Source organism: Toxotes jaculatrix, chromosome 7, assembly GCF_017976425.1.
Source record: "Toxotes jaculatrix isolate fToxJac2 chromosome 7, fToxJac2.pri, whole genome shotgun sequence".
NCBI lineage: Eukaryota > Metazoa > Chordata > Actinopteri > Toxotidae > Toxotes > Toxotes jaculatrix.
Genome location: NC_054400.1, coordinates 16396619 through 16540797, shown reverse-complemented (window position 1 = coordinate 16540797; position 144179 = coordinate 16396619). Strand labels below are relative to the sequence as shown.

At 40.6% G+C, this 144179-nt stretch overlaps 1 protein-coding gene across 11 annotated transcripts; it reads left to right on the top strand.

Moving 5' to 3' along the window:
* Window positions 1–50104: 50104 nt before the first annotated feature.
* mef2cb (myocyte enhancer factor 2cb) lies at window positions 50105–123370 on the top strand. 11 transcript variants are annotated; one of them, XM_041041517.1, is made up of 12 exons: window positions 50105–50345; window positions 58389–58518; window positions 82226–82446; window positions 92189–92392; window positions 108076–108219; window positions 108403–108540; window positions 111119–111308; window positions 112132–112179; window positions 117414–117586; window positions 119055–119184; window positions 119604–119739; window positions 120051–123370. In XM_041041517.1, the coding sequence occupies exons 3-12, from the start codon at window positions 82393–82395 to the stop codon at window positions 120397–120399; spliced, it is 1566 nt and encodes a 521-aa protein (XP_040897451.1). In that variant the 5' UTR covers window positions 50105–50345; window positions 58389–58518; window positions 82226–82392; the 3' UTR covers window positions 120400–123370. The 11 variants fall into 11 exon arrangements, with proteins under 11 accessions (XP_040897451.1, XP_040897447.1, XP_040897445.1 ...); XM_041041513.1 differs by lacking the exon at window positions 108076–108219 and having other exon boundaries at window positions 111122–111299; XM_041041511.1 differs by lacking the exon at window positions 108076–108219 and having other exon boundaries at window positions 111122–111308.
* The last annotated feature ends 20809 nt before the right edge of the window (window positions 123371–144179 follow it).

The following is a 144179-nucleotide window of genomic DNA, read 5'->3' as shown; positions in this document are numbered from 1 at the left end:
GATCCTGATGCTCACTGATAGAAGAAGGCTGACCCTATCCAGCAACCTTAATCAGCATCATTGCTGACATATTTCTGTTAGTTGTAGTGTAAACTATCATCTGCACTCAGAATGTAATTCTTCTGACAATGCTTCAGACAGCTTGTGTTTCAGTGCAGAGCATTTCACTACACTATGCAGAACAAAAACTAAATCAGTGTATAGTTAATAAAGGACAAGCTTAAGTTGATTCACAGAGCATTATTAATAAAATTTGACATAATTAACAGAAAAACAAATTATTCTTGCTATTTGAATATGGAGGGGTTTTTTTTTCATCTTTGTTTAGGCACAAAATTACAGGCCTATCATTCTGAACATTTACCGGAAAATAATGAAGCATGGCTTAAGGAAATGGGGTGTTGAGAATGATGTCAGCTTAATGAGAACCATATTGGCCTGATGGGCAGGTGGTTTGGTGAAAGGGAACAAGTGAAAAACAGCGGAGGATGTTTAAGAGCTGGGTGCTGGAATAATCTGGATTGATGAGTCTCGTTTGGTCAACATGTTTGTGCGCTCTGGAATGCATGAGGTTGTGGTGGCGGGCCACATTAGAGAGGCCGGCCTGGATGGCCAGATTCCTGTGGTCAGACAACGACAGAGCTTCTTGCCCCCGTTTCAGAAAAAAAAGCAAAACCTCATTCATGTTTGCTGGCCTGCTGTCGACAATAAACTCTTAACTCAAAGCACACTTAGCTATCCTTCGAATTTCCCAACTATTTTAACATATATATGTTCCAGTATAGTAAGACTGGGTTTCATTATGTTTCTCAAATGGAAAATCTTCCATAAAAGACAGGATTTTGAAATGGACACATGTTAATAAGTAAGAGTAAGGACCTTTTCTTCTCTCTGAATGAACATCAGTAAAGTTGGGATCATGTGTATATTTAGATTAAAAAAACCACCATGTCTGCGACCTGACTGTGAACCACAGGCTACAACACAATCATGCCAAAACTAACCTTTAAGGTTGTTGGGATTGTATCATTGTCCCACTCCCTTTAAAGATCATGTTACGGCAGTAATTGCAGGTTATCGAGTGTATGTCCTCAGGAAATCTAAAGCCATGTGGACAGTGTTCCTATGTTCATAACTCTTACATTGTAGTTGGATTGTCCGTAGAGTAAAGATTTCATTGTAATGAAACTGAAGTTAGAGTACTGCAGAATCACTCTCCATCTGTGATGAAATGTAATCAAGCTTGGAAGCACCAGTCATAGTGGTCAGTGTCAGCATACAGTGGTCACAAAGGAAACATACTGTATCAGAGTCTTTGAATCCTAGATGGCTGGCTTCCTCTGGGACTTGCTGGCTCAGTAATCCAGCCAGCTCTTAAGGCATTGTCTAGTTTCTCTGGGTGGGGGCACTGGTCAGTCCTGTGGTGGCTGGGGACACAGTGGTCTGCCGCCTTCATTCCATGGCACAGATCACGATCAGGGTCAAAGGAAGACATGTAACAATATGGTTGCCTTTCCTCAGATGTAAACAAAGAGCCTTTGATGTTTGGTGTGTTTTTGAATGTGGGTTTTGACACGATGGACGAGTGCCTTCTTGTCTGGAAACATGTGCAAACTACTGTGTCTTACCTTCCTGTATCCTTCCTTTTCCATGACCTTCTCTTATTCTCAGACATCACACCGCGTGACTGACATTATCGGGATACTGAAGTTCAATGAAAATTAGCTGCTTTCAGGAAAATTTCTTTGAACCCCAAACAATAACTTTGCCTGTGTTCACTTTAACTCTGACACAGGTGCTGCAGACGTTTTAGTAGCAGCCATTTTATTAAGTTGTTTTTTGTTCATATCTTATAATAATGCATTAAGTTGAATGGCTCGGCTTTTAAATGATGCAGACCAAATAACTGCTATTACTTTACACAACCATGCGCACAGCATGACACGAGTGCACAAAAAGGCTATTCATTTGAAATAGGAGCTTGCAAATTATTTACAGGCCAAAAACCCAGAATCATATGAGGTGAAGCAAACCTGCTGCTTTCTTGCAAAGGGGAAATTCTTTTGATTCTTCCACATGCTTTTGAAGGTTTCCCCTTCCCTATTTAAACTGTGTCAGCTTAGTGTAAGTGGTGATTTCAAAGTAGATGGATAAGGTGATTAGATCTAATAACCACAACAAATGCCCCTACCTCATTACAGTCATTACTAAATACTCACATTCTTCTCTGTTTGGCAGGGTATCAAATACTGAATCACCACAGTCTCGGCATTCAGTCCTCTGCTTCTCATATTGAAACAAATCAAACATTTCCAAACTGACAAACCATAAAATGTTGCAAGCTGCCACTCATAATGAGTGACATCTCTTAGCTGAGGCTAATATTATTACAGATAAATAAAGAGGATGTGTAATAATCCATACATGTTATTATCCCATTATGAAATTCTAGCCTGTGGCACAGCCCTTTGGAAACTTTTACACTTGACTGTGTTTGCTCAGGGACTATTAATAAACTCCCCTTTGAATGACGGAGTGTGTCCCAAACAGACAGCACATGTCAGGGATGAGAGAGAGACAGAGGGAGAGAGGAAAGTCGACTGGACCGGAGAGCTCTATTACTATTTACAGTCACTATATCCAGTCTGCTTGTTCAGAGACAAGCTCTCTCTCACTTATTCTTTCTGGCAAGAAAGTGCCACCACACTGCACCATCTTACTGCCCCCAATACAGTGCCCTGCTGCAGCCTCCACCTCTGTTTCTTTCCTCTCACACCAGCTTCCAGCCCGCTGCCACCTCATTTACTCCGGCAGTGTCGGCTTCCTCGTTGGTCTCACAACCCACTTTCCTGCCCTGGTTCACTGGCCCTTACCACAGTACACCCACCCTGGCTCTAATGGCTTATGAACAAAGCATACTTTTCACATTAAAAAAAAAAGGAGAAGGAAATGCTCATTCAAATTCAAACCAGTATATTTGTGTAATAGCATGGTATCATAGGGTAATTACATGGAAAAAAGGGCAACATAATTTGAATGTGGAGGGTTTGTGCAGTGACATGAAACACACAAGTATTGCTTGTTTGTTTAAAGAATTATGTCCATCTGTGAGAATATGTCCTTCTGTGGAAATATTCTTTAAACAAACAAGAGAAAGGGTAAATCATTTCGCATTTAATCACTGAGTGAGAATGATTTCTTCCTCTGTGCTTGTGTTTATCGCAGATCTGCACACAGGCGTGCATTCCAGCATGCCCTACAAACAGTTTGACCTCTAGGACAGATGCAACCATCAGACTGGTCTGGTTGTACGCAAGTCTGGGTGGAAGAATTCAAACCCTGCCACCAGGAATGCTTTTCCCAGTACCTCCACATTCCAAAAGCAAATGATACACATTCCCAAAAGTTTTACCCCAGTGGCTTCTCGAAGGCTTGTATCTGTCATTACCACCCCTCACATGGCGTTCAAAGCTAAACCTTAATCAGAGGCCACACTTTGGCAGCGAAAAACATTTGGCTCTGTTTAAATTTTCAACCAAGTATCTTTTGATCCCAAAGCAGGGATGAGTAAGAGGCCAAAACAGAGACAGACATGGCATCTGCTATGCATGCGGTGAGCACACGCCTCTAATGAGACAAGGAGGAAAAAAAAAAAAAAGGTGGAGGATATGATTTTGGCTAACATGCCCTCACACTCTTATTCGCACAATTGCTTGTAGCCGTGTATGGTTGTGCACTCTTCTCCTGTCACTACAGTGAACTGCAGGCACTAACAATAGAACACACCTGTTGGTCATTACTGCAGAGACACCAGACACCATGTAGACACACCAGGCTCACTCCCAGAATCCCTACAGGGGGGCCTGCATGGCTGCTGCTGACACGTACAGTAGCTTGTGGAGAGAGACACTTTCCGGACAGATGTACACACATCTAGAAGCACATGCACTCACACATTGACACCCAGCTCCACACAATAGCACAAACGTACAGAAACACAGACACACATTGACCAACAGGCTTCCTTGTGTTTTAGAATCACTGAGATAGCCTAGTTAGTCTGTACTCTGCCTGTCCATCTACACATCCTTCTAATCCCATAAAAGGCATCATAAGTTAATGTCCCTTGTGATTGTGTGCGATGTTATGAATGTGAGTGGGGGCAGATGGGCCTGCACAGGCAGTGCTAGAGACTGATACATGCCTTACAAATGGAAAAGTAACTGTCAAAATACATGCACTTAACTTGTAATTCTATGTTAATAAATTATACAAACAAAAGGTCACAAGGTCAATAAGAGAAACACAGGCACATAGCTCTGTAACTCCTCTCCACCAGGACTGGAAATTCAGAGCTTCATACTTGGACCTTTCCACGATCCTCTTGGACAGGCCACCGACATTCCCTATTTTCCCTTCTCCTACTTGCGCTCCAATACCAGGTCCCCTGCCAGCACCACCCATGGTCAGAATGCAAACCGTTGGGAAGCGGACAAGGAAAGTCCCATGTTGGACCAGATTAGTAATATCAAACTAATCCCTGGGGTATAGCGAGTTCAAACAAGCAGAAAAGGAAAGAAAAAACAAAAAAACGTGAATATCCCCAAAATCTGCCAGTGAGTTGTCCAACAGTGTTGTGGACAAAAAGGAATCATTCACCAAAGAATTAAAGCTTTATCATCGGCTATGTAAATAATTTGAAATGACATTAAGGTTGACTTCAGTTTTATACATTCCTAAGAGCAACCAGAGCTTTGTGAGTGGGCACAAAGAATATGTTGGATTTTCAAACTTACATTTGGATCCAAAATGTAAAGTCTTTTTGCCCACAAAGCCATAAAGTTACTTAAAAGTGGATTTTTTGACATTTTTAGAATTCACAAGAAACTAATCCTGTCTACTTCAGTGACTTGAGAAAATCTGGGCTGTGTTAGTACTAAAACACTGCAGTGTGTTAATCCTCTATGTTGCAGACATTTACTTTATCAGTGTTTTGACTCGGCATTTCATTTTTGGCTTACGTATTTGTTAACTGCTGCACGTTGACAACTGTGCACCTTAAACTAAATAAAAACTTGACCACCATCTTTTTTATGTTTTAAATACTGAGATAATAGAAGCTTGCTTGTATAACAACTGGAGCTTTCAACTTCCCTTGTATATTTTGGATGCTATTCTTCCGACCATCTTGTATCCTAAATTCTGGCAAGAATAAAGGCCCATTTTATGAACAGACTGGGAATGTGAGTAGCTAACCCAAATCAGAGAAATATGAAAATATTGCTTGATTGTCTATGAACATTTGTCAGCTTAGTGCTCACAATTAATTTACAGTCCATCCACTTACAAAAACCAAACCCCATCCTCTTTTGTCATCCACAGAAATCAATTTAGGAACCAGAGAATGGCCTCTCTGGCCCACTCATTATCCTAGCATACGATGTTGCATTTGTAATTCTCATGTAATCAAAATTGTCACTGATGTGTGCTCTCGTCCCTCTGGCAAGGCAATTCATGAAACATAGAGGTAATCACAATAACTGTGTAGTGACAGAATATGCTGATTATGTGATTAAGTGTGCATGTAATTGGCATTATTGTTATTTTTAGCTAGAAGTTAATTGCTAATGGAGATCCTAGTAATTGGATCACCGAATGGCAACACTGCAAATCTATTAGCTCCTAATAATTGCTGCAAAGTGAGAACAGAAAGAGTGGGTGGAAGGTGTTTATGGGGGGGATAAGTAGCTGTCTCTATGCTGTAGAGGGGATACAGATAACATATTAGTCAAGTTTTAAATTTACAGCATTACACTTAAAATGTGAAAGGTGTAATGGCGAATTTGATCGCTCGACGGGTACCAGTTTAAGATTTTATTGTTGTTGTTCCGTGTTTATTTCTCTAGAAGTATTGAATTAGGGCTAATTAAAAATGTCCTGATAGGCCATGTGTTCAGTGAAATATTCCTGAACAGAGGCTTGAGTGAAGAATAAAGGAGAAAGAGAATAGGACATCAGTGAGCACATGAGAATGAATATGCACATTTGGGGATGGCGAACAGATGAGCTGAGGAAAGGGAAAAGAAGAAAGAACTGAATAGAAAGAGAAACACACTCAGAGACAGAGAAAGACAAGAGCCTGTACTGTATCATTTGACAGGGGACCTCTCCAGTGCTATCAGATGGAGGCGTCAGAATGATCAGTCTCACACACATACACACACACACACTCGCTCTCCGTCTCTGTCTCCCTCTCTTTCCCCTTGTCTCCTTCCAGAGCAGGGGACCAGCCGCTCGCTGATAGAACAGGCCCATTAGGATCCTGCTATCGCGCTCCACAGCGGAGAGATTGAAAGGCCCTGATAGCTGCTTTGCGATCCCCACAGTCCCGGGAAAATCGCTCCGTCAGTCATTGGATCCCTTACTTGAGACAGAAGGAAGAGCGGGAAGGAAGAAGCAAATAGAAAGTGAGAATGAAAGGCAGGTTAGACACCCAGTGAGGGTTAAAGAGGGAAAACACGAAGGAGAGAAAGCTGAGGGGGAAAGGCAGTGACTGTCAAAGAGGGAGAAAAAAAAATCTGAGACGAAAAGAAAAAGAAGTGTGTCTCTTTGTCTTACTGTCTACATGCTGTTTACAGGAGCAGACAGTAGCAGATATCAGGAACGGCACGTGAGCCTTCCTGAAGTCAAAGCTTGTACCCATCCTCCAACACAAAGTGTCTGGGTTTTTATGCATTGCACAGTGACACAAACCTAAAGATCTCAGATTTAGACAACAGTGCGCTGTCCTGCAGTGCAGTCATTCTTCCTTTTCAGGCCTCCGCTTTGCACGTTGGCCATTATCTCCTCCTCACTGCCTGTAGGGAAATTCAGTCATTTAGGCTGCAGGGCAGAGGGTCTACAGGTCAGGCCAGAGCAGGGTGGAGGACAGGACAGGACAGGGGGATGGGGTACAAAGGCATGTCCTTGTATGGGCAGACACTTTGACTGGCATGGCAGAGGCCAGCACAGTGGTGCTAAGCTTGTGTAAGGCCTCCTATCAGTGGGGACATAGGAGCAGCCAGATCCAGGGGCACTTAGTGGATGACTTCCAGAGAACAGACCAGGATAAACTTTGTGTATGAGTATGTGTGTGCGTGTGTGAGATGGTGTGTGTGTGTGGGGGGAGGTGTAAGAACTATCATGTGTACATTCATTTGTGCTTGCGCAAATGTCCAAAGTGTGCATATACTCTATACCTAAATGTGTGTGTTTGTGCCTTCTCTGCATGTAAACGGCCACTCTGTGTGCGTGTGTGTGCGTAACTTGCAAAGGGGGGAATCGGGGTTCATCTGAGTCACATTTATGTCGTCAAGAAATTGGACCAGGAACAAATGACTGGTTGACTCATATAAGGTGGAAGCCACAGAGGTCTGGAAGAGCTGCCTATCTGGCATCTGATTGAGTGAATGAGTCATGCAGATTGAAATAGGCAGTCTGAGTTGGAGCTGACTTCACTTGAGCTGAGAGACTCTGGACGTAAAAGCAAAGTTTTAAATTGCTGTGTGTGCATATATATGTGTGTGTGTGTGCGTGGCTGTGAATCTGCTGTGCTATGTGTGGTAGGATAAGAGGCAGAAAACAGTGTCTCTGGGATTTTTGCTGCTCTAATAACACCTTGCCATTGAGAGGCTAATGAAGCATGTCTGCTGTCTTCATCCTGACAGAGAATGAGAGGGCGGACACACACACATACACACACACAAACACACACACACACAGCGATGTAGAACAAGAGCTCTCTGGAGGTCACTATAGCAAATGTGACTTCAAATATCTTTTGTACATCTGCAACAGAAAGAAAGGGAATTGAGAAGGGAATCAAGCACAAATGACAGCAGTATCCCAGCGGTTTGTCTTGCTTTGACTGTAAGGGTCGGTGGGTTTGTGGTGCTTAGACCTCGGGATGCCTCTTATACTGCCCGGGGGGCCTGTTTGAAGAGCAAGAGCTGATGAGGCTTCACTGTGAAGCCACATAGTGGTTTAACGGTGCAACTAATATGCCCAAGTCCCAGAGTCGACCCAGCCAAAGTAGCAATTCCACGGAACGGTAGATTTCTATTAATTAAATCATAATTGGGTTTTATATATTTATTTGGTGGAGACATTGGCAGGGAGAGGAGTAAGATTAGGCAGAGATTTGCATGTAAAATGTACGAGCTTCATTACACTACCTTGGCAAAGACGGAATAATTCGCCTGCCTGCGGGGCACACAGATGGCTCTGTATGTTTGCTAATTTGCTCTCCTTTCAAGGTCATTAGCTCTGTTTGGGGAACTATCGAAAAGTTTATTTGAGGTGGGTAAGTTCCTGATATGTTTGCAATGTGACATCTCCTTTGTTGTGGGACTGAGGATCAGAGGCAAGATTCAACATAATCAACAATCATAAACAATGCAAGGTACACTGGTAAAACACTGTAATTATAAAATACTATACAACACTGTAATACTGTAAAATGTTAGAAAATGAAAAATAAAAACCAAATATTAAAACTGATTATGATCAATCATAATGATTACTATTGAAATGCACCAAAAAGTAACTGCACAATGAACACAATAAACCGAATAAAAATGTTGTTTTTGCAGTACTGTCCATAGCTAATTCAGTGGCCGTGTGTAATATTTTGTTTTCTCCACATTTTGTTCTCACCAACACTAATGAGTACTGTACAAACATAGTGTAATACCTGGATGTTATCTAAACAGCACCCAGCCGCGTCTCTCTCGAGCTCATTACTCAGCGGTGGTCTGGGAAGCTGAATCAATTTTTCAAAGTGCAATATTCACCATTTTCTCTTCCCTCTTTAGACAGGTCCTGTTTAGTTTTCTTGTGCAGGAAATGAGTTTTGACATAATGGATTTTTGCCCAGCATAACATAAACACTGACAGCACTGGCACAGTGTGCGGCGCAGGTTGCTAAGGCTTTGTTTGCCCAAAGACCTACTGGCCCTCCTGTCACTCACATCTGATTGTAAATCATTTAGATACAGCACGTTTTTTGTTTTTGTTTTTTTTAAAACACTTATTAAAATATATACAGCTCTGCAACTTTTTGGCAATTACACATGTGGGTGCAATGATTTAAATGAGCAGCACTGTGGATTCCATTCACCTATACTGGTTGCTACAGCAAGTCTTAAAAACATAACAGAAACTGAGTTGTCACAAAGTAAATTATGAGCTGCAAGCCACACAGCTTGTTGTTCAGTTTCTTTTTCTTTGTAGTCTGAGGCTGAATCATTGATGAGCAGAGTCTGATGACAGCTATCATTTCCAATATTGTCTCTGACATTTGACTGACTCCTTTAAACAAAGACCTAAGATAAAACACAGTAAAAAAAAAAAGTCTGAATCCACAAAAATCAAAGCCATGTCAGCATATTGTGCAGTTTGAATGGAAGTATATATGTACGTGGCTCTAGATTGGTCACGTCTTGTCAATGAAATTGATTTAAAAACCCAAGAACACAATAGGATGCATTAACTAGAGAATGAGATAGATAGTTGTGGGCATGTATCTTTTGAGTATATGGTGCTACTGTAAGTGTGATAATTCAAAATTAGCATGTCGAATTCTCTGTCTTCTGAAATATGCAATAGCACTGTGTCTTATAGGACTATGTTTCATTTAATAATGAAATAGATGAGGGAAAAAGTTTAATCAGCCTGGGTATTATTGAGGATATAGAGCAGACAGCCTTGCATAGTAGACATAGAATAAAAAGAATCACTTTTATTACTATCTAACTGCAATTAGTTTAACCCTTTTATCTCTCACCATTTGTAACGCTATTTGGACCATTTCACAGAGCTTGGAAATTTGGGCAGTAACAGTGAAATTGATATAGTGCGGGAGATACCATCAGCCTGAAGGGAAGGGTCGGGTGGGGAGTGGGGGGCCCTGCTTATTTCACAGTCTGTCCTCATGGCTTAAATCCAACTAACTAGTAACCACAGAGGAGTCTCTATTATACTACATCATTTTTGCTCAAATCAAAGCACAATGAGCTTGTGTAATCTCTATCTATCTATCTGTCTATCTATCTATCTATCTATCTATCTATCTATCTATCTATCTATCTATCTATTGCCATATTTGTTGACTGCTCAAGCATTGCATCTGACATTGAAATGAAATACATTTTCTCTGACATACATGCTTGTTTCAGACACGTACATAAGCAGGGGTCACCTTGTACAACATGTGTCATATGCGCTACAACCCCATATTATCAGGCCGTGCTTGACCTTAAAGACAGGTTTGTGGTTGATGGGCCTTAATCTAAAATACCTCTTGTTCTTCTTCATGAGACTCAGGAGATGGAATTATATTCTCTTTCCAAATAATAATATGACTAAGACATCTCATTAGCATACAGTGCAGGGAAGAAGTCTTTAATGAAGGTATCAGAAGGATCTTATTGTCTGGGGATTAACACTTTCTTTTTCTTAAAAGCCATTATTCAACATTGACTAATGAACGTATTGTATTTATTTGTGTTATTTTTGGTCTTTTCTTCATGTTAATTGGCTGTTTTCATATTTCTGCTTTTTGTTTTTTTTTTTTTCAAAATAGGGCATTGCAATTACTTCAATTTTTTGCTGTTTAATTAGAGGTTAGAATTATTTGTTTATTTTGGTTTCAGCTTTAACTTGAGATTGACAATAACTGAAAAATTATATTGGTAGTGTAGTTATTGACATGACTTTTTCAGACCTTTGCAAAAAGAGCAATCAAAAACATGAGTGGATTTACAATGAAAATTTAAAATGTATTTATTTGAGTGTAATAAGCATATAATTTGGTAACAGTTGTTATACTTGAATCTTAAATGTGCTGTAACATTTAAGTAAAATTTAAGTTGGTGAAAAATCAGGTTTTGCGCTGAAATTGGGACATATATATAAGTATTTTTGGTTTTAAAACATTCAACAATTTACTAAGATTATCAACAGAATATGAAGATATAACAGTTTTGATGTCATGTCAAAGATGTCTGTGCATTGCGTTGCACAGATATTTACCAAAGTTAGCATGCTAACCAGCTAGCCCCGGCCTGTCCCATCTCTTTATTCCGCATTGTACCTCAAGAGGTGATGGTGAGTCACTGTCTTACATATACTCTACTGAAGAGTTCATTTCCTTGTTTCCTGCAATAGGGGTGGACACCCGACTTTCTTGTAATATGTTGCTCCCTATTTGTTTGGAGAATGAATTTTAACAGTTGGCCTATTCTTGCACATTGCCCTTTTAATGGCTAGTCACACCAAGGGCATGAATAGCTCTGGGATTGCTTGGCATTAATCCACTGAAACTCAACCAGTTTAACCCCAGGTCTAAACTATAATTGCACAGTTATACAATTTTGGTGACCAGTTAATCCACTGGGGAAACAAACCAGGAGTAAAAATAACTAATAATAAAAGATTAACAAACAAAAGAGGATAACAATTTTTACTCAGCCCTCCCTTTTTCCATTTTGTATGTGGCCAAGACATAAGCACGACAATGCACATCAAGGTGTCCTGATATAGAAAATGGTCTTGGCAGTGAGAAGGTACTGTGACTGTCCACTCTAGGGATTAATCAACACAAAAGTTTTAACTTTGAAGTTAAAATAACTCAAAGTTATGTTGTCTTGTTTGCCTCCAACTACAGAAACAGGAAGTGGCGGCAAGACTCTAACACTGCCCCGTCAAAATTTGACCAGTTTAAATTTCTCCAGACCTCTGCCAGCCAAGCTGAAAGTGTGTGATTAGATGTTCGGGTGTGTAACACAAATAACAAAAATTGCAACTCTTTCACCAAGTGAGGAGAATGTGCCTTGATCATTGGCAGAGAAAATGAGCAAGGCACGGTGCCACATGGCCAAAGACTGTGAGCCCACTGTTGGCAGCCTCGGAGGAGATGGCTACCTTCCAGTCGACACTCAGGGCTGAGTGGCTCAAAAAGCCTACTGCAATATGAATTAAGAAATGTGATTTGGAATTTGGAAAACTGATCATGAAATTGCACTTCAAAGTTAAAATGAATAATAATCACATTCAGTTTCATGACAGCGTTTAATTTTATGTAGTGCCATGAAAATTCGTTGTCTGAAACAATTCAGTGAAATGGTCCTGGTTTCACTGTTTCAATGGTGAATTGCAAATTTAAATTTAATCAATTCGCTAATCAGTTTTACCCTCATAGAAGCCAACTTTTCTTTTCCTTTGCTTTTTGATCTCAGTTAATAAAACATCCACTGCTCACAGTGGAAGCTGGACCCAACTACAAGGAATGGATTTAATGGCATCAGTGTGAGCAGCGGCATATCTGAAACTTGTGTTGATGACTTGCATCTGACCAGTAAAAGGCAAAAACACAAATGGGTGGAAAGAAATTTTGTTTTATGCCCTCTGACAATGCCTCTAATCCAAGCAAAATCCCTTTCCTCTGATTTGTCAGACCACAAAGAGTGAAAGTGGTAGACTGGCTTTGCAGTGCTAAATCTCTTCCACCCTACACCCCATGTGATAAACCGCAGCTGTCTATTAAAAATTATTCCGTTTTTCAACGGACTTCTCAATGCTCAGATATTACTGGGCAGTCGGAAATGGCACAGCAAATAATGGCCCAGTCGTATTTGTTCAAAACTGGGAGTTGTTATCCTTCTGCCTCCTAAATATTTTAATTTTCCGTTTGGGAAACTCCCCTGACTCCCTGTCACTGGGGAAGATATAGTACATAGTGATTTATTCTGGTCTGGGGTCAGATGTTAAAGACTGCACAAACTTCCTGGTTTGTGAGTGAACCAGAAAAATAGCTCTCACAAAGTTGTTTCCTCGTCAGTCTTTGGTGTGAATAAATGAAAAGACACAGATTATCCAAAAAGTTAATTAGGTATATTACTAAGTATAAGTATGCAGTATAAGGTACATTGTATGCTGATGAGCTATACTGTGTGTATAGTGTTAATTTTTTATTTTAGTGCAAATAGGGTTTACAGTGTGTGAATATTTGTGTAAATGTGTGTTGTGTGTGTGTGTGTGTGTGTGTGTGTGTGTGTGTGTGTGTGTGTGTGTGTGTGTGTGTGTGTGTGTGTGTGTGTGTGACCAGCCAGCTCTAATGGCTTTGTGTGTGAGATAGGCCAGACTGTACTGCTCTGACAGTGAAAAGAGGATAACAGGGAGATGAGGAGCAGTGAGAGAAAGAAAGAGAGAAAGAGAGAGGGAGAGAGAAAGAGAGAGAGGCACTCAGACACTCATTAGCCACCAGACGCTATCTGGAGTGTGTCAATAGAGTCATGTTAGTGGGGTGTTAAAGCATTGACCAAGATACGCTGAGAGAGGCAGAGAAAGACAGAGTGAGGGGGGCAGAAAGGGAAGGATAGCGAGCGCTCCCCCACCATTGCAGCACCTGTCACACCTTGAGATAATCATCCATCATGCCTCGCCAGTGACTGGAGAGCGTGTGGTCCTTTTTAATGGCCGCCATTGACACGATTCGTCTTCCAAGCCACCCACAGCCTGTCACCAAATTGCTACTGTTGCAGCGGGGATACATTTTATTGCACCTGTGCAAAGATAAGATGTGTGGATTCTTGCCTCTAAGAAGTTTTGGCTAGAAAGGTGTGATTCCTCTAAAGAAAGTCATAATTTCTATTGAAAAAATGACTGCAACTTGGGAGGTCATCAACTGACAATGTATGACAAAAAAAAAAGACGGCTGCAAAAAGAAGTTGCAGCATTCACGCTGCAAAATAAAGCTTGGGAGCAATACTCGATTCCAGAAATGGTTACTGAAAACTACACTTTGATGCAATAGTTTTTGATTTTACAGCCCACTGACATTGAACTGTCTTTTTCATCTGTATTATTACTTTTCATGTAATAAGACGTCTTGAACTAAAAGTTATAGATTGCTGACATATATCTGACTCTGACGAGGGAAAGAAGCTGGGCAGACAGGTGGGAAAGCCATGAGACTATACGAATGAATAGGTACAATGTCCTTCTGCTGTAGATACCCGGCCTTCACACAAAGACGCTGCTGTTTCTGACTTAACACAAGGCCTAGCTCCTCACCACAACAGACATACTGTATATATTATAACACATGAATGTGTAGAAGCACATATGTCTAAATGTAAGATTGCTTGCATGAGCAATGTGCTAACTGTGCAAGTCAAACTGTGGGTTCACATGTGCTCCTATGCTCTTGTGTGCACATTCCTCTAAATCTGTAGCATGAATGTGAGGATGTGTAACCCACCAGGTCTTCTAGTCTACATGATGGTTCTTCTTGGGAGAAGTGTGGTAAAGTGAGCTCAGACATTGGAACAGGCGTTAATAGCGCATCTAACAGGACTAGGTGTCCCATGGTGCAGCTGGGCACACGAACGGAAGAGGTCTGGCTAACGGCAGGGTGGCACGCACCCAGGGCCTCTGGCGGCCCTTTAATGGAGGACCACGGAGATGCCTGCCTGCTGTGGTTTCTGGGTTTCAGATGATTCTAGTTTCAGGTGACATGCCTCATGCTCTATTAGCAGACTCTTCCGACCACAGTTTTCTTTGGCAGCCACACAGGTTCAGACTGCAGCAGCTCAGAGCGAGACCAGTTTTCCACACGCCACCTTTCTCCTCCTCCATCATATACACACATACACACAAATAAATGTATGCAGACACATACCCACACACATGCGTGGGCATACCAACACACACAAATCCAAATCTCTGGTTCATTAATATATACACATCGAGACACATAATCAAACATAATCTTGCACAGACACTGACAGACAAGCCCCGCCATTAGACTCACTGGTAAATAGAGGTCTGTTGATGTACATAGATAGGTAGGGAGTCCAGCACACAGACATCCATATATTTTGTCTGGGCTAATACTGTGCTTCAGCCTTGACATGGTGGCAGTGGAGGGTTTAGGCTCCAGTGGTGTTTGTGAAGTACAGAGCTGTGTCCAAACATCCTGCTCATTCCTATGAAGTGGTCCCCTTTTCCGTTTGCCCCTTTTCAGCAAACTGGCATACGTTCTGGGTGGCATCAGATCTCAAGTCTCAGTCAAAGAGTTGTATCCTTGACTCCTGCTATGTTTCATTCTCTCCCTTTACCCTCTCTGACCATCTTGGAGTCGTGCAGACTGTACGATTTTGTTGTCTATTTCAGAGGATCCTGTGAGAATCGATATTGCCAAAATGAAGCAAACGTGTCATCTTCTGTGGTTTGCATGGAAATCTACAGAGAAATGGGAAATTGAGTTTTCCCTTCTGTTAGAGTGCTGACTTTTGTCTTTTGTCACTGTGACAAGTGTATTATAGCACCACATTTAACATACACAAAGGCGCTCTTTGTACTGTTCAAATCACAATTCCTAAAGTTATTGTTCAGTGATATTACCAAGAGTTTTCTGCTAGTGATGTCTCAGTTATCATCTCGGTTGGATATTGGCCTTCGACTGAATGTTGAGCAGCCGTATTTTCTTGAATCATTCAAATTATTCTAAATTTGCATTTCTGAAACACTTTTTCATGTATCTAAATTTTGAAAGAGCCATTTCTTTAATGAAATCAATGGCACACTACGTGACATTTGCACAGTATTTGCTTTCTGTCGCGTGGTGTAAGTCTGGCCCTCGAGAGGTTTGGCCGATACACCTAATTAAACCAAGGGGTTGACAGCTGCTGTGGATGGAAACTCCTCTTGGCTTTCAAAGTGACCTGGACAAGTTTTGTCGGGGAAGTACCAGGGGTGTCTGTTTACACGTGTCAAAACCTTTACTTGTGTATTTCTTACTGAACATGTCGGGGGCCAGTGAGTAAGACAAACAGCGACAAGACCAAATGGCAGTGAGTGAGCACTTTGAAGATGTTTGGTCATGGTACAGATTAAAACTCCTCAGCAGCTATTGAAGCGAACTGAAGTCAAATGAAAGTGATTTTTTTTCTCTAGCATGTGCTCAATACACATACAGATGAATTTTATTTCAAGTACAAAAATAATTCAGCCCTGGTTTGCACATTTTTTTTTCCCCAAACCTTTTAACTGATGTTAAGTTCTTTTAATATGACCTGTGCTTTAAATCCTGTCAATCACTCGTAAAGGCATACATAATGGATTCTGGCATGTTGTATACTGAAACCATTTATCTCAAAAAGCTGACAAGAGAGACGTCAGTGCAGGGTTTTTTATGTAAAGAGAGATCATTTTGACAAGGATGAATCAATGCACTGATATGTGTCTGTTTACGTCTGCTTGCTGTATGTTTTCTGTATAATCCGCATGGAATTGAGATTTTCAACAGAGGATATTTTCATCCGGGATGATCTGATTTTAATGAAAGCTTCTGTCACTCACAAGGCTAACCTGTGTAATTCGTTGTATATACTGTGGCTTGAGGGAAAATGGCAGGAGTACAGGCTCATAATGTTCAGGTGAGGCCAAGCATCGAGAAGAAGGAAAACATGCACACGCGCTGACACCATAGATTTGTAGAGTGTGTAGTCATTCTTCAGTATTATGTGTATGATATACTTGTTAAAGGCTAATGTGTATACAATTTACAGATCCATTTCGGTTGTACAGTACAAGTGATGTACCTATAATGTAAATTTACCCCTTAATATGAAATTCAAACAACATATCACCAACATCACAAAAATAGCCCAAAAATTTGTTCATAAAATCAGTCTACCACTTCAACTATAACCAAGCGTGTTTCCTTTGAATGCAGCGAGTGTGCCGGCTCAGCTGACCAAAGAGGAGGCCAACCAGCTGGCTCACGTGACCGACATTAACCGCGTTATTTACATTCAACTCATGGTGAGCTGTTTGCTGAGAGGGATAATTTGACAGTCAGATAAACAGACAGACAGACAGACGGATAAACAGAGTGTTGGCTACTGACAGAGATCTCACTGTCAGTCTCACTGCCACTCTGTTCCTCTCTCAAGCCCAACAGCCACGGGGCAATATTTGAGCAGACAGTCACCAAGTCTTCCAAATATTGAACAACATGCAGTAGCTGTTTCTTTTCCAAGTGATTTTTGGACTTGGTGTCTCTGTTTTCTTCTTCTTCTTCTTCTTGTGGTGCAATACTGGCAGGACATGGGTGGCTTGAATAAGTCTTGCTGTCATTTCTCTCTCTCTGACCTCCCTCTCTCTAGCTTCATGTTTCTCTCTCTCTCTGTATATATATATAGATAGATAGATAGATAGATAGATAGATAGATAGATAGATATAGAGATATATAGATAAATGCTGGCAGAAAAAATAAGTCCTTTTTATTTCATGATATAAACTTGAAATGATTTACCTCTTTTCTTTTTTCTTTTCTGACAAAAGCCATGTCAGTAGGTTCACACAATATATACCTTTCAGCTTTGATTTACAGTAGTTCATAAGTATTGTTTTTCAAGAAACTTTAATTAATGCCACTATATGATGAGGCTCACACATATCTGTCTTACAGTATTCCTGTTTAGTGTAGGCGTGACAGTTTTGCAATATCAGATGGTGTCAGTGCTTGTCTTTGTTTCTGCCTTTGGAGTGTGTCTGTACGTGTGGCTGAATATGTGCATGTGTGTCCATTGTGTGACCATGTGTGTGTTTGTGTGTGTGTGTGTGCGTGCACATGTGTGTTCAGTGTTCTGCGCCTGCTGTATCCAGTGACGTTGTCACACCTCTCTTGGTGTCCTGCTGTGTTTCCCGCGGCGTCCTGAGGTCCTGGATGCTGTCTCAGTATCGCTGCTGAGGATGGTGGGCGTCTGGCACAGATAACACTCTGATAGTTTAGTGATGGACAGCTGGGAAACTTTTTTTCCTTTTGCTCTCCTTTCACCATCCCCCACCAAACACTAGAGCAACCTGCTGTAAATGTAACTCGGAGGTGTGTGTGTGTGTGTGTGTGGGTGTGTGTGTGTGCGCATTTTCACTCATCATTGGGGGTTTGTTTGAAAGTAGATTAGAAATTGAAATCTTGCCTTGATGAATCCTGGAATGAAGAAAACAGTCTCCCTGAAACTCGAAGCAGCGGAAAAAAGAAAAAAAAAAACACAGCCATACATAAAACAAAGAACTTTTAATAAGAAATGAGAATTAATTTTCCTTTTTATTCCCCCTTTCTTTTCCTTTGTATTAGCAGTTTTCTCTTTTCCTAAATTATATCACAACTTCTAATGCTACCACATAAGTTGTTCCTAAGTTTTCAATGGATGTTTGGTTATTCACAAATGTCATTGGCATTCTTTTATTCTCCCCTTGTGGTGGCCTGTGGGGGAAAGGCTAATATCTTGTGTGTCAATTCACAGCATGAAACTTTTAGATCTATATAAGGTTACTCATTGCAGAACTTATTTTCTAAGAGAAAAAAAGAAATCCATTATTTATGAACATATTCCCAGTCCATGGCTAATTGTTTATTTTCTTCACAATTGCTTTGATGTAACCAGCTAGACACTTGCAGAAGTCTGTCGAAAAAGCTGAATATTTTCCATTACACTCTTTTAATATATAATTATTGTGTGTCATTCCACTAAAGTTTATTTTAGTTCAGTGTTTCCCACATGTGAATTTGAGTAAATTAAATAGATACCGTCTATGTCCTGCTCTAAAATGTACCACCATGGTTTCTTCTAAAGCATGTTCCAAATTTTTATTTCCCCTGACAAATATTTCTAGTCTTCTTTCCCTGGCACTGCTGGGCAGTGTTATCTTTTATCTATGCTGCGGTAAGTAACCATTTTCAGTGCTTTCTTTAGTTGTGCTTGTAAAACAAAATAGAGAAATCGCTCTTTTGGCACTGAATGAAATAACAGCAACTGCTTTCTGGGTGAGCTGGGCGGAAGGCGCTGTGTTCTTCACGGGGCTTTCTGTAATTAAGCAGACTGCACATTCCTCGGTTAACATTGCATCCCAAGCTGCCTGATCAGCACTCTGCAGCATTTAGAGAAGTTTAGGGTGGGAGCGGACGCCCAAGCCACAGAAGAAATCAAACGGTCATAAAATCAGTTTAAACTACAACAAAGAAAATAGCCCTCTATAATTAGATTAGGGAAACATAAAACAGAAAAAGAAAGCAGGGTCGTTAATGCACACCCTGCCAGTCTTGAATGTCTATACGATGCCCTGGAGCTGGACTATTCGATAGTTAGTGAACAGTGGTTGTGATCCCAGTGTGGTTTTTCTATAGTTTGTTGTTGTTCTGAATCACATTAAACAGCTACTTGCAAAGAAGGTAATTATACATCACCCAGTTGTCTGTTTACATAGTCCCCCATGCTATTATTTACTGAATATATGGTAAGCCTTTTATTTCAGTGTAAATATATATTCATTGCTATAGTCAGTGATGTTAAACAATGTTTAATGAACAGTCTATGAAATCGATTAGAGAGCAACTATTTCATCAACAATATGTTTTTGGTAGTTTTGATAATTTTTTAATAATTATATGCAATATTAATGCATTCTATTAATTGCATGGCATCATACTTACACTCACATCAACAATGTTCTGTAAAAGCAGTTCAGTTGATACCAACCAGCTTCATGTTGCCCAGGTTACTGTGCTGTGCTCTCCATACAACCTCTCAGGTACGATAGGCACTATACCAGCCAGCTCCACCTGTCTAGACTTAACGTTCCCAGCTGGCAGGCTGTAGGGGAATGGCCCTCTCGCTGAGGCTTTACACAGAGCCATGTCGTTCAAATGCCAGGGTGCCCAGTGGCGGGATCTGCAGCTCTGTTCTGGATATCAGCTTTCATAGGATCAAAGCACTGGCAGCGATATCCTCCCCCTCATCAGCCAAGCAGCAGTGCATAGACCCAAGGGATATGATCGGCGGAGGGGAGGAGGGGAATGAAAAGAGGGAGTGAGGGAGAGAGAGACAGACAGATAGACAGAGAAGAGAGAGAGAGAAGAGGGTGAAGGAGGCTGGTGAAGAGGGGGGAGGGTTTAAGGGATAGGGAGATGAGAGCTAGGTTAAGGGCCTGCAGGGCTGGGGAGGACGGGAGTGGGTGAGAGAGGGTAGGAGGATGGAGAAGACGGTTGTTAGGGATGTTTGAAGACAGCGGGGGGAAGTGCTGATGGGAGAGCGATGCAGGGAGTGCAAGAAGGGGGAAGGGATATGAGGGGCCAGGCGATGTGTGTGTAAACGAGACAGATACGCCAGTCTCATCAACATATAGGGCCTGGGTCTCTAGATGGAGCCCTAACAGCTGAGTTTCCCCCAGCACAACAGAATCTGTGCACCCCCACCTCCCGCCTCACCTATCTTCACCACCCCTTACGCCCATGAGTCTATTTACTCACCCGCTTGTTTGCCAAGAGCGACAGCATACCACCCCTCCTCCACCAACACCGCCACCCTCACCCGCCCTCCTCTCCAGCTCCTTTCCCCCCCTCTTCCTATCTCCTCTATCATCTTCCTTAGAGATATGAGGAGCGAGGTGCAACACTTTCCTCTTCCTGCTCTCCTCCCTCTCTCCAGGCGCTTTTTGATTTCTCCTCTCACCTCCTCTTTTTCTCTCCCTCTTTCATATCCCAGAGTGCTTCTTTTCTTCTGTTCGTCTCTTCCGATCGCGAGTTCTCCTCAAGGTATCAGTGTGTGGTATAGAGTTGTGGCGGAGTCTTTTCTTAAAAGTGCTAGCTCATTAAGGAGTGAGAGTGTTTGGATATGCGTAGTTTGTATTTTTAGTGTGTTTGTTTGTGCCGCTGTGCCGGGGCTGTGTTCTCAGTTCACCGTGTGTGTGTATGTGTGTGTGTGTTTGTATGTGTGTGTGTGTGTGTGTGGCATGTGTGCATGTCGGGTGTAAAGCAGAGGTAGGAACAGTGCTGAGTCTGATTCTTTCTGTTCCACTGTGGCGTTTGGGAAGCACAAACTTTATTCCCGTATAGCAATAACATCTGTTTACAGTGTTGAACATACTGAACACCAGGCGAGGTGAAACAACAAGATGTTTAAAAATCTTACTGCATAATGTAAGGATATGATGGTACAGTGGATGGTGTTGATTCAAACTTTGTTGCAAACCCACTTTCTTATTTTAGGTGTAGGCAGTGGTGATAGTATAGACAAACATGTGCGTATGATTTGTTGTTTTTAGCACTGAACAATGAGAGGTGACCTAGTTATAATTAAAAACAAAAACCTGACAATATCATTAATAATGTCACAAAAGTTTTACTCATTGAAATGGAAATGTGAATGTCTACAATATCATGACAACTGGGCAAATGCAATATGATCTAAAGCTACTAAACGGACCTTGCGGTGAGACTGGTTTGGTCAAAGGTTTTGTCCGGTCTTTTAAATAGAAAATTGTAAATTAAATTCACTGGACTACAAACACTTTGTTAAACTGACCTCTGCCCTTCCGTTTGTTGATGCCCTTCACATCCATGACAACAAGTTGGGAGAAAATAACAAATGTGCTATCTGAAAATTGTTTATGCAGAAATTTTCTGGATTTAAACAATAGGTATCTTTCACATGAAAATATTTTAATTGCTACTGATTGAATCTGACCACAGAAACAACTGTAGTCTCATTCAAATGTGTTACACTTACAGTGCATGTGTGCTGGAGTGTATGAATATTTCTCGTGAAAGTTGCCACTGATTTTAGGATGTTGCAAAGTTAATATGTATAGTCTTTTGTATGACACTCCATAATGTTTTCTCTGTCTGCATTAAAAGCAGAAAACAACTTTTTTAACCTCATATTCAACCATTTGTCCATGTCCCTCCATCCTGGGAATTGCTTTTAAATTGCACGGTATCCTGTCTGTCTTTGACAAAATACCACACAGTGACGATGAGAAGTATTTCTGTGACATGGCGTCATTCACGCAGGCGGGGACACTGGAACAGCAGCAGTCTACATGCATGCTACAGAGAGTTCACCTTTTTAAAAGGCATGTTTGCCCTTGGTTGAGACAGCGGTTGTCCAAGGAAGTACTGTTGCAGGAGAAAATCTAGTTCCAGCAAGAAAGGGAATCAGTACCGTTGAACGGTATGGAACTTATTATTGGAGGACATCAGTAGTGGAGGTAATGTTTCCCAATGTTATTAATATTTTGACATGTATTACCCTCCGCTCTAATGTTTCAAAATAGAAAAACCACAGGAGTGAGTTTAATAGTAACATTTGATGTATAATAATATTTTTGTTTAAGGCTCAAACCTGACCCAGTCCCTCGCCATACACGTGAAAACGGACCTGAACTGGCACAGACATATAAATAACCTCAGGCTCCGTCGGGTTTTGGCCAAGTTGGAGACCAAACTTTAGCGGGCATTCAAACAGGATACGTCTGTGTACCCAGTTGCTGTCACCTTATCTCCTGACAACTGATCACAGTACATGCACACACACACACACACACACACACACACACACACACACACACACACACACACACACACACACACACACACACACACACATGTACTTACACTTCTATCTTTGTGAGGACCAGTTTGAGTGATAGACCTTATGGAGTGAGGACATTTTGGGAAAGCGAGGATTAGGCATTTACTTGTGATGGTTGAGGTTAGGGCAAGGGGATAGGGAATACAACATGTCAATGCATGTCCCCACAAAGACAGAAGTACAAGTTTGTGTGCACACACAAGTTTGTAAGGACACTGCATTGACTTCCACCTTAACCAAGACCTTAAATGACGTTTTGCCTCATTAGGACCGGGCTTTGGCCCCATGAGGACTACTGGTCCTCAACAAGGTCGGTGTTTATACCGGAAAAGGTTCCAAAGAGGTAACAGAAGTGTGTACACACACAGACAGATGCACTTATTCACACAGGGACAGACCTCAGAACTGCCAGCCTGTTGCTGGGGTGCAGAGCAGAGCTAGGGCAGCAAGGCTTCCTGGGTTGTGTGTGTGTGTGTGTGTGTGTGTGTGTGTGTGTGTGTGTGTGTGTGTGTGTGTGTGTGTGTGTGTGTGTGTGTGTGTGTGTGTGTGTATGTGTATGTGATAGAGCCTACATCATGAATATTTCAGTCTTGACCCAGTTCCCCCATGCTAGGGATGTCCTGTCTTCACCAAAGGAGACGTGGTGTCATATATTCCAGGTGGTTAACTGAGTCACTGTGCACTGTGACATTTCAACCCACTTCCACTTAATTCATATGCAATCAGGAAAAAACTGTGAGCCAACCAATACTGTGCAGGCCTGCTCAGGGATGGATATTCATTATAGACAAAATGCTTCCAAGTGACTTCTATTGCATTCTTATAATAAATGGTATAGATTGGTTCTTTGAGTTATGTTGTACATATATGTAAACTACGAGACCTCCTGACTCTCCCTGAATTCTGAGATCACAGACAGAGGGCAATGTATGCACACATTCTTTAGCTTGTGTGCATACACATACACACACACAAACAAACAGGGCACAATAAGATGCCTTAAGGTCTATCCTGTATGTGCAGAGTCTTCCTGGAAAGAGGAAGGTAGCAGTAGCTGGCAGGCTCGCTGCTCCAGATCGATACAGGACTGCTTTTACTGCTGTTTGTGGACGCCTCCTCTCCACTGTGTTATTTTATCCTTCACTGAGCTCTGTTCATTTGTTGTTCATTTGCTCTGCTGTGTTGGTTCAATAAATCTTATATCATCTTTGTTTTTTCCCATTACAAATAGCCAGCTCTCCTTTGCCAGGTCCTCCACAGTATGTCGGCTTGTCCTCAGCAGTTATTGTCTTTCCAACATTATCCGGCAGGCCCATCTGTGAGCCGGGAGAACAGATTTGATGGGAGCATGTGATCTACAAAGAAAATGAAATTTACAAACACACATTACACATGCAAACATACAGCGCGCTTTGAAACGATACGGGGTTGCGCACAAATGCATAGACAAACACATCACACCCCTCCCCCAAAACCTGCACACACGCACGCACGCACGCACGCACGCACGCACACACAAACACACACAAACACACACACAGAAACAAACACACACACACATGCTATAGTTGACCTGCCATAAGCTCCATTTAGGTCACAGTCTGCCTGGCCACAGGTGGTCTTCCTGTCACAACCAGTGGACCATGACTATGGAGGGTTAGTTGGGAAAGGTACAGAACCATAAGACACAGTTTGTATTAGACAGACAAGAGACTGAGAAGCTTAAGTTTCAATAAAAACAGGAGAGAAAGACAACAATGTTTGGAACCTTGTTGTACACCGTAAAAATGAGGAGAGGAAAGGAGGGAAGTTTTAGTTTCTCCGTCCACCAGACTTCTGCAACAGAGGGTGCCAGGCATGCCAGGGAAGCTGTCACTGCTCTCGCTGCTGACAACCCCGGTGCCACCCGCCTTTGTTTGTGTTTTATTCCCTTGCTTCCTCGTCATGGCAACCTGCTATGTTTCCTCTCCTCCTCACCATCCTTCTTCTCCCTGGTCTCCTCTCCACCTCGTTGCCTCTTTTGCTCCATGTAAAGTGATTCTCCAGGTGGAGGTTGGCCATTTGGAGGCTTGTGGACTGGCAGTTGACTGGTGCGTGGTTTCACCCTGAACCCGTGCTCACCCCAGGGACTGAGGCCCAGGGGGCTCTTGAAGCTCAGAGTGGCTGACGTCCAGCATCTCCTCATCGAGCAAGACCGCCGCCTGGCCACGCTTAGCTCTCCCAACTCCAGACAAAGGCAGCCATGTCCTGCAAATACTGTCAGAAGCAGTTAGGAGCTACACTGATGGCTGATTAATTTGTGCAGGTCATTTCCCTCAAAATTTGGGCACAAACCAGATTTGCCTATGGAAAGAAATTATACAACCTTATTTGCCAACATTCAGCAATTTTGTGCTGTCTCTGTTTGGGTGTGTGCGGTATGTGTGGGTGTGAATGAGCAGTGCATGCCAGTTAGATTTACAGGAGGTAAATCTACATCAATGTAACAGTGACATTTCAATCTGTCTGTATGATGTTGTAATATTTCTGCGCAGCTGCATTGTGCGTGCACGTGTGTGTCTCCGTGTGTACCTGTGGAGGTGTGTGTTGTGGAACAGAAGATCACCTTGACTGTGGCCAGTCAGAGAGAGCCGTGGGCACTGGAACTGAGAAGGCGGGGTTGAACTGGCTCCCAGAAGGCCGTTCTGTTCAACACAGCCGTCTGCAGCCCCCCTTTAGACTCTCTCTCTCTCTCTCTCTCTCTCTCTCTCTCTCTCTCTCTCTCTCTCTCTCTCTCACTTCCTCTCTCTCTCTCTCACACACACACACACACACACATATACACACACACACATACCCCTCCAGCTGGGAGGTCCCGAGAGGTAGTGAGGCTCACTGACTGATTAGGTCCCATGTAAAGCACTGCCCGGGAGCTTGCTATAAAGCCAAAGTCAATGACGACGCTCGCACGCACATACACACAAATATTCACAACTACTGTACACTTCTCCCCACGCTTTTTTTTTTTTACAGCACACGCACACACACATACAGACACACAGACGTGCGCACGCCTACTGTCTCTATCAGACAGCTGCTCATGCAGACTGCTCACCACTGGGATTTCCCTGTATTGTATATGATATAATGATATTATTCTCTCTATTTGCTGGGTAGTTAGGCACCATGCCAGGTGGCTCACTTATGAAATTGGGGTAAAAGCATGATGTTATTTCAGGATACGAAATGGCTATGGAGTGGGACTGACAGAAAGGCTTGTTTGGACTCTTTACTTTTTGTTTCTGCTCCCCGCTTTGTCTCCTCTTCTGTCCTCTTTTATCTTATTTACTTCTCTTCACGATGTCCTCTCATCTAAATGTTCTTTACAATAGTCTCGCCTTCAACAATAGCTTTCATAGCACTGTACCCACATTTATAAACCATACACCACAGTGCAAATCAGGAAGTTACTGGACAATGGCGGTGGCCCCCTCCAATCCACAGGCAGTAAAACGATAGCAGTCTCTGATTCTATTCTCTGCTCTCTGCCATTTTACAGTCTGTCAGCCTGTTAGTAGCTCTGTAGTTCAAAGCTCAGACCGGAACCCTCCAATGCTATTTCCAGCCCTTTTCTGAAAACCAGCTATTGTGGAGGTATAATTACAGGCCTATACGCTGTGCTTAATTCTCAAACAATAGGGTATACTTTTACACAAGGACATGAAATTACTCTCCATTCAGAACATGCTTGACTAGACAACAGAGCTCTTCATGTTCAGAGGACATTTATGCTGCTGTAACGATGCTGTGTAAAAGCCAGACTGCAAGTCTCTTCCTGTTGTTCCCTCTCATTGCTTCAATGTTCCTCTAACACCACAATGATGATGGCAATGATGACTCAGGTAGTAGGCTCCTGTCTGTCTATCTGTCTGCCTGTCTGTCTATCTATCTATCTATCCATCTATCTATCTATCTGTCTTAGGACATTGTGACTGTCACACAAAGTCTGGTGTGATTCAGGAAAACAAATCCAAATTGCAAACATCAGCAACTCTATGTGGCAGATTCAGCTCTTTCTGTCTAATTTCTTCCCCTTTCTCACTTTCATTTATGGAACAAGTTGATGAAGTTCCCTTTTAATTAATAACCATGGTCAACCTTTGCTGAAATTCACTTTCTCTTTTACTTGTGGTGTTATTCTCTTTCTTTCCTCTGTTTTTTCTTCTACTCCAGCTCTGTTGTTCCTCAGTGGTCGTAGCCCTGTCTCTGACAGTGATGCTGTTGTTCCTCCTTTCTCTGTTGGCCTCCTCCTCCGACAGGCCCAGCTCCTGACTCCTAATTGGTGGAAATGCTAGCAGCATCTGGTTCTGGTGAGCGTCTTTGTTGACGGCGGCGGTTATCCAGCCGTTTGACAGCTGGTTGCCATAACGTCATCACCTTGGCGACAGACTGGACTCTGGCGCTGTTCTGGAGTACCTGCCACTCAGCATTACCAGCCACCCTCACAGAAGAGACAGGGCATTTCATGCATCCAAGAAATGAGGCAGTTTCAGAGTCAAATTTGATAATAAGCTTATTTCAGCCCCCACCACAACACACCACAGCAAACAACCCGTCCAGCTCTCCATGACTAACCCTAGGCTGTGGGAAAGGGACTAATATTTTAGTGGATGAATTATATGGCCTGTTAACTTTAAAAGATTCTGTCAACAGTGCACGGTGTCAGTATGCCATTTCACATAATGCCATTTCATTTCTCTGCTTTTCACTGTAGAATTCCAGCTTTACTAACGATAGGGAAAGCAGAGACCTTGTTGGCCTCGAAAAGGCAGCGGAGGAGAATTAAGTCTTTGGGAATTTTCTCTTTTTCCCTTGTCTCTTTTTCAAACCCCTACACTCTAGTCCTCTCCTCTTGCCTCTGTACTCTTCATTCCCCTGTGGCCACATCTATGGTATTCCAGAAATACTCAGTCTCAGTGCTCGTTTGTGTCAGCCTTTAGTGCAAGATACTTGTGTAAGTCCTGCAGCTGATACAGTCATTGTTATCTGGGCAAAAGTTACCGTATTTGATGCTTTTGTGCAGTGAAATGCCAATTAAACTGCTGAATCACTTGATGTTTAGACAATGGAATCACAAGAAATATTTAAATCTTTACTTCTGTGAGGAAAATGTGTCAACTGTCTTGTGATGGTGGACATGTTGGTGAAACTGCATGACAAGTAGATGTCATTTATTTGGATCAATTTAAATTTTCTGTATTTTATAGGAAAACTGATTAAATGCATAATTTCAAATGTTCGTTTGAATGTGAAAAATTAAAAGTTAAAAAAGTTAGAATTAAACGTAAATCATAGAATTATATCCAACACCACTTGCCTCAAAGTAACAACATTCAGATGCTTAACACGCTGCTTGAGCAGGATATGATTTGAAAAGTTATCAAAATAAAATTCAACTACATGTTTTTATTACCCCTAAACCTCCACTGATTAATTATTGATAGACACAGATCATTTACACCGGATCTGTCAGGAGTTAGACAAACATACACACATCAGAAAAACTCTGCAAAGTAAAACAAACACGCATCTCGATTCCTGCAAGACGGTCCTTGGTTCCACACATCACATCATATTTGCTGTTATTTCATATCCACGCATGAGCAAACACAGTGGTGGCCATACAGGCGAGGAGGCGGCAGTGAAGCAAACAGCATGAGGGCACCATGTTCAAACTGTGGTGACCAGTGGCTCCTGCCTGTCCGTGGCCTCACAGCCTCGCCTCTGCCCCAGTGGCTCAATGCAGGTATTCACAAACGGGATTCCAGTGGCCACCAAAACATCTAAACCAAACGGACACAGTGACTCTTCTAGGTAAATAGCGAGTCTTGCCAAAATCTAAACCCTATAGCCTCTTTTTCTCTCTCTAAGTACCTCTGTCTCAGTTTCTGGTGCTCTCTGGCTTTGTTTCCCTGCGCAGCCTTCATCAGCCTAAAAATGAAAATGAGCATGCTGTTTAACAGACCTCACAACTCACATCTTGGAATTAAAAGCTCCCAGTCAGTAATAAATGTAAATGCTGCGTTGGCACTATTTTCTTTCGAGAAAAGGAAATAATGATGATTTGGGGGGAGGTTTACTTCAGATCTACGTTTATAAAAACATTAATCGAATGACATTACAGTTTAAAAAAAGAATAAACATGTTAAGCAGTAGAGAGTAATTTCTCATCCTTTATTGTTGAATTGTGCAATTATTGTTCTACATTTAATGTCTCACCTAAGCTGCTGTGGAAGCTGGAGGAGACTTGATGATTTGGCATACTCTTGGCAGAAACAAAAGGCAAACACGGGGCTTCAGAAGCAGCAGACAGCTCATGAGAGAACAAACCACACCACAGAGAGAGAAATCAAACCTAAGCACAGCCTTCTGAAACCAGACAGCCCTATCTCCCTACACGCCTCGGCTCAGATTGTTTCTACTCATTGTTTACTTGGCTGTTTGACTGATTGGTTCATTGGTTACAAGCCAGACTGGGAGTGACATGATCTGAAATTACATGTTTCATGATTTTAAGGAGTCATAGCCAGCTCTCAAAAGTTTCTTTTAATGCTGCTCTGCTCATTTATTAATCAGTCTTGCATAGTTAACGTGTATACAATAGGTATAAGGCAATAAATTCTCAGGCAAGAAAACACCTTTGTTTACATTACAACCTAGACTGATTTATCAACTGTGAGGTGCATTGGCATCACTAGTTTACATATCAGCATCTACGTGTCAGACTCAGCTTCTCTGTCAGCGTGACTGTGATTCTGTCAAACACAAATAAAAAAATAAATAAAATACAAACATCATTAGTGTAGTTGCTGGAAACTGAGTTTCTTCATATAAGCTGATTTTGATTTTGTGTTTTTTGGCAATTATTTTACTTCCTTGTGTACATGCAAATATGACAGTGATAGCTGCATAATCTCACAGTTTCTTTCCCCAGTTTGTGTTATATGCAGTGTGTGTGAACAGACTGAACAGACACAGTGTGTTCAGAAAGTATTCAGACCCCTTCACTTTTTTCACATTTTATATTGTGGCCTTTGCCATTTTTCCTCATCAGTCTACAATCAATACCCCATAATGATACCCCAATACCCCACAATGATACCCCAATACCCCATAATAAAATTTTGAAATATTTTGCAAATGTACAAATATTTGTTAAAAATTAAAAAACCTGATTTAACACATTGAAATAACTACAAAATAATTCCTGCAACATTGAAGTTTCCCAAGAGCTCAGTGGCCTCCATCATTTTTAAATGGAAGAAGTTTGGAACAACCAGGACTCTTCCTAGATCTGGTAGCCCTGCCAAACTGAGCAATCAGGCGGAGAAGGGTCTTGGTAAGAGAGGTGACCATGAACCAGATGGTCATGTTGGCCAAACTCCAGAGGTCCTGAGTGGAGAAACTTCCAGAGTGACAGCCATCACTGCAGCTCTCCACCGATTTGGGCTTTACTTTTACAGAACCAAGTACAGAAATATCCTCAATTAAAACCTGGTCCAGAGTGTTTAGTACCTTAGACTGGGCCTGAGGTTCACCCTCCAACAGGACAATGACCCTAAGCACATAGCTAAGACAACACAGGAGTGACTTAGGGACAACTCTGTGAATGTCCTTGTGACTGGTCCTGGGAACATAATTGATATTAAATCAAATATTTCTCATTAGCCTGTCTGCATGATTTATTGGCTATGACATAAGTAGCGACTGGTGTATTTTTGCAGGAACCTCAGCATCGTCTGGCTAAGGCAAGCAGTGGTCTACAGGCTTTCCACATTTATCGAGCATAATTGCCGCTTAAAGTCTTAAATTATTTATTATTGTGAGATCTGACAGTGCTGCTCAGAAGCAAATTGGGATCATCTTCCATGACCACCAAGGATTTGCAGATTGGAGGCAGAACTAAGTTTATTTCCTCTGCTCTGCTTTTATCCCTGCAAACGAAGCGTTTAAAAGGATCACCCGCGACAGATAACCACGTTACTGTACAGACGAATAACGCCGCTGTTCTTAAGATCCTGATTTTGTCTGTGGATTTTTTTTTCTCTCTTCCCTTCACCCCAGTCTAATTGTGCTGATGCTCTCCCTGTGGGTTTTAATGTTTGACACGGCGAAACGCTCTTAAATCCTCCACACTGCTCCCTCCCTTATGAGGCCCAGTATCTTAAAAGCAAAAAGGATGTATGTCTAATTCACAAATTTATCACTTCGCAAAATGATGCATTAAATGAGAGGGGACACGCTCTGATTTGAAATGCTGACTTTAGAAAAGAAGTTCTCTTTCAAAATGAGTTTAGATGGGCTCCCCTTCACCCCTCACCCACCCGCTCGCCTCCCACGTCCTCTTGCTTTCTCAGTTATATCACTCTCGCTACTTGAGATGGGAGGCCATGCAGCTCTCTCTTTGTCTGCCTCTCTCTTTCACTCTCACTTTCTGAATCTCACACACACACACACAAACACATAACACATTTTATTGCTTAGTTACGCTGGTTGTTAATTTAGCATGTGTTTTCACATGTATGTGTTTTGCATGACTTCTCATGTGGCTGCATGCGCATTCATTCTTGTGCGTGTATGTAAATATACTGTACATACTGTATATACATTCATTCCTTTTTTAAGGATATGTTCACGTGATTGCCTGCGTGCAAGTATCTTTGCTTTCGAGGACAAGGCAATAGAGCGACTCCCTCTTTCACAAACCATGACTGATTTTCATTTTTCTTGCCTTGAGAAAATAGGCACTTACATCAGTATCTGCTTAAGGCCAGTGTTACATATCAGACTTGTTATAACAGACTTCTCCAGTCTGTCTTTGCCTTATATTTTTCATCAAGGACGTGCTCACATGTGAGCACACTTTACACTAGGCCCGTGTCATTTATTTTTCATGGAAAGCATAAAGTTCATTAATGTGGCCAAAACACACAATCTCATTAAAACCAAGATTAAACTGATGAGAATATAATCAACAAATGAACTTATTTGTAAAGCCAAAACTACAGCTCTGACCACTCTTTAGTGTTAAAGAGTCATAATTTTATTGACTTATAATTTACTCATACTCTGTTTGGCATACAAGTTTCACAAAATGCATTATTTGCTTTTTCACTTTTTAAATTTATTACTTATTATTTTACATTCTTGAGTTTGGCATAGATAGAAACTCTCTAGAGTATTCTGAGCTCCCCAGAGGCTGAAACCAGAGGAGGCATTTTTGAACACAGTTCTAACAGCTTTTGAACACAGCTCAACTGGCTGTGAGGCACCGTGGGCTTCCTCTCGACAGGTCAACCTGCCAAGAAAGAAGTTTAAAGAGGAAAAAAAAAAAATCCGTGTAAAAAGAGTAAATGTAAATGTCTGCTCAAGAAACAGTGATCCCTGGAGATGTGTTAAAACAAGGGTGAGGACTAAACTGATGACAACTCCATCCGCACAGCCTACACCGTGGAGGAAAAAAGCAAGACACACTTAGTTTTAAGAGCTGCTCTCTTGACAGTGTTAATGACAGTGTTAGGCTACTGGTGAAATCATGAGGGAGAGGAGTCCAAGCTGCATGTAGTGTTCTCAGAGTCAGAGTCTCAGAGTTGTGTTTGGCCAGAGAATTATTATAGACATCACTTTCATCCATATATTTTCTTTTTCATGTTTTATGCTCACACTGTCAGATCTGACAGATTTTGAATTCATAAACATAAATATAACATTTTAAAACTAAAGCAATAAAATCTAAGTTTTTCTTTCAAATTTCTTTCATTTCTAATCTAAATTACTGATGATGCTAAAATTCAATATTTGTTTTTGATATAATGCTTACCAATGTGATAACAATGTTCCTAGTTCAAATCTGGCACTTTGATACATATCACCCCTCCTCTCTCTTCTCACATGTCACATCTATATTTTCTCCTATCACAATAAAAGCAAAAACACATGGAAAAATACATTGAAAAAAAAAGTTGATTCAGGAAAGAAAACCCTGCAGGAAACTTGGAAGCACTGACACTCCCAGGTTCTGCTATGGGCATATTATACCAGAAGTATGAAAGAGTGGTATTTTGCAGTGTCCCTGTCATCTAAATCACACATTCACAGAGATACTCTTTCAGTCAGAAAATCCAAGCCATGACACACAAGCCGTTTGTTGCCAACCTTTTGGTATGATACACGGTGTGGCCGAGTGGGTCTAATAAATGGTGTCCAGTGTCAAGTTACCAGGCAGTCGGAGTTCTTTGGCTATTCACCAGACATAAAGCTGTAAATCAGAGGGAGTCAGCAGATTAGTGAAGCGTGGCGCGTGGTTAGAGGTTGGCTGCAGGTGTGTGTTCTCAAACGCGAGAGGTGGAATGAGAGAAAAATGGAAGGGAAGCCAGAGCAGAACTGAGAGTGTACGTGGTATATATGGTCACTTCCCTCAACTCTCCAGGTGCAGGATCATATTGTCGGGAGATGTCCCCTTATTCTCAGTTTCTGTTCATACAAGAATATATATAAGAGAGAAAAAATACATATACAAAGCTCCAACTGATCCACTTTTTGATTTGCATTGTTTTTCCCAATTGATTATGATGCTAGGATGCACAGCCCATATCTGTGTTTTTATGTGTACGGTGTGTGTGTGTGTGTGTGTGTGAGAATGAATCCCAGGGGGCACATCATGCACTATGTTGCACACTGTTTCATCCCTCATTGTATATGACTCAAAGACTGCTGTTCCCGTCTGTGTTTCTGCACCCCTTCCTCTCGATTGAAACAAACACTACCTCATTAGACGCAAACGCACTTTCTCTCAAACACACACACACATACATGCGTAGAAACATACAAACACCCTCCTCTCCCCGGGTTCAAAAGTTGAGGTTTGACAACAGCAGTTACAAACCTTTCTCCCCAGCTACTATCAAAGGCCATGGAGTGTAATCAAAAACTCAGAAAAGCTTGGACAATCCAAGACTGTGTTTGTATGGCAATGGAGAGCACTTCCAGGCAAGTTGAACTTCAATTCAATGAACACGTGCACACAGACGCACATCCATGGGAATTTCACCTGTACCAGAGATTAGCACTTCTACTTGTATCTTATAGATTTGCAAGTATACAGGCAGCTGGTGTTTTCTCAACTTTATCTGAGACAAGGAGAAGTGAAAAAAAAAAAAAAAAACAGCACCACCAGTCTCCATGAACCCACTGGGTATAAAAAACGGGTGGGGGAAGAGTTTGAAGAGACTGTAAAGGTGAACAGGTGAAAGAGAAAAGCAGACGAGTGTAGCTTTGCCTGCCACCTCTCTGCCCTTCGTTGCTCCCCCCATCCCTGCATCACCTCGCCTCGGGGGGTTGAACAACTGCTCTTGATGGGGGGGGCAAGTGTTCTCTCTGTTCTTTCTCGGTGCCTCTGGGTGTACTACCGACTCTCACTACCCTGGCGATCTCCTGCCGCCTCACACTCTCAGAGTTTCACACACACGGAAACACAAACACACGTACGAGCACACAAGCGCTGTGCGGCATCTGAACCCTCTTCAATCTCTGCTCCCTCTCATCTTCCTATGTGGGGCTCTTTGTAGCCGCTGTGCCTGAGCTTGGTGAGGAGAACAGCGAGAACAAAGCGAGGGAAAAAAGAAGGACTGAGGTGGTGGTGGAGAACAGGAGAAGGGAGGGGATGAATGAGAGAGAGGGAGAGAGGGAAGGAGCCAGTGTTCACATCACATTGAGAGTGTCGCCTGTTGTTGCTCACAGAACATCGGTCGGCAAGCGTTTGTGCGCCACAGCTTGATTTGGGGGTTGTCCCCAGCTGCGCATGGAGACAGCAGTACGGAGACGTGGCAGAGACTCTAATTAGATGGGCCTAAGTGCGCTGAACTGAGGGAGAACCCTGGAGCGCGAGCAAACGCTGCTCAGCCCCCCTGCAAACAGAGCGGGAGGAGACCCCCAGCAGTAATTACAACGTTTCACAAACCAAGCAAGACACCTCCAGGAAGTTTTCAATCAGAAAAATCCTCTTCCACTCACTGGGGAGCTGGAAAGGAGTTGCATTTCATTAGCCCTCACCATAGGGTCCTTTTAAAGAAGGGGGGGTTAAGCTTTGACTAGGGGAGGTCATCCTGTTGCATCTGCTGTAATGGCATACCATCAGCTGTGATTCAGCATTGTTGGCAAAAGCATGTTAGACACAGCATCACCAGGGAAAAGTGCAACATCTTAATAAGGATATTGTGAAATGGTTCAATACTCACAACGGAGGCACATTAGATGTGAACCACGCTTATTACACACACACAAACGCACCCTTAAATCTCACCAATCATACCTGAGTGCTGAGAACATTAAAAAGCAGTTTGAAAAGGTGCAGGCTGCATTAAAGCGTCAATTTTCCTGCCTGCCCTGAAATTAATGACTGCCCAGTTAACAAGATTAAACTTTGTGAATCTGTGTTTTGACGGGCTTATGGCGGCATGGAAGTCACACTAGAATGATTTTATATGAAAATGATGAATTTATTCTAGGAGTAAAAAAAAAAAAATTCATTGTACTTTAAATGAGAACATCAACAATTTTACAACACACTAATTATGATTTTGGAATGAATTTGCAGTGCAGAGGATGTGGAATTCTAGTATGTGCTGAAATCATATGCGATTTTTGTAATTTAAACAGGGAGAATTACAAACATGTCATACATTAATAGGAATTTAATAAGAGCTGTCAGCAGTTGGAAGCGGAACTATGTAAAATGGCAGGAACTTTCCTTCAATCCCTAGTGTGCTTGTTCTTGCAGGATGTATTGCTAGAAACTCTTGTGCACAGGAACTGAGGGCGAATTGTGAAACACAAAGATTTTCTTGGCGGATTAAATGTGGCTCCAAATATGGGATGATTTCAGATTCAAATATTACTGAACAGCAATGTAAGTTCTATAACATATACAATGCACACTGAATTCAGAAACACAATTTGGGCGGTATGATGTTTGTTTAAACTAAAGCGTGTGTGTTTCACTGCTCTGTGCGTGTAGTGTGCTCATGAGTGTGTTTTTGTGAGTGACATCAACATCCACAGCAAAGGTGTGAAGGCACTCTCACCTGTCTCAAGCCGGAAGCATGCCAAACCGGCACACACTCATATACACTCACATACAAACACACACACACATGCACAGCTGCGTATACACACCGTGGCATGTGTCACGGAAAACAGATGTGCGAGGAACAACGCTGCATCAATTATCCCACCAACTTCACTCGGTAAATTAGAAAGGGATAATTATGTCGTACTTATTTTTCTACCGTGTCTATCTTTTTCACTTTTTCGTTTTTGGCATGGGTAGTGGCAGTTGTCATGGAGTGCATGTAAAATCATCTGTGCAGGTACAAAATGTCTAATCTATGCTTTTCCTGTTGGGATTAGCCAAGAATGCTGTGGTACGGCTGTCACAAAGTATTAGGGAGGAAAAAAGAGGAACAGGAGCAATATGGGACACCTACAACTTTACTGCCAGACCAGATTCACTGTATATAAATATATAAATATACACATATATATATATATATTTTAAAAAGTTAAAAAAAAAAAATACTAGCAACACCTCAAATACTTGTTTGCAGTTTCAGTGCACAGTGGTGGAATTACTGAAAAAAACACGTGGAATGTCATGTCAATGATGATTCTTATATAAACCGAAATTATGCACTTCAGTGCTAAATGCACAAGTAACCCTCATTTCACATACATTTCCTGTATATTATTTGTTAATATCTGAAACATAAATTTGTATTAGCTTTATCTGCTCTTCCTCAGTAAACCCCCATGCTTTTACTTCACCGCAGAGATGGTAATTACAATCACACTAAATAGGCTTGAACCGTATCAAAAATTAATTAATATCAAATTTATTTGGGTTATCCATTGCTGAAACACATGGTTTTTGCATGCTAATGCCACATATTTTGAAACATTCCTGCAATTCAATTACTTGGGAATATCATTAAAGGCAACAAATTTACAGTTTAATTTGTGTGGACTATTTAAGTCGCTCCAGAGCTACAGAATCCCCTTCCTCTGTAAGTGGATTAATTAATTTGAATCAATAAAGTCTCTTAGTCGGGTTGCACCACTCCCCCAAAAAATAACTAACTCCACACAAAGCCTTATCAGCTGCTGCGGAGGTCCAAGCCCTCGCTTTTCAGCTCAAGAAGGAAGTTTTGCTGAGACAATTACTGGCAGATGACTTTCAGCTTTTTAAATTTGTGCAGAATGATAATTTATTTGTGTGTTTGTTTTGCGCAGCATGTTTTGTCTTTTATATGAGCAATATCAAATCTGTACATGCAGAGCTCTTTGTATTCATCAAATGTAAAACTTTTTTTTCTCAGCATATTTAGTATTAAAATACTCCGGTCATAGCTATGCTAAGAAATGCAGCCCTTTGTGTTTTCAATATAAGTCAACATCCGATTAAAAAAAACAAAAAACAAAAAAAATTAACAGATGAAATGTCTTTTTAAAAAATGATTTTAAAGAGGGACAAGACACAGGTGGAACTTAAAGATGTTGCATTGTCAACCAAAGCTTTTGTTAAGGTTAATATATATTATTCTATATTAACATTATTTCATTAAAAAGAATACCAAAATTAAACAAAAAGCTAAAACAATCGTGAAATTGTTTTACACCATGCAGCTGTTTTACATTATACTTAAATTGTTGTTTCCATAGTATGTGCGCGTTAGGCATGTTAGGGTGTTACAAGTATTAGGCGAGTTCTCAGAGGAGATGAATCTTAGATAGAGAGGGACGCCCCTGCTCTGATAGCTGCTCTTCTCACCTCTTCTGAGAGCACGTCCTCTCCAAACACCTCTAACGCAATAGCAAGCCTAACTCGTACTGTGCACTTCTCTACCTGATCTCTTTGCACATTGTGTTTTGAACAGTTTTACTTAGTGCCTACCCCAGTTGCTCCAGGATCTTCTTCTTTCTCCGTCCCCTACTGAAGCTTGAGTGTTACCCCTCACTTCCAAGATGCTTTGGATCAAAGCATCTGTCAAATGAGTAAATGTAAATGTAGTAACCCCATAGTGTTCATTGTAAAGAATGGACAACAATATCACATTAGCCGCTGACTTTATAGCCAGCACCTATACTCAAGAACCACTAATGTGTATCTCCAGCATTCGTTATACAGAGAATTTTTGTACAGTCTTCCCTAGTTTTTGTGATCAGTGAGTAGATCAACAACAGTGGTTTGTAGGATGTAAGCCGCAACTCTGTTCTTCGCTCAGGATATTGTACCTGCTGTAACGTAACCATGTAATCACTGTTTTTGGGAAAAAATACTTCATACATGAGTAGTTTATTATGATACTGTACAACTATGATGATAAAATGTAAATGCAACTCTTATCAACAACAGCAGTTATTTGGTTATAAAGTTACAATTGATGTTATAGTAAATACAGTGAACTGAAACTGATAAAATCAAATATTTTATTTGTTTCCATTCAAGAACGTCACATCCCATGAGTCTTAGCCTCAGAGGCCATATCAAAACCAAAGGTAACTCGTCGTTAGTGACTGATACTTTTACTGCCAAGTTCAGTAGAATACAAATGTATCTTAGAAAGCCCCAACAGTATGTATGTAGCATATTCTAGTGTTTCAGATAGAAAAAAAGAAGGTACACAGAGCAAAGAAAGCTTGTGGAACAGAGGTTAACCCAGAAACAGGGCAGGACAGTTACAGTGTGTCTACACAGAAAGTTTTGATGTTTTCCAGTTGTCTGTGTCACAGGCCTCTGATGGAACAGATATGTCTGCACAGGTCGCATAGCAGCTCACGTTTTACTCACACTATATGCCTATAAAAGCAAATCAAAACACTGTCTTTATGTCTGAAGTCAATTCTGATACATGTGCAGCCACAGTGATTGTTTGTTGGGCTCCAGATGCTTCCAAAATGCAGATGACCTCCAACTTAGTACTGTACCTGAATTCCCCCCTGTGTAGACACAGAAGGTACACTGCAGCTGCTGCTCTGCTAACACAAAGCTCACGCTACACTTTCTGCATAGACACAGTGTTAGGGTGTCACATCTAACTCCCACTTCCAGTTTCACCCCATTCAGCACAGCTACGTGGAAGAAGCAGCCGTCTTAAGCTTTCCTTAAAATAATGACACTGACTCATGCTGAATCTCTATAAAAGAAAAGTGAAAATCCACAACCCGAAGACAGTTACATGCCACTGATGAGCAAATGTAAGACAACAGTATGTTTTTTGGTTGTGACAGTCAAAAATTCGCTTTGACGTGCTTTAAAATTTTTGGTCTTTTCTCAACTTCTCTTCTTAAAATCTAAGGAAAGGAAGGGTAGCGGCAAGAGCCACCCCTTGCTGGAAGCCAAAATCTATGTTTTGCAAAATCTGGACACGTTACTGAAACATTAAACTTTTTGATTGGTTGGGAAATAGAATGTTATTTTGATACTGAGTTGAACTGCAAATTAAGCTTAAGAATATATGGATTAAAAAAAAAAAAAAAACACACCACTTGACAGGTTTTGTGCTAACAGCAGGAGACCGAGTTGCTCGATGAGTCACTATGACTACCCTGCAATGTAAAATTCATGTAAAGAACAATATTCAGCCTCCACATGTCAGTGTTAAACATTGGTTTTGCTGTTTTAGTGTCATTTTACATTATTGGAAAAGCATAAAAGTGCCACGCTACGCCTTAACACATAAAACAGCTCCATTGGATTACTTCACATTTCTGTGTGCTGCCTTAAACTTGTAAAGGAGATCATTCATGGTACATTTGATTCCTACTTTCAATTAAGGATTTAGTACAGCTGTCTTTAAATATAAAGATTATATTGTGTGATTTGTGTCGACTTTCTCTCCTGGTTTCTAAGAGAAAAACCCAGTTTAGTTCTGATACACACAGGAGAGTGAGTCTGAAAATAGTGTTGACAGATGACTCTTATTCATAGCCAGTCGAGGGTGTTTTGAACAGTGTGAGAACAAAATGTTCATCAGTGCACTGATGTGCTGTATTTTCTGGATAGACAGGTAACAACATTATCTTACGTATCTATCTATCTATCTATATATATCTATATCTATATATATATAGATACATACAGTATACATGTTTGTGCCTACACTATATCTGTTTTTTTCTCCGTCTCACTACCTCTCACGCTCCTTCCTTCAGCCGTGAGGAATCTGATGCAGAGGTGTTGCATTTCTGTTTGTGTAAGTCTCTGTCAGAAGTCCAGTTGGGAAAATCTGAACAGCTACGCTTGTCCTCAAACAGAAGGCTGTTCAACATGGAAAGCTTATGACAGGAAGTGTTATTTATCAGATAACCCGAGCTTGTATGTGTACAGGATTTGAGGACAGGAGCAATGTGAGAAAAAAATTGAAGTTTTGATGAGAGTGAGAACATTGAAATGATAGGCTTGGTGCAAAATAGCCCCAGGCAGTGTTTGTCTTTCTCCCTCTGTCTGTCTTTCACTGGCTGCATATGCATTTTACACAGCTGTTGAAAATTTGTTACCATTTCCATTTATTCAATCCAATTCTGCTTTTTTTTTTTTATTTTTAAGCCAAAGGTAAAGATATCCTTGGCTGTTTTGTTTACTTGCAACCAAAACATGGACCTGGGCAAAATTATACTTGTCACTCAGCAATATCAAACAGAAATATAAGATGGAGCATTGGTTTAAACTACTCTAAACAGATGGTTACAAAAGATGGGCTGTTTTCTGATGGGAGACCACACGTTTGCCTTATTAAATTGTCACATATGTGTTGTAAAGCTGCAGCCAATCCTGCTCCTTGGAATCTAATCAAGCTCACAAGGAAATGGAGTTCAGAGTGAAGAAATAAAAGATGTAAGAATATCAGTGGATGTCCTCGACTTTCAGAGGGATAGACAGACCCCACTGAATAAAATAAATAAATAAACATGTTCAAGAAGCAGGTGTTCACTTTAAGTTGTCAATTGCTGTAGATACAGTGGCTAGTATTTAGTACTGAGGGCACATCAGCCAGATGATGAGTATCTTGTACAATAACATCCTCTCCTATAAACTAATGAATTGCACAGAAAGAATTGGAAAATTGCAATTTGTAAAACAGTTTTTTTTCTGTTAGAAATAACAGATATATATAGATTACAGCTGTACATGTTATGGTGTGTATTTTTTAGCTTTCGTCAGTTTTAGAAAAAGGCTTATCATCAAGCCATGACAGTGTGGTATGATTATTTAAGTTTTATATCTGGTATAAATTTAAAAGCCTTCTGTCTTCCTTATCCACTCATGTTGTATCAGTGGTTCTAAAGTATCTTACTATGTGTACTTATATTGTTTGTAATATGTATATTGTTTTACAGATTGGTGAGTTCAGTCCATTGGAATGAAACCTTCTGTTTATTTCTCCATTCACACTTTTAGACCAGATGCAAGCGTCTTGATGTGCCTTGGCACAGACTCACTCTGAGAGCTGATGGATTGGATCAGGTATTTGTGTCAAAACCAAGGACACATGTTCCGTTTTAATAGATCTCTTAGATCTAGTCTAATGAGTCTGAAACAACCGTGAGCCAAAGATGTTTGATTTGCCGGCAGAATTGAAGCATCACATTTGTTCACAACAAGCTGCATTAACTAATCAGTCCGTGTGTGTGTGTGTGTGTGTGTGTGTGCGTGTGTGTGTGTGTGTGTGTGAGAGAGAGAGAGAGAGAGAGAGAGAGAGAGAGTCTTTGACCAATCTTCAAACATTTGTGTGGCAGTGATTGCCACTGGTCTCTCATTTCTGTCCTTGGAGAAGCATTTAAAATCTTATTTACATTGTCATTGCCAGGTAATCAAACTGATTACATTTCATCCCTCCTAATGATGTTTGTGAAAATGTATCTTTTTTGCATGTAACTGCTGAAGATACAATCCTAAGAGAGTTATTTGATCTAACTTGTCATTTGCTTGGGAATATATACCTGAACATAGAGTATATTATGTATGAAAATGTGATTATTGAAAGTTAGAAAATATGGCTAAAGTATCTAGTTGTGTCGTGTATTTTTCAATTAATTTCAGTTCCAGAAATCAAAGAAGTAAAAAGAAAGAAAGCAGGTGTGTGCCCTACACCATTCACTGTCCTTTTAGGTGCTTTTTTCAGTTAGGAGAGTGGTGGGCAGTTGGGCACTTTAACCTAAAACACTGTAATGGGTGACAACTCTGGGTTATACTGGCACTCCACATCCATCTACTCAGAACTACCAGAAACTAGGCTTGACCAGGAGCTGCCCTTTCAAAAATGCTTTTACCCCTTAGTGGCTCTACACAAAGGTAGTAAATTCTGGACTTGTGAAATTACAGAAAATCAATACTGAGCGAGTACTGCAAGCACAAGTAATCACTCGGTAGTACTTAGATTGGAATAGCTAATAAAATATAACTAGTGAAATGTTAAACCACCGTTAAATCTAATAAGAAATTATTGTGAAAAGAAATACATGGTTGTTAACAGACAGAAAACAACCAGTGCTTCCCATAATGACAGCAAATATCCAGCCGGATGTGACCATAATCCACTAGTGGTGCCAGGGCATATGGAAGATCCAGAGACATGCCCCTCCATCTTGGTGGATCCATCTGTCAGTCTTTGCTGGTGCTTTGCTGCTTTCTGTGGCACATTTGACAGCCCCACGCCTCATCTAGATTAGCAAATTATACAAATGTAAGGGTGGAAAGGTGTAATTGAAGATGGCAAAAGGGCTGATTGGGAGACATTTAAATGATTATTCTCCAGTGTTCAACATGGAGGGCGTGGTGCAGAGGCCACAGAGAGAAACACTTTGAAATGATTACTGCTCCTGACAGGTGGATGACAAGCCTCACTCTCTCTCTCTCTCTCTCTCTCTCTCTCTCTCCTTCTGTGAACCTATGCATACAGTGTCAGCAAATATGTGTATATATGCGTGATTGTGCTCGCTGTGTATGGGTCTGTGTGCTCTGTATGAGCTTGAATGTGTATTGTATAAACGTTTGAGTGTGTCTGTGCCTGCGTGGATGCGTGAACGAGCACGCGATATGGCTGCCAGGCATGCATATAAGCCCCGCGGAGTACCTTACTCAGAGCCACCACAAACAAGAGAAGATTTACATCAGACAGATTACAGCACCACCACCATGACAGCATCTAATGGAAGAAACAAGACACCTTTTAATGAACACGCTAATTTAAGAAATATCACACCATGCTCTGAAGTATAAATCAGAAATATAAATATAAATCAGACGAAGACGCAACATTGGAAGGAAGACATGGCCTGACACAGGGATGTCCCACCTTATTTAGTTGTATTCATTACTAGATTGTATCTAATGATGTCCTTCACATTTGGTCCTTTCAACAATAAAACAAAACAAAACAATAATATATAAGTCTTACAGATATATTGCCAAATCACTCTATAGATGTAATGAATTTAAGCAAATCTCTAGCAGCATTTAGGCAAAGCACATGTATAACATGTTCTGTATATGTGTGTTCAAAGTTTATATTTCTCATTTTCTGTCACATCAAAAAAATCATAGTTTTCACTTGATCAAGATAATAGATACATTATATATCATCATTTAAACCACAGAAAATTCTTTTGCACAGAAAATTTTCCTTAAAAGTTTGTCTGTACTTTTTAACCAAGCTCCGACTTCCAGTCCATTGCATGCGTGGCAGTCATACAGTATATGCCACAATGAAACAACTGACATATCACTTTTTCCTCTCAGTGTTGTGTTCTGTCATGTTAAATGCAGTTGACAGAGGAGCCAGGCAACACCCTAAACCTCTGGCCTGAGACTTTGTTTTCCCTGGGCACCAAAGTACTGTACTCCCTCAGGCTTTGGTCTGCTGTGAACTGCAGGCTGTGGTTGTTTCACTATACTTTCTCATGTCATACATTTGACACAAGCAAGTAATACCAAGTGTTAGACTCGTTCCTCATCATAATCTTAAAGGGTGTAGCAAAGTATGAATCTACTTCAGCCTTAAATCACTGCACCCACAACAAATACTAACAATAGCCCCTTGAAATTTACATGACTGTGAATATTGCAAAGTGTGTGAAAGACAGCAATGAAAATTCTACCATATCTCATTCGACAGCAATATTCAGATACCAATGGAAATTCATAGTACTACTCTCCATTCACCTCTGACCCCTTTGACAAAAAAACTGTATATGTGCACACACTCACTGATGTACCTTACTGTGCCACTGTGTAAACCAGTAGACCCCACAGAGCCATGCTGGACCAGTGACACCAATCCTACCCATACATTCTTTGTCAAGTTACGTCACATCTCGGAAATTCTTTTCAGACTGAGGTGCAGACTGTCTGTTACATTTTATTCCAGGTTTGAATTTACTCCAGTCAACTGAAACTTTCTCACCCACACCAGACAACAACACTGTTACATACAGTATGTCAACGAAGCAGCAATACATCCAAATAAATAGACAGCGAAAAAATAAATAAATAATTGAAAGGCTTAGCTGTTGATGGTGATAAATTAGTTTGATGTTTACTAACTGAACTCTTACTTAAGAGAAATTGAAAATGAGCCATCAAAATGATGTATCACTTTAAGAAAACATGGAAATAACAGGTTGGAAAACTTGAAAGAGTGTGAATTTCTAGCGAGATGTGTAATAAGGAGAAATGAAGTTCAAGACAGCAAATGATTTCCCCTTCAGTAACCCTTGCAGTAGGATAACGTGATGCATGCAGATACATAATCAATGGTTTACTTTCACCTCGCTCTACTCTTATAAAAATGTTGATTTACTGCATTACAGTCTTTTTTTTTTTTTTACAATTGCTTAAACAAATTTTCAAAAAATGATACTCATATACTCATACCTTTTCCCCAAACTATAAGAATGCATTGCTTCTCTTTTTAAAATGCAAAAATATAGATTCTTTCAAGAGAATGATTTTCCATATATTTTGTTTTACCATTTTATTTACATTTCAATAACCTATACAGGATGCTTGCATGAATTTATGTTCAGTGTGTATTTAAATGCATTGATGACACAAACATATCTGGTAATAGTTGCATATGCAATGCTCTGATTCATCAAGCTAAGGATAAACTCCCTATGCATTGATGCTAAATATAGCCGTACTTTGAGAAATACTCTAATAGGCAATTTCTTGCTTGGCATGCTTTCAAAGGAAGTCAGGATCATATACTGAGTTAATATGGCATTATTGAATATTGCGCAGCATGTAGTTAAGTTGGGTTCAAATGGCATCACAAGTTTATCACTGTCTCACTTCCCATTGGTTTTCAAGTCAAAACATCTGCCACGGAGGTTTACTCAGGGGTGAAAGCACTCAAAGAGCAATGTGAGGAGAAAATGAGAGTTAAAGCACTGAGATTTAATTGAATGATGTGGTTGCACTGTATCCAACGTCAATGATTAAAACTTGAAGCGTGAATATTAATCAAGTGCTCAATTTTGATATTGTGAGTTTGGTCCAATCTGCTTGTGAAAGCTTATGAGATGTGGCTAATCAAGAAGTCATCCTATTTTTTGCCCTTTCTTACTCTTTTGCTAATATCTTTGACGTTTCCCTTTAATTGCAGATACGGGGCTGACGTTTCAATTGGACCGCCCGTCACTTTAAAGATGGTGCCTTAGGCCGTAGTTTGAATCACAGTATGGGAAGAAAGAAGAATAAGAGGAGTGCTTCTGCTGCCACTCACAATCCTTTTATGAGTTCAGAAAGCATCAAAAAATACGTTTCATTATCTGGATTATATTTCTATACAGCAAATATACAGTCCTCTGGTAATTACCAAAGCAGACATATCTCTGTGGTAATTGGGCCTGCATTATCTGAATGTGACCAGGTCAGTCAATTCTTGTTTGTGCTGATCAGCACAGGGACAAACTCAATGCTTATCTTATCTTGGGCACAATGAGAAGTACCTGCTTTTCCTCTCCCACATCCATCACCTTTTCTCCTTCTTATTCTCTCTGTCTCCTCATCAGCTCTGTCTCCTATCTCTTCCCAAAGCTGTGTTTTGATTGATTCGGTCTTTTCATTTTTATCTGTGTTAGTGAAGAAAGTAAACACAGGGTCAGTTGATATTATATGCAAATGTCACCAGCCTCCGCCAGGATAATTTATGAAAACAAAAATATATAAGGGCACCTCATTTTAATGTGCATTTCAACCCTTTACACAAAACTGAATTGAAAGAAAAGCATTTCAACTTTTGTTCAAAGTTCATCTTTTACCACATACACCTCAGACAAAATACTGTGACCTCAGTAATGGGTGCATGTACACGGGGGATGGCATGTTAATGAGGGGGATGCATTTTGGTAATTTTGCTAAGGGGGATGGCATCACCCTTCATCCAACTGCAAATCACCTACTGGCTATTAGAATGGTGAGGAAAACACCAAGGAAAACAAATAAAAGGAACTGTTTAGTCTGGGCTTCATCTTACAGCAAAATAATGACCCAAAATTCTACCAGACAGAGGGTGATAACAAAGAAACCTACAAGTGCGTCACATTTACTACATCTACAACAACACTGGTTTGCTTTGTTTGCTTTCAGTTGTAGAGAACATCATGAAGAACATCACAAGTAGGTTCGGCTGCTGAATGAGTCAAGTATTTTTATTTTTTCCATTCTTTAATTTCAGAAACACTGAGACATCAAAGTATGTACATAATTAAATAACAGCTGGAAAAATGGAGGTGTTCTAAAACTTTTGATAGGTAGTGTATATTGGTCATAGTCACAAGAAAAGAGCCCTCCATCCCAATTTGCACTCAGCCCCCTGGAAACAGGGAGAAAGAAACATGAGAGAGATTTATGTGGAAGTTAAGGCGAACACAGAGCAGTGAGTGCAAGGGTAAGTGCTTCGCTTTGTTACCATGGTCACCTGAAAATGCTTTCTGTTTTTCTCCAGTCCAAGAGCGAATGAACAGATAGGGAAGCAGAAGGAGAAAAAATATGTTTGTTAGACCTGAATGTTATTTGGTTTAATTCAAGATTACATAGATCATGCATACAGATATTTCAACTGCAAATTCTTCTTTTGAGAATATTACAGCATTATTTATTTCACTGTCATTCAATTAAAAAGTGTGTACAGTATGTGTGATTTATATTCTGGATGTCAGATTCTAGTCACAGGACTTACATTTATTTCCTGTATGACTGTCCTTTAGGAAAAATGTCAGAGCAGGCTTACAGAAGAAACAGTGTGGGATAAAGAGTTAGCCATGGCACCAGTCATAATCCACCCTTCAAAAGAGCCAGATGGAGAGGGTAAGGTTTCAGTCAAAATATTGTTTTTGGATTGAGGTGTGTACTCGCTCTCTCACTCTCGCGCTCTCTCGATCTCTGTATGTCCTTGTCTCTCTCAATCTTTCTCTCTTGTACTCTCCAACTCTCTTTCAAACCCTCCTCCTGCTGTGTTTTATCAGATCCTGTCACAGGGGGCCTCTTATAAAACCAACAGAGCTCATCAGGATAGAGCTCCAGAGGACCGGTTCGGTCAACCCTCGTTAATCTACTGCGGTCCGGGTTGGGTTAAGGCCTGGGCTGGTATTTATCAGGCATTTCAGATTGGGAGTGCTGATTTAAAGTCAGCACTTCAAATCCTTTTCACTGAGAGTGATTCGCGATGAAAATGATGGTTAGAGGGTCCTGAGCAGTGGTCCTAAATCAGCAGTCTTACCCTGAGACGCTTGATAAACATACAGCCCCCGGGTTTGTGTCTGGGCTGGTGGGGCTGTGGGGCAGAAAGGTATGTGCTTAGTGGTGATTGTGCGCTGCGGCCTCCCCTCATTCTCCGAGGCCGAACACACACAGAGCGACCTTGTGTGGAGCAGAGGGCTGGGCAGACACGCTGAAGTCAGCTCACGCCATGCAGTGCGCTGTAGGCAAAAGAAGAAATGATCCTTCTGGGTTACAGAAGCAAACTTCTACCATGGGATTCTGCATTATTATCATTTAAAAAGAAACTTAGAAAACCAACATACACATGCATGTATTCTCTCAAGTGATTCTTATAATCATCAGCTCCAAGCCAGACTGTAGGGTTGCCCCAGACTACTGTAGAGTTGTTATACAAGCACTCATAAATCCACCCAGAGTTACATAAACCTGTCAGTGGGTTCATTACAATAATTACTTTAATTTTCTGTTGATGATTTAATGATAAAGCAACAGAAAAAAGAGAGAAAATAAAACAGAGTGAAAGGAGGTTTCAGAGGAGACGCCATGCCACGTTTCCTGTTGAGCGCCTGTCACCTCTCAGCTGACAGAACACTTTGTGTTTCACCACTGGCATAGCCCACAGTGTAGTGAGCCATAGCACGGACACACAGATGCACCCTCTGTGACACGCACTAACATGCTGAAGAACACACGTAGGCTACGCATGCATAAACACACACATGAATACACGGGCTACACAAAATCCTTATTCCACAAACCAAACAGAGTACATATGGACATGGACGACTAGTCCTAGTTTGATTAGGACAGGACGTACTCTAAAAGTTTACTTACTGTAAGGCAGCCTTTCTAGTTCCTGTGGTCAACAGTGTGCCGCAGCCATGCTGCTCTCTGATTTTCCCCTTCTCGACCCTGCCACACTCATACCCTGCCATAAAAAGACAGCCAGGCTTTAGTCCTCTGTCCCTCCACTTAGTCCCTCCACAGCCCCATTAAAAGGTAGAAAGAGCTGAAATGCCCTCTTGCCAGGCCCCTACTGGCAAGGCAGTGTATTCAGAGGCAGTCTTTGGCCAAAATACACAAGCCCGTAAATGAACCCGGCACAATGTGGATGTGTGTGTGTGTGTACATGAAATGGTTGTGTATTGTTCAGGCTCCGTGGTATTAAAAGCAGCAACTTGGATTTTGCGGCTACAACTCAGATTATGTCACCATGTTAAAATTATTTTGATCAAGGCACCGAATCCCTCCCTCAATTAGGGATGTCATAATTAAATGAACTCCCACCAACATCCACCAACCACTCCCCAGCCCCACCCAAAACATATAACTGAATTCTTGTCAGTGAGGTCATTGCAAAAAAGTCCGGGCAGACGCCGATGCCTTATCATATGGGGGTGCAGGTAGTCGTGGTGATGGAAATTTCCAAAAATAAACAGATTAGTTAATTATCTGTGCCCAGAAACATGTAAACAATACAACCAGATCAATACAAAATATATTTCACTGTCAGAGGAGTGTGAATACCTATCGTCAAGGGAACACCACTGTTTTATCTCTTCTAATGGTGGATTTCCTCTTTTGGATGTATTCTGGGAAAATACTAATCTATATTCTACTCATCTTTCCTTTACATCATCAATCTCAACATTAGCAAATTGGTTGATTTAAGAAGGATGTATAAAAAACACAAATTTGGGGTGTATCATTCAGTGTCATTATCTACATTAGATTTTGGCATCAGGTACAAGACTGGAAAATACATGATAAAAATACAATTACCTCCGTGCCACCTCAACAAAAGTCAGCTAATGTGCAAACAGTCACAGAGGATATTATGATTTAAGCTTGTTGATACTTACATTCTACTGAATGTATCATTTAGAGGGAGAAATGGCTTACAAAACTTTTCTCCTGGATGGAAATGCATGATTTTATCAGGTATTAAAGAAAAAGAAAAAATCACATTTCCTGAACATTGTGGTTCTTTGAAAAAACAAGACTGTAGGCGGATTTTAGTCATAGATATACTTAGTTAAATGAGCTTATAATTACCAAATTATAGGTGTTTACCACTGCACCTGGTATTTTGACATTTGACAAGATGCTATCAACGCCGGTTAATCTCTTCCAGAGGATAATTTATTTATGATTCACATAGATTACACTGATGCTGGTTATGAAAGGGGTAACAGTATTTGTTACAGCAAAGTTTATTTAATATGTTTTGCAGCTGTGATACCCTAGGTCATCGAATTAGGGAAATAATAATGTTTAAATGAGCTCTTAATCGAGGATTGTCCTTGGAGATCTGGCCCATTTAATATAGTGTGGTATCTTTTCTGTCAAATGCTTACAGGAGAGGTTAAAGAAACACACTGAATGTTTGTGTAAAGTATGGATATTGACTGTAGCTCCACCTGTAACAGAACTGCTTCAAAAGAACACGACTAGTGAGAAGAATGTAGTCTATATAGTTTCGGGTTGTGGATGTGTGAAGGGGGAGAAGGGGGAGAAGGGGGAGGGATGTCTTTTTTTTGCCACTGTGAAGATGGCAGCATTCTTGGGGGGGCAATAATCCAGGGCATATATGCCAGTGCTGACAAAGGTCTGGGGTGTGTGTTTGTGTGTATGTGTGTGTGTGTGTGTGTGTGCGTGCGTGTCTGTCACTGATCCCTCAGAAGGCTAAATTTACCCAGGAGTGATGGGGGCAGGTGGATTCAGCTGGGACAGAGGGGTAGGGGTGGCGGTGGTGGTGGGGGGGTGGCTGGAAAGAACCAGACCTGGTTTCAGTTCAGACAGAGATCGGGGGCAAACACACAACCCAAATCGGGGGTTTCTATTCAAAGCCAGCTGGTCTGGCTTTATCATATGCAGGACATTTATTTTAGGCAGTTTGTTGGTATTTTTTTGTTTTCTTTTTGTCAGCTATCTCTTTTGTTTTGCTTTCTTTTTTTTCCTTCTAATTTTTGAACTGTTTGATTGAGCTGGGCCTCAGCTGGTGCTGCAGGGTGTAACTTCCTGGGGAAGCAGAGAAACGGCACGGGTGAGTTTTCACAGTACACCTAATTCCCTTCCTTTTCCCCCCTCTCTCCTCTGAATCTCATTCTGTCAGTGGAAAACCTGTCTCCGTCAGGGTTTCAAACCGTTCTCTTCACAGTGGGTCATGACATGTTTAACAGATTAAGCCATAATTTCGTTATTTGAGCTGCTCAGTTTGAACTGTTCTGAAATTTATTTTGAAGTGCTGTTGCCTAATTGTTTCATTATAGCCTTGCTGGACTTAGTCAATGATGCCTTTGTCATGTACCTGGAACATAGAGAAATGACTATATAAGTGTGAACAAGGCAAGAAAAAGCTATACTTAATTGGTGTTTACTTTGAGTTTTTCCTGCTCTTGACAAAGTAGAAAGACACCAGAGAAGCTGTAACACTGCTGAAGGAGGAGTCAGGTCCCAGCTGTTGTCAATCACCTCTGTGGAGCACTTGGGGAATAGCTGATTGAGGCTCCTGGAACTGTGTGTGTTTAAGATTTTAAAGTCTACGTTTTATGTCTCTAAGGCAAGACAAATGGTTTAAGTCGCTACAGTGGAACTTTATATAGTGTTGTTTCTCTGTTTCTAATTCTTCACAGTCAGTTTAGGTTACTGGTACTTTTAAGGGTAATTGCTTAGAACATCTCATTGCACAATGTGAAATTATCAGTGAGAGAAAAGAGCACGGCCTTAACATGCTGTTTGCTTTAGAAATGACTCATTCCCTCAAGGTAGCTACCTTCATGGCAAATACACACTTCAGAAGCAATATGTGTCACACAGTTCAGAATTTAAGGCGTACGGAGCAAACTTTTGAAACAAAGGAGAAACTTTTGTCATATTAAACGAACAACGAAAGGTTTGCCGAAGATGTAAAAGGTCTCTACTGTAGGGCACTTGTCCCAAAACAACCTCATGCAATTTCGTACTAAACCAAGAGCTTTGTTTGGTTTTAATGAGTGGTGAAAGACTGCGTCTGATTTTTTTTCCTCCAACATTTGATTTAACTGTAGCTGTTAGATAAAATAAGAGAAGTGGGATCCTGAATTGTATTTCCAGTAATTTGCATTTATTGTACAATCTGCTACCTCAGCCACAATTAACATTAATAATGAAAAACAAAACAGTTTAATTCCACCTTCTCTGAGCAAAGCAACAAAACTGTAACAAGCCAAAATAGAGGCAATAAAGAAATACATATAGATATAAGCAGACAAGAAGACATGCACTCATGTCCCTTGTTTTATACCAGGGGAGAGTTACTGTCCTCTTGCTGTTAACCCAAAGAGCCAGAACCTGAGAAACTTTGACCCAGTTTACAGGAACCGCTCAGTCCACACTTATTGGCTTTTCTGTCCCAGAATTCCACGCTTTGATGGTCAGTGGAATTGAGGAAACGTGTTGTTTTCTTTCTCTGTAGGGTGGCGAGCACTCTTACGCAGTTGCCCCTCTGCCTTTGAAATTCACCTCATCCTGTCATTTCACCTTCACACTGTGCTATTAGTTTCATTGTTGCTGTTCTTCACGCAGTATGAACAGTGGGGATGCTTGTTTATTTTCACTGGTAATGTCTGAGATGCAAATATAGATGAAATCAAATTTTATGCAAAGTTAGGATACTCACATTTAATTTCTTTCATAATGCAGAAGTTAAAACCTTTTGGAATTTATCACAAAGAGACAACGAGATTTATGGTCACTGTTTCAGCTTGTTTAGTTTTTAGTGAAATGTAATTCAATGCAGATTTTCTTTGGTTTCCACATGGTGTTTCTGTTTAAATTAAAGGAAGGTTAAGACACAGCATAGAAAGTAATTTGCTGTTTGTTTTTTTTTTCTGTAACAGCCACTGACAGAAAGCATAGCAGTAGTTAGGGTAGTAGTTAGTTTCCATGGTTATTTGCTGGGCACCGCTGATCCAGATGCTCTTGAGTTACCAAAGATATGTTACTGTAGAAAGTGCATTTCATTTTTAAAACAAATTATCACTGAACCAAGACCTATTACACATATGGAAGCAGTTTCATTTGCGATGGCATGGAAAGCAAAAGTATCTTTGTTTCACTGTAATGGCTTACAGTAACAGCATAGTAATTTTGCTCTTATTTTTCCTTTTCATTCTCCTCTATCGTCTTTATTATTTAATTTTGGATGATTTCCAGCAGCAGTCTGGCCTCCTGTCTGAAAACTCTCTTTCCATCTACCCCCTTGAGCACTGTCGAAGCCAGAAAACAGTATGACGCTCCGCCGCCACTATACAGCGCCTTTGCGCCGGGGCCGCCTAAATCTACAAAACACGAGTGCTGGCGCGAGGCAGCTCTTTTGATCTGCAGCTAATCTCAGTTGCCTGCCTCCCCTCTGATCATGTCTGAATAAGAATGAGTCGGGGGTGATCCTGGAGGCACAAAGAGCTTTAGACGCTGCCGCTCGTCTGCTGAGCTCCACCGTGTAACACGGGCCTGTGCTGATGGTCGCTAGGCCTCCCTATCAAACATCAGAGCTGGGGAACCCTCATTTAGACACACAATATATTCCGCTCCACTTGCTTTTCTTCACAGTGAGATGCTATCAGCTGCTTGTTGAGAGTGTGGGAGAAGTTGCACAGCCATGCTGAGTGATCTTTAATTGTCAAGGGAATTGGCTGAGGTCAACAGCTGCAGGAGGGACTTCTGCTGTGTAATGGTTACTATGGGAATTGGAAACAGTGATGACTGTAGGCTTCTGTGCTATAGTTTAATGTATTAACATATGAGTTAGGCCCCTGTCAGTCAAACATACTCAGTATCATCAGTAAAATAGTGGTCAAAAGAGTAAAAGAAGAAAATAGTTAAAATGTGTGTTGTTGATGATACTTCTCGACCTTGACAGATCTTTGTGTTAACTAATCCCTGATCTGAAATCAATGAGATCCCACTACTGGCAGGGAATAAAAGAATATTTTACAGACATTGGAATTTTTTTAACTGTTTTAGTCTACCTTTATACATACCTTTATAGAAAACGGAGCTGGCAGTTATTTATGATATGATTAATTTGGTTGATGGTACTTTTAAATGACAGCAAGATGACATGATATAAATTATATTTTTAAAAAGCTGCATCTGTAGCACTGTTCACAGCCGTCAAAAATGACTCATATTAGTGTTTTATGATATGGTTTCTCTATCAGCAGGACAACATTGTGAGTGCCTTTATAAATGCACATTGTAAAATATGTTCATGCGACTGCGACTGTGATTTCCCACCAATATTTGTTCTGGTTTAGTCACAAAACTTCTTGGTTAAGCTTTGGCAGAGCTGGTGGTTTGAATTTATAAAGAACTGTCAGTTAAGTTTAGGGAATGACCGTGGTCATGGTTAGAAGAAACCAATTTTGACAGTTATAGGAAATGGGAAATAAATAACAGTCAAAGTCACATGCTAATTACAATCTTAATTACAATTTCTTAATTCACATCATTTAAACTTTCACATGTTGACCACGGAACTTGTTCAGATGCAGGATCTATTCTATTGCTGCATATTTAACACTAATAAGGTTTTAGACACAACTTTTGAACCACTTCAGGAAACACCTCTGGGTACACCTTGAATAGAGACCAAAAAAAGTAACATTGGCATCTCCCCTTTACAGGCACAATTAGAGAATGGGCAGCAAGAAGAATGAAATAACTGTGCCTGTGTTGGAGCAATTCACAGGGAATTATTTTCCAGCCATTCAAAAAGAGGAAAAATCATTAGCAGAAAGTGAGTTTCTTTTTTCCCTCACATGAAGCAATCTAGTAGAGACAAAGAGAACTTTGAGTCCCTGACATACACACACGCAAAGCAAAGTGCCAGCATCAGAGATTATAATAAAAGACAGGGAGAAAACATAATTCAAATGTTTTTTGGATAATATTTACTAATATTTCTGGTCAAGTAAAATGACTTTGTTTCAGTGTTTAGATGATTCTTCAAAATGAAGATGTTATTATGTTAACCACCACATAAAAGTAATGCAGGGTTAAAAAATAACTGGTTAAACTTCGTACAGGGGATACCTCCAGTTAACCCATGCGACAAACCAGTTTATTCTGTGCCAAGAGGTGTGCAGACTTCCCCTGCAGGCAGCACATTTAACTACGCAACAGTGTCTGAAGGCAGCTTTACAGACACAATGGGCTTTATATATGTAGCAGGTGGGGCACTGATGGCATCTGCCACGTATAAACTCATGACATAGATAATATTAAGCATTTTGAGTATAAAATCAGTAAGCAGTCTTGACAGTTTAATCAAGTTAATTAATCTGCAGATATCAAGCCTGAAAAACTGAATAATATATGTAGTCAACAGCTGCTCTTCCTTCTAAATATCCAAAGGTCTTTTGGATGTTTGTATCATGGACGTCTTTCATTATTGTTCATTAATGAGCAGTGGCATAAACTTTTCTTTGAATTAAACTTGATTCATATAGAAGACAAAAAAAAAAGTTTAATAAGTGGCACAGTCTCATTAATATTCCTGATAAACAAATCAATCATCTTCCTTTCTTAAGTTTGGTGTATCTGATGCATCTTGACAAAAAGTCAAAAGTTTCCAGCAAAAAGATCAGAGTGAATTTCTCAGCAGGCACCACTGCAGGTATGAATTTGTGTGTGTGTGTGTGTGTATCTGTGTGCGTCTCCACATCTACGTGTACACATAGTGTAGGCATGATAGTATAACAAAGTGAAGAAGCAACAAGTCTGATCAACAGCTCGCCCATCGGCACTGTGTCCCAGCCAGTCAGCGCAGTCACAGGACCATGGGGCTTTTCCTATGATGTAACTGGAGCATCAGGCAGAACAAAGGGAGAGCTTGTTGTTCGGCTTGTGCCTCATCCATAATTCATAAAAGGTGTACAGACAGAATACTGTTGGTTAAACACGACACATGCAAATCACCAGTGCCGTCTCTTGTTTGACACTGCTCGGTGAGGAGTCGTTATGTGGCCATTACAGTTTCAGAACCCCTTTGTTATTATTACATTCAACATTTTTTTGTATGGTTTGATCCAACAGGGTGCTGTTCTGAAACTGAACTGTAAGGACAAGGAAGTGTATGAAATGGTACAGTGAATTTCATGCTGGCCAGACAGAGTTAATGGCCAAACCACACAGAATAACTGTGTTATGAAAATTAACGCTCTGTATGGCTTCACCGAAAAATGAGTCATACCATTATGGAACACAGCAGCTGCTGATAAGTAGACAGAACTTTTTTTTTTTCCATTTAACTTCAAGAATTACAGCTGACCAGAGCAGTAACAGATACAATCACTGCGGTGGCTTCATGTTTATGAGATATGTGGAATCATTTAATGTCCAAAATGTGCAGAGAAATTACACAGCAATCAACTGATTGCTCAACAATCTCATTAAAGTGACATATGAAAAGTAATGAACTGATTGTAGTTAATACACTATCATTCAAAATACAAGACTTTGTAGCTGATGGCAATTATCACAGTAACATATTTACATATACCATATGTTTGCATATAAAATTATGTCATATTTGTATATGTATGTTTGAAGGCAATTGCCACAAGGTGCTAGAGTATATGGGCTTGAGTCACAAACATTTTGAACACATTGCTTTCTTTCAGTGGTTATTTATCAAGGTAATATTGCCTGCAGGTTAAATTTAGAAAAGCTCATTTGAGTGTACAAATAAATACTTCCCCAGAATCATGAATTTCTTTGTTTTATATATTTTGTAATATGAGGACATATGATTTCAGTTAATTAAGTGATTTTCTCACCTTTGCTCCCATAATTATATTGTACAGTGGTACAGTCCCTGTGACTATAATTACTAATGATATTGCCCTCTGAGTTTCATTATAAATCTTATTAATAAGGAGTTCCAAATCATGTGTAATATAACGCTTTGGATGACTTACACAAAGACCAAGCACAGATCGGCAGGGAAATGTCTCTCATCTCTCCTACAAAATATGAGATAACTTCTGAAGCGAGTATGTTTTGTCTTAGAACAGAACCCAGATGTTCAGGCTGATCAAGTCCTGTACAATATGGTTATCATCTGTTATCGTGAACAAAGAATGAACAAAAGATGGGTAGGTTGAACATGTTCATTTTTTATGAAAAAAAAAAATTATTAATGTGCTTTGAAAATGATTTCTTTAGTCAAAGCTTAGGTTTTCCCTATAACTAAATAGGTGTGACTGAATTTAATGATACATAATGGTTTAAATATTTTTGCCTACACTTTTCCATCCTCTCAAACATAACATTTTAGAGGAAAAATAATATCTTTACTCATAATTTTCAGCATGATATATTGAGGCTTCAGACTAAAAGTATATTGGCATTGGGACTGCCTTTCAAACACTCATATCGATCTAACCGTAAGACAGACAAAACGCACAAACACCTACACAAACATAGACGTGCACAAGTGAGATCTATAGATCCCCAGCTGAGCTTGTGAGTTAAATTGGCCTGCAGGTCTTTCTGTACCCCCCGCGAAGAGTTTGGTCGTCATATCATGTAGCATCAATCTCGTGTCAAAACACCAAATGTCTCTCAAATTCATTAGGGAACAGTTGCAGGAAGAATGACTGAAAGCGGTAAATACCAAATAAAGCTGGAAGCATCCTCAGACATATCCGACATACAACAAATACTCCATGTGTCTCGTAGTGCTTCTGTAATAGCTGGCTAATTCTCAGGAGCGGTGAGGCAGAGTGCTTGACAACATCATCTACTGTGACAGGCAGATTGTGTTTTCACGTGAGCATGATCGACAACAGATTGCACTGAGCCCGGGCTGTTCCTGTTTGCCCTGGAAATGTGTTTGTGTTTATCTTTTGCTTGAGAGAGGCATTCCTTTCTTTCTCCCTCCGTCACAAAAAAAAAAAACACACATTTTCAGACGAGCTGTTCTGCATGTGAGTGTGTGTGTGACACATGCTGTGAAGCGACTGCCAGGAGAGGCTTAAGAAACAATCCAAGCAAGATCAATATCAGCAAACCGCACTTATGTGTTTGACTTAACATCCAGTCGCAGTTTCCCCCTCTTCTCTTTTTATGCACAGCTGATGCCAAACCTCACGAAATTGCATTTACCCAAAAGCCTAAAGTGTGTGTATACATACTGTGACATATTTGAAATTACATAATTGTTTTGGCAAACTGTTGATTTTTCTCCACGAGGCTTTGATGACATTGTCAACCCACACTTGAACACGCACACACATGCACACACACATACACCTCAAAACATAAATTCAGAATTGCTGTGTTCTAAGAGTAGGAGGGAGGGACAATGGCTAATGAGTTAGGCTGGGAAAGTTTCAAATGGCAAGAAACTAATAATCTAGTTTGTTTTAATTAGGGAGAAAATGCTTTGGCTCACGTTAACACAAATGCCACAACCTACAATATCCAACCAACAACACACTCGTCTTGATCGCACACACTCATTGTGCACCTAACTCTTAAATTAGCTGTGACACATTCTGAATGACACAGTACAAATGTAACAGTAATCTGGCTATAATGCTTTGAGATGTTTCTAACATATCTACATTTAGCTGTAGACCCCGACTCAGAAGTCACAAGAGCCAGATATACAGCAGGTCTTCCCTGCTTTGCATTAAATGTGTGAACATAGAAGGAGCCTTCACTATAAGTTTATCCCTGTAGACAAGTCAGACAGTCGTTTATGAATATGCATGAGCCAGTGTTTGCCTCGTTTAATGATTTTTCACCATTCAAATATATTCAATCCACCTCCCCCCCATTTATTTCTCTGTGTTTCATGTAGCCATTAAATACACACACACACACACACACACACACACACACACACACACACACACACACACACACACACACACACACACACACACACACATACACACGCACACACAGATATTAACATGGATCCTGCACATTACAGTATGAGCAAGGTGCAAACATGTATGCAAACAATTACCATTTCACTGGCGGGTTCACTCTCTCTTCTCCTCCTCACACTTCCCCATGTTACTTCTCCTTCCAGGTGCCAACCAAAGACAACCTCAAGCATTGTGAAAACTGAAAGGACCTCTCTGATGAATCGCTGATAGACAGTATAGAAAGCTACGAGACTGAGGGCACGCAAGGCAGAAGACGAAGGAACCTTGAACGTGGTACGTACTATCAAGCCGGCACCCAAAAGTGTCCATGTGTCAGTGACAGATTTAATGCAGTTGCCAGTAGCGCAAGCTAAAAGGTCTGTAAGGAAGAAATCATGTCTGTTAAGGGTGTCATGTCTGTATGTTTCACGCACTCTGATATGTGATGCCATTGATGTCTGCCATGTTGCATTCATGAAACCACTGTGTCTAACAGACTACACCCTATTGATTATTATGGAGGTCTGGGGGCCAGAGGAAATGCTATTAAAGATTAAAGGGTCAGGTGATGTGAAGGTGGTATCCTGAGTCATCAGACACCAGCGGCTTCAGTTACAGGCTGTAATGTTCGCCCGTCAAGCAGATTAGCCAGCTTGATTTATTTATTAACTGATTTCATGTCCCGCAATTTCCTATCCCAACTGACTGACTGACTGACTGGTTGGCTGGCTGCATACATGGCTTACGCCTCACAGGTGAACTTCAGAAAGGAAAGATTAGGGTGCTGCTTGGTGTCCACTTACACCTCGTACAGTCTGCAGTGACAGACATGTACTGCAAAGCTAAGGGAAGCTTTGAAGGAAATGCTTTGCTGTTTGTTTGCATTTATACAAAGAAGTGGGGCTGGACTAATATTTTCAGTACAAAAGTGGATGATGCCAACACAGTGAAGGTAAGGATATGATTACTCAACAAAAGTGGCAAACTGTTTTCACTGTGACATGTGACAAAATAGAAAATTAAGGGGCAACATTGCCTTTTCATGTTTTAGTATGAAAACAGGCTTATCAGCTGTAAAACTCCCTCATCATCCAAAAAAATAATTGCTATTGGACCCATGTTAATCAAAATCTAGGATTGTTTATTTTCCTTTTATGAAGATGGATTTATGAAAACTCGAGAGTGAGACCTGATAGTGTGTAGAAGTATAGCAGGCCTCATTCAAGACAGCCACTAAACATCTTTAAAATGATACAGCCCCCATATAATGTGAGTATAATAGAACTGTGGTATTACAAGGCCTATCAGGGACACATCTCTGTAGAAAAAGCCATTGCACTGCCTGTCTGTGTCTTATCTGAAGTGGCAAACTTGCTGCTCTAATTGTTATCTTCACACTAATAGAGTGGATGTTTTGAAATCATTTGGTTGGATGGATATGGGCTTGGTAATTCTCCCATGCTTACTGTCTGTGTCAGGGCTTATCTGGAGGAGATAGCTGGGTCCTGGAGAATGATTGGCAGCGTGCAGGAGGTGGAAAGTTTGCAGGGACTCAAAAAGGAGGCAGCATTCATTCTGCACAGATGTGGAAATAATTCATTGAGAATGATGGTGTTATTTAAGGGTTATAGGGCAAGATCTATGAGCTGATCCTACTTTTTTTAATGTCAACACGTTGAAAGAAACATCATATCATTTAAAGTAATGTAAAAGGAGTCTTAAAATCTCATTTTCCTTAAAATGACAGTGGGCTGAGATAATTCCTTTTTTCTTTGCAGCAAGCTGTTTCATGTTTTTTCCCCCTACCATTACATTTTCTTGAGCGGAGAGATTCTGGCTTTTCTTGGCTTTTCTGTGCTTGTCTAAGACATCCAGTGTTTCCAAAAAACATCATGAACAAGTGAAATAAGCAGATTTTTAGTACATCCTGTTGACAGGTTGTTGTTTTTTTTTTTTTTTTGGTGGAGTGGGGGGGCGACTGACTAAAGTTTTAACATACTTGCCATTTGATGTGACATGCATGAAACAACAGGCGAAAAACTGCATCTGCCAAAAACTAAAAACATCAACTTTCGGCGGCACGGATTTAGCTGTCTAAAGTCGGCTGCAGACGCTTAACGTGCTCTCCGCTGCTCCAAAGCGCACACTCCCCATCATCTTCCTCTAGTGGTCCTCTCTGAGCAGTTAATTGTGCGTCCACTCTATCGGGGCCGGCGCGATAATAACGCATTAAGAGCCGTGCCTCTTTCATTAAAGTAGAGTTGGGAAATGTGAGACCGCCCCCTTTCAGGAGTCAAAAGAAAAAAAACGAGAGAGAGAGAGACAGAGAGAGAGAGAGGGAAAAAATCGATTATTTCGCCTCGTAGTCTACTAAGAGAGGAGAGGGTTTAGGGAAAGACTCGGTCAGGATTGTGGGAAGGAACAGAAACAGCCTCTCAACATCACCGACAACCTCCAGACGTCCAGCAGTAGCTACACCAGCTCCACCGCCGCCACACCGCTGCCTCTCCGCTCCACCGGCACCGCGCAGAGAGACCAGGCGAAGCGTCCTCGCCGCCTCCTGAGCAGACACTGTCCGATCAGAGAGAGAGAGAGAGAGAGAGAGAGAGAGAGGGAGGGAGAGAGAGAGAGAGAGAGAGAGAGTAGTTTTCTCTGACATTATAGAGACTCCTACCACGCACTGTAGGTTACTTTTTTTTTCCTCCCGGCGACGTCCTCTGCTAAGTTGCGCTCCTGGATTTTAAGTGCGTCTTGGCGAAGTCCGTCCCCATCAAGCAGCGGCTGCAACCTTCCTGTCAATCGGCCGGACCCAAACAACCGGTGGACCGCTCGTTCTACCTTTCACTTCACCCGGACAAGATTTCATGCGAAATAAAGTAAGTACCGCGCTCACCAACCACTTGCCACTCAGCCGTAAACATCGTTGCATCGTATGCTCCTTTTTTTTTTTTTTTTTTTAATTTTTAATCTTCCTGAGGGAAACTTGGCGGGGGTCTATTTTGATGCGCGCTGCCTCCTCAACAAAGTAAAGTAACTGCGTCTATTGATTTGTTGTGACCCTGATCGACTTATGCCGGTGACAACTATGTCATATAATTACAGGCTGGCATCAAATATCTGTTTATGGTCTATTAGGAGAGTCAAGGTCTGTCTTGTGTTTTAAGTAGTGTGACTGTTGTGTCGACCTTGTGTAGCTTTCTCATGTCCACATGCAGGCGCACGGTCCCAAAGCCACAGCTACTGAATAGGCTGCCCTCCTTAATTTAACGTGATATAGCATGTTCAACTCTTCTGCTCTATGGGATGGCACATGAAAAGTTACACTGATAGTTGGAACTGTAGCGTTTAACTCACCTGGTGTAGAGATTTTATTTTTTTTAACCAAATAACATGAAAGTAACTTAAAAAAAAATCTGTTAAAGGAAATAGGAAAAAAAATACATGTAGTTCACAAGTTTTAATATTTTAGATCGTTTGCAGCTTTACGGAAACAGAATGTAGAGGAAGTCATTACACATAAGATGGCCTTACTTTGTGGATATACACTATAATTCTTTACCAGTAGCCTAGTTTAAACGTACTGAACTGAGGAGCACTGATCTCAGTTTCCTTGTGTTGATATGCATTAAAACAGGACAACTGGCACATAGGCAACTTTTATAAATATATTAGAAAATACTGAATGATGTAAACATTAACAATTTCCACACTACAATACAGGAGAACCCAGTTTGTCAGACCTATATGAACGTTAATTTCTGCAGACCAGAGACACAGTGATAGCAGTACTGTAAATCAGTGTTTTAGAGAAGATTTGACGTGTTCAGGCTGAATTATAATTTCTTCCCTGTGATTTTGAGGCTGAAACTGTTGAGACTTAATTTCACTACAACGAGAATGATATATTTATGTGGTGAGTTTAGTTCAGTCTCATGTGGCTCAGCTGAACCTGTTGCAGTGAGAGGATTAATAATGACACCATAATTAACCTGTGGCAACTTTCACAGGTTGCAGCTTTTCAAATGAAATTTATTTGTTTTGTGCTTAAAGTGTGGATGTGAGGCCCATTGATGAAATGTGCAGATGCTCTATGGTAATAAAATTTAAAACGACTAGAGCACACTTTATTTTAATTTAGACCGATTGTGGTGCTGACAAGGTTGTGTGCTTGTAACTCATGCTTATTAACATGAGCCCAAAAGTAAATCTCTATTCCAGTTTTCCTATGAATTTGTTATAAAATGATTTATACACAGCAATTGTATCACTGAAATAAATTTTGTGGATTTTAAAAGTTAAAAAAAAAATGCTATGGAATGTAGAGACAGCTGCAGTTTCTCAAACTTAATAATAAGACTAAGATAATATTCATAGCATATTTTCAGATCTATAAGAACTATTAAATTTGAAATATGGTTTATTAGTGAGTTATTTTGAAAGCGCTTTGGAAAAGTACAATTTTTTAAGTGACAAAGTGTTACTGTCTACTACAGCATATCGACCTAATTTGTGCCTCTGTGAAAAGCGTACTGCACACACTAAGTCATTTACTGCTTGATTGCATTTTACAGTTTAAAATAATTGCAGCCTTTTTAAAGTCAATGCAACATTTGAGATACATTATTTTACATTTTAAGAGGGTGTACTGTCCTGTGCATTGTCCCATTACTTTTTATGGTACTTTTATAATACTTTACGCTGTTTTAAAAAATATAAAAGTGTATTAGTCTATAAAAAGATTTTACACATGGCCTTCCCTCTTCTGCCCATCGTCAATGAAGTTGTTCTGTGTGGCCTGTCTGGCCTGTTGCTCTCTTGGGATTTAGCGTTAGGTTAATCCGCTCAGAGGAAGGTGAGCGCTCGCATGTGGACCCACGATTACACACAGAGGACTCTGTCAGCCAAGCTCTGTAATCTCAGAGACCCTGTCCAAACACACACACACACACACCCACACACACACACTCACGCATGCACACACTCACGCATGCATGCAAACACACACAAATGCATATAGACGAAAGCATGGTCTGTCTCTTTCTCTCTCTGTCTTTCTGTCATGCACACAGTTCCACACACAAGCACACACCGACACCCACACTATCTGGCCTGCGCTGCTTTTGTTTCTCTTATTCTCTTAAGACCTCTCCCTCTTGACAAATCATTTGGGATTTTGGGCGCTGATTCACAAAACCAACAGTGACAACACACTCTTACCCTTCTCACAGAGAGGGATTAGAAGGTCACGTGTTCCTGTGATTGGCCAGAGCATTGAGCCGATTGTCAGGGCACTTTGCTGTACACCAGGGGCTCAGTAAAGCTTTAGTTAAGTGAAGGAAAGGGATACATTGTGTGCCATGCTCATGATTTTGCCATGTGTTTTTGAAGCACTCGGACAAAATCAGCATAGGACAGATTGCTGCTAATATCTTTAAACATTAACGTCTGATATAACGGCCATAAATGTGTGAATACTTAGTTTTACTGTCAGGCCGAGACAAGCGTTACCAGAAAGGGAGAGTTAGCCTTTGAGTGCCATCAGGCTTGCGTTTTTGAAAAAAAAGAAGGGGTAAAGTATACCTCTGTCCTTCCTCATAGCACAGACATTTCATACTGTACAGAGGGCACATTTCAAGATTCCCTCCTTATGGAAAACCAGATCTATGAAAACATTATTCTTAAAGGAAACATCAGAAGCATTTATGTTTAAGCAAATAATTTAATAGCCCCTTTTGCTATGCTTTAAAGTTTTTTTTTCACTAATGGTTTCAAATATTTTGGAAAGGGTTTGCAGAGTTTGCTCAGTTAAACATCAGTAAAACACTCATTTGCAGATTGCAGGTTGGCAAGATCTGGAGGTAGATATTGAAGAACTGTAATTGGACTTCGTGCCCTTTGGGTCAAACGAGAAGGTAATATAAGAGCCAATTGCAGAGAATTGTATTTACCTCAGATATAAGAATCATATAATTTCTTAAACCGTCAAGAGACATCTCAAGAGACATCTAAAAATCCTGTAAAAAAAAATACAGTACATTTTGGTCTTGGTACTTTCATATAAATGTTGCTGAGCAAACCTAAAATCCGAATGTGAAAGAATAAATATAAGCTCTCTTTTTAGTAAATTTATCTGACACAAATAATGTGGAACTGTTAAGTCAATTGCTTAGAATAACTTTTTTTCTTGCCTGTTTATAAGCAGATGAAAATACTTAAGTTTTATAATAACTCCAGGGCTTGTTGCATTCTTGTTTATTGCACAAGGCAGGTGTTCCCTCTTTTGCTACATGGGAGAAGTCTCCTTATTTTGCTTTTATACATTTTTATAGCAACAGTGAAAAGCATCGGGCTCAACCTCACCATGTGTTTATTTACTCATTTCGAACAGATCTCCCCCTTTCATTGTCCTAACTGTTGTGCATGTTAGAAATGTTTACCCAAATGTTTCTTTGCCTTAGGAGCACTGTCTGTGCATCTTCATAAGAGCTGCAATTAACTCATAAAACTTAAAAAATAATAATCTAAAGTAAATAACACAGTCCTTGAATGGTTTATGGTAGATTGAATGCATATATTTGAATATGTCCTGGTTTCTGCATAATGATGCAAAGTCTTCTTCTGTCTCTATCTAGTAATTAGCGGTGACGTTCAGCAACTTTCTCTGTACGCTGTAAGTGGATGGGGGTGTGTGGGGTTTGTTCACTGGGGTGTTAAAGATCACAGAGGAATATATCAGCCTTTGATGTTTAATTGTATTGTAAAACACACTTTAGAATATTTCTGCATAAAGTAGACTTCTGGCTGTGTTGTGCTTTGTGTTTGCTGTTTCTTTGTGTGTTTGTCTGTCAGTGTGCTGTGTGTCTGGGAGGTGTGTGTGTGTGTGTGTGCGTATGTGTGTGCGCGCGTTCAACTTTGTGTCTTGTCTCCGTCTGTTTGCGCGTCGCAATGTTTATGCTTTTGTGTTTTCTTTTTTTTTTTTTTGGTCTGAGTTTTGTGAGGTTGTTGCTGGTGTATATTCAAGTGAAAATGCGTGTATTTCTTTTTCTCTTTTATTCTCACGCTGAAGAGGGTCGGATTTGATGTCTGGGATGATGGAGCAGTCTGGAAAACAGTGTCAGTGTGAGGGCTGAAAAGGCACACTGAGAAGACAGATGCACAGAGAGATGGAGAAAAACACACACAGACACACACACACACACAGAAAATGTAGATAGAAATTTATTTAAGCTGAGGTGCGTTAAGAGCAGAGCGGCAGAACATTTGGCCTCACATCAGGTATTCTTCATTAAAGACTAATGCTTTCGTGATGTCATGTTAACACACTGATCTAGATGAACAGGATGTCCTGCCTTCTTCTTCCTGTTTCCTGTTTCCTGCCTGGCCTGTTGGCCATTATGGCAGCAGCTGCCTGCTGGGTGGTCTGTGCTCAGCAATGCTGACCACACAATCATAGTGTCAGCTGCAGCCCACCTAAAGAGACACCCAAAACACCTCACCATACTTGAGGCCTGCTCCCTGAAATATTTGGACAGGGAGAGAGTCCTGGGAGGCAAGAAGGCTGGAGGAGTGCGGGGAACAGAGGATTTTGAATGATAAGACAAAGAGAAACATTTAGACTAGAACAGAGTTTGCGTTTCTTTGTCTAAACATTGGATTGTTCAGATCAGGCTGAATGCCTCAGCATCAGCAACAAGGCTCGTTGTTTAATGTTAAAATGAGAGCTAACGTTCAAAGATGGGTTCATCCACTTCCCTTCCAGACACCTACTTTAGTTGCCTTCCTGTTATATTTTAAAATTTTTATCTAATATCAGTGTTACAGATAAAATCTAGTCAGCCTAGTAATACCACATACAGAGTGTATCTGTAATACCTGCTCTAAACATGTTGTGCGTTAAATCCAGAATTAACCAGGAATCCTTTTTTTAGTGAGTTTTAGGGGTTAGTTTGAGGGAGAAGTGTTTGCTGTCTATGTACATAAATCTGGCGACGGAAGACATGTTCCATGATAAAACACAGTACCTGACCTGTGAACTTCTTACCCCCTAATATATTTTCAGAGCGACACCCCCCCACCATCTCCCTTTGGTGTGGCACACATTTGGACTACACCCAGTGCCAAAAAAAAAGAAAAAAAAAGAAAAGGGCTGTGGAGAAGGAGAGAGTGAGAAAAAAAAATCTAGAAATGTTTTCCAGTGGCTGTAATTTATCTTTGTCACGACTGCAACTTAGCCGAGTCATTCTGCAACATAGTCCGGTGAGACGCACAGAGGTAGCTCTGTGCCTTGGCCTCACACAAGCTCACATCCATCTGAAACCCCTGCTCACACGGCTGCCACAATCTGTGCCGCTGCCGCCACTGCTCCCCATTCACGCTGCTGCTGAGCTTCACGTTGCTATCGGGTATTTTTAGCAGATCTTGTGTTCACACTGGATTCGGAGGAATAAGGACTCGAATTTTACCCAGTCAGGCTTTTGTTTGATGTAGCTCTTGTAATGAAACAGTGTCACACTAAATTTCCAATAATAGGCGGTGCGATTGATCTATCTCTTTTTTGTGTTCCAAGGATGTATATTACAGTCTTAAATATGATGCTTGTTTTTCACCATCGAGTCTTAGATATCTGGGCAAAGTCTGTAACATCAGGAGGTTCGCTGTTCAACTCCGAGGGGACCGTGCTGCTGAAAATGCTGTTAACACCGTCTAAGTCGAGAAAAAGCTATATAAGAATCCACGCTCAGTGCTCTCCCTCTTCCGCAGAGCACACAGCTTAACCAGGCTGTGTCCTGCCAAAGTCCACACCAGTGTTCCTTTCCACTGTCATCTGTGCCATTCCCACACCAAAGGCCAGCCTGTAAAAGAATGCGCAGCACAGGACTGGTTTGAGCACTTGCGTTACTCAGCTGACCAAAAAAAAAAAAAAAAAAAAAGTCAGGAGAACGCCGGACAAAGAAATGTCAGAAAGGAAAAGTGCGTTGCAGCTATAAGAAGAAATTTGAAAAAGAAAGACAAAAAGGAATTGCGTTTAAACTTTTTGGATAAAGTGTGTATCAAATCAAACTTAATAACATGCAATGATGTACAGCGACATGAAGTGCCCTGAGGGTGGAGAAGGGTGAAGCAACGCCCTGCCATACGCACACCCCTTTTCTCTCTCACAGTCAGTTTTTTTTTTTTTTAACACTTTTTTCGGCCCAGCTCCTTCTGCCCTGTGATGTATGGCTTTTTCCTACAGTGGCTCTTCCAAAGTGCAGCTCGTGATGTCATTAATTTTATTCATACTTTATGGATGCTCTGTCTGGAAAAAAAACGAGAGAAAAAGGAGAGGGACGATGTGAGGAGAGAGGGAGGAAGGGGGGTAAGGGGGGGGGGGGGGGTGTTGCGGAAGGAGATTTTCAGTGCAGTTGCATGTATAATGAATGAGGGGGCACTTTGTTTGAAACACCAGCCCGGCGCTTCACTTCAAGGTTTGCTGGGCAGAGTGGGGCCTTGTGATCTCACACCAGCCACTCTCTTTATCCTGCCAATAGATGCTTTCACCTGGCACTGTGGTTCGACCCAGTGGAAAAACAAATAACCTTGTGTGTGTATAAGAGAAACAGAGAGAGAAAGAGAGAGAGAGAGAGAGCACTGACAATGGAACAAGGGGTTGGATAGAAAGGGTGAGGAGCGGGTGAGAGAGGAAAGAGGTGAGTTTGTATAACAGCAGCAGTGCAATGACGCCCAGACGATACTGAGGAGAATACTGGCACCCAGCCCACACTTCCTAAATAGTGCTCTCCACAGAAATAGCTCAGCCTTGATATTGACTTTTGTCTGCTGTGTATGTGTGTGTGTGGGGATATGCACATTTGAGCATGCTCACTAGCAGTATAGAGATGGTTTCATTGTCTACTGAGGAGTTTTTCACTTTGTTAATATCTGTTCCGAATTTTTCGTACGGTGAGGTTGGATATTTCGGATCCCGGTGTTTGTGTTTGTGGGTGTAAGCACTAAAGTGCGTGAGTGAAGGAGTGAGCCGCCTTTATTATTTGGGATAAAAATGGCCTCCGTCTTATTTTTGGCCCTGTACTGGACTCATGGTTTTATAAATAGCAGAGGAAGTGCGGGGGATACCTGTCGTGGCTCCAGCCTCCCTCCAGTACAGTCCCAGTGCCTCCACGTCACATCCATCCACCGCCGGCCCTCTCCGGGCTGCGACAGAGCAGCCCCCTCAGGGGCCGAGCAAACAGGATGGGACTCACATTGAGGGTGTGAGAAAGTCAGTCTGTGGAGTAAAACACAAAAGGGCTTGCAGTTCAGCATAAGCGGCCTTAGCTGACAATGTCAGATTTTTTAATGTCCCTGTAAAAAAAAAACAACAAAAAAAAAAAAACAGTACACTGTTACAAACAAACACTGAGTAGACTATAAAGCTTCAAGAGGAGTGTCAAGATTACAACACAATAGAAGGTCTGTTTTTTTTTTTTTTTTTTGACACTTAGTCTATGACTGTAAAGTTATAGGGTGGTTTTCTCTCTCTGTCATCTGTATGCTGAGGTGTCTTGTTAATTTCATTTCTACATCTCATTAACTTTCTCTCTTTGCCTCACTGCTGTACACTGTTTCACATGCTGCTTTCACTTTCTAACGGGATGATCTGGCTTCACGTTTGAGGGTGATGAGAGTTTTTGGAATGACGGAGCACTCAATAAAAAAAAAAGAAAAAAGGTGTAGACAAACTATTATTTTTCTGATAATGATATTAGGTTTGAGAGTAGAACTGACTCATTATAGGCTTTATATGAAACAGTTAATCATGAAAAAACTTTAGGTTGTACAAGGTCAAACTAATTTTGAATGTCTCACTTATGGGGGCAGATAACAGTCTATCCTTTACCAGGCATATTACTTCATTGAACCATCTAATTATTTGTTCTTGAGCATTTTCACCCTGAAATTCTCTTCTATCTGTTTAACTGTCACCCGGCACAGTTGTTTGAGTCTGTCTTGCGGTGAGTGAAAAAGCAGTACAAGTACAGCCTGTAATTCTTTTAAACATGAGCATCAACCTTGCTGCATCCGAGTCCTAGCCTGAGATATTGTTCACCCTCTAAATGAGTGGCACTCTGCATCTTGGCCCCTTATAATAGAGGCCCCATAATCATATTAACAGTGGGACAGAAAGAGAGAGATAGAGAGAGGCAGAAATCATTGAAAAGCTTTACTGCCCTTGGTGGACTGTGTCTTTACACAGCGAAAGAGAAATCATTCTTTTTTTTTCTTTGAATGTGCTTTTTTCCCCCTTTCTCTGTGAAGGGAATTGTGCTGCCTGTTATTAATGTGCTTTTGACAGCTTAATTTGATAAGCGGGCTACTTGTTAAAGAAGCCTTGGATTGTTCTCATAGAAAGAACAGGCTTTTTTTTTTCCCTCCCATGTTCTTCAAAATGCTGCCGCACAGTCTGTCGATGACCCAGTTCTGAGAGATGGTCGAAAACAAGGAAGAGCAGTGCAAAATCCACAGGGAGGAGGAAGGAGAGAAGGCAAGAGGCTAGCAGGAGAGGGAGAGAGAGAAGAGAGAGAAAGATAGAGTGAGAAAGGATACTATAAGTAAGAAAGACACTTGTGGGAAGTTAACTCAAACGCTTTCCTTTCTTCTCTCTCCCTCTTGCCTCCTCCACTCTTCCTCCTCCTGCACTGAACAGCCTACCTTCTTGGGCTCCTCTTCCCTGTAGTCTAATCGGAAGAGAAACGGTGGGAACGATAACGGGGATTAGCTTCCACTGCTCGCCAGCTCCCCTTGGTTAAGTACACGTGTAATGAGTTGTTTATTTGGGATAATGCACAGTAGGCGCAGCAGAAGCCCAGAGCTGCCCTCACCTCCCTCCTCTTCTGCTAACGTAGACACACACACACAACAGAAATATGTACATAAAGTAAATGTATAACACATGCAGTTACGCAGCATATGCGGTGTGCGCAGGTATGTGCAAATACATACATTCGCAGAACCCTCCTACAGACACACACGCCCGTACAAATTCCCACACACAGCTGTGATGCAGGTCACTTGCTGTGCAGAGTTGTACCGAGGGAGAAAAACAAGGGAGTTTGGAGTTGGAGGGGTGGGTGAAGTGTGTTTGTGTGTGTGTGTGTGGGGGGGGGGGGGGGTTCTGACGTTCTCAGGCCTTCCTTGGGTCATAAGACCAGGGGATTTTTCTCAGGGTGAAGAGAAGGGGAAGAAATTGAAAGATATGAGAAAAAATGAAGGGAAGGAACCAAGAGAAGGAAAAGGGATATGATGTGCCCACTAGTTTGTGCGGGTGTGTGTCCGATGCTCTTGCGTGTGTGTGTGTGTGCCAAGTTTGTGTGTATGTACATGAAGTGGAAAAAGCTGTTGCCTTGTGGAGGGGACGTGCTCTGCTATCATTAGCTGGGTGGGGGGTGGGTGGGGGGGGGAGAAGGAGGGGGCAGGCGAGGTTATGTGAACGGTGCAGCTGTGCAGCAGAGGGATTTGAGTGGAGGGGGGGAACTCCAGGCAGCCAGGTCCTTCACTGAACCACCAGCTCGCAACACAGAGAAGAAGAAGAGAAAAAATTCAACCGAGCAGCGAGCCTTGTGAACCAAGCACAACTTGCCGCCGCCCCCTCTGTCCGTCATCTCTCCATCCCCCACTCCTTCACTCCTCCACTCTAACCCTTCACTTCCCAAATAGGGAAAATAAATAAATAACGATTGATGCTTGATGGTAAGGATAAGAGTGCAAGAGAGAGGAAGAGGAGGAAAAAAAGAAGCAGTCATGATTTATATATTGTGTAGGATATTCTTGTCTGTCAGCCAGTTGTGGTTTTAGTTTTCATTTTCATCCATTCAGTCAAAATAACTTTATTTTAATACCAGTACTACTAATGCTAATGCTAATAATAAGAATAATCATAATAATAATAATAATAAGAAGAAGAAGAAGCAGAAGAATGTTTATTTTTAAATAATTGTATTGGAAATACAAAATTCAAGTTTGCTGCCTTTTTGTTGGGGGGATTTCCCCACGACTTGACGTACAATTCCAAAATCACTCAAATTTGTTTAAAGCTTCCTCCCCGCCTCTCTTATTTTGCTCGCTGAAAGAGTCAGAGCCCACGTAGCGAAGGATGGCGCAGCAGACGAAGACCCAAACTTGCTTGTCAGCCCGTGTGATCAGTCGCTGTAGAGAGACAAGGCAGAGGTGGCTGAGAGACGACAGAACACAGAATGGCATCGGCGTGCACTGCTAATGCATTCAGCCTGCCACCGTATCCAACAACAAGGCAAGATATCACACAACTCACTTCACAGGATGTTCCTACAACGACATCAACAATAACAGACGTACAAATGCACACGCGCAGACACGTAGTCACACGCAGGTGTGCACACACGCATAAATAACCACACACTGCATGTTAAAAACCAACCATGAGGAACAAGAATTTGAAAGCAAACAAACAAGTCAGAATGTAAGCAACTTGTCTGAGACTTTATGACAGAAAAATAAATGAAAAATGAAAAAAAAACTCCCTTTGTTTCATGAGAAAGGGACCTAAATTGTTGTGGTGCACCAGGCGTTCAAATTTTGAGATAAAAGAAAAAAGTAAAAAAAAAAAAAATATAGAAATTCCTGGCAGATTTTAGCATAACTGTGAACTACGTCAAGCACAATGGTGAGCGCTGAGGTAAAAATAGAGCGCGGGTCAAACAGCAGCAGTGCTTTGGCGAGACGGGTCATCTCCGTGTGATACAGGGGCCTTCACTGTAGCCACATATTGAGAGCAGAGGCACTCTGCCAAAGCTTGTAGCTTCACAGCAGTAATTTAATATTTGTTTGTCTCTATTATTTCATTCTCCCCCTCTCTCCTTCTCCCTCTCTCTCTTGCTTATGGGGGTTAAGTAACAGTAAGCTTTATCAGATTACTGGGTCTGAGGTCTCTTTCAAACCTCTCTTTGCCATCTTGATTTTGTGCAGCTGTGCAGACTCTTTAATCATACGCTATCTTTTTTCACTCGCCCTCCCCTCCTCTCCTCCCTTTTTCTCGTCCTCCCTCCTCCCTTAACATATGTTAATTGGCTGCTTTCTGTGACAAATTACGAGCGCTCGCTTTGATGAGGTCGGGTTGTGATGGTGCTGGGAGTGGAGTACAGTGGAACTGCCAGACCCTCGCCGGTTCCCCCTTAACCACTCCAAAAAGGAAAGCGGCACCCAGCCGATGACTAATGAGAGGCTTGGACTGGGTCTGGCCCGGCTCTGGCCTTGGTGGGGCCACTCCCCTAAACAGAGGCTGATCTGTAGGTACCGTATGCCGCCACACGCCTTCCACACTCCATGCAACCTTTCGTCTCATACACCCCACCACCAACGCTCCTCTGGGAACTGTAAAGCACGTGAGAGTAGAGGAGCTCAAGCCATGTGCTGAAAAGATTCATATTTTTATAGACTTTGTTATATCCAATTTTCATAACAGACACTAAGAAAGTTTTCTACATGTATTGCGCGTTTACATTATTTGCTTTCTTTATGTTTGAAGGCACCTAAACTCTAAACAAAGCACAGAAGTAACATAAATTATGGATGCATAGCATACAACTTGTGTCTCCAGTGTGTGTGTGTGCGTGTGTGTGTGCGCGCGCGACTGTGGTGAAGAGACAGTGCCTGGAAACATTATACCGCCCTTGCTTAAACAAACACTAACAGTGGAACAATCTCTGTTTAATGATGCGCAGCGTCAACAGGGAAACAATGCTCACCAATAATCAGCACAATCAGCTTGTGGTAACCAGAAAAAAGAGGAGTGAACATGACATCACTGTAGTAGAGATTTTTTTTTTTGAGTAGGATGGTGGGGTGTCAAAGTCTGACTTTGTCTCCCTTCAATCTACCCTACTGCTTCTTTAGCTTAGTCTCTTTCTCGCTTTCTTTCTCTCCTTCTTTCTGTCTCTTCTTCTCTCTGTCTCTTTCTCTGTCACAATCCTTCTCTCTCTCTTCCTACTCTACGATCTAGGTTACTCGGTTTCCTAGCAGAGCACAGGGACCGGAGGAAGAAGAGAAAAAAAAGAAAGAAAAGAAAAAACAGAAGGTCGAATCTGTGAAGGACATCCTTGTTGAAGTGTGCAACCTTCTACTTCTCTGCAAATTACCCACACGCTGTGCATAGACACAAAGCAGAGCTGTGGCTCTCACTTCAGCTCAGCAAGGCTGCGACCATGACATGTAATGCTGTTGGAGTGTCACAACAACAGGGAGAGGCAGTGTTGTTTAGAGTGCTAACTGTTTACAGTTTCTGTTTTTGTTGTTTTGTTTTTTTTTGGCTTATTAAGGGTTAATTTTGTCCCTTTAAGACATAGACAGACGTGAACCTACTCATGCCCAATGTGATACTTGGCAATTATGACGTGTCTGTTTTATTGATTTAAAAAAAAAAAAAAAATTATGAATGTGTTTTCAGGCCCTCACCACACAGAACGAAAGTCTTACCAGTAGAGAAGTAGAGAAGAGAAAGGATGTCAGCAAAAGTACCAGCTTAAGTATTTGCTTCTTATAGTCCTAATTTAAAAATAATCACTTCACATAATAGTATCGTTGTGGAATCCAACTTGCTGATAAAGCGAGACAAGGAAAAATAGTAAATTCCACAACTTCCCTTTAGATCTGCCAGTCCCTGCATGCTGACTTAGTTACAACAAACCCACCCGAAAAAAGGGAAATCATTTTATTTACCTCTTCTCATCAGCAAATATGCAAAACAGATAACAACCCAGAAGCACGAATTTCCATAGCCACCAAGTTGACAGACATGCACAGAGACACCCGCGCTTGCACAGACATACACGCTGAAGAGGATGACAAAATGAAGCTGGTGAAGAAAAAAGGAAGTGCGCCGGCACCTCGTGGTTGCATGAGGGTTAGCCATGTTAGCATTAGCCTGCAGGCCTTAATTGAGGCCAGGAGGGAGCATTTAATAATTGCTGTCAGAAGATCAAATTTAATTCTCCTCTCTTCACAGCCACCACTGCTGTAGGGTAGAGTGAAACAAATTGTCATCAGAGATTTCTAAATGAACAAAGCTTTTAATTAGGGTGATTAGAATGCTGTGGCAAAGAGAAAGGGTAAGGGGTGGGGGTGTGATGAAATCATCAGCAGATCATCTTAACCATGATGGCTGGTGTTGATACAGTGTAGGGGGGGGCAGTGAGGAGGGTAGTCGGGGCATGCGAGTACTGGGAAGTTTGCTGTGCTTGAACATAAGCAAGCGTGGCCCGAGCAGCAAAGAGCCCTTAGCCTCGGTTTCAAGCCTCTGACACGAACATACACACATGCACACGCTCTCTGCCCTTCTCCCCCCACTGGAGAACATTGCTAACATCCTGAGACATTGTCATACTCGGCGGGGAACATAATTGGGTGAATATGTCAGTGCTTTGTGTTCTTAGTGACATGACTCCCGGCTGTTCCTGTGGGGGCTGGGAACACTCATTGAAGGGTTTATACTGCAATTCTACTTGCATTGGTTCATTGTTCATTACAGCACGGTTGTGTTTTATGAACATAATAGATAAGCAGGGAATGACTTATGTGAGCACCTAGACCATGTGTGATCATTCGTGTACAGTGTGTTCATTTTCTGTTCCTGTCCCCGTCAGTGTCAGCAGTTGGCTACACCTGGGTCCTGCGGTGCGCAGGGCAACATGTGAACTGAGACAGTGGTTTACACTCACTGGAAAACATGTCCTGCGGCACAGCTTTGTAAATGACTTTATGGTGACTGGAAAGAGAGAGAGAGAGACAGAGACAGAGAGGGAGAGAGAGAGAGAAGGGAAGAAGTGAAAGAAAATGTGACAGTGTTGATAAAGTGAAACTTAAGTGAAGTTATTTATGTTTTAACATCAGATGTGTGTAGCACCACACTCTCGACCACTTCCATATTCAAAACCATTTCAGTACCTTTATTTTTGTCCCTTCTGCCAAACCCCACTTTGTTTCCACCTTGTTCTGTGTCATCTCTATTAAGCTGATTCTTTTTTTCTCTATCATCTTTTCTATCTCTGCTTCATCCTTGAATGCGTCCATTGCCCCTCCTTATGCTCATGCCATGGAAAGACTGAACGCACTAAATGGTGATTCATTCCAGCCTTTCCGGGGCCTCTCCAAATTGTGGCTCGTCTTTGCTTCTGCTTTTTTCTTTTCTTCTCCTTTTTTTTGATACCACTTTTTTCCATCTTGGCACAAGGGTATGTGTGTGCCAAGTTTGTCATTGTGGTCTTGAAGTTTATATGTTGATCACTCATGGCTATTTAAGCCATTGTCACAACAAAAAAGCTGCTGACAATCGACAGGGAATGCCTTTTAACCACGAAGGCTTCTCTTCCTCCCTATCCCCATTTGTCTGGCTTCGGCTCACTTTCACGTGTGCCCTCTTGCTCATCTGCCTTTGGCCTAGCAGCTGTGGCTTTACAGCCCTTGGCCTTCTTTCAAAGAGGGGGGTTGACGCATTGTGTCAAGTCATTTTGTCCTTGGGGAAGTCAGCAATGGGGCTATGGAAAGATGGCTCTCACCTGTCTCCATACTGGCTCTGACGGATGGCTACCTATCTCCGTTGCTGCTCTGATGGCCCAAGGCCCCTGTTTGCTGGTGTTGAGTGAGACGTGCAGCTGCCCAAACGAAGGGCAGGGCTTCGTATTCTCGTACCCACTGATTATGATTACATGATATGACAAAGAAAAAATAACTAAATCTAAAAAAACTTACCTGAGTGGATTTTGAGATGCTGAACAATTAACCAAGCTATTTCAGTGTTTGAATTCACAGTCAAAAAATACTTCATATGTATGTACATTACATACAGTATATTATAATTTTATATAATTTTACATTTTACATCTTCTGTAGCTTAGGTGCTGCATGAATTGGAAATAAAAAAAAATATTTTATATTTTATATTTTGCTAATATTGTGATCTCATATAGTGCCACTTTCATTACAGGGATGTATTTACCCAAGAATATACTAGTACATATTTTAAGTTCAGTATCTTAATATTATTCAAAACTTAATACAATTTATGTTTAGGCAGAATAAATACATGCTTTGCACAGCAAAAAAAAATTCAACCCGGTTTCCCAGTTGGTGTTTTCACAATGTCTGTTGCTTCATTGAAAAAAAGATTTTGCAAGTTTTTTTTTTTGATGAAGAGTTTGCTTATAAATCATATAAAGCAAAAGGAATTAATCATGGAACTCAAATTAAGGCCTAAGGTATTGAATGTTTTGCTTCTGTTTATTTGTATACTCTGTGTACATGTGTAACATGAGTGATTTGGTGAAGGAAGCACCTTTAGTACCTTTAATTGTCTGTGTCTGCTGATGTCACATCCTTCCTCTGAGCCGCGCGCATGTGTGTGTGTGTCTTTCCTGTCTTTCTCTCCTCCAGACCCTGGGGCAGAGCTGTTGGATTGAAGGATAAGAGGGGAAACAGTGCTGGCAGAGTCTCATTAGTTTGAAAATCAATTAAGTTTAAAGTTGAAGTATGAAGTTTTAAGTTGAGAAATCGGTTGAACTGGGTTTGGCGCGGATTTGAGATCTCATCTTGTAGCGCCTGAGCTGCTACTTATAACAATATACTTTATTCCATAATGTCAATCACACTTGTAAAACTTGTGCCAACCACAGGCTATTGGCTCACTTTCCTCCTCATCAATAGACAGGTGTCTCAGTTCTAAGGCACACAAGGCACACAGAGATTGAAAATAGAATACATGTGAAACCGTCTCTGTCTCGCTAATGATCCAACTAAACCATGAGCTAATAGAGAGAGACAGGTGAAGACATATCCTCCAACACACACACATAAGAACACACACACACACATCTCAAATTCAAGTTTAGCTTGAATGCTCACTGGGAAAAAAAAAAAAGGAATGAACACATTATAAGATGATCCACCACTATCACTCTAATCCCCAGATGTACATGTTGCTAATCTCTTTAGCTGCTAACATGTTAAATTAGCCCTAATATCTGCTGAGATTCAGAGGCATAGAGGCCCACCTACGCATGGGCTACCGCCCAGGTTTAGGTCACTCTTCTCCCCCAGCACTCCAAAAAAGATACAGACATTAGAGTCGGGGGGGTTGGTGGGGGGTGGGGGTGGTGGGGGTTGAGGGAAGTAGCAGTGATAGCCATTCGTCACCCTGCCTATCTCGCTGTGACAGATGGGGAGTGCGGCATGCCACATAGAGGAGTCACTGCCTGTAATGACATTAGAGGCACAATGAGACCTGATACACATTTTTCTGTTCCCATCCTGGCTGGCCATCGACTCGCTCCTTTGCTTGATCCTTCCCCTCCTCTCATTTCTGCTGGTATATCTTCATCCATCCTTACAGGAGATAAAGTGCTGTGTGCCACTATTTCCAAATCAAAAGCACAAACACACACACACACACACACACACACACACACACGAATGCACTCACAAACACATCCACATGTATACAGGCACATGTGCACATAGCTACAGAAAAAAAAAAGAAAAAAAAACACAAAGAAGAAACCTCCAAAAATCCACACATCTGAAAAAAAAAATTATGTTCTCGAGGAAAAAAAAAATCTTCTACATGACAGAAATGCTCAAGTGAAAATGGAGCACTGTGAGTGTGTACTGACATTCAGATTGTATTTGAAAACTATATTAAAGCGCTTTTTTTCGTTCTCCTCTTCAAGGAAATGGGAGTTTATTTAAAAAGAGAGAGCGTTTATTTAATGTACCATACACCTCCTAAAAGGTTTACTTACTGCAGTGTAATATGTTATTTCAAATCCTTACAACCACATTTCCTAGGAGGATAGGGGATACTGGCGTTATATAAATATATTTTTCAGGACACATGCTATTACCAAATGTGTTGCAGATGTACCATGAGCTGAGGCGGTGCTGCTGAGGTGGGGCTTCTTGGAAAAACATCGCCAATCCTGTCATGATAAATCACGTTCCCCAATTTGCTGTAACTTGTAGAATTAGGATTTGAGAATATCAGCATCAGCAGAATTCTGCACGCGTTGCATTCAAATGAGTGCCACTTTCGTTTTTAGCATTTTTCCCTTGCAGTTCTCCGAACGGTAGCTGAATGGACTCAACTGTTGTTCTTGGAACTAGAGTTCATGCATCTTCTTCTCATTTTATGTCATGCCCTTTCTTGTGGCGCTCAGACAAAACTGTGCAGCTGTCTTTCAATGTGACGAGTTAGTCCCAAGCATGAGTCAAGGTAAAGTTCCTCTTTTTTTTGCCCCCCCCCACAACCAATTCAGAGGAGTCGTCTTCAGTGTCTGTCCTCAATAACAAAGCCACATTAACAAGCACCCTACAGACCGTCTATTAGAATGTGAAAAAGCGCCATGTGCTGTATATTAGTTTTTAGTGACTAAACACTTGGGAGAGAGGCGACCTAGAATCAAGCCTTGTGGTGCACTGAGTGTATATGTTCTCATCGTCCTCTCAGCTCCACTTCTGAGACACGCAGAGAGAGAGAATGCTCATTAGATCTATGTGCTGAATCGCTACTCCCTCTCCATCTCTCCCATCCTCCCCCAACCTTCATCCCCCTCTCCCTCTCTTTCTCTCTCCCTCTCACTCTCTCTCTCTCTCCGTCCGTCTGCTTAACAGATGGGAGGGTCGTGGGTACAGCTCTTCCCCTCCCCCTGGAGAGGCCTGGTGCCTGTTCAAAAGATTCCTCTTTATGCTTCACTCCATTTCCCTCTCTTCTCTCCATTTCTCTGTTTTCCTCCCTCCACACTCCCTCTCTTTCATTGTCACCTCTCCAACTCAAAGCACAGAAAGTTGGGACCCAGGATATAAAACAAGCAGAGGATCAGCCACTGTCCTTCTGCCTGCTTGGTGCCAGCGTGCTCTCTGACCTCAGCAGTCACCAGCTTCAGTCTCCTTTCAGTTACCAGGCTAGTGTGAACGCCAGCATACCATTAGTCAGAGTCCACAGAGAAGATAAAGAAACTCTTTTGTGTATTCTTCATTTGCCTCAGCTCATTCCCTCTTTGCCTACGCCTTACTTTGGGATTAGTAAATTGGCTTAGCGTGTACGAGGTTGATATTTCTTTCTTCTGTCTCGCAGTGTGTCTTCATTTTCCCTCTTGTTACTTTCACACCTCTTTTGCCCTCTCAAGGTCAGGTGTCAATCCCCTGTGAAAAATTCCTGCTGAGGATTACTGCCCTCTGCCACTTGACCATGCTCACTAAGCGGTGCTTGTTTCTTGCATTTCCCTCCATTTCGCTGTCTTGGCGTCATGAGGCTAAATTGGATTGAGTGATTCAGTGGTAATCTGTTAACTGATGCTCTGTTCACCACAAGGGAAGGAGAGGGAAGGGAGCCTGATGAGGAGGTGGGCATTCAGTTCTTATCCAGGAGCTGCCTGGCATTCATATGCGACGGGGGCGGGTGTGAGGAAGAATGGGGGATGGTGGCGGGAGGGGGGGAGAGAAGTGGGGACGGAGGGAAGGGAACTTTCGTCGTTGTGTAGGAGGAGGTAGAGGAGGCAAGAGTGCGAAGGGATGGGGGGGGGCACGGGGCTAAGCGGCAGCGGAGCCTCACCTCAGGGAGCGTTGGCTGGTGCTGCGAGCCAAATGCAGGGATTAAATGTTCAGGACACGGGCTTAGTCTTAGCGTTAATGTTACGTAAGGCCTAAGGTGTTGCCCCAGCGGGTGTTGACATTGAGAGGTTCAGTTCTGCTCAGTGAGCTGTGGGAGGAATGAGGAGGAGGTAGAGGCCAGGAGGCAGGGATCACGGAGGTAACGCCTCCTTGTTTGGAGCGATGCCTGGGCTGGGTAGTGCTGAGCACAAAGACTGGGAGGGGATGATGCTGTCAGGCTGTGATTGAGGTACGCCGGCTTGATTGATATCCTTGTCTGGCTGTCTTGTGCCAAGCGCCTTAGTGTTGGCTTGTAATCCTAGTTTGTCTGACAACATCCTTCTTTGTTTTCTTCCAGAGGGCAGCTCTTTGTTTTTCTGTCTATGGATGGGTGTGTTTGCGCAGAGCAATGCTAAAATGTTTTGGATAGCCTCTTCAGAGCTGCCACAGAGTTATTTTAGATCTTGTTATTATTATGATGTTGCAGTCCGGCTGTTGTCCTAACTGCCAAATGATGCATTTATGTTTGTATCTCATTTCTTCCATAAGTGGGCGTATTCAAAACCATCAACTCAGGAAGTTTTTTGTCATGCATTTCATCATTGTTCAAATTGTTTTGTCTCACTTTGTTTTACATTTTTGCGCGACAAGTTTATTTTCAGAGAATATTTTCTTAGAAATTGAATATATTTACAAAATGTATATACAGTATACTATACAGTAGATTTTGAGCAGGTGGTACTTTTTTGTTGCACATGAAAAGATCTAAAGTTATGTACTAGTGCTACAGGCTTTGGTCTGTCGCACTAGTACTTTACTGGTTCCTATTACATGCTTTCATTATCAATGTCCTACTCTTGCACAAAGAGGTCAAGTGCATAGCAATGTGCTGCACTCACCTCAGGGGTTTAGAGCTTCCTTGTGCTTTCTCATGTATGTTACTCAATAAATACATGGATTCAGGTTAGGGGAAACTAAAAAAAAAAAAAAAAAAAAAAGGAAAGAAGGGGAAAGGAAGTGCATCACAATGTGCATGTATGTGTGTGGGAGCGTGCAAAGGAGAGAATATGAGAGAGCGAGGAAGAGACCAAGGGTGTATGAGAGAAGAGAGAGAGTGATAGAGAGAGAGACTGAGACTGACATGTCTTTTGGTGAAGCGGTGTCGTCTTCCACATCAATGTCTGATGCTTGTGCTGCCAGGTGCCGGAAATCTGGTTCAGAAAGGAGAGAAGAGAGAAGAAGGGGAAAGTAGTGAAAAAAAAAAAGGCAGGGTAGATGGAAGATTTTTTTTATGTGACGGCGCTGACAGCTCCCCTGCATTGCACTGAGCTTAAATAATGGGTTGCTCATTTGCATAACGAGGGACGTTATCACCTCTACTGTCAAAAGAAAACACAACAACAGTTCTTCTGCTCTTCCCTGAGATAGATTGGGTTGGCCTACTTTAGCACTCTGGAGAGATGCACTGGAGCTCTGGCTTAGCCAAGCTCACACAGGAACGCACACACGTGCACGCACACGGACACAGTCGCTCACTCACGCAAACTTTTTGGAGCGCAGCTTCCTTCTTCGCACAATCAGTCCAGCTCATCAGCTGCTGGCCTCCACTCATGAAACACAGGTACACACACACACACTAAGCTGTGCGCACACAGGCAATTGCACAAGTGCATTTGTTCAGATGCACTCACTGACATGCACAATCTCCAGATGGATTAAGTTCATGTTGGAATTTTGTTTGATTTCTGTCTCCAAGAAACGTCCTTTTAATATGTTTCAAAAGATCACTCTTGGCGCTTTTTTTTTTCCCTTTTTCTTCTTCTTTTTGTTCTGGCTTTGTTTTGCCAGAACGTGGTAAGACTGAGCTCGGTTTTACATCTGTATTCTATCCTGCGACTCACGTCTGCCATTTTGGAGATGAGCTGCAGATAGAGTAGAAAAAGCTGTGTCTGGCAGTTCCACTGTCAATACGGTGCAGTTTCGTGGGAAGAAACAAAATGTATTTCTCAGTCTGGAGGTAATGTTACAGTGTTGGTGATTAGAGCATTTAAGTTAGCGGCACTTCCAAAACACTGTCAAACTCTCTGTGAACGAGGCGAGATCCTGACAGCGCTGTCTCCTCTCATAGTCGGTGCCTGGGAAAAAAATGCAAAAACTGATTTGCATGATATCGACAGTGAAAAACACAGCAGTTCTCACAACATTGTTGACAGATTCTTTGTCTTTCTTCACCCTCCCTTGTGGCTGCCATGATGCCACTTTTATTATTTTTTCTCTCAGTATTTTGCCATATTTCATTTCATTTAATGCTTATCCTCTCCTCCCCCACCCCCCCTTTTTTTTCTTGCAGGTACGGATGCTGGAATCTTTGAGTTGATTGGAACAAATAGAAAGCAGAAAAAAAGGCAGATAAAGGAAAAGCAGAAGAGTGAAGAGAAAGAAGAGAAAGAAGAAAGAGGAGAGAGAAGAAAGCATAAAGTTCTTTAGAAAGAGGAGAGAAAGAAAGAGACGGGGACGATGGGGAGGAAAAAGATTCAGATCACGCGGATTATGGATGAGCGCAACAGACAGGTAAGTCCCTGGGGGTTGAGAGGATGGATGAGTATGAGGGTGGAGGAGAGGAGGGGTGGAGGAGGGAGGAAGGAGAAACACCCTACACCCCACATAGCCCTCAACAATGAAGGTCTTCTGGGAGTCTGGGCAATATGTGAACTGGGGGGACAGAGAAGTGTGTGTGTGTGGGGGATAGCACAGTTATTGCTTTGGGTGGAAGGGTTCCACTTATAATGGCAGGTTTGTTTCTCCTCAGTCCAACAAAGCCACATGAGGACACCAAGAGCATGTATCTTAAAATGGATTAGCATAAGAACATTTGTAATTCTCAAAATCCATTCTGCATATCAGTTCCCACTCTGAGGGCTACGGCCTACACACAACTGAAGCACCCTTCACACACCCAACCTCTCACACCATGCCACCCAGTTTAGCTCACTGGCAGTGGAATATTACCAGGCAGAGGGTGGTAGCACTTTGCGAAGCAGGGTGGGAAGAAAATATAAACAAACAACCAAATAGAGATGGGATGGTCTGAAGTGAGACACTGGACTGGGCCAACAGGGTGGAGATGAAGGGTGGCCTGGGAAACAAACAATGAAACAGTATTTTTCTTGAGCTAAATCAGTAACCATAGGCCTGCTGTAGCTTTCCTCTGCTTAGCACAAAAGTTACTCTTTAATTCAGTGACATGTAGTAATTTGACAGAAAAGTCCCAGGTCAAACAACTACCTAACAATAATGGAATTCTTGCAAGACACTTTTTTAACAACAGCTGGCATTACTTGAGAGAGAGACATAATAAATTGTGGACAGCGTGATTCAAGCAGACACTGTGGCAGGAAATAGATAGAGACAGAGCTCTCTCACTGCCCCCGAGGCCCACAATCGATCACTTCCTGTAGCACGACTGACCACTGACACTTTGTCAGCTTCCTGGCAGCCCAATTGGATCCATACGCTGCTAACGTGGCCCCTGGATCACAGGTCAAACACACGCACAGGCACAGACACCTTGTCTGAACGCGAGCCCCCTTCATTGCTTTTGCCTCGTCTTCATCATCTGATGTCCACGATAATGCTCCAGGACAATTTCTCACAGTGTGCTTTATCAAACACAGTCAATTGTGGCTACAGTAAAGTGACATAAAGAGGCTCAAGCAATCGATTGGGCCATAGCGGTGGAGTAATTGAAGCAGATTTTGACCGTTGTCATGACAGATCTCAGTGAATGTGATTGCAAGTAACAACAGAATACTGAGAAGAGACTGACTGTGCCTGAGATAACGAAGCAACTTCCAGTAATATTTAACATGATTTAACTGATATGTGCCTTGTTTACCTCGGACACAGGGTGCCTTCAGAGTCACGGATGCGGCACAGAGAGAAGGATATAGCAGAGATATATTAAAGCAATACATAGAAAAAGCAGCAACGGTATGTGACAGTGTGTGTCTGTCTGCTCATATTCTAAATCATGTATTTGTTATTGAAAGTGAGACGGGCAGACAGACGAAGAGACGGAGCAAGAGCAAGGAGGAGGTCACAGAGTTTTAGATGAGGACTCAAGCTATCGTGTTGCAGCAGCACCCACACTTCCTCCTTACTGTTATCTCAGCCCTTCTCTCTCATCCCACCTTAGACTGGGCCCGCCAGTTGCACCAAGCACTCCGGCTCCTGAGGATAAGGAGGCAAAGAGAGAGACAGGAAGGACACCTGAGGGGAATCGATGCCTGAGATATCCGGGCTTTACTTACAGTGAGAGGAGGAGGAGAGGAGAGGAGAGGGAGGAGAGAGAAAGGGTTCAGGGAAAGGAAAATCAATATATCACTGGATTTTGTTGTTTTGATCTCGTAAATGACAGATTATTTATTATCATTGTATTTATTTAATAACAGTTCCTTAGGATATGATGTCATCAAGTCATGTGGAAAGCACCACATGCTCTGTGAAACATATGGCATTCAGTGTCATTCAACCTACGGCCTGAATAAATGACATCACCACATTTTGTAGAGGCGGACATCACAAGACAGAGACAGAGACAGACGCAGTAAACTTAAATTTTCTTCTTAAAAGAAAAAAAAAAAAAACGGAAGCTTTGGCTTTGCATATTTTCACTTCCTTTTTGAGGAAATGTCCCAGAGCCCAAGCCAAATAAACACCAGAGGAGCTTGTGTAGTGTTTCTTTCAACCTCAAATTCTTTACATACTTTTACTGTTTTGGGTCTAAAAAGTTTTGCCGTCTTCTTAAAGATCTTCTGTGGCCTTCTGTGTTTAACAGATTGAGATAATTGTCATGATTTGTACAAAATATTTAATATATAGCAGTAGTGATAACATAAATGAATGTATGAATATTTATATATCTATGTGATAACAGCTCATAAAGTTGTATGAGACATGGTACCTATACCTGTTTCATTCAGAAATAATGATATAAAGCTATTTCCTCTGAGTCTACACATACACTTCATGCTGCAGCCCTCTTTGGAGTGGCACCACTCTGTGTGGCTGTCAACGCTACCTTGCCACCTACAGGGCTTCACTGCCCCCACACCCCTACCCTCCCTGCAGCAGCAGCATCATAGTGGGCACAGGGCCTGGCTCTCTCTGGGCGGCCACTTTGGGCTGCCACCCCCAGGCCCCGAAACACTTCCCCAGAGCAGGGGCAGAAGGGCCAGGCCTCCCTGGCGTTGACTGGCTGCCCGGAGCTTTGGACAGTGGGCAGCAGTGTGTGAGCCCTGGCTCCAAGCCCCCCGACCACTCAGACCCTCTCCCAGCCTCGGGCACATGAAAGAGCCCCCTGTGCCATAAACTCATGGACTGCACACAGAGAGCAGACTCTCCTGCCCCAGCTCACACACACACACACATACACAGGTAGGCAGGCACACACACCTACAGTAAAGCACAAGATGCATGCGCAGGTGTGTGTGTTCGTACACACACTGGCATAGATTTGAGACATAGCAGATTATAAACTCAGACAAATACTTAGATGGCGTATTTAGTGTCTTGTTTATGCAGCAGAGACAAATGCAAGCTTGTAAACACATCTAAAACACATCTATCTCTCCGGAGTCGGTCTCGGGGATCGACTAATTTACTGCAATTGGCTCTAATTAGTGTTACCTCTCCAGCCAGTACACTCAGTGGGCTTAATTTAGGATGACTTGTTTGTGCGAATCTGTGTGTATGTGTGGGACATGTGGGTTCCAAGGGGGAGGGAACCCAAGGCCAAAGGTTAAACATGGATCAGGTCATCAGTGACAGGAAGTAAAACAACAGGATTTCCCAACTCCCACAAACAAAAGTCATACTAACACATACTTGGCTGTAAGAAGATTTAAAAAAAAAAAAAAAAAAACATGTTTTTATGTCTTCCTGCATATGTCTCCTCTCTTCCCTCACCATTTTAGCTGCAGCGCTGCAGCTGAAATAAGGGGTCTTTTTGTTTCTACGACAAAGCATTCTTCTCTCCAATCAACAGCACTGGGGTGAGAACATGTGCGAGTGAAATTAACAGCAGGAAAATAATGAGGCCCACAGGGTAGCTCCTCACCCCTGCACCCCTCCTTTAATTCCCTGTTTCCCACCTTCTACCATCTCCTTCTTTTACCACAGCAAGTGGCACTCCTCTCTGTCATATGTTCAGCGCTGCGAGACCTCACCTGAAAAGGGCTCACTAAGCTCTCACCTTCCCTCTGCTGTATTTTTACTCTCTTTTGCCTTCTCAACTTATTCCTTGTTTTGTTTCTCATTCACATGTTCTTCACATGGTTCATTTTGCTCTCTCACCTCACTCTTTATTTTTTTTTCCCTCACTAGAAGGTCTTAATGGTTTTTCTAGCTTTCTCTCATTTCTTTCCTTTGTTCACCATAGGGCTTGTTAAGTTGGGTTTTTAATTTTTCAAAATAAATGTTTTTTAGGGCACATTTAAAATATTTTTTAAAAAGTAAGAATAAGTGAAAACATTATAATAAAAAGATATGTGCAAAAATATGGTTATAAAAACCTGTTTGTTGGGCATGCAGTCTGTAGATGGGTGTTCAGCAGTTTGACTGCTTTTTTTCCCTTCTTTTTTAAAAATTATTTTGAGGGACTGACTCATAATCTGTGGGTCATTTATATCTTGTCTCAATTTCTCTCTTCTGTTTTTACTGCTAGAAGGAAATTCTGTGCTCACCACAAGAAGACTTCATTTAGGCAGAACTGGGGTTAATAGGGTTTTCTTGCTGCAGAAATCACTAAAACAATTAGACATGTGGAGACATACAATCTATGTGAAAACCAGTTTAAACCAATCAGCTCCTTTTAAGAAAAAACAAGTTTTTTCTTTTTCTTTTTCTCAGGGAAAATTGGCCTTAGTGCCACGATAAAAGTTTATCCACCTCAAGTGAATGACAGCAAGGTTATTTTTGTCATTCCGGCCACTAACTTGGGCCTTGCAATGTAACATCCACTTTCTTTTGTCAGCGGGCATATCCTTTTCCAGTTGCGGTTTTTCAGCATAAACAGGAACATACAGAGAAGGAGCATAGCCAGCCATTTAAGTGCTGTACTGAAATGTAATTACTAGTTCGGGTAAGACGAACAATCTAAACTAGTATTGTGACATGTATTTTAAAACATGCACCTAAAACTAAAATTGGCAAAAGTAAGACACCACTCAATCAGATTCGCAGGTTAACTTTTAACTACTCAAAGTGGACACTTTTGATTTAGACACTGAATGAAGAAATGTTTGGAGTCCGCTGCCTCCTGTTCCTACTGTATAATGAAGGCGCACTGAAAAAGGATGATAAGTGGGGTTTTGAAGAGAGAGAAGAGCGCAGCATATATTAGAGGTAGGACAAAGCCTCTTTTGTCGTAATACCCCTCTTAACAGCTTCTTTGGCTGTGAGACAGAGTTCAGGCCCAGGTCTTGCGCTCCTCTTATTCCTTTTGCGTAAGCCTGTGTCTTCCTGCTTGGCCCCTGACAATGGGATAAGTGTTTGTCTCAAGACAAATCGTGCTGCTCCATAGCTGACTGACATCTATGTGTGTGTGTGTGTGTGTGTGTGTGTGTGTGTGTGTGTGTGTGTGTGTGTGTGTGTGTGTGTGTGTGTGTGCACTTGAGTGCATGTGTCCCTGCACGGCCATGTTTGGTTTGCTAACCAGCAGTTTTTGGTGCCTGTCTCTCCACTCCTCCTCTTCCTCCACCTCCTCCTCCCCCAGGGAAGCAGGCAGGAGGTGGGAAGCAGAAGCGAAGCCATTGTGAAGGGGAAGCCACTGGCCTCTTCCTGTTATGAGAGGAAATGCATACAAATGTGCTTCCTGTGCGTCCGCCCCCTCTCTTCTCCCTCCTCCTCCCTCCCTTCTTTCTCTCGCCCCTCTCACCCATGTAGCAGAGAAGCAGCCGCTATCCCTCCTCTCTTCTCGTCCCTCTGTTTATCCTGGGCGTTTTTCTTCTTTTTGCGCTGGAGGAAATGTGACAGGCCAATTGTGTATGTGTGTTTCATTTTTAGAAATTATTTATTTCTTTTGGTCATTTTCCAGTGGTACCATACATATAATTTCATATGAATACACAGACATATGTAGAATGAAGGAAAAGAAATAAAGATGAAAGGAAAAGCAAAAAGGAATTAAAAAAAAGAGTTCGAAAGAAAGGGTAGAGCTCTGAAAGGGGATGTGATGGTGACATGTTTTGGAGTTTACGGGGGTTTGTGTCTGAATGCATGTGCGTGTGCATGTGTCTGAATCTCTCTTGGGATGGGGTTCTGGAGGAGGATAGGGGTGAATGAATAAGGCTTGTGTGTCGCTATGAGTCTACAGTATAGGTTCACTATGAGTTAGTACTAATTTTGTGGTATTGGATAACTGCGGGTATGAACTATACGTAGGTATGGGGTTATGGAAAGGGTCTTTTCGTCTCCTTCACGGAATTAAAGAAGGGACCACAAATTTTGCTTACTTGCCGTCATGGGCTGTTCCAAAATATAAGGTTAAGTGTTAAGTTTATAAAATTTAGTTAGTTTAGTTTTATGTTCAAGGAGACTTTGAGATACTCAAACTTTTAATGTTTTTTTTCTTCTTTTTTTGTTATTGTAGATGCAGAGCAAGAATGAATACACTGTCCTAAAAGGATACAATGATAGTTTGAGAGTTAACTATCATTATGACATGACTTAGACTTTACCTTAACAACTGCCAAAAGTGCTGTGTGTTGCAGTCGTTCTGTTATTAACATAACGTGTCTAACAGCACCCACGTGTAGTCAAAGTCAGAGTTTCATTTATACTCTCACTAGTCAGATCTGACAGATTTTGAATCCATATTTTTTGGTGTTACCATATATTAAACATTTTGAAACTAAAACAAAATCTTTTTTTTTCTATTAATTTCAAATTGAACCTAAATTACCACTGATGCTAAATTTAAATTGGATTTGCTTGAAACAAATCAGAATTAGAAACTGAAATTAAAATGTAAATAGCACCGTAAAACTTGAAATAGTCTTAATGTCATTAAGACATTAAGACATTAAGACATTATAAACTAATAGCTAATAGAAATCATTTTTCTGCCGCGAAAAGTATTCAGAGCCTGACGCAGTCATATGTCTGTAAATGTTCGTAGATCAGGTGTGCCATTCATAGCATCTGTTTTAACCCACTCAGAGTGCAGAGCAGTACCTCCACGAAAGTGCACTTGTTTACAGCTCTCTATGTGGGCCGAGAGAGCTGTTTTGAGCCTGTACAGGAAAGGCCAGTGGTGACATCAGCAACACAAATGCGGATCGGCTGAAAGGTTCGCAATACAGCATCAAGTGAGGCCATGAAGTCACTACAGAGCGAAACTGGATACTGAACATGAAACCTGCGTAGCGGAGAGACAGTACAAATTAACACATCCCACATGATGTTTTCACCGGTATTTACCATCAAGATAGCATTTATGTGCAAGCCAACTGTCTTTAAAAATTTGTGTGTGTGTGTGTGTGTATATGTACTTGTTCAAGCAAGCATGCACTGTATATCTACGCCTGTGTATTTATGGATGTATGTGCATAGCATCAGTAATATATGTGATTTGGAGGTAGCAGGTTGTACGTGTCAAATTGAGATGTGGGGGTGCAGTGTGATATTTATGTAGGTGTTATTGTTTGGTCAGTTAAGGCTTTTCATAATCACACTCATTCTCTTCCTGTGGTGTTGTTAAAGTCAGTCTACGTGTGAATGATAATATGTGGGAAATGCATGCACAGATCCTCATTTAAAGTGTGAGGCTCAAGACAACTTTGATTGGATTCTGCTTGTTTTGTTGTTGTTGAAATAAGAGGCAGTGAATGAGTTTTTCTAAGTTGCTTATGTGTTTGCTTGTGAGTTGTGTGTGTGGTTATGCTGATGTTTGTGAGTGAGTGGAACATGAATACGTGAGCGATCTGAACCAGCATGTGGACCTCCCCTTTGAGACTAGCAGCTGCGGACCTCTGGGACTCACACCCAGCCCAGTGTGTGCACCACGTGCCACCTTCTGAAACATTAATGGCCCCAGCAGAGTGTGTGACTGAGTGAGTGGGTGATAACGGAGCTGGGCCGGGAGCTAGCTGTGTCCTGCGTCTGCCCCTGGCGCCCCTTGCATCAAAACAAAAGGGGAAGACAACACTCTACATGTCCTGTTCCTGAATAGTCTGCTTTGACCTTATGTCCTACAGTCCTGTCGTCTTATTTACTCGCTCATGTGCGACTTGTACTGTAGCGCTGCTGTTGTAAGGCTAGCAGACCCCTTTAGGCTGCTTACGTTTCAGTTTTGGATGGCACAGCTCAGAGTGGGTTGAATATGACAATTAATCTTATTGTCACAAGATGCCTTTTGATCTTATGGCGTTAAGAATGAGGCTTGTTTTTTCACATTTCAGTATCACTGTGTAAATGTCAGCATGGTATTTAGAGCCCAGGGGAGCTTTTTCTCCTTATGTCGTCGGTGAATCAGACGAATGTTTGTGCCGAGGTACAGAACCTGACATTGCACACACTGGTTTTTCGGGAGTCAGGAGACCGCCTGTGTCTCTGGTTTCAGCCTCTGTTGTCTGACAGATAGGCACGATGCGGTGACATCACTGGAAAACTTTTAGGGGTGGTGGGGCTTTTTACCCACTCTTAGTAGAGAGGGAGACAGAGAGAAAGACAGGGTGGAGGTGAGGGATAGTTTGATATTCAGTTTCCCTGGTGCATCCTGGAAGATATGATTTCAGGTAATCCAAAACTATCTATCAATATCCATTCAACCTTATCTCCTCTTTCAGATCTTGAAGATGTAAAGAATAAATCTGAAGGGCAGTGCATGATAGATTTATGCCACAAATCCATTCATGCATTACCCTGATCTGCCACACACAGTGATATCTTCTTTAAAGGCTTCTTTAAAGGCCTTTATAGCCTACAGTTATTTTCTTTATTACTGCATTCAGAGCATGTTTAACCGAGAGTTAAGAATTTTCACTCTGTATTTTTTGGCCCACTTAAGCGGCAGAAGAGAATAGACAAACATGCAGTTAATCAACAAACTGAGATCATTAGCTACCAGCTGGGCACAGTTCTGGCAGTATTTCCTCTCAGTAATAAGCTTTGTCAATACAGATCTGCAATGTACATAATACACACAGTCACAGAAGAAAATAAAAGAAATTTCAATTTAAAAAAAAAAAAAAAAAGGCAGTTTTGCTTAGAGAGGGAAGCTGGCAGAGGCACATTTTCTCTTTTTTCCCATACAGCCGAAGAGCTTGCACACATGGCTTGGAAAAGAAACCAGGTGCAGCTCACTGGAATTAACTCACATTCACTGCTCTAGTTTTGATCTAAACAATAGAGGAATAGAGGCTGTTCTGTTTTGACAATGTGGGCACTTGTATGCCTGTCTTATTAAAGGTACCGGTCTTGGGGCCTTACACACAAATACACACATACTTGCACATACCCGCAGTGAGAGACAGAGAAAAAAGAGGCGCCATTGCATTGAAGACAATTTTTGTGGTTTATGTTGAGCACATTGTCACTATTTGAGCACTCGCAAACAGCTTCAAGCACAGTCAGGGAACCCATCCGTTATTTATATCAATGGCTCGTTATTCACTATGAGAGGCAGTTAATTGGGCAACACAACAACAGAACAATATGTGTTAATATCACTGTGAGGAAATAGTATGTCTCAGCTCTTTTTTAGATTAAAAAAAGTCATAGGTATGTGCATTTCTTTTGTGCAAAAGCAAGACTGAGAGAGCGAGCACAATCAGGCCATTTGAAAGGGACTATTTGGCCTGACATTTATTCCGTGATGAACCTCCGTATGCTTTGATGTACAAGCAATAACTGATCTTCCTTACCGTTATCTGTCTGAGACAGAGTATTTTCAGTTCCTTAAATGCAAGCCCAGCTTCTTTTTTTTTTTTCTTTTTTCCTGGTATAGTGGATGGACTGTTACAGTCAGGGGGTGATGAACCATCAGCATACTTCACTTTCCTTTAATGCTGTTTTCCTGAGAACTACTGATTTTAAACAGGACAAGTCATTAAGTTGGATTCTTATTTATTCTTTGAATACAGAGTGAAGGGGTCTAGGGTGGGGGATTTTTCTGTTATAATTAAATGATTACCACAAGTCAGGCAAAAGAGGTTGATTTGATTAAAAGGGTGCTACTGAAAGATTCTGTTTAATGTGCCAACATAAATCTCTAATCTTTGTCCTCTTTTTTTTTTTTCATTTTTTTACTTAGGTGACATTTACAAAGCGAAAGTTTGGCCTGATGAAGAAGGCGTATGAGCTGAGTGTGCTATGTGACTGTGAGATTGCCCTGATCATCTTCAATAGCACCAACAAGCTGTTCCAGTATGCCAGCACAGACATGGACAAGGTCCTGCTTAAATACACCGAGTACAACGAGCCCCACGAGAGCAGGACCAACTCCGATATTGTGGAGGTAAGTTACAAGAGAACACAGACGGCACACGTGCATGCGCACACAGATGCACGGGAGCACACGTGCATGCACAGACATGCGCACACTCATGCAAACACACAGAAACGCACAAGCAGACAGATGGTTACAGCATTTGTGACTCATTCAGCAACCCTTACTTCTCTCTTTTGGTCTTCACACCTAGAACAGTGTAAGAAATAATTGCTCCCATAGTTTGTCGGTCTTCCCCAAGGGTTCAGTCACAATATCAATCACTTTTAGAAAAGGTATTTTAAGACTCACAGTATGTCATTAACATCAAGAAAATATGTTTATTTAAATTACCTTCTTGTGGTGTGTGTATTTGAGGCAGCCTGTCATTGATCTGGACTATTCAGACTGTCCCCTGTGGTGTATAATCACCAGCCCCTGCCCTTGGTGTCTTGTCACCATTGATGTGCCTCTTAGAGGAGGATGTTGATCTGACTTGCTTTGGACACATGTCGCTAGTGTGGCTCAGGGCGATGTTAAACAGCGCTGTCAGGCAAGCCAGTAGGCAGGAAATGACGCTGGCACCCTCCAGGATCCTTAAGCTCTCAACGTGAACCTGTTATGCAACATTCACATTGGAGTGCTGACAAACCTGGTGGACCACACACACAGACATGCATGCATTCATGCAGAGTTTATTCCGTTCTCTTGTGCACATACATTTACACTCACTCCGCTGATTAAACTGCACCTGTCCCACAACGTAATATTCTCCAAATGTATGAAAACGGAGTGGAAACGATTGTATTGTGCTAAATATGCAAATCCAGATTAAATTGAAAATTCTAGATGCTGTGCACATTTCATAAATGTTTTCCTGTAATTCAGCATTAAAATGTTGCATGTATTTTGTGATTCACAATACGAAGATTTCACCCATTACCCCACAAAAATTACAATAACACTTGGTTTTTGCAGTGTATTTTTGCAGCTTAGAGGTCATAGAAATCCTCAGCAGTCCATATGTACTCTCTTGTTTCTGTTGTTTATGCATGCTCAGTTTGTAATGCAGCAGGCACCTGATGGCAGCATAATGGTAATTTGTTAGGTCAACTTGGTCAAAATTTATGCAAAATACTATGAGTTTGGCATTATCAGCTCAGGGTTTAAAACTGACTGAATTTACCAAAGCAAAAGTGGGGACCAATGCGATACAATGCATGTATTCCCTTACTACACACACCTATGAAACTGGCTGGCTAGTCTAACACAGGATCAAACAGCATGGGACATGTTTTTATCTTTTCATATGTGTGTTGGTGGGCTTGTTGCCCGCCCACGGGTGGACAGGCCCACTGGGAATACTCCTATTCCAGATGGCACTCTGCCCCTGAGTACAAACCATTTGAATTTACACATTGATATCGAATGACTTCCACTTTGAGAGAAATTTGGCCCCACATTATTCCCCTCTTTTACACTATATATGTATGTCCTCCTTCGTATCATGTTTGAAAGTAAAGAAAAAAAAACAAAACAAAACAAAACAAAACAAAACAAAAAAAACCCAGTATAAATAAATATGTTGCCACATACTGCAAACTAAACAGTGGTTTGCTTTTGTCATTACTGCTTTTGTTCCACCGCAGGTTCCATTTGGTGCAGTCAAATACATAGTGTGTTAATGTAGCTCATACATCAAGTGATATAGCACTCAACATAAGGCTGACCTTAATGATGAAAACAAAGACAATGGACTGGATGCATTATCGTGGACAGTATTTAGAATCATAAATAATTCTACTAGACACAACATAACTTATCTTATTCTCTTTTGCAACTCAGCATGTACTCTTATTCCCTTCCTATAATTCATATTATTAGGGCTTTTTCAAATTATTGTTGTGGTTGAGGTTGTAACTTTGGACCCTTGGATTATTTAAAAAAAACATGTAATCAGTTTTGTCATAGTTATAATACATTGTGCTCACATTAAATAATTGGCAAAGCTATATACATCTATACTGTGTCCCTGGTGCTTCTTGAGGCTCCTTAGAAATCCATATGAAATGCCACATTTAGCAAGTATATCAGAAGGGATAAGAAATAATCCTCAATGCATTATATCATTTACATTAACCCATTTAGCATCCCCTCATTTTCCCTGTGTGCCTATAAGCACTGGTTTCCTTCATGCACCAAGCCCTTCAGCCACACTTCAGTCAGTGTACTACTCTTCCCAGCTGAACCCATGAAGAGAGTCATCACATGTTTCAGCAAGTGCCTGTGATGAGAGCTCCCTGTTTTGAAGCTCTCTCTTTAACTGTGTCTCCATTATAGAGCAGAGGATGGCTAACGTGTAAACAGCCGTGTCAGGGGAAGACGCTAAAGAGCCTAGTGGGGGAGAGTGCTGTGGAGCACTACCTACACTGTGATCCCTGGAGGACTCAGGCTCCGCATTCTCTGAGCGACTCACAGTGGGAGAAATCGATCTGAAGAGGCCTTCAGCCTTAGCTGCGGCGTGCTAACGGGATTGGCCACAGGACTGACACTAGCATGTTTAGCACGGATGGGAGGAGGGTGTGCGGAGAGGGAGGGGGAGAGCGAGGGGAACGGGGGGTCGGATCTCTCCCGCCGGGCCTTGTGTGCCGCTGCTAGGCTGCGTCACAGGTGCAGGAACGTGGGCGGGTTGTTGAGTTTGGGGGGAGGCAGGAGCGAAGCGGACTTCCTGTTGAGATAGGATGATGAGGAGGAGGTCAAGAACAAGATGAAGAGCAAGACCAAATCTAGGTTCCCCCACAAAGGAACAATAGGACCTTAAATATGACATCCAATATGTGACATATCTAATTTCAAATTTGTAGAAAGCTCTTGCCTTTAGAAGTACACAGAAATGCATGCATCTCTTTTACTCAGTTGCTGCTGTGCCTGAAGGTGTAGTGGGAGGAGAGGCAGAGGTAGGGGAGCGGAGCTCAGAGTGTGGGCGGTTGGCATAGAGGCCTGCTACATTAGCAATAAAGCTCTATGTAATTAGCATGTCTTTGGTTGATAATTAGCGTTGTTGAGAGAGTGGCACTGAGAGCGTTGCACAGCCTCTCTAGCTACAGCATGTTTACAAGAGGCTGGAGGGCTTTTCTCTCTCTCCCTCACTCTTTTTCCATCTTTCTCTTTTTTAATTCCGTTTTTCATGGAACATACAGCATCCGTAAGATTTATTTGCTATATGAAATTGAGTCTTATGTATGGGTCAATTGGAGTAAGAACGTAAGAGACAGAAATGGGGAGACAGAAAGGGAGAGATTAAGAGAGATATATATAGAGGGAGGAGTGGTAAAGAAGGTCTTGATGACTCACTTGAAAACCGTCTCAGCTGGGAATGACACTTCCACAAATATCTGTGAAAGCAAAAGACCAAGAAACCAAAGCTAACCCTCCTCTGAGCACAAGTGGTAAAACAAAAGAAGCATTGCTAATCAGAACGGCTACAAGTTATTATTGTCACATTCACAAAGCATGACACCCAGACACCCATAACAATCAGATAAATACAGGGACAAGTCGAAACAAACTGAGGACATGTTTTTTTCATGTTTTGAATGCTTCTATGTGATTGCAAGACACACTTATCACCATGTAGAATACTGCAATATCTAAACTTACTTGCCCCAAGAGACTGTAATAAAACATGTACTACACAGTGTTATCAGCTGTTACATAAACAAGTGGGGAGGTCCTCTTAATTAATGCTAATTGTTCAAAGAGACATCTAAGCTCATCTAGGCTCTCGTAGCTTGATGAAAGCAAACACAGAGGCAGATCCTCCATCACTGGATGTCCAATCGGGGTCCAAGTGTGTCGTCCTGGCAGGTCTACAGAACACTCTGAGTCTGGCTCCAGATAAAACAGTCAAACACGCAGATAGATTTCCTATACTTGCTGTCTGCCAGGCCGGTTTCCTGGACATGTGAACGGCATTAGACGAGAAACGGGAAGCTGTGTTGGGAAATGACAAGAGAATAGATCCATCTCTCCCTTTTCCTCTCTTTTTTATTCCTGCTTAAGAATAATCACTTTGAGCTCTTATTGGTGATTTATTATGCCAGTAGGGGGGTTGTTAATTGCAATAGCACATGAAAGAGTCCTTTCTTTCCCCTCCCGATGATTGCAGATCAAGCCCAAACCTAAGCAGTGCTGGCTGGCTATTGCTGTGATTGAACAGCCCCAAATCCAACAACACACTTGGGCTGTGCCAAATCCCTGTTCCACAATGTGTTTGTTTTCCCCTCTGTTGAAACAAAGAACACAGGTTTGTGAAACAACTAAAGGGTTATTGAGTGAGCTGTGATAGGGAGCTATATCCCCTCAATGCCTGGATATACCTGAGTGGAAGGCGGCAAAGATACTGTAATATTTATGTGTATATACACATATGATATAAGCTATTGTGCTTATGTGTGCACGCACACAAAAGTGGATTTGGCATGTGTAAGTGTATGCCGGCTGCGCTGCATGGGTGTATGCATGTGTACATACATGGTGACAATTGGTTTGAACCCTGCAGAGCTGACGGCATTGTGATGACCTCAGCCAGCACTGCACACCCTGATGCCGTTGGCTCAAGTATCACATGGAATGGCACATGGCTCTTGGTACTGAGCTGACCTGCCTTCTTGCCTACCAACCAGAGGCCATTGGCCAATCCCATTTCCAACAGATTAACCTAATCTCAAAGTTCAGCTCACCCTGTAATCTTAAACAGCAGCAGCAGGGACCTGCCTCCCTACCTATCCTCAACGCATTTCTCTCCCTTCTTTTCTCCGTTCTCTCCCTCTGTCCTCACCTAGAAGGAACTACTGAATGAGAGGGGGAAGGGGAGGGACAGAGGGATGGATGAGTGCGAGAAGAGAAGGAGGGAGGGAAAGAGGGATGGAGGGAGGAAGGCTGGTAATTATTTCCAAAGGTCATTCTGTTAATGACTACCCGCTTGGCTAATGAGATTCAGCAAAGCTCCCTCACCATGTTTCACCCTGCGTATGTTTCACCCGTGTGCCGAGATGTGTGAGAAGCACAGGTGTGATTTCAGCCCAGTGACAGTCCACTGGAGGGAGGGAGGGAGAGAAAGTGTGTGTGTGTGTGGGGGGGGGGGTGTAAATGAAGAAACATAAAGAGAAGGTAAATCAAGCTGGTATGTCTGGGAGATGGCAAAAAACAAAATGGGTAATGCAGCATATCCTCACCAGTTCACTTTTGTCAGTTTCATTTGACAAAAAAATAAAAAACACACACACATACGTACACAAAACTTTATTTTCCACACATTCTAAATACTACAAAGACTAGTTTGGTTGATTTCACTGTCAGTTACCTCAAAAATGTCCTTCTTTATTTATTCAAACACTTTTTTTTTCTCTGCCTTTTTCATAATATTCTTGCAAGTCAACAGGACATGTGATCTCCCTCTCTGAAGTGCCAGTGTACAAATGTTCTGCTTCGCTCTTGTGAAAATATTTTCCGGCATGTGTGCTATTTTATGTACGTATTTGGTTTCTAAACAGCATGGAGAACATTAGCCTTAAGGAGTTTTCTGTGTTGATCAGCTCACTGAATGACTTCTTCTCATGACTCTCAAAGGCTGCATAATTACTCCGGCTTGAATGCCCTCACTAATTTATCTTCTATGACTTTTACATGTGTTCGGATCCAAAAGAAATAAGGGAGGCATATCATATCTCCTGTCCTACAGTTGTCCACAGTAATTTTGTGTGGAGTCATTTTGAGGTTTTAGGATAGGGTGCATGTGGTGTAACATGGTGTGGAGGAAGGGGGTGGGGTTGCCGTGGCGATCACAGTGCCTCAGTGTTTACTAGTGAAGAGAGAGATTGACAACACGGCTTGTTTTTCCTGGTGAGCTGAGGATTAAGGTCTGAAGCTGCTTTGACTGACTAAGTAAATTAACCTTGTGACACTGGCAAGCTAACGGTACAGCAGTTTGTTAAAACAAAGACTCTGATGACAGTCCATGTACATGGTACAGCACATCTTCAAAAAAAAAAAAAAAAAGAGTGGGCGAGAGAAATTGTTCCACTGTCAATAACTTTTCATACACACAAACCGTCAGTTCATACAATGGTAAAGTTGGCTCTGGAAGTTTTGCATAGAGTAAAGACAAGCCCGAAGGTTAATGGAAAAAATAAACAAGCTACGTATTGTATATAGTGACTTCAGAAAGTATTCAGACCCCTTTAAATTCAAATGGATAAAAATGCCACTTTTGCCCATGAGTCTACACTCAACAACTCATAATGACAAAGCGAAAAATTGTTTCTAGAAATTGTTGCAAATTTATTGAAAATCAAAAACTGAAATCTCATAAAACAAAACAAAACAAAACAAAAAAAACAAGTATTCAGACCCTTTGCTGTGGCACTACAAATTATGGTCAGGTACATCCTGTTTGTGTCTAGAACTTGATTGGAGTCCACATGTGGTAAACTGAAATGAAAAGAAAGGCCTTCATCTGTGTGTATAAATCCCCACATTTCACACTGCCTGTTAAGACAAAACTCAAACTACAAAGTCCAAGGAACTCTCTGTAGACCTCCGCAATAAAATTGTGTCAAGGCATAGATCAGAGAAAGGGTATAAAACCATTTTTGAAGCTTTGAGTGTTCCCAGGAGCACAGTGGCCTCAATAATTGTGAAAAGTAAGAAGTTTGGAACCACCAGGACTCATCTAGAGTTGAGTGGCTGGGCAAGAAGAGCCTTGGTGAGGGAGGTGACCAAGAACCCAGTGGTCACTCTAACAAAGTCCTCTGCAGAGATGTGCGAACCTACTGGAAGGACAACCATCTCAGCCGGACTCAATCAGTCAGGCCTTTATTGTAGAGTGGTTAGACGGAAGCCACTTTGACTAAATGGCACATGACAGTCCACTTAGAGTTTGCTAAACGGCATTTAAATGACTCTGGGAGCATGAGGAAAAAGATTCTCTGGTCTGACGAGACAAAAATTGAACTGTTTGGGAAAAACTTCAAATACTGCATCTGACAAAACTTCAGGCACTGCTCAGGACCTGGTGAACCATGATGGTGGCAGCATTATGCTGGGGGGAGGGGGGGGGGGGTTCTCAGCTACAATTTTTTGATTGAGAGGTTTTACTTTTTGAAGCCACTCTATATTTGAAACATCTTTCTGGTGTTCAAAGTGTTGGTGAATTTCACCAGCTGAAGTTTGCCTTGTCTTCCTCCTCCTTTTCCTGTCTACACCCTTCTCTGTCCTCTTTGGTTTGGAAGTTTCAGATAGAAAAAAATGTTTGTTTTAATGCACAGAGAAGGTGATAAGACAGAAAGCAGAGAGCAAAAAAAAGTGAGCAATAGTTGTCCATGTCTTCCTCTAAATATATTCACTTTTTGTCAGTATATTTCCCTCACGCTTCAGTGTGATTGGCAATATGTGCTGAACTAACCACATAAAAACTAGCTTGTTAGATGGTCAAAATAGAGCAACCCCCCCCCCCCCCCCCCCCCCCCCAAAACAACCACCACCATCACTCTCTTTTATTTGATGTGCTCTTTTTCTAATAAATGCCTCAAAAAGTGGTAGTGGTCTAAAAATAGTCTGTGGTGAAGCTAAAAATAGTTGCCTAGCTGGCGGTCCTTGCTGGGAGAGGGTTAGAAGAATAGGCTTGGAATCTCTCTCTCTCTCTCTCTCTCTCTCTCTCTCTCTCTCTCTCTCTCTCTCTCTCTCTCTCTCTCTTTCTCTCTCTCTCTTTCCCCTTCCTTGTGACTGAAACAGGGTGGGTGGGGGTTGTTTTTGAAACAGAGGAGTGAGTAAGCGAATTGCCAGGGTATTCATTCAGCCTCGCTCTCTCTCTCTTGCTTAAGATCGACCATGAAGAGTTGCCCTCGGCGACCACATGCATAAGACCATCAGTCTGAGACCCTGCAGTGGCTATAAACATTTGATCCCTTGGATAAAGAAGTCTGATATTAATTCACTTGTTTTTCTGCCCCCCATACTTCACCAAACAGAGGCTTCCTGTCTGATTATTTTCTTTTCTTTTTTATGTATTATTTTTTTTTTTTTACAGGGAAAATAAATCTCTGGAAAGTTAAATTACTGATGTGAGTAGAATTAAGTGTATTTCAATCAGCAGATCTGCCTGTGATACAAGTGACAAACCCTGAGAGGTGTCACCCTCACACAGCCAAGTGAGTCTCCTCACAGCTGAGCACTGTCGGCTCTAAGTTTTAGGCTGGCACACTACACATCTGTCTGTGGCACAGGCTTTACACATAGAAAGTTTACTGAGTTCATATTTTATAGACTATATGCCTCTTCCACTTTTTTAAGAGAGGCTAAACACAAGATGATAGATAATGTATATGATCTACAAGCTCAGCATTTTATTCCACATCAAACGGCCAATACCCAGAAAAGCAGAACCTCAGACGAGAAACTAAGCAGCACTTGGATCTCTGTCAGAGGTGTTTTTTTTTTTTTTTTTAAGGTCAGTATACTGAAGCGGAAGTCTGAGGTACTCACACAACAACAAAAGGAGGTTTTAAAAATAGACTGTTTGAAATGTGCCAATATGTGGTCCCTGTGGTGTGGAGCGGTGAAAAAGGCAGGCCACTTCTGAGGCCACGCTGCCAAAAGGCAATGCTTTTCCACTACACAGCCCAAAACAATTCACGCTAGCCATTAAGATGAAATGATGCCTTGTTCTTTGAAACTATTTGTGGAAAATTCAGAATAATGAAGATCTATTTTTATGGATGGCATTCCCTGCCCTGCCTGGAGCCCGCCCCCCCTACCCCTCCGGCCTCACCCCCTCCTCTGCTACGATTACTGCTTTGGGCAGGGTGTGGAAACTCAAGGTCACACTACAGAGGTCAACCGGCTGGTCATTGTTACTTAAGGCCTCCCTCAGGCTCCCTTTTCCTGCTATGGCACCACGCGATAAGAGACAGAGAGACAAAAGACGATAAGTGACGATTGGTGGAGGGACAAAGAAGGAATAGAAGGTGGCTAGAGGAGGACTTGAAGTTTAACCCATTGCCACCCTAAGAGAACTGGAGTCATTTAGCTGTGTTATTATCTGATGATACCTTAAAGAATGTAATTGAAGGCTTTATTGATATGTCACAGTGAAGTCACATAGTGATGTGTGACATTACATTAACTTCTCATATGGTGTTACAGAGTATGAAGCAAGAAATGCAAATATGAGAGTGTTTTCCACACACAATTTAGCCTTGGCAAATGGATTTTCATGTTGAAACAGACGTACGTATAGACACATTCCCATTTCTCTTATTCTTATAGAGACATATTATGCAACTGGATTGTAGACGGGATGAAAGATGGGTAGGTTGAGGGTGCAGACATAAGTGCCCTCTTTATCCAGTTTCACTGAGCTGGCATTGTGTCTAATAATGTCTATCTGGGTAATTATACAGTGTAGTGACTAGTCTGAATGACCACTTTGTTCCCAGGGCTGGGATGCTGCTGTAGCAAACAGTGTTGGATTCTGACATGTGCTTAGTGTGTGTCTCGTCCATATGGGAAACACTGCACCATCTGGTATTGTGCTGTGTACTGGCTAGCTAAGACTGTCTGTCTGTGAGTGGGCTCTCGTCTGCTGTGGGCTCTTTTTAATGGTGATTTTAGCACATGTACCGCCACAATGCCACAGTTTGGAGAAATGTGGAGAAACCTTGTTGCGCACCCTCTCTTTCTGTCTCGCTTTCTTTCTCTCTCACTTGTTCTAACACTTATCTCTATTTTTTTTCTACATCTCACTCCCTTTTCTAATGTTTAGTCAATCTAGTAATCCCTAGACAGCTAGTAATTACACAGTTAGCCAGTGTTACCCCTGAACACATGACCACTTTGATGGATCCCAGACGCCAGCCTTTGATTCCTGATTATAGTGCAGCAAGGAACCAGGAGTAAGGGGCTTCAAAGCCACCAAATCACTAAAAAGTCATTGATGCAATAGTTTTTCAAACGTTGCCTCAACCACTGCATAGGGATGCACAGATGATGACTGAAAAAAAAACACAGGCAGGGACAGGCTGTGATTTGGGGGTTCCATTCCTCAGATTGGTAACCTACAAAATCTACCATCTCCCCCCAAATGCTCACTCTTACACATTCACACACTCACACACACCATGTAACCATCATCCATGGGCATGCCCCTCGACATGGTCCTGGCATGTTCAAACCACGCTTCATGAAACTGTGGCCTTCTTGCCTTTGGTCTGCCATCTGCTTCTAATAAGCTAAGCCAGCCTGATCCCTCTGATGTTCCCTCCACTCTGAAAGGCAGAGAGAAAGAAAGAGTGAGCGAGAGAGACAGAGAGAGTGAGGGGGAGAGACAAAAAACGAGAGCAAGTTAGAATGAGCCAGACAGACAGAAAAAAAATAGAAACAAGGAGAATGAGAGCACATCTCAAACTTACTATTACCCTATCCCTGCCTCCAGCAAGGCCACCAGTATGCTTATTGTACAATGGTGCTGGGGGGTCTTAATCCACAGCAGGTCCACTTCATGACCACCTCCATCTTGTTATTTGTGATGGGAAGGGACAGTGTTTCTCCCCACTGCCTCACCCCTACTGACACTGAGCCACATTGCTTCTTACCAATCTGCACTGACAAAATTGAGTTTGTCGACTGGTAAAAGCACGGCCGCTCTCTGTTGTCCTGTGGTTTCCAGACTTTTCCTCTTCGTGTAACGTTTTCCCCACAAAATGATCATGATCTAAATCTTAGGTTTGCAAATTGGTGTAAAGACCATTTAAAGAAAACACACTGTATTGCGTGTATTAAAAATGGCTATTTAATTATCATAGCCCCTAGCTTTAGATGACATTTTCGTAAAGATTATTTGGGAACCATTTTAAATTCCATTGTGATTCACTTTTGGACCCCTAAACCAGCTACTGAAAAGTTTCTAGCGCAGACTGTAAGTGCACCCTGTCTTCAAGGAGTATCTCTGAAAGTGAATCGGTTTGAGTCTGAGACCCTTGCTAGACAAAAGCTGTTCATTCCAGTACCGTTTTATTATATTTTAACAGCACAGAAAACATGATTAACCATAAGTGGCACAGTTATTAATGCCTTTATATTGTGCTTGTCTGTCAGCGACTTGTTTTCCACCAAGTGCTGAAATATACTGCAGAACCATAAACTGCTGCATTTTATGGGGGAAAACTCCTTTTGTGCCTTAGTACTATACTATCTCCTTTCATAAGTCTTGGTTTTGCTTACAATAGTGTGTGTATTCTGAAGACCATACAGTGTTGGCAAAGATATAAAAGGCCTATTATAAACTGGCTGTTTTTGTAGAGGGTTTTTACACTGATGCTGTCAGCCATTGGGTTGAAGACACTGAGAAACATTCACTGGCCTGGCTGTCGCCAATAGCCATAAACACAATATTGAATGTGTCGTACCCTTCAACCACTGCCAAGATAACTGCAGAGGGGAATGGTCAGCTATGAAGCTCTTTCCAAACACAACCCATCAACTAGCTCGAGTCTATCAGAAATAAAGCTGTACCCATCAAGCCAACAATGTTTTGACTCAGCTTCTGTTGAGACGTGTTAGTATTGCAGGAAATGAGGGGAAGAGGACAGAGGTAGGGAGACAGAGACAGACTGAGCACCAGACTGAGACAGAAAGATGGGGGCAGAAAGACTGATAGAGGGATAGAGAGGGTGAGCAGGGTGGCAGAATGCCGAGCAGACGGATCCTGGTATGGCAGGAGCTCTGGGCAGGCGTCAGCTGTCCCTAGCAGACCCCCTGGGGCCACTCAGAACTCACACCCAAATACCCTCCTCAGTTTTTCTCAAGAGCTACATGAAGTTATCACCCACACCCCAAACTATGAAACGAGTATACGGACGGAATTTTTCTTGCAGTTAAAACATAGAGAACTCATACCTTCAAATCCAGGCAATAGACAGTGTAACCACTGAGATAGCCATTGACTATCTCAATCAAGCCCAGATTGCCTTACTTAGCCTTGCTCAGTGTAGTCCTCTAGCCTAGTCCAGCACCAGCCTAGCTGAAGGGTACCGATGAGACGCGTGTCTAAGTATGTAGGACGCCGTGTCTATGCTGCGCCTGCTTCACACAGGCCCAGTGACAAGTCGAGTCATGAGGGAGCATCATGAAGAAGGAGTTTAATTAGGAGCAAGCCTCCAAAGGGGCCACAGAGAAAGACACATGAGCCAAGCAAGCATACACAGCTTTTTTGCAGTCTTTCCTGTTGTCATAGTTTTTCTCCTTCGGCTTGCTTATATTTACTGTACACATTCTCTATAACATGCCTGGTGACTGTTCACACCGTGGTTGTTTGAGGCTTTGTAGTCTTTTTTTTCTTTTAGTCTTGTTCCCCTTTCTCTGTTATTCTTTCTTTCTCATGAACTGGTTTCTCACTTTGTAATATTTCCACATTAGATTATTTTTCTGTTTGTTTTTTTTTATTTTAAAATATACAGTTTCACTTTCTGTTAATTACAAAATAGATCATTAATTAATGGTGAAAAACAAAGGCACTACAATTGCTATAAACTTAAATAATGCTCAATAAAAAGTTTTCCTTTTATGTCAGCAGTCACTTTGTAAGAATAAATAATTAACATCTCTTTATCAGGCTGAAACTCCTAGTTACTTGGAAAATTGAATAATTTTAATATAAGAATGATAATTTGGGTGAATATTTTGTGCATAAAATTCTTGGCACAAGCGAACAGCACCAAAGCGTTTTTGTTTAATCCTCATCCTATTAGCATATTCCCCAAAGACTCTATTTTCATACCAGCTCTTCATACCTATACTCCTGTGTCTTTCAGCATTGGGGTAGCAGCTCTTATTCCAATGATCATTATTCTCTCAGTCATTTTGAAATACACATCTTTGATGTGTCATATATAGTGATGATGCCAGTGAATAACAGGCCCAAAGCCTTGTTTGGAGCAGCGGTGATGACTCTAGAGCCATGAAATACAGAACAAATTCTGGGAACAGATAAAGCAATGGGCTATTAGAGAAGGGGAAAATATATAGGATGACGAGAGCAGGGTAGTGAGGACTGGTGAGGTGGAGAGCGCAAGAGTGAGCAGTCCTTCTATGGTTATATGAGCACACCAGAAGACCTGATTGGTTGCTGGGTTGTGTGTCAGCCTTTGGCAACAGGTGTGATGTCTTTAAACAGGTGGGCATGACTGGGATGAGTGGCATAGCGCCCTTGTACCGCACCCTCAATGTGCTGAGCCCTACTGGAAAGCTAAGCCTAGGCCACATGCTTCAAAGTCATATAACACTGACGCCCTGGCTCACTGCAACCTATCAACACCCAATGCAACCGTTGCCCAACTCCTCCCTGCCAGACCACCAGCTCAGTTGCCCCATATGGGTGTCACCTTTACCCCAGCCCTCCTTTCCCAGCAATGCCCCACTGTTATTCTTCCTAGAATGGAAGTGAATCTCTCATGCACTCTTCGCTGGCGGCAGTAGGTGGTGGAAATCTGCGCAAGTAGGAAAAGTTGTTTTGTCTTGAATGCACTCTCATGCAAACAGGAAAAGGCCTGCAGTTCAGCTCTTGTCAGTTCGATATAATGCATCGCCAAGGCCAGAAAGAAACTACACAAAAGAAATACCAGAAATTTTACATCTCACGCCTTTGCCAAAAAAGACAGCATGCTAAACCTCTGCAACCCCTTTGTTCTTTTGACTCATCCACCTCAGATAGAGCAAGAGTGCCTGATTCATTGTAGGTCTGTTAGAAGTCAGATCTCCTGCGTTGCCGTGGTTGATTTGTTTGGTGTGATTTCCTGAAGACTGTCAAAGATGTGAGAGACGCTTTCAAATTCAGAATTCCAGATTTCCACTCTAGGGGCCAAGTGAGGATTCAGAGAAAGAAGAGGAGAGCCAGCAAATGTTGACACGCTTACAGTAGCTGCCTCGCCACGAGACGCCTCAGGAATCAAACAGTTATCACACACACAAAAGAAGCCCTCTAGGTTCACTAAAACCACACTCAAAACAGGCCTTTGTTGTGCTGACATGAGAGATGACTGGATTGTTATTTGTTTTCTAAGCAGGCAGATCGCTCCCTGTCACTTCTGCTGCTGGTTGTGATGGAGTAGCTAGCACTCGTATCTCTTCCGTGAGTGAGAACTGACGGAGACAAACAAATGAGAGGAAGAAGTTCACCGAGATTAACTTATCTTAGCATCTATCTTCCTTCTTTCTCCTGCTCGGTCTCTCTTTCTTTTTTCTTCTTGACGCTAACACCCACTCTCACACACCCACACATGCACACACAAACACAGACTCATTCCCCTCTTTCCCCTCCCACACATAGACACACACACACAGTCACTCGAGAAGACACATACACACACTACAACATATACAGAAAGAGAGAGAGAGAGACACACACACACACACACACACACACACACACACTTGATCAGCATCAAATACAGGGTGTGCTAAAGTAAATTTAATTACGTCTGTCTGATATGGAGCTTCAGATGAAAGTAGGAGAGCGCAGTGTGAAGCGACGACTGCACAGACAGGAGCAGGCCCGTGATATTCCTCCTGTAGACTAATCTCCCTTTATTAAAGCCAGGAGGAGAGAGGGAAGGGGGGGAGGGAAGAGAGTGAAAAGGGTGTGGAGAGGAGGGGGTACCTTTGATGAGATCTCTAACTGTCAGCTACTGTACTTTTCTCCTCTCCTGCTCTGTCTTTGTCTCTCACTTTACGAGGCAAATGAACACAGCACCTATCGGTACATGCCTACTTGCTCAAGCAAACATACCCTCGTGCTATCACACACAGTAATGTGCTCTGAAACTTATCCCTGTTGTTATGGCTGTCAACAATATCTAAAAAAGGACAGAGGCAGCTCTCTCTCCCTCTCTCTCCTCTTCTTATACTCTCTTTGTCTGTGTCTCTCTCTTCCACTCAGAGGGAGTGGTGAGCAAGTGGAGTGTGTGCTTTTTCTGCCTGTCTGCTGTTTTCTGGCCACTCTAATGGGGGCAGGTGGCCATCAGGTGGCCAAAACAGAAACTGCCACATTTAATAGCACATATACCACAGTCATGAACCCAGGCACCTCTGCTGTATTTTAATTCTATTTCATGATCCACTGATGATTATGGTTATAAAATGTGTTTTACTTTTATGACTTTTTCCCTTTCCTGTGTAATTATGAGGTTTCAAGGTCCCATGATTTGTCATTTGGTCAAGAGTTTGATCATTTGTTATGTCTTGTTATTGAATGCGATTAAATCCTTTGTGCCATCTTGAATGTTTAGCTGCATGTTTACTTGTTCACAAAGCAACCAGTGTATCCTTGTGTCACCCCATGTTGTTGGAGGTTAGAATGAAGCCTGCCAAAATGAAAGGTCAAGGATCTTTTGTAGAATAATTTCTTAGAAACAGACCCAGTTTTGTCTTAGTGGAAAAAAAAACACTTTGGAAATCTATTAATTTGAAAACAACAATTGACATATGCTGCTGTTATAGAAATCTCTAAATTCTGATTGGACCTGTCTTTTGTCAGGATCAATTCTAAAACTTACCTCCTCAGAGTTCACAACCATTTGTCCCTCCAAAGCTATTCACCTGGGTCATTGTTCCCTACCCCAAAGCCCTTCAACTGTATTGTGCAACTGCTCTGTTTGCAGACATTGAGAAAGAAGGGCCTAAACGGCTGTGACAGCCCAGACCCCGACGCAGACGACTCGGTCGGCCACAGCCCCGAGTCAGAGGACAAGTACAGGAAAATAAACGAGGACATTGATCTGATGATCAGCAGACAGAGACTGTGTGTAAGTACCTCTCATTGAACCCTGAGCCTTCCTCTCACCTTTCTTTCCTCTCTTTCCCTTTCCTTTGCTTTCTGTCGCTTCGTCCTCGTCTCTTCGTTTTCGTCATGTGTTCCTACCACCCATCCCTCTGTCCCTTCATCTGTGTCTCCCTCCGTCCATCTCTGTGGTTGTGGGACCTGGCAGGCATTGAGCAAGAAGGAGAACAAAGGCGGCGAGAGCCCGGAGCTCGAGTCTGCTCTCATCCTCACCCCACGCACTGAGGAGAAATACAAACAGATTAACGAGGAGTTTGATCACATGATTAAAACTCATAAGATACCTGTAAGTACTGGGCTGACACTATGCCGCATCCTCAGCAGGCTAACAAAATGCTGACTGGCCAGTAAGTGTTGAGCTAACCCGGCTAACCACCATTGTTTGACACTAGACTAAATACACAAAGTGAGAGTGTGAGTAAGACCAGAGTGAGATTGTACTGTATACTTACAATGAAAAAAATTACAGTTCTTTGATTTTTCTCGATTGCAGTTGAGGAACTGTCCTCTAATTTGACATAACTGTAACAAGCAGGCCATAACAAGCAGGCATTTCTGCTATGGTAATTGCAGGCATTCTCTCATGACAAATTTTAAACTTAGTTGGTTCCCACCTTGAACCTTTGTTACCCATAATGCCTTGCCTGGCTCCCAGGGGAGGTGTGGTCTGCATGTGCTTTTCCTTTTCCCTCACCAAAACACAGCGCTCAGTCACCCGCAACAACAAGGACAGACAATGAGACATCGGCAGACATTCACAAACTCTTAAGCGTATCTCCGTACTACTCACAAAATTCAATTATCTCTCTTCCTTTCTGAAATAATCGAAGGCAAAATGTTCAGTAGGCTAATAGCGTCTTTAAAGACATCTTTATTTGTGGACATAGATATATCAAAACACGTCAGCTGTTAGATTTATATTATAAAGTGTTAATTTTACAGAAGAATCTAATCTATAGCCAGCTGCCAGAAACCACAAAGTAAAAGCTGCTTTCTATGTAAACTGAGCCTGTCCTTCATTCAGAGAGCACCATATTGGAATGGTTAGTGCTGCAGCCTCACAGAGAAAGAGATAATTCCATAGTAGATAATTCAGAGAAGAACAGTAGTGTCTAAGCCACGTGGAGCAGGGGAGATGTGGTTAGAAGCAAGGCAGGGGTTTGTGAGCTGGGGTGGCGTGGGGTCGGTTTGGGATCGGAGCTGAGTGGGGATGGGGGTGGAACAGCGGGGGCGCTGGTGTTGGGGGGTGGGGGGACTCTGCACAAAGCAAGTGGCAGTTCGGTGTGTGGTCAGGGTGGCTGCCAAGCACTGGGCCTCTGGATTGCAGGGGACTGTTGAGGGGACTGTGGGGAGAGGCGGAGGAGGAAGATGAAAACAGGAAGGATGGCACCAGTTAAAGGACAGCTTACAGACGGGGCCCTTACACCCGGCGATCGGGTGTGTGTGTATGTGTGTGTGTACACGCCATTGAGCGCACAGAGACAGCTCCCCTACTCTTAGAAAACACAGCACAGAGAAGTCATGAGGTATAAAAACTCCAACAAGGAATCCGAGATGGAAGAAATTACTGAAAGTCCTCAGAAAATAAAACATAGCCAGAGACAGCCCGTCACTGGTAAGAAAAGAAAGCGTCCATAGCTTTTGGCTTGCCTACCCCAGAGTAAAGTTGCAGTAAAAGAGAAACATGCAGAGGCCCACAATGAAATATGATTAAAGTAACCTTCTTTGTACTTTGAAATAATATTTAGCCTGCAAAAAGAACATTAGCAAAAGGGAGAAAATTGAAGAAGATGAAGTAGTGCTAAGGCACATATCCCACTTCCACGTAAGCCAGGCTGATGATCCCTCTGATGCGCTCTCTCCGTGGCTCTGAGACACATGGCAGTAATTTAGGGCCCTATTTTCTACTTCCTAAAGCTAACATGCAGGATCAACCACTTCCAGGGCACTCCCAAGGTTAAGCCCTTCTGCCAAGTGACACAATAAACATGACAAACTAGACGCCTGGGGCCAGCAAGCTACCTCTACTCATGTTCCTGATGAGACTCAGATTGATCTGAGTCTACCACTTAAAAACACTTTGCATTAGCTCCGTGTGACAGCAGAATAAATTATCCCTTATTGCATTCAGTTTTCCAGTCTTGAAGCTACTTTTGCAAGAAATACTGCTGATTTTTTTTAGTGAGGTGAAGAAAGATTGAATTATCTTTAGCTCTTTTAGAACAGTGGGATGCCACTGGCTTTATTCCCAGTAAACCATAGCCATCTTATTTCTTTAATATCTTAAAGCAGGAATGTATTGTAGGGAATATGAATGCAGTGATCACAGCACAATATGTCATTAGGTCAACTTTTTGCCTTCAAATGTCCCCAGCATGTCAGGGGCAAAACCTGAGTCCTTCACGTAAAGATGACAAAGTATTGCCAGCCCATATATCATCATGGGAGCAGTTTAAGGAACTCTAAGAGGAGTTTTCTAGGCGCTTACGCTTTCGTTTTTGTGCAGTGCTCCCTTTCACAATCCATAATGTCTTGTATTTTTAGTCTTTGTTCTAAGAAGTTGTTTTCTTCAACCATGCATGGCCGTCTATTGTTAGTTGTCCATCTGTCCTTTTGAACTTGGCTGTCTCTGTGTTTTCTTTTGTGCGTGATTGCTTCTGGAGTAACACTGTAGACAGTCAAAGGATTCTAAATTCCTTTGTGTTCCTGGAGTGTTTCTGAATTGTCCCGTCTATTGCTCTCTGTCTGTGCCCATTCCTGTACTCAAAGGCCTTGTTTTAGTTTGTTCACTCTCCTCAATCGTTGGTATCTGCAGTCTAATCAAACCTGTCTCTCTGTCTCTTTTTTCCCCCTCTCTTTCTCAGCAGGCCGTGCCCCCATCAAACTACGACATGCCCGTGTCCATTCCCGTTAGCAACCAGAACAATCTAATTTACAGCCATCCAGGTGGTTCCCTAGGCAACCACAACCTGTTGCCACTGGCACACCATGGCCTACAGAGAAACAGCATGTCTCCTGGAGTTACACACAGACCTCCCAGTGCAGGTAACACAGGTAGGGCCTCACTTGCACTCATGCACCCATGTACAAGCTGTTATCCCATCTATCATCTCTGTATTTGTCTGTCATGCTAATAGACACATGTCAAATGTGCAATTTATTTTATGACAGCTACCCTCAATAAACACTTAAAGGCAATGAATGTCCTCCTACTGTATATCCTCACATATTGCTTACTCAGTATTTTGTTCAAAGTAAGTTGATGATTTACTATAATGTTAAATCCCAGCCCACAGTCTCGTTGATTTAGTGTGAGGTTCTACACATGGGATGTCTGGCCCTATGTATAGGCATTGAGTTGCTGGTGACATAAGCAAATCAGGCCTGTTGGTTTGTTATTGTTGTCCAAAGTCCTTTTTCTGTCCCTCTGGTCTGAAGGCTGCTGCCCACACCCTTACCCTGTCATTACAACTGGATGCTAGAAGCGCCAGCATAAACTAAATATGAGTTTTGGCGCTTGCAGCATCCACACCAAACCGCACACGTTTCGGACCCTCCCACTCTTCCACCTCACATGGCTTAAAAATAATAATGTGTCATTTTTCTTGGACGGTGGCATAATGTATCCACTCACAGTGTCCAGTTGCTCAGAGTGTTAAGGTTTGAGTGGGAAGCAGTGTTACTTCTGGTATCAGAACACATATGATGCGCTGAGACACAAACACACACACACACACACACAGTGGATTGTGATTAAATTGAGTTACTTTCTGAAAGGCCAACTAGGTAAAAGACAGGAGGCATAGTGGATGTTACGTGGGTGTGTATCCTCTAATGGTTTTCTCTCTTTTGCTCTCCTCTCTCTTTCATCTTTCAGGTGGCCTCATGGGTGCTGACCTCACCACTGGCGCAGGCACCAGTGCTGGTAAGAAGGGCCTTCTCTTTTCACACACTGTTGTCTGCTAACATACACACACACACACACACACACACACACACACACACACACACACACACACACACACACACACACACACAAACAGACATACACCCACACATGGCACCCACTCACCCACTCGGGGCCATAAAATGCATGACTAATAGTAACCCAAACCCAAATGGAGATTTTGTCCATGATGTGTTGATGTTAGTGGTCGTGGAGTTCATCTGGGAATGTTTGTGCAGTGCTGGGGCTGTGAAACATCCTGCCTGCGTTCAGCTATAAAACGGTCGAACAAGTGGGGGGAAACAGAAATAAAATTGCGCTACATACTGAAGCAGCCGATTGACTGACAGGCAATTAGAAGAGATACTGAGCTTCTGAATGTGTGGTTCAATTTTCTGTGTCTCCCTGTACAATGAGCCATTTCTTCATTTTCGGATTGGATTTGGGTATAAATTCAAAATGACAACACCCACGGTTCCTATTTGGAGCAACTTGTTTTGCCAGACAAACTTGGTACACAGTAACTGCTATCATATGTCTGCAACCAAATTAATTCAATGTTTGGAGTGGCTCACCATGCAATAATGATCCCATGGAGTGGGGAGCAACCCATGTTTGAGGAACATGTGTAAGGAATCTTATGTGTTAGCTTCTGTGTGTCAATGGGTTTGTCCCCGAGGACATGTCAGGCCCAAGTTTATGGCCAAGAGACTCCCATTTAAAGGGTTAAGTTTTACAGCCTGGAAGTACAGTGGAGAGTGTAAAAATGGAGAATGGGGGGGGTCAGTGGGGCACAGCTGGGCAGCCCTGTCTGGCCCCTAGGGCTCCATCATAAGGGGTCAATGCTTGGTTTCTCTGTCTGGTCACTCATCACACACACACACACACATGCACACACACAACAGGACCATTTGTTGTGGCGTGTGTTCTGTCGACGGCGTGCTGCAGAGCGTGATTCAAATGTAGCCTTTGTGTCACCGTGCCGAAGGAACAGAGGCACTCTGTGAGCGCTGCGCGTCGCTCAGCAGCAGCGAAAAACACGACATTGAGAGAGAGTCATGTGGGAGCTAAAAGATTCCATTCAAAGCTCTCTTAAATCTCATCTAGGGGGAAAGAGAAAGAGTGTATGTGTGTGTGTATGGGGGGGGGGAAACCCCAGTGATGAATATCCACTGATGGTGGAAGCATGTGTGCAAAGGAGAAACAGTGGGGGGAACACAGATGGAAGTGTTCTGTGAACTTGGTCAGCCATTTTAATGATGTTCCTCTAAGTGACTCAGTGTGAGGTGGCCCAGCCACCGTGGCACCACAAAGACTGTTCTAATGTTCCTGTTCTCCTCACCGTATGTTTTGATAAGCTGATTGTACAATAGCTGTCTGGCCTGTGAATGAGTGTCTTAAGTGGTGTGGCCTAAGTGAAACAGGAGGGGCCTTGCGTGTGTGTCTTTGAACGTGCATATGTGTATGTGTTTCAGACATTCACGTAAACACAACACCTCCTTTGTGTCTCAGATGTCATGATTTCACTGTCTGTAAAGAGAGAAAATGACAGCTTTTAAAGCCCAGCTCACATGGGATTAGTATTACCTGGGATCCTCCAGTTGTTTGGAAGGATTCCTGCAAGAATTTGTCATGTCCCCGATCTGTGAAGTTATAATTAATAATAGAATTTATCGTGCAAACTCAGTAGGCTCAAGGGGTCATGTTTTCCTATGAACCCATAGCATGTTTTGTGAGAATACCACAGCCTGCTGACGTAGCATTCGTGACTTTGTGACTGGCTCTGACATTTTTTTCATGTCGGAGAATGTCCGAGTATTTTATTTTTTTTTGTATAGTGTTTTCTCATTCCTAATGATGAAGCTGCAATGAGAAAATAATCATCTATAATTTTTTGAAAGGGAATAAGACAAAGTCCATTTTTGTTGTTAGTTGCATAGCAACAGTGTTTTCATGATTTAAACTACTTGAACTCCAAGCATATCATGTACTTGATTTCCCATGCTGGAAATACAAACTTGACTTGAGAGTCCCCTTTCTTTGCAGCGTTAGCATGAAGACACACTATGTTTCAACCATATCTGGAGATAATCCTTGGGATTTTGCCTGTAGATTTAATTGAAACACAGACTTTTTGGTTATCCTGTGCAAATATGCTGCATGAAACCCAGTCGTGGAGGGAAATTCTGAATCACACAAGGTCCCCAGGTAATTTTAGTATAGTGCAAACAGGGCATGTTACTGATAGACTGAGTCATCGTGTTATATATAATATTGCAGGAAACATGTACGTTCATGTGTATGATCGATACAGTACGTCTTCAATCTGTCAACTCTTTTGCTAGCTAGGAGAGAACGCGAGGTGTGGAGAGAGACAGCGCATGACTGAAAGACAGAAAGAGGGCTGATGAAGGGAGCTCCAGACCAAGGACCCAGCTTGTGAAAACCTCCCACCTCCATTTGTGCAATTATGTAGCTGTCAACTACGCTCCGATCAGCGCTCCAAAAGCACTGCGAGGATTTAACGAGAAACTTCTGTCATCTCTCACCTTAATCACACACCAATTACTCCTTTTCATATAAGGTAGATCTTTACAACATATCTGGTCAAAATTACGTAGAAATGCAAGGTAAAAAGCATACACACACAATAACTGATGACAAGTCGGGTTCATCACATCAAACAATTTGTGTTATAATCTTGGCAGTACCTCACATCAACCGTACAAGTTGTAAGCATGAGTGTGACACCTTAGTTCAGTTGGAGAATTCAGGGTTGAATGCACATTTAGCCAAACCGCAACGGAAGAGTGTGTGTGTATGGGGAATAGAACGGAGCGCGCCTGTTAGACCACAACAGGACATCAGAAATTTGTTCAGTAACAGTAAAATGTATGAGTTTAACCACACCTCTCCTTTGTGTATGTGTGTGTGTGTGTGTGTCAGAGAGAGAGAGAGAGAGAGAGAGAGAGGGAGAGAGAGAGAACGAACACTCTAGGGGGGGTCTTGTCAAACACATGCATCTCGAAGGGAGGTAGGCTGTAACCATGGCACCTATAGAGTCAGATTGCAGTCCTTCAGCTTAGACCTTAGCTGTCCCCGAACGCAAGAACACTCAAAAATAGCAAAAAGCTTATCTGAATCTCAGATCAGATGTTTTTCTCTATGTGTGAGTTTTATACAGCAGCAAAACAGACTCCTGGCTGGGCTGTGTTTAATTTTGGTACTTCCTCTAAATGGTTGACGCCAGCCCTGTGCCACAGCTCGACCGTGCAAAGTAACGTTAGAGGAGGAGAGTGGAAATGAACTCTGGATATCATGTCTTCAGCTGATAGAGTAGTCAAGTCAATGTGTCGTTATTGAATGCAACTGTCCTAAAATCAGGGTGATCAGCCTACAGAATAGAAAGATTTGAGTCACAGTTCTCGCTTCATTAGTTTAATTAGCTCGTGATTTTACTTTTGAAGTGCTTAAGGACTGGCCTATGCCACTCATGATCATAGTCATCTAGCACATAATTGACTGGACTGACGCCATCTCCACAGGGTGGCAATACACAGATGTCTGATTAACTGTCACCAAAATGAAGTCCGTGTCATCTTGACCAAAGTGTGTATTAACATCTCTCTATAGCTCGGTCTCTTTTTTTTTATTCATCTGTACAGAAACACTGATGTACTTCCTGCTGGGTTATTTACTAAAGTGTGTGTATGTGTGCTGTGTGTGTGTGTTTTATGTGTGTGTGAGGTCTCATTCATCTGTCTCCACATGCACCCACTCAATCTCACAAAGGGCCAGCCATGAGAATGAGAGAGCGGGAAAACTGAAGAGGCAGCTGCCTCTTTGCTAATGTGAGATTGACACTGGAACTAAGAGGGTCCAATACAAAACACACTCATGCATCCATATGCATGGCTCATGCATAAGCAGTCATACAGCATGTCTCGTAGAGTTTCAAGTCATATTGTGCTTATGTACACTTACAGTGTGACAGAAAAATGGTACCTATTGAGAATCATGCACATGCAAAGTTGTATAAAGCAAAACATACAATAACACACAAACTCAAGGTTGTTGACATTATCTTATACACGCTCACACATTGCACATGCCAGCAGAGACACAAACACACACACCAGCAGTCACACACACTGTTTTTCTTGTTTTCTGTCAGGCGGCCTCATTTTCTCTCACCGCTAGCGGTCGTTTACTCTTCAGATTGTTCAAATTGAGCTTTTGAGACTTTTCATTTCCAAACAACAAAAACCTCGCTCTCAAATTAAACAAAGATCAGCGAGGGAAATTGCCCAGGAAGACATCTGCGACTCATTTTCCCCTGGAGTATATGATTAGGAAATTCATTTATGTCTAACGTATAATTCCTGCTCGTCTTTCAAGTGGGAACGTCCACACAGTGCCCTGTGTTCTACCCCTTGGAAGAGGGAAGGAGAAGTAAGGGGAAAAACAGCCTGTGGGATTGGGTTAGAAACAAAGACTATGTTGCTTGCAAGAATGCTCCACTCTCCGTTTTTTTAATGATGTTGCTAGGATTTCGCCCCACCGGTTTTTGAGGGAGAAATGGGTGCTGCACTTGGCCCTCTGTACTTAAGGGAATGCAGATCTGGTGGCAACCCCAAGGCAGGGTCTTTGTCTGGAAGAACCGCACGTGTTTAGCTGTGATGGCCAAATGATGGGTCCCATCCCTCTGTGGTCTTGCTACCCGTAATTAGATGTTTTTACACGATTCACTGGCTGTTGCAGGGCACATGTAGCCTTAACTGACAGTGACAGAGGTGGAGGGTGAGGTCCTCTCAAGTGGATGCCTTCATTGTATGACTGCCAAACAAACAGCGGTGATCATCAAGGCAAAAGAAAAAACAGTAGTCTGTAGTCAAGTTTGAGTATCTGCTCTGCCACTTCACTTTCATGAAGCACCATTTACAAGTCTCCTCAGACTGGTGAGCTAATATAATTTCTACCACAGGAAGTGGAGATGAGACAGAAACACTGAAAATGAGCACAAGGTGAAAATGGATTCCTGTAGTCCTTAATTAGGCTACGCCATCGTGTACAGCAGGATTTCCAAGATTCATTAAACTTTTGAAACAGGTTTAATAACATGTAGCTGTACCTTTGGTTCAAATACCATTCAAGAATAGTGGTGTGTTTAACGTCCTCTGCCTCTTTCTCCCCAACCTTTGTTTTTTGCTCAGGAAATGGATATGGGAACCACCGCAACTCGCCCGGTCTGCTGGTCTCTCCAGGTGGCATGAACAAGAACATGCAGGCGAAGTCTCCCCCACCCATGAACTTGGGCATGAACAACCGCAAACCTGACCTACGTGTGCTCATCCCTCCTGGCGCCAAGAACAACATGCCCTCCATCGTGAGTTGTCTTTTTATCCCTCTCTTCATGTCATCATTCCTCCTTTCCCCATCCCCTTTCCCTATTGTACATCTTATTATCTATGGGGGGTCTTTTGGGTTTGTTTACTATTGCTTATTTCCTTTTATGTCTTCTCGGCTGCTTTCATCTCTTCATATCAGACTTGGGTTGATGAGGTTATGTTTGTGATAAGCTTAACTTTAAGTACATGACATTTTTGTTGTTTTCTCATATGCCTTGGGATCTGGGATCGACAACGTTCTTTAACGTTTTCTTTTACCCAAGTCTGATATACTGTCAGATATATTTCTTCTGCTGTATCTGTTTGCGTATGTTGGCGCTTATACTGCAGGCCCTGATATTTCTTTCTCCCGTCTTTTCAATAAAGTGTGTTAAGTTAGTATAGATCTTAGCTTCCTCTTTTCACATTAGTTCTGTTTCCGTTGCCTCAGTCCTACAGCAGCTCCATCCCTAGATCCACCAGCACTTCTATATTCTCATTCACACTCACTAATTTGAATTTATTACCCTCCCCTTTTAATGCCATCAGTCTGAGGATGTCGATCTGCTATTGGTAAGTCAGACTGCCATTCAAATTTAGAAATCCAAACCGCCCTGAAAGGGCCTTAAAAATCTTAAACTAGAAAAGATTTCAAATCCGAAACTGGTTAAAGGTAGTTCTCGAGAGCATAATGTGCCTTGTAGAACTGAGAGCGGTGCAGTCACTGAATCTAACCTCTTAATTTGCATTCTGCTTTTCCTATCATCACTGAGATTATTACAGTGAGATACAGCTTGTTTGAGAAAAGTGGTCCAGACTCCAGAATAACTTTCACCTTTATTGTTGCTGACTGTGCTGAAGGCTCCAATGTCACCTCACTTGACATTTTGTGAGGGCACATAGTGCCATCCAGTGGTGTGTCAGAGTAAAAGCAGCCTGGCCTCTTTTCTGCCTGTGCACTCCTCCCTTCAGTCCCTTTATCTTGATGCCTGCGTACAGAGCGTTGCACTGTACCTGCACATCTCACAGGTTTTATTAATCACAATGTAAAAATGAAGGGCATCAAAAGAGTGCACTTTCATTTTGCATCAAATCTCCATTATATTCTGCCAGACCTTCCCCTCTGCCACAGTAAAGTGCCTCTCCCTTGCCATCGCTACCCTGCGTTGCCGTGGAGACCGATGGTGTTACTATAGCGACAGTGGGCCCTCGGAAAGGGTGGTAAATGATAGGGTTGGCAGGGTTCAGCCGTGCCGCATGTCAAGTGATTAATTTCCCCAGAAGTTGGCATCATATTCATTCTCTCAGCATCTGCTGAGTGAAAGAAAGAAATGAAAGAAAATCCAAAAAAAAAAAACTTTCTTGGTTTATTGCAGTTTTTTGTTTGTTTTGTCTGGGAGTTGATTTCATGTTCTTAGGCCTCACCCATCTCGCTTTTTCTCTGTGTTTTCCCTTCCTCTGTCACAGAACCAGAGAATAAACAACTCTCAGTCTGCTCAGTCATTGGCCACCCCAGTGGTATCAGTAGCAACTCCCACTCTACCAGGACAAGGCATGGGTGGTTACCCATCTGCCATCTCTACTTCTTATGGTACCGGTATGTAACATAGTTTGTGTACTTTGTGATCTTTCTACATTAAATTCTCATTTTTCCATTAACACTGAATTTTTTTCTCTTATTGCCTTGTATGTGTTTTACATAATGTAAAATATTTTCAGTTACCCTGTACAGTGCCCATATAACCCAGCTATTAAAGTTTTGTTTCAGATGTTGTGCATCAGTAAAAATGAATATTTTTACACTTGTATACACAGTAGTATATGTTGCTTTTGAAGCCTCCTTCCTGATTCTAAATGTTATTCAACAGTACAACAGCAGAGGGTGCTATTGTCAAACCTACTAACTCCGAAGCAGCATTTATCAGCAATAAATTCTCTTTGCAACTTTCTTTGAACTTCTTTGAACAACCTATAATCTACATCTTCTTCTTCATTTTCCTGTCTGTTTGTACACAGAGTATTCTCTGAATAGTGCAGATCTGTCCTCCCTGTCTGGCTTCAACAGTGGCAGCTCCCTTCACCTTGGCTCAATGAGTGGGTGGCAACAGCAACACCTTCAGAACATGCAGCATTCGGCCCTCGGCCAGCTAGGGTGAGTGCACAGAACTTAATTTGAGGTGTTGTGTTGTTGTGAAATGCATGATGTAGCACATGAATTATTACAAGAGATTTTTTTTCTTTGAGACACCACACTCAGAAATCTAAGAGTCCTCCACTGTTTTCAGTCTTCACTTGCAAAGTCCAACACAAATATGACACCTACTTGTTTTCATTCAAGTATGAAGGCATGTGTATGTGTGCTTGCATGCATGTCATGATTGCGTGTGACAGACTGACTTTAAAATCACTTTGTTTCTTGCTCTGTAACTCTGTAACCCCTTGCGTTTCCTTTCCTTCCAACAGAAATTGCTCTAGCTCTCACTTATGTCAGGGTTCAAATCTCTCCCTGCCCTCTGCTCAAAGCCTGCACATCAAGTCCGAACCTGTTTCTCCTCCTAGAGATCGCACCAGCAGCACACCTGGGGGCTACGGTGGCGGGGTACCACCTCCCCAGAACCCCTCGTCCCGCCAGGACTCGGGACGCTCCCCGGTTGATAGCCTGAGCAGCTGTAGCAGCTCCCACGAGGGCAGCGACCGTGATGAGCACAGGAATGAGTTCCACTCACCTCTGGGACTGGCCCGGCCCGCCCTGGATGAACGCGAGAGCCCCTCCATCAAACGGGTGCGCTTGTCAGAAGGATGGGCGACATGATAGCTCTGTCCTCGCCCTCGCTGTGCCCCAAGTTGCCCTGAGCCCCCCGACAACGCAGCGTTACGATGCCCCCCAAGTCAGCTCCCTCCTCTTCTTCCTCTCACTCGATATCACGAGTCACTCACCACCCAACCCCATGGCCTCTCTCCTTTTATCTCTTTAACGCTGAAGGAAAGAAAAGGGACAACCCTTTTCAAAAATCTGTTTGTAATTTCTTTTCCTTTTTTAATTTTCTTTTTTTCTTTTTGCCGAGTGTGTGTGTGCTATACATATTGACATTATATAAACCAGTGGGGTGTTGTAATGGGGGTTTGGGAGGGTGGGTGTTGATTGGGATGGGATCAGGGGGTATTTTTGTTGGGGAACTATGCATAAATTGTATTGTGTGTGGATAAAAAGAATCACGTATGCATATATCTTTACACGTGTGTGTATGTGTACATATATGCATATCAACAAATAAACAAAAAAATAGTCAGGTACTTTGTTTCATAAAACGTACTTACAATTTGCCTCAGCGATATATCAGTGACTAGAGACAAAAAAAACAAGAAAAGAAACAAAAAAAAAAACAAAAACATTAACATGAGCGTGAGTGTGTCCAGTGGAAAACACCTTAGCACTTGAGTTGGACAAACAATACATGTGTACAGTGTCAGTTTCATTGCTATATACCTTCTCTGCAGTTCTCCCTTGCAAAAATGTGTGTTAACATTAGATGATGTCATGTTGCAGGTTCAACGTATTTATGTAAATAGAGGGTCAAGGGGGGAAGGGCAGGGGTCAAAAAGTTGCCAGACATTACAAGATTTATTTACTCACTAAATGAAAAGCTATTATGCAACATTTGAAGGATTGTACAGGTAAACAGTCAAATCTGATGCTAGATGTGTGGAACCTTTGGTGATTTTAGTGCTCCACTTAAAGAACGGAGCTGAGCGAGGACCACCCTTTGATCTAAGAGCTACATTAGTGTAATCAAGAAAACTCTGGATCTAGTATTAACTATTCAGTATTAATAAACAAAAAAAAAAGGAAAAATAAAAAACAATTGTACGATACACTTGCTTATATTTTCATATGAAAGGAATACAATGCAAAGCATTTTTGTGGCTTTTTGTAGTTTCTATAAGCCAGAATGTGTTTTTTGATAGCTTTGCTAATAAGAGATGGATAGTTCACCCAGAGGGGAAATGACAGGGCTTCGAAGCCCTAAGCCATGAAAAACAGACTGAGATCCAATGCTTTGCTGAACTGTTTTATCTTTGTAGAGGTTTGTTTTTAAACGTGTATTTCTAATTATATATAATAATGGTAATATTAAGAATCTTTTAAAAAAAAAATCTGTGAAATTAACATGCTTGTGTATAGCTTTCTAATATATAAATATATATAATAATGATTTTTGTTGGTTTCTTAGTGGAGTTTCTATGTGCAGTTGCACATGTTGTCTGGTTTGTTTCATTTGAGCCCTGAACAGTGCTGTTCAGGGGTGTATTTAGTCTAACCTTAAAAACCAGCTGGAAAGCATTGCCAGGGTTTGTGTGACGGAGGAAAGACAGGCCTGAATGCTGAAAAACAACCTGTTAGTGGAAAATGTCACAAGACTGGAACTGGGGATGACAGAAATAAATGTTGACACATGATGTACATGATTGTCACACTGATGAGGAAATATGACAGATCCTCAGTTCATGTCTAGATGCATTTTTATGCATCAGATATTTCATTCTTAACCTTAATTATCTAATTTAATATACCTAATCTCATAAAATATGTTTTTGACATTATCGACTTTCTGTTCCACCTCACATCTTCAGCACAATCTTAGCTTGTGTTCAGGATGGTGTGCAAGCCCAGATCTAACCCATACAATTTTCTTTCGAATCATATTTGTGTAATATAATTTTGCAAGTGTGTTGTGATTAACTGTCCCTAATCATTTCCGAGCCTAATTTGATCCTGTGCCGTCATGTGAATCCTCATGTTCCACTCTTCAAAACAGGGTTCCACATCATTTACCACGTCACTGACAGTTCAGCGTCAGATATACAAGGACAAATTGATCATGCTGGTATGGGAGAAGCACAATTGTTTATTTTAGATAAATAGCTGTTTTGATTTTCTCTTTTTTAAACAATGAAACTAGCCACATATCTCTCTGCCTCCCACTCCCGTATCTGCTGTCACTTAAGTGTTACGATATTTCTATGTGCATATTTCATGCAGGTTCACTTTGTTGTTACTGTATACAGTCTGTGTAGTCAAACAGGGGCAGAGCCTCTTTAACGGTGTTCTTCTCTCTTTTCTTTTTTTTTTTTAATTCAATACAAAAAGGTTGAGAAAAAAAATATATACATGATGTTTCAGGCAGCATAAGTGTGGAGAAACCAAAGCCAGTGGCATTTCTGTGTTGTAAACTCAACTTTTATTTTCACATTCATTTATGGTTTTTGCAAGCATTGAAACAACACAATAAAAGAATTTGCTCAAATGTACAATTGGTTTCACATTTCAATTTCAGTCAAATGTAGCTGTAGTTATCAAGCTGCACTGTCTGTACCAACCACAGCAATTTAACTGTTCTGTTGCTCATTTGTCTCCCTGTGCATTGCATTGAAAAGGTTACAGGCAAAAAATGTTTTGTTGTATTTACAATTTGTTCCTCACTTCAAATCAGCAGAATCATTGAGGCCTGATCATGTGAAAGGCATGCTTGCTGCCCACTTGATCAGAGCCCATTTTATCACTTATTATCACTGCTATACTTGCTCACTAATTGAAATAATGCCAACATGTCCTGATGGTTAATTATAGTACTGTAGTTTTGAGAATAATTCTAACCAAAGACATGGAGAAAACTTGTCTTGATACCTTTGTTTTCTTTTTTTTTTCTTTTTGTTTTTGTTAAATTGGAAGCCATTTACTTTCATCATCTGTTGATCAGTTGTTCTTTGTCATTACTATAATAGACTAAATGTTGGTACCTCAAAATTGACCCAAGCAGTACCTCAGCTGATGTTTTGATGAGTCACTTGCAGTGCAAAGGGGAGACCATACACCTGTACAGCCATGTGTAGAACATACCGTTGCTTAAGGTCCCAATATTCACATGGGATTCTTTGTTGCTCCACCGTGTTTGTGGTTTATTTAAGTTGTATTCAAAAGCTGGAAAGGAATTTTAAAAACAAACAAAAAAAAGTAATATGTTAAAAATGCTTAAAAAGTCAGTCTGTAGTATCAATGTAGCTTGTATAAACCTGAAAATGGGGGAGGTTTGGAACTAATGTTTTCTGGAACGCAAGAGCGGCTTTCAGCGGCATAAGCTGGCCTTTGTCGCCACTTAAGACTAAGATGGTATTAAATTAAATCCACATCTCTGTAACTCAAGGGACTTGATTCAGCTGTATGTAGTGAAAACGTATGGGGATGAAATAAGTCTCCTCTGCTGGAGGGAAAGGCTATTTGTATTTTGCAGAGATTTCAGTAAAGTTACTGGCTTTCTTAGTTATCCTGATGTGACTTGGTGTGAATTCATTGTGTTTGACTTGTTTCTGCATGCATTCCAAAAACTGGTTACTTTCATACTGAAGGAAAAAAAAAGACATAAACATGAAAATCTGGGAAGTCAGTGCATGGTGCAATAGCAGCTTCAATTCAAGATGACAGTAGAAATTGCATGACACTGAAATAATGACAGTGGCATAATTTTCTCATTTGCTTCTTTCCATTTACATTAAAACAAATCAGACAAATTAACATAAATGTTCATGCAAAAGGAATTTATTTGACATTTAAAGCCAAGGTTTATCTCACTCAGAATTACAGTTGGCATCGTCTCTCTCAGCCACACATTATGCTGCTCATAGTGCACATGGATCTTCAATTCACAATGAAAAACATATGTTCATAAACAATCTAAACAGAGTGATCTGCTCCTACAAATCAGAGAGATGTGAAAAATTCCCCTAACATACACACTTACACACACACACACGCGTTCACACAGTGGTCCACAGGCCTACTCCAGGACTTGGTCATTCATTCTTCAATAAAAGGAAAAAAAAAGAGAGAAACAGAAGAACAAACAAAGGAGGAGCTCATTCACTAAAATACGTCATTTTCTTTTCAGTGCATGACGAATTTCTGACTTCTGAAAACACAATTCTCAGTAACAACAGTCATTTTTTTTACGTGATGTTGGTGTGATTTCAGTACGTTGCCAAAACGCAAACACTGTTTATAAAAATTGGAATCACCCCGAAACTTTGGTATATTTTGAAGCCTTACCCCCCCCCCCCCCCCCCCCCACATTTTTTATGACTTTTTGAGGTCTTCCAAAAATGTGACTTTTTTTGGCATTTTTTGACGCCTTATGGCCGTATGACGTTTTTATGACATTTTGAGGTGTTACAAAAGTGTGACTTTTTTTGTCCGATTTTGACGCCTTACTATACTATGACGTTTTTTATGAAATTTTGAGGCCGAAAAAATTTTTGACTTTTTTTGCCCGAAAAAAAAAACGCCTTACTATACTATGACGTTTTTTATGACATTTTGAGGCCGAAATTTTTTTTTGACTTTTTTGTCTGATTTTGACGCCTTACTATACTATGACGTTTTTTATTTCATTTTGAGGTCAAAAAAAATTTTGACTTTTTTTGTCCGATTTTGACGCCTTACTATACTATGACGTTTTTTATGACATTTTGAGGTCAAAAAAAATGTTGACTTTTTTTGTCCGATTTTGACGCCTTACTATACTATGACGTTTTTTATGACATTTTGAGGCCGAAAAAATTTTTGACTTTTTTTGTCCAATTTTGACGCCTTACTATATATACTATGACGTTTTTTATGACATTTTGAGGCCGAAAAAAATGTTAAATTTTTTTGTCCGATTTAGATGCCTTACTATACTATGACGTTTTTTATGACATTTTGAGGTCGAAAAAAATTTTGACATTTTTTGCCCAAAAAAAAACGCCTTACTATACTATGACGTTTTTTATGACATTTTGAGGCCGAAAAATTTTTTGACTTTTTTTGTCCGATTTTGACGCCTTACTATACTATGACGTTTTTTATGACATTTTGAGGTAAAAAAAAGATTGTGACTTTTTTTTGCCGATTTTGACGCTTTACTATACTATGACGTTTTTTATGACATTTTGAGGCCGAAAATTTTTTTGACTTTTTTTGTCCAATTTTGACGCCTTACTATATATACTATGACGTTTTTTATGACATTTTGAGGCCGAAAAAAATGTTTAATTTTTTTGTCCGATTTAGATGCCTTACTATACTATGACGTTTTTTATGACATTTTGAGGTCGAAAAAAATTTTGACATTTTTTGCCCGAAAAAAACGCCTTACTATACTATGACGTTTTTTATGACATTTTGAGGCCGAAAAAATTTTTGACTTTTTTTGCCCGAAAAAAACGCCTTACTATACTATGACGTTTTTTATAACATTTTGAGGTCAAAAAATTTTTTGACTTTTTTGGCCCATTTTGACGCCTTACTATACTATGACGTTTTTTATGACATTTTGAGGCTGAAATTTTTTTTTGACTTTTTTGTCTGATTTTGACGCCTTACTATACTATGACGTTTTTTATGACATTTTGAGGTCAAAAAAAATTTTGACTTTTTTTGTCCGATTTTGACGCCTTACTATACTATGACGTTTTTTATGACATTTTGAGGCCGAAAAAATTTTTGACTTTTTTTGTCCAATTTTGACGCCTTACTATATATACTATGACGTTTTTTATGACATTTTGAGGTCGAAAAAAATTTTGACATTTTTTGCCCAAAAAAAACGCCTTACTATACTATGACGTTTTTTATGACATTTTGAGGTCAAAAAAAATGTTGACTTTTTTTGTCCGATTTTGACGCCTTACTATACTATGACGTTTTTTATGACATTTTGAGGCCGAAAAATTTTTTGACTTTTTTTGTCCAATTTTGACGCCTTACTATATATACTATGACGTTTTTTATGACATTTTGAGGCCGAAAAAAATGTTTAATTTTTTTGTCCGATTGAGATGCCTTACTATACTATGACGTTTTTTATGACATTTTGAGGTCGAAAAAAATTTTGACATTTTTTGCCCAAAAAAAACGCCTTACTATACTATGATGTTTTTTACGACATTTTGAGGCCGAAAATTTTTTTGACTTTTTTTGTCCGATTTTGACGCCTTACTATACTATGACGTTTTTCATGACATTTTGAGATCAAAAAAATTTTTGACTTTTTTTTGTCCGATTTTGACACCTTACTATACTATGACGTTTTTATGACATTTTGAGGCCGAAAATTTTTTTGACTTTTTTGGTGTGATTTTGACGCCTTACTATACTATGACGTTTTTTATGACATTTTGAGGCCGAAAAATCTTTGTCTTTTTTTGCCCGATTTTGACGCCTTACCATACTATGACGTTTTTTATGACATTTTGAGGCCGAAAAAAATTTTGACTTTTTTTGCCCGATTTTGACGCCTTACTATACTATGATATTTTTCATGACATTTTGAGGCCGAAAAAAATTTAGACTTTTTTTGTCCGATTTTGACGCCTTACTATACTATGACGTTTTTTATGACATTTTGAGGCTGAAAAAAATATTGACTTTTTTTGCCCCAAAAAAAACGCCTTACTATACTATGACGTTTTTTATGACATTTTGAGGCCGAAAAAATTTTTTGACTTTTTTTGCCCCCAAAAAAACGCCTTACTATACTATGACGTTTTTTTATGACATTTTGAGGTCGAAAAAATTTTTGACTTTTTTTGTCCGATTTTGACGCCTTACTATACTATGATGTTTTTATGACATTTTGAGGCCGAAAAAAATTGTGACTTTTTTTGTCCGATTTTGACGCCTTACTATACTATGACGTTTTTTATGACATTTTGAGGTCGAAAAAATTTTAGACTTTTTTTGTCTGATTTTGACACCTTACCATACTATGACGTTTTTAATGACATTTTGAGGCCGAAAAATTTTTTGACTTTTTTTGCCCGAAAAAAACAGCTTATTATACTATGACGTTTTTTATGACATTTTGAGGCTGAAAAAAATTTTGACTTTTTTTGCCCGAAAAAAACGCCTTACTATACTATGATGTTTTTTATGACATTTTGAGGCCGAAAAAATTTTTGACTTTTTTTGCCCGATTTTGACGCCTTACTATACTATGACGTTTTTTATGACATTTTGAGGCTGAAAAAAATTTTGACTTTTTTTGCCCCAAAAAAAACCGCCTTACTATACTATGACGTTTTTTATGACATTTTGAGGCCGTAAAAATTTTTGACTTTTGTTGCCCGATTTTGACGCCTTACTATACTGTAACGTCTTTCATGACATTTTGAGGTCTTACAAAAATTTGACTTTTTTTGGCATTTTTTGACGCCTTACGGCCGTATGACGTTTTTTATGACATTTTGACGTCTTCCAAAAATTTGACTTTTTTTGGCATTTTTTGACGCCTTACGGCCGTATGACGTTTTTTATGACATTTTGACTTCTTCCAAAAATTTGACTTTTTTTGACATTTTTTGACGCCTTATGGCCGTATGACGTTTTTTATGACATTTTGAGGTCTTCCAAAAATTTGACTTTTTTTGGCATTTTTTGACGCCTTACGGCCGTATGACATTTTTTATGACATTTTGACGTCTTCCAAAAATTTGACTTTTTTTGGCATTTTTTGACGCCTTACGGCCGTATGACGTTTTTTGTAATATTTTGACGTCTTCCAAAAATGTGACTTTTTTTGGCATTTTTTGACGCCTTACGGCCATATGACGTTTTTTATGACATTTTGACGTCTTCCAAAAATTTGACTTTTTTTGGCATTTTTTGACGCCTTACGGCCGTATGTCATTTTTTATGACATTTTGACGTCTTCCAAAAATTTTACTTTTTTTTGGTATTTTTTGACGCCTTACTATAGTATGACGTTTTTTATGACATTTTGACGTCTTCCAAAAATGTTGACTTTTTTTGTCCGATTTTGACGCCTTACTATACTATGACGTTTTTTATGACATTTTGAGGCTGAAAAAAATTTTGACTTTTTTTGTCCGATTTTGACGCCTTACTATACTATGACGTTTTTTATGACATTTTGAGGCCGAAAAAAATTTTGACTTTTTTTGTCCGATTTTGACGCCTTACTATACTATGACGTTTTTTATGACATTTTGAGGCCGAAAAAATTTTTGACTTTTTTTGTCCGATTTTGACGCCTTACTATACTATGACCTTTTTTTTTTACATTTTGAGGCCGAAAAAATTTTGACTTTTTTTGCCCGGAAAAAACGCCTTACTATACTATGATGTTTTTCATGACATTTTGAGGCCGAAAAAAATTTTGATTTTTTTTGTCCGATTTTGACGCCTTACTATACTATGACGTTTTTTATGACATTTTGAGGCTGAAAAAAATTTTGACTTTTTTTGCCCGAAAAAAAACGCCTTACTATACTATGACGTTTTTTAAGACATTTTGAGGCCGAAAAAATTTTGACTTTTTTTGCCCGATTTTGACGCCTTACTATACTATGACGTTTTTTATGACATTTTGAGGCCGAAAAAAATGTTGACTTTTTTTGTCCGATTTATATGCCTTAATATACTATGACGTTTTTTATGACATTTTGAGGTCGAAAAAAATTTTGAAATTTTTTGCCCAAAAAAAACGCCTTACTATACTATGACGTTTTTTATGACATTTTGAGGCCGAAAAATTTTTTGACTTTTTTTGTCCGATTTTGACGCCTTACTATACTATGACGTTTTTTATGACATTTTGAGGCTGAAAAAAAATGTGACTTTTTTTTTCCGATTTTGACGCCTTACTATACTATGACGTTTTTTATGACATTTTGAGGCTGAAAAAAATTTTGACTTTTTTTGCCCCAAAAAAAAACGCCTTACTATACTATGACGTTTTTTATGACATTTTGAGGCCGTAAAAATTTTTGACTTTTTTTGCCCGATTTTGACGCCTTACTATACTATAACGTCTTTCATGACATTTTGAGGTCTTACAAAAATTTGACTTTTTTTGGCATTTTTTGACGTCTTACGGCCGTATGACGTTTTTTGTGACATTTTGACGTCTTCCAAAAATGTGACTTTTTTTGGCATTTTTTGACGCCTTACGGCCGTATGACGTTTTTTGTGACATTTTGACGTCTTCCAAAAATTTGACTTTTTTTGGCATTTTTTGACGCCTTACGGCCGTATGACGTTTTTTGTGACATTTTGACGTCTTCCAAAAATTTGACTTTTTTTGGCATTTTTTGACGCCTTACGGCCGTATGACGTTTTTTGTGACATTTTGACGTCTTCCAAAAATTTGACGTTTTGTGGTATTTTTTGACGCCTTACGGCCGTATGACGTTTTTTATGACATTTTGAGGTCTTCCAAAAATTTGACTTTTTTTGGCATTTTTTGACGCCTTACGGCCGTATGACGTTTTTTATGACATTTTGACGTCTTCCAAAAATTTGACTTTTTTTGGCATTTTTTGATGCCTTACTATAGTATGACGTTTTTTATGACATTTTGACGTCTTCCAAAAATTTGACTTTTTTTTGGTATTTTTTGACGCCTTACTATAGTATGACGTTTTTTATGACATTTTGACGTCTTCCAAAATTTTGACTTTTTTTGACATTTTTTGACGCCTTACTATAGTATGACGTTTTTTATGACATTTTGACGTCTTCCAAAAATTTGACTTTTTTGGGGATTTTTTGACGCCTTACTATAGTATGACGTTTTTTATGACATTTTGACGTCTTCCAAAAATGTTGACTTTTTTTGTCCGATTTTGACGCCTTACTATACTATGACGTTTTTTTATGACATTTTGAGGCCGAAAAAAATTTAGACTTTTTTTGTCCGATTTTGACGCCTTACTATACTATGACATTTTTTATGACATTTTGAGGCCGAAAAAAATGTTGACTTTTTTTGTCCGATTTATATGCCTTAATATACTATGACGTTTTTTATGACATTTTGAGGTCGAAAAAAATTTTGACATTTTTTGCCCAAAAAAAACGCCTTACTATACTATGACGTTTTTTATGACATTTTGAGGCCGAAAAATTTTTTGACTTTTTTTGTCCGATTTTGACGCCTTACTATACTATGACGTTTTTTATGACATTTTGATGCTGAAAAAAAATTTGACTTTTTTTTTCCGATTTTGACGCCTTACTATACTATGACGTTTTTTATGACATTTTGACGTCTTCCAAAAATGTTGACTTTTTTTGTCCGATTTTGACGCCTTACTATACTATGACGTTTTTTATGACATTTTGAGGCTGAAAAAAATTTTGACTTTTTTTGCCCAAAAAAAAACGCCTTACTATACTATGACGTTTTTTATGACATTTTGAGGCCGAAAAAAATTTTGACTTTTTTTGTCCGATTTTGACGCCTTACTATACTATGACGTTTTTTTTTGACATTTTGAGGTCGAAAAAATTTTTGACTTTTTTTGCCTGATTTTTACGCCTTACTATACTATGACATTTTTTATGACATTTTGAGGCCGAAAAAATTTTGACTTTTTTTGCCCGGAAAAAACGCCTTACTATACTATGATGTTTTTCATGACATTTTGAGGCCGAAAATTTTTTTGACATTTTTTGTCCGATTTTGACGCCTTACTATACTATGACGTTTTTTATGACATTTTGAGGCTGAAAAAAATTTTGACTTTTTTTGCCCAAAAAAAAAACGCCTTACTATACTATGACGTTTTTTATGACATTTTGAGGCCGAAAAAAATTTTGACTTTTTTTGTCCGATTTTGACGCCTTACTATACTATGACGTTTTTTTTGACATTTTGAGGTCGAAAAAATTTTTGACTTTTTTTGCCTGATTTTTACGCCTTACTATACTATGACATTTTTTATGACATTTTGAGGCCGAAAAAATTTTGACTTTTTTTGCCCGGAAAAAACGCCTTACTATACTATGATGTTTTTCATGACATTTTGAGGCCGAAAAAATTTTTGACTTTTTTTGTCCGATTTTGACGCCTTACTATACTATGACGTTTTTTATGACATTTTGAGGCTGAAAAAAATTTTGACTTTTTTTGCCCAAAAAAAAACGCCTTACTATACTATGACGTTTTTTAAGACATTTTGAGGCCGAAAAATTTTTTGACTTTTTTTGTCCGATTTTGACGCCTTACTATACTATGACCTTTTTTTTCTACATTTTGAGGTCGAAAAAACTTTTTGACTTTTTTTGCCCGATTTTTACGCCTTACTATACTATGACATTTTTTATGACATTTTGAGGCCGAAAAAATTTTGACTTTTTTTGCCCGGAAAAAACGCCTTACTATACTATGACGTTTTTTATGACATTTTGAGGCCGAAAAAAATGTTGACTTTTTTTGTCCGATTTATATGCCTTAATATACTATGACGTTTTTTATGACATTTTGAGGTCGAAAAATTTTTTGACTTTTTTTGTCCGATTTTGACGCCTTACTATACTATGACGTTTTTTATGACATTTTGAGGCTGAAAAAAAATGTGACTTTTTTTTTCCGATTTTGACGCCTTACTATACTATGACGTTTTTTATGACATTTTGAGGCTGAAAAAAATTTTGACTTTTTTTGCCCCAAAAAAAAAACGCCTACCTATACTATGACGTTTTTTATGACATTTTGAGGCCGTAAAAATTTTTGACTTTTTTTGCCCGATTTTGACGCCTTACTGTACTATAACGTCTTTCATGACATTTTGAGGTCTTACAAAAATTTGACTTTTTTTGGCATTTTTTGACGCCTTACGGCCGTATGACATTTTTTATGACATTTTGAGGTCTTCCAAAAATTTGACTTTTTTTGACGCCTTACGGCCGTATGACGTTTTTTGTGACATTTTGACGTCTTCCAAAAATGTGACTTTTTTTGGCATTTTTTGACGTCTTACGGCCGTATGACGTTTTTTGTGACATTTTGACGTCTTCCAAAAATTTGACTTTTTTTGGCATTTTTTGACGCCTTACGGCCGTATGACGTTTTTTGTGACATTTTGACGTCTTCCAAAAATTTGACTTTTTTTGGCATTTTTTGACGCCTTACGGCCGTATGACGTTTTTTGTGACATTTTGACGTCTTCCAAAAATTTGACTTTTTTTGGCATTTTTTGACGCCTTACGGCCGTATGACATTTTTTATGACATTTTGAGGTCTTCCAAAAATTTGACTTTTTTTGGCATTTTTTGACGCCTTACGGCCGTATGACGTTTTTTATGACATTTTGAGGTCTTCCAAAAATTTGACTTTTTTTGGCATTTTTTGACGCCTTACGGCCGTATGACGTTTTTTATGACATTTTGAGGTCTTCCAAAAATTTGACTTTTTTTGGCATTGTTTGACGCCTTACGGCCGTATGACGTTTTTTATGACATTTTGAGGTCTTCCAAAAATTTGACTTTTTTTGGCATTTTTTGACGCCTTACGGCCGTATGACGTTTTTTATGACATTTTGACGTCTTCCAAAAATTTGACTTTTTTTGGCATTTTTTGACGCCTTACGGCCGTATGACGTTTTTTATGACATTTTGAGGTCTTCCAAAAATTTGACTTTTTTTGGCATTTTTTGACGCCTTACGGCCGTATGACGTTTTTTATGACATTTTGACATCTTCCAAAAATTTGACGTTTTGTGGTATTTTTTGACGCCTTACGGCCGTATGACGTTTTTTATGACATTTTGACGTCTTCCAAAAATTTGACTTTTTTTGACATTTTTTGACGCCTTACTATAGTATGACGTTTTTTATGACATTTTGACGTCTTCCAAAAATTTGACTTTTTTTGACATTTTTTGACGCCTTACTATAGTATGACGTTTTTTATGACATTTTGACGTCTTCCAAAAATTTGACTTTTTTGGGGATTTTTTGACGCCTTACTATAGTATGACGTTTTTTATGACATTTTGACGTCTTCCAAAAATGTTGACTTTTTTTGTCCGATTTTGACGCCTTACTATACTATGACGTTTTTTATGACATTTTGAGGCCGAAAAAAATTTAGACTTTTTTTGTCCGATTTTGACGCCTTACTATACTATGACATTTTTTATGACATTTTGAGGCCGAAAAAAATGTTGACTTTTTTTGTCCGATTTATATGCCTTAATATACTATGACGTTTTTTATGACATTTTGAGGCCGAAAAAAATTTTGACATTTTTTGCCCAAAAAAAACGCCTTACTATACTATGACGTTTTTTATGACATTTTGAGGCCGAAAATTTTTTTGACTTTTTTTGTCCGATTTTGACGCCTTACTATACTATGACGTTTTTTATGACATTTTGATGCTGAAAAAAAATTTGACTTTTTTTTTCCGATTTTGACGCCTTACTATACTATGACGTTTTTTATGACATTTTGAGGCTGAAAAAAATTTTGACTTTTTTTGCCCAAAAAAAAAACGCCTTACTATACTATGACGTTTTTTATGACATTTTGAGGCCGTAAAAATTTTTGACTTTTTTTGCCCGATTTTGACGCCTTACTATACTATAACGTCTTTCATGACATTTTGAGGTCTTACAAAAATTTGACTTTTTTTGGCATTTTTTGACGCCTTACGGCCGTATGACGTTTTTTATGACATTTTGAGGTCTTCCAAAAATTTGACTTTTTTTGGCATTTTTTGACGTCTTACGGCCGTATGACGTTTTTTGTGACATTTTGACGTCTTCCAAAAATGTGACTTTTTTTTGGCATTTTTTGACGCCTTACGGCCGTATGACGTTTTTTGTGACATTTTGAGGTCTTCCAAAAATTTGACTTTTTTTGGCATTTTTTTGACGCCTTACGGCCGTATGACGTTTTTTGTGACATTTTGAGGTCTTCCAAAAATTTGACTTTTTTTGGCATTTTTTGACGCCTTACGGCCGTATGACGTTTTTTATGACATTTTGAGGTCTTCCAAAAATTTGACTTTTTTTGGCATTTTTTGACGCCTTACGGCCGTATGACGTTTTTTATGACATTTTGAGGTCTTCCAAAAATTTGACTTTTTTTGGCATTTTTTGACGCCTTACGGCCGTATGACATTTTTTATGACATTTTGACGTCTTCCAAAAATTTGACGTTTTGTGGTATTTTTTGACGCCTTACGGCCGTATGACGTTTTTTATGACATTTTGACGTCTTCCAAAAATTTGACTTTTTTTGACATTTTTTGACGCCTTACGGCCGTATGACATTTTTTATGACATTTTGAGGTCTTCCAAAAATTTTAATTTTTTTGGCATTTTTTGACGCCTTACGGCCGTATGACGTTTTTTATGACATTTTGACGTCTTCCAAAAATTTGACGTTTTGTGGTATTTTTTGACGCCTTACGGCCGTATGACATTTTTTATGACATTTTGACGTCTTCCAAAAATTTGAATTTTTTTTGGTATTTTTTGACGCCTTACTATAGTATGACGTTTTTTATGACATTTTGACGTCTTCCAAAAATGTTGACTTTTTTTGTCCGATTTTGACGCCTTACTATACTATGACGTTTTTTATGACATTTTGAGGCTGAAAAAAATTTGACGTTTTGTGGCATTTTTTGACGCCTTACGGCCGTATGACGTTTTTTGTGACATTTTGACGTCTTCCAAAAATTTGACTTTTTTTGGCATTTTTTGACGCCTTACGGCCGTATGACGTTTTTTATGACATTTTGAGGTCTTCCAAAAATTTGACTTTTTTTGGCATTTTTTGACGCCTTACGGCCGTATGACGTTTTTTATGACATTTTGAGGTCTTCCAAAAATTTGACTTTTTTTGGCATTTTTTGACGCCTTACGGCCGTATGACATTTTTTATGACATTTTGACATCTTCCAAAAATTTGACGTTTTGTGGTATTTTTTGACGCCTTACGGCCGTATGACGTTTTTTATGACATTTTGACGTCTTCCAAAAATTTGACTTTTTTTGACATTTTTTGACGCCTTACGGCCGTATGACGTTTTTTATGACATTTTGACGTCTTCCAAAAATTTGACGTTTTGTGGTATTTTTTGACGCCTTACGGCCGTATGACGTTTTTTATGACATTTTGACGTCTTCCAAAAATTTGACTTTTTTTGACATTTTTTGACGCCTTACGGCCGTATGACGTTTTTTGTGACATTTTGACGTCTTCCAAAAATTTGACTTTTTTTGGCATTTTTTGACGCCTTACGGCCGTATGACGTTTTTTATGACATTTTGAGGTCTTCCAAAAATTTGACTTTTTTTGGCATTTTTTGACGCCTTACGGCCGTATGACGTTTTTTATGACATTTTGAGGTCTTCCAAAAATTTGACTTTTTTTGGCATTTTTTGACGCCTTACGGCCGTATGACATTTTTTATGACATTTTGACATCTTCCAAAAATTTGACGTTTTGTGGTATTTTTTGACGCCTTACGGCCGTATGACGTTTTTTATGACATTTTGACGTCTTCCAAAAATTTGACTTTTTTTGACATTTTTTGACGCCTTACGGCCGTATGACATTTTTTATGACATTTTGAGGTCTTCCAAAAATTTTAATTTTTTTGGCATTTTTTGACGCCTTACGGCCGTATGACGTTTTTTATGACATTTTGACGTCTTCCAAAAATTTGACGTTTTGTGGTATTTTTTGACGCCTTACGGCCGTATGACATTTTTTATGACATTTTGACGTCTTCCAAAAATTTGAATTTTTTTTGGTATTTTTTGACGCCTTACTATAGTATGACGTTTTTTATGACATTTTGACGTCTTCCAAAAATGTTGACTTTTTTTGTCCGATTTTGACGCCTTACTATACTATGACGTTTTTTATGACATTTTGAGGCTGAAAAAAATTTTGACTTTTTTTGCCCAAAAAAAAACGCCTTACTATACTATGACGTTTTTTATGACATTTTGAGGCCGAAAAAAATTTTGACTTTTTTTGTCCGATTTTGACGCCTTACTATACTATGACGTTTTTTTTGACATTTTGAGGTCGAAAAAATTTTTGACTTTTTTTGCCTGATTTTTACGCCTTACTATACTATGACATTTTTTATGACATTTTGAGGCCGAAAAAATTTTGACTTTTTTTGCCCGGAAAAAACGCCTTACTATACTATGATGTTTTTCATGACATTTTGAGGCCGAAAAATTTTTTGACTTTTTTTGTCCGATTTTGACGCCTTACTATACTATGACGTTTTTTATGACATTTTGAGGCTGAAAAAAATTTTGACTTTTTTTGCCCAAAAAAAAAACGCCTTACTATACTATGACGTTTTTTAAGACATTTTGAGGCCGAAAAATTTTTTGACTTTTTTTGTCCGATTTTGACGCCTTACTATACTATGACCTTTTTTTTCTACATTTTGAGGTCGAAAAAACTTTTTGACTTTTTTTGCCCGATTTTTACGCCTTACTATACTATGACATTTTTTATGACATTTTGAGGCCGAAAAAATTTTGACTTTTTTTGCCCGGAAAAAACGCCTTACTATACTATGACGTTTTTTATGACATTTTGAGGCCGAAAAAAATGTTGACTTTTTTTGTCCGATTTATATGCCTTAATATACTATGACGTTTTTTATGACATTTTGAGGTCGAAAAATTTTTTGACTTTTTTTGTCCGATTTTGACGCCTTACTATACTATGACGTTTTTTATGACATTTTGAGGCTGAAAAAAAATGTGACTTTTTTTTTCCGATTTTGACGCCTTACTATACTATGACGTTTTTTATGACATTTTGAGGCTGAAAAAAATTTTGACTTTTTTTGCCCAAAAAAAAAAACGCCTACCTATACTATGACGTTTTTTATGACATTTTGAGGCCGTAAAAATTTTTGACTTTTTTTGCCCGATTTTGACGCCTTACTATACTATAACGTCTTTCATGACATTTTGAGGTCTTACAAAAATTTGACTTTTTTTGGCATTTTTTGACGCCTTACGGCCGTATGACATTTTTTATGACATTTTGAGGTCTTCCAAAAATTTGACTTTTTTTGACGCCTTACGGCCGTATGACGTTTTTTGTGACATTTTGACGTCTTCCAAAAATTTGACTTTTTTTGGCATTTTTTGACGCCTTACGGCCGTATGACGTTTTTTATGACATTTTGAGGTCTTCCAAAAATTTGACTTTTTTTGGCATTTTTTGACGCCTTACGGCCGTATGACGTTTTTTATGACATTTTGAGGTCTTCCAAAAATTTGACTTTTTTTTGGCATTTTTTGACCCCTTACGGCCGTATGACGTTTTTTATGACATTTTGACGTCTTCCAAAAATTTGACGTTTTGTGGTATTTTTTGACGCCTTACGGCCGTATGACGTTTTTTATGACATTTTGACGTCTTCCAAAAATGTGACTTTTTTTGGCATTTTTTGACGCCTTACGGCCGTATGACGTTTTTTGTGACATTTTGACGTCTTCCAAAAATTTGACGTTTTGTGGCATTTTTTGACGCCTTACGGCCGTATGACGTTTTTTATGACATTTTGACGTCTTCCAAAAATTTGACTTTTTTTGACATTTTTTGACGCCTTACGGCCGTATGACGTTTTTTATGACATTTTGAGGTCTTCCAAAAATGTGACTTTTTTTTGGCATTTTTTGACGCCTTACGGCCGTATGACGTTTTTTATGACATTTTGAGGTCTTCCAAAAATGTGACTTTTTTTGGCATTTTTTGACGCCTTACGGCCGTATGACGTTTTTTGTGACACTTTGAGGTCTTCCAAAAATGTGACTTTTTTTGGCATTTTTTGACGCCTTACGGCCGTATGACGTTTTTTGTGACACTTTGAGGTCTTCCAAAAATTTGACTTTTTTTGGCATTTTTTGACGCCTTAAGGCCGTATGACGTTTTTTATGACATTTTGAGGTCTTCCAAAAATTTGACTTTTTTTGGCATTGTTTGACGCCTTACGGCCGTATGACGTTTTTTATGACATTTTGAGGTCTTCCAAAAATTTGACTTTTTTTGGCATTTTTTGACGCCTTACGGCCATATGACGTTTTTTGTAATATTTTGACGTCTTCCAAAAATTTGACTTTTTTTGGCATTTTTTGACGCCTTACGGCCGTATGTCCTTTTTTGTGACATTTTGACGTCTTCCAAAAATTTGACTTTTTTTTGGTATTTTTTGACGCCTTACTATAGTATGACGTTTTTTATGACATTTTGACGTCTTCCAAAAATGTTGACTTTTTTTGTCCGATTTTGACGCCTTACTATACTATGACGTTTTTTATGACATTTTGAGGCTGAAAAAAATTGTGACTTTTTTTGCCCAAAAAAAAACGCCTTACTATACTATGACGTTTTTTATGACATTTTGAGGCCGAAAAATTTTTTGACTTTTTTTGTCCGATTTTGACGCCTTACTATACTATGACGTTTTTTATGACATTTTGAGGCCGAAAAAATTTTGACTTTTTTTGCCCGGAAAAAACGCCTTACTATACTATGACGTTTTTTATGACATTTTGAGGCCGAAAAAAATGTTGACTTTTTTTGTCCGATTTATATGCCTTAATATACTATGACGTTTTTTATGACATTTTGAGGTCGAAAAAAATTTTGACATTTTTTGCCCAAAAAAAACGCCTTACTATACTATGACGTTTTTTATGACATTTTGAGGCCGAAAATTTTTTTGACTTTTTTTGTCCGATTTTGACGCCTTACTATACTATGACGTTTTTTATGACATTTTGAGGCTGAAAAAAAATGTGACTTTTTTTTTCCGATTTTGACGCCTTACTATACTATGACGTTTTTTATGACATTTTGAGGCTGAAAAAAATTTGACGTTTTGTGGCATTTTTTGACGCCTTACGGCCGTATGACGTTTTTTGTGACATTTTGACGTCTTCCAAAAATTTGACTTTTTTTGGCATTTTTTGACGCCTTACGGCCGTATGACGTTTTTTATGACATTTTGAGGTCTTCCAAAAATTTGACTTTTTTTGGCATTTTTTGACGCCTTACGGCCGTATGACGTTTTTTATGACATTTTGAGGTCTTCCAAAAATTTGACTTTTTTTTGGCATTTTTTGACGCCTTACGGCCGTATGACATTTTTTATGACATTTTGACATCTTCCAAAAATTTGACGTTTTGTGGTATTTTTTGACGCCTTACGGCCGTATGACGTTTTTTATGACATTTTGACGTCTTCCAAAAATTTGACTTTTTTTGACATTTTTTGACGCCTTACGGCCGTATGACGTTTTTTATGACATTTTGACGTCTTCCAAAAATTTGACGTTTTGTGGTATTTTTTGACGCCTTACGGCCGTATGACGTTTTTTTATGACATTTTGACGTCTTCCAAAAATTTGACTTTTTTTGACATTTTTTGACGCCTTACGGCCGTATGACGTTTTTTTGTGACATTTTGACGTCTTCCAAAAATTTGACTTTTTTTGGCATTTTTTGACGCCTTACGGCCGTATGACGTTTTTTATGACATTTTGAGGTCTTCCAAAAATTTGACTTTTTTTGGCATTTTTTGACGCCTTACGGCCGTATGACGTTTTTTATGACATTTTGAGGTCTTCCAAAAATTTGACTTTTTTTGGCATTTTTTGACGCCTTACGGCCGTATGACATTTTTTATGACATTTTGACATCTTCCAAAAATTTGACGTTTTGTGGTATTTTTTGACGCCTTACGGCCGTATGACGTTTTTTATGACATTTTGACGTCTTCCAAAAATTTGACTTTTTTTGACATTTTTTGACGCCTTACGGCCGTATGACGTTTTTTATGACATTTTGACGTCTTCCAAAAATTTGACGTTTTGTGGTATTTTTTGACGCCTTACGGCCGTATGACGTTTTTTATGACATTTTGACGTCTTCCAAAAATTTGACTTTTTTTGACATTTTTTGACGCCTTACGGCCGTATGACGTTTTTTATGACATTTTGAGGTCTTCCAAAAATGTGACTTTTTTTGGCATTTTTTGACGCCTTACGGCCGTATGACGTTTTTTATGACATTTTGAGGTCTTCCAAAAATTTGACTTTTTTTGGCATTTTTTGACGCCTTACGGCCGTATGACGTTTTTTGTGACACTTTGAGGTCTTCCAAAAATTTGACTTTTTTTGGCATTTTTTGACGCCTTAAGGCCGTATGACGTTTTTTATGACATTTTGAGGTCTTCCAAAAATTTGACTTTTTTTGGCATTGTTTGACGCCTTACGGCCGTATGACGTTTTTTATGACATTTTGAGGTCTTACAAAAATTTGACTTTTTTTGGCATTTTTTGACGCCTTACGGCCGTATGACGTTTTTTATGACATTTTGAGGTCTTCCAAAAATTTGACTTTTTTTGGCATTTTTTGACGCCTTACGGCCGTATGACGTTTTTTATGACATTTTGACATCTTCCAAAAATTTGACGTTTTGTGGTATTTTTTGACGCCTTACGGCCGTATGACGTTTTTTGTGACATTTTGACGTCTTCCAAAAATTTGACTTTTTTTGACATTTTTTGACGCCTTACGGCCGTATGACGTTTTTTATGACATTTTGACGTCTTCCAAAAATTTGACTTTTTTTGGCATTTTTTGACGCCTTACGGCCGTATGACGTTTTTTATGACATTTTGACGTCTTCCAAAAATTTGACGTTTTGTGGCATTTTTTGACGCCTTACGGCCGTATGACGTTTTTTGTGACATTTTGACGTCTTCCAAAAATTTGACTTTTTTTGGCATTTTTTGACGCCTTACGGCCGTATGACGTTTTTTATGACATTTTGAGGTCTTCCAAAAATTTGACTTTTTTTGGCATTTTTTGACGCCTTACGGCCGTATGACGTTTTTTATGACATTTTGAGGTCTTCCAAAAATTTGACTTTTTTTGGCATTTTTTGACGCCTTACGGCCGTATGACATTTTTTATGACATTTTGACATCTTCCAAAAATTTGACGTTTTGTGGTATTTTTTGACGCCTTACGGCCGTATGACGTTTTTTATGACATTTTGACGTCTTCCAAAAATTTGACTTTTTTTGACATTTTTTGACGCCTTACGGCCGTATGACGTTTTTTATGACATTTTGACGTCTTCCAAAAATTTGACGTTTTGTGGTATTTTTTGACGCCTTACGGCCGTATGACGTTTTTTATGACATTTTGACGTCTTCCAAAAATTTGACTTTTTTTGGCATTTTTTGACGCCTTACGGCCATATGACGTTTTTTATGACATTTTGACGTCTTCCAAAAATTTGACTTTTTTTGGCATTTTTTGACGCCTTACGGCCGTATGTCATTTTTTATGACATTTTGACGTCTTCCAAAAATGTGACTTTTTTTTGGTATTTTTTGACGCCTTACTATAGTATGACGTTTTTTATGACATTTTGACGTCTTCCAAAAATGTTGACTTTTTTTGTCCGATTTTGACGCCTTACTATACTATGACGTTTTTTTTTGACATTTTGAGGTCGAAAAAATTTTTGACTTTTTTTGCCCGATTTTTACGCCTTACTATACTATGACATTTTTTATGACATTTTGAGGCCGAAAAAATTTTGACTTTTTTTGCCCGGAAAAAACGCCTTACTATACTATGACGTTTTTTTATGACATTTTGAGGCCGAAAAAAATGTTGACTTTTTTTGTCCGATTTATATGCCTTAATATACTATGACGTTTTTTATGACATTTTGAGGTCGAAAAAAATTTTGACATTTTTTGCCCAAAAAAAACGCCTTACTATACTATGACGTTTTTTATGACATTTTGAGGCCGAAAAATTTTTTGACTTTTTTTGTCCGATTTTGACGCCTTACTATATTATGACGTTTTTTATGACATTTTGAGGCTGAAAAAAATTTTGACTTTTTTTGCCCAAAAAAAAAACCGCCTTACTATACTATGACGTTTTTTATGACATTTTGAGGCCGTAAAAATTTTTGACTTTTTTTGCCCGATTTTGACGCCTTACTATACTATAACGTTTTTTATGACATTTTGAGGTCTTCCAAAAATTTGACTTTTTTTGGCACTTTTTGACGCCTTACTATAGTATGACGTTTTTTATGACATTTTGAGGTCTTCCAAAAATGTGACTTTTTTTGACATTTTTTGACGCCTTACGGCCGTATGACGTTTTTTATGACATTTTGAGGTCTTCCAAAAATTTGACTTTTTTTGGCATTTTTTGACGCCTTACGGCCGTATGACATTTTTTATGACATTTTGACGTCTTCCAAAAATTTGACGACCGTATGACGTTTTTTTATGACATTTTGAGGTCTTCCAAAAATGTGACTTTTTTTGGCATTTTTTGACGCCTTACGGCCGTTTGACATTTTTTATGACATTTTGAGGTCTTACTAAAATATGACTTTTTGTGGCATATCTTGACGCCTTACGGCCGTATGAGATTTTTTTTGACATTTTGAGGTCTTCCAAAAATATGACTTTTTTGTCATATTCTGACACCTTACTATACTATGACGTTTTTTATGACATTTTGAGGTCTTACTAAAATAAACAGCCCACCCCTGATCAATAGAACCCAAAAACACAAAAATGTAACAGCATGTAAATTATATGTCTTTTTTACACTCAAAAAATTTTTCTGTGGCTCTGTAAATATCACAAAAATAAATAATTATAGCTCTTTAATAAATTCACTAATTATGGCTTAAGTGATTTTTTGGGTTGGAAAGACTAAAATAAAAGCCTAAAAATCTAACAGTTTGTATCATGTTAGATTTACAAGAATTATTTATGTTTATTTCAGAAACATAATTGAGCATTTGACTAACAGATTTCATTTGCATAATATCCTCCACATATTTGATAAGATTTTCTAACAAAATCTGAGAATGAAGCAATTACTCGGATTGGTTTTTGGAACTATACTGTTCACTGTATTCAAATCTGTATTGTTTGTCCAGTAACAGTAACAGTAACTGAAAATATTGAGTAAGCGGAGAGCGGGAGCGGAGATCGGCATCTTTCTCGCACGCGCGCGCGCACACACACACACACACACACAGCGGGCGACAGATGGAGTCCACGGTGGAAACAGGGCCAAGCGAAGTAAATGTAATGATTTATCGAGTTTGTGTCATGGCTTCGAAAAAGAAACATGATTACATTGTTTTCACCTCCTCTGTCAATAATTGTAACTTGCGTAATAAGCAGTGAGTTGTAAGCCTATGTCTAATACACAATTTACTGTTGAATGCAATTGCTGATGTTTTTCCTTCTTGTATCCTTGTAAACTTAGCTACTGGCTAAGGAGACCACCCCCTGTCCTAACCAGCACATCAGTGCAGAGGTGGAGGACGGGAGAAAGGACTGATACCAGCAGAGGCCTGTGTTCATTTTTTCAAAAATTCATTCAGTATGTGTTGTCAGGAATTACTTACGTAATTGTCATTTTAAATAATTTCCTAGTGAGATAGTGAGTGTCCATTGTGGTGACTTGACTGTGAAACCTTACTATTACCGATCCAGAAACCGTACTTATGTTTAGGTAGGAAAAACTTCAGTGTGGAGAATGTGGGAGTCACAGAACTGTGTCTATGGTCTGGTAGCTGTAAATTGATATGCACATTCTTATTAAACCTTTGAATAATTTTAATTATTAGGCATTGTATTTATTTTCTTAATCTAAGTGCTCTATTTGCCCAACTAAACATATGTATTTATATTTTG

Coding starts and splice junctions, on each gene's coding strand:
- mef2cb (XM_041041517.1), top strand. CDS start 82,393: ATGGGGAGGAAAAAGATTCAGATCACGCGGATTATGGATGAGCGCAAC. Junction 108,220..108,402: donor TCAGCAGACAGAGACTGTGT/GTAAGTACCTCT, acceptor GGGACCTGGCAG/GCATTGAGCAAGAAGGAGAA. Junction 117,587..119,054: donor AGAACAACATGCCCTCCATC/GTGAGTTGTCTT, acceptor CCTCTGTCACAG/AACCAGAGAATAAACAACTC.